The sequence below is a fragment of the Nesoenas mayeri genome (genome assembly GCF_963082525.1).
Source record: "Nesoenas mayeri genome assembly, chromosome: 23".
In the NCBI taxonomy this organism is placed as follows: domain Eukaryota; kingdom Metazoa; phylum Chordata; class Aves; order Columbiformes; family Columbidae; genus Nesoenas; species Nesoenas mayeri.
In genome coordinates, this window is record NC_137574.1 from 3,535,957 (window position 1) to 3,680,135 (window position 144,179).

The window sequence follows — 144,179 nt, forward strand, 5'->3', positions numbered from 1 at the left end:
ATTATTAACCTCATTTTGCGAGGATGAGAACAGAAAGACCGAGATAGCTGTCTGGCTCTAGGAGGATAGTTGAGGTATCCACATCTTTCTTGTATCTCTGCTGCTACCTGTGAGCACTATTATCACAATTCCACGTGCCATATGTGCATTTGCACTTGCAAATTGGGCCTCTGGACAAGTAGATACAAAGAGAACAAGCACACGTACCCTCTGTCCATGCACTCTTTGAAAAAGTAAGCCCCACATACACTTAAAAAATATTAACCAGCACAACTGCTGAATGAGCCAAGACCGATCTTTCCAGAGAAGCTGAATAATTCATCGAGAGAAATATTAGCAGACACTTTCCAATGGGTTGAAAAGGATTAAACCCACGTTAGCCACATACCATTGACATATAATGTCCGTCTTCCAGCAGCATCTGGTTTGTTCACCTCTTCCCACTCTTTTGTTCTTTTCTGAAGCCAGAACATCTTGTTGTCTAACGCTATTTTCAGGCGTTATCCAGCCCAGTTGCTCCTCCATCCACCTCTGCAGAGCAGCAGTTTGGGGCATTTTAGGTCATTCTGAGCGCTCCGAAATGCTCAATCAACCCAGGCCACCCCGCCTTGCCTATCGAGGGGACAAAGTCACAGTGCTCAGAGCAGGACCAAGAACTAACCACCCTTCCTTTGTCCCAAGGAACAACGGCATCTCCATCGCGAACCATGGGGTGAGAAGGCAGCAGCACGGACATCAGGACGGCATCGCGTCCGCCGGAGAACGAGACTCCGCACCGCGAAATTGTGTGATGTCTGTAATGTCAGGGTCTCTGCCCTCCATTCTTTTCCCAATCATAACACAACAAAGCCATTTGGATTTCCGAAATGTCACTGTGTCTACCCGGAGACTCGGCTCAGACAAGGTAATTATCCCTTCCTGTCACCCTTTCTTATTCCGACTTGTTTAAAAAGAAGTGTTTTCACTAAGTCTGTCAACCGGTGTCCTAGGAAACGTTTCTGGCTGCCAGGACAAGCCCAGCACCATGGCTGTGGTGCAGGATGCTGACCCTGCACCAGCTCTCCGGTCTCTTCCCAATAACCACCACTGGAAAGCATGAAAACTGGCTGGGTTTTTAACACCCATACATGTAAATCCCTACAGGAAATAAATCTCTACAGGCGATGGTGTTGATTAACTGTTTGATATCTGGATCCCATGGCAGGGAGACCCAAAGAACAGCAAAGGATGAAGGTTCTCACGGACTGCAGTGGGTTAAGGGGCTGTCTGAAACACATCTTGCCTGTAACAATCACGCACATTCATACTGACCACGGTGATTTCCACTTACTGTGCGGTGTTCCTTGGTTCTCTAGCAACAACCAAACCAAAACCTGCAACTTGTTTCGGAACAGCAACAGGGTTTTCATCCCCAAAGAACACGCAGAACAAATGAAGAACAGATTTAGACTTCAGACGTGACCAACATGGGGAAAATAAAGGAATAATTACAGAAAGCAAGCAATGAATGATCATGGATGTGCCAGAGGTGTTCCAGTTCTGGAAGCATGTTTAGGTGGCTACCAACACATAGGCTGATTCTAACATCAGATTATCTCTTGCTTTCTTGCCTTGTACACATGGTAACAAATTAAATGGGGCGAGAGGGGGGTAGTTGGTTGAATTCTCATCAGGCTTTAGCAAACCACTCACGCTGAGCATCAGGATTTGATATTAACCATAAGTACGTGGCTGTTTTTCTGCTGAAGAAAAAACCCCACATATTAAAGAGGAGAGATCTTATCTTTCATTTTATATAGATCAGTTCTGCGGCATCTTGTAATATTTATAGTTTTAATACATAACCATAAATGCCCCCTAAACAAGGGATATTGTACCTTTAGATTACTATTATTGCTTTATTGCTCATTGTAACCATAAATTAACAGCTTCCCCCAGCAATGCTGGAAGAGTACAGAATTAGATTACAATGTACATACACAAGAGCCTATTAAGGCATTGCTATTCCATAAAAGTCTTTATAGTTTTTAAGTGTACACCTATAAGTGTTTCAATTAAAGAACTACATGCTTGCCTAGTAATTGCCCTCCCATTTGCAATAGGGCTTTGCAGCAAAATAGAAAGAAGCAAGACTAAAAGGTGGAAAATTGGAATATAAAATACTGAATATGAAACTGCCATAAAAAGAGAACCGTGGGTTTAAATTATGCTTATTAGAGCCATTTGCATGGTTTAATTCTTGCACTCGGGTTGCTGTCGGGAATCTGTTGTTTGGGGTTTTTTGGGACGGAAAACCTCTCCTCCTGTGCCGTGAGTTCTCCAGGCTTGCAGGAAATGAGGGTGTTTGTGGAGAACAGCTGATGCCATAAATCACTCCACAATGACCATAGAGGTCCTTCAAGGCCGGACGACACGACAGAAATATGAAGTCTTGCGACATTCAAAGCAGAAGACACAGTGGCAAGAGCCCTGTCCCTACCTGTCGGAAGGATGACATCTTGTGGTGGGAAGGGTCAGAAGACGAAGAACTAATTAAATACAGGAAATTAAGCTAAACTCTATTACAAGGGAGACGCGGCTTCTTGCAGACGTTACAGGTGGAAAGGAGAACTTCAATCAACCGCACTGATTTTCATGACTTTAAGCTGCAGGGGAGGAAATGATCACTTGTGCTTTGGAAATTGCCACCAAGTCAAGCGGGGAGGGAGATTCGCCCGTTCCTTCTGGTCTTCGCATGGAATCGCCGGGTGGGTACACACATCTGAAAACCCAAATTGTTTGAGCTGCCCTTTGGCTTTCATTTCAGCCAGAACAGTGGGTTTTGCAGCTTTTCAAGCACGCGCTATAACCCAGCGGCTCAGGGCAAGGCACAAAGATGAACTTGGACACGGAAGGTTATAGAGAGGGGATTAATATGGAAACTCACTGTATAATCCGCACAGAGTCGCTCTCCTGGTTGCAACAGCTCTGGAAAAAAGGACTCGGCTCCTGTAGCAACACTGGTTTATTGTTAACCTTGGTAAAAACAGCTGTTTGTATCACAAGGCTGTGAGGGGGCAACTGGCACCAGAAATGTAATTCGGCTTTTTACATCCTATGAAGATCACTTGGCAGCGGCAGTTCTTCTATGTGCAAGAATTAGAGAGTGGGATGGAAGGTAACACTCGATAAGCAGCAGATATTAATTAATGCTACATTACAATGGGATTCAGCTGAAATAATGTATGGAAGCCACATGAATAGTAAAAGGAAATTCATCATGGTTAATGTTATTACACTGAATGTCAAAAGGAGCGGTGATGATTTGCCACTTACTGTATAATGTAATGTAATCTAAATGCAATTTTGGTTGGATAGACTTGAACATCCATATTAAGCAGAACTGGCAGAAAAACCCGGATTCAGTCCTGCTCCCTGGGTAGCCTATAGTACCCTGAGCTTAATTCTAAGTCCAGCTCCAAGTGATGCATCTCTCAGCCAAGAGAAGACCAGGACAGATTCTAAAGATAGCTATACTATATTTGTCCTCTCTTTTTGACTATTACGCTTGGATCTAGCGGGTCAGGGTCAGATTCCAGCACTACATTGCAAAAGCAAACCCATTTTCGGCAGTTGTTTTCGGATGCCGGCATCCTTCCCGACGCACACATTGTTACACTTTTCCCAGCTGAGGTTTGGGTGCCCGTCTATCTAAATTTAAGTTAACTTACAGATAGCTGGTTGGTTTTATTTAACATCCATGGCACCTGGGAACAGTCCACAGCCATGAGAGCCAAAGCAGGGTGGCCAGTCCCAAGGAATCTATTAATCCCATTTCTCCTCTAGAAGAAAAGCTTTTTCCCCTATAAAACTGTACCTACGCCAGCGGCTTCTTGGTATTTCCTCAACACAAAAAGGCTTCTTTCAGAGTTTAATATTTGATTGTTTAAGGCATTCCAGAGCAAACCCCATCACCCTATGTTATGTCTATAAGGCACAGCAATCAGCAAATCCACTTACACATAAAAAGCCTTTCGCATGGAATTGTGCGTGATTTATACCGTCTCTCTCCAATCAATTCCGTGTTGGGTTTCTTCGTTAACAGCAGCATGTTCAACATGCTTTTGTAAAATCTTATTAATTTTCCCTGCTACATGATGCTACAACTTTTTGCACGAGAAATACAATCCTGTAGAGATTGCCTGATATAATATTATTCTAAAGCAGTGGAAGCCATCATTACCCATTCACTTTTGAAATAAGAAAAATATACAGGGATTTTTTTCTTTTAATATCTATCCATCAGTATTCATCGCAGCACTATAGATTCTAATTCGTTAAAAGAAATCCTGTATCACACCTGCAATTCATTTCACCGGAGTCCCACACAGCTGCTGTTCTGCTGTTTTGTCACTGAAATAAAAATATGGAGCCTTCCATTAAGTTTAGCTTATGTTTATGAAAAGAAACATATTCAAGTATCTTTTAAAAGATTCTAAACAGTTGTTATTTATTGATCGAGCCCTGGAAGTGTGCTACGCGTTTCACAGAGAGCTTGTAGGTCAAACAGGAACAAATAACCCAGCAGAGATGGGAAGGAGTTGCTTCTTGATCCTGCTAATGAGCCACGGAGAAACCTTTGCGCTCCAAGGCATTTGTTTCTGAAGCATTGACCATTTTGTCACTGCCTGAAAGGAGCTTGGAGCCAGGGGGGGTCGGGCTCTGCTCCCCAGGAACAAGCGCCAGGAGCAGAGGAAACAGCCTCAAGTTGCGCCAGGGGAGGGTGAGGTTGGATTTAGGAACAATTTCTTCCCCAAAGGGCTGTGGGGCATTGGAACAGGCTGCCCAGGGCAGTGCTGGAGTCACCATCCCTGGAGGGTTGGACAGACGGACATGAGGTTCTCAGGGGGCAGTGCCAGGGGTGGGGGACGGTTGGACTCCATGATCTTGAGTTTCTCTTCCAACCCAAATCATTCTATGATTCTACTGGCTTCCTTCCACCATGAGATCTTCGGAAGTGCAGCTACCAAGACTAACTTGTAGTGTGCGAGAGTGTCTAGACACACAGCGTTGCTGTCATTAACCTTTAGAGTGAGCTTACACTTAATTAGCTGCCCAAGCAGGGCTGGCTGGCTGTGCACACACAGGTTCCTGACGCCACGGGCAGTGTTCAGCATCATTTTCCATTGCGCTTAACACCATCTTCGTAACACACCTAACGCCGGATTGCTTCCCCAAAACCTTGTCTTCTTCTCACAGCCCCTCCTGCCCTCGTCTTTTATTTGACCAATTAAAGACCAGCTCCTCACATACTAGATAAATAAAACGTAATGAGTTTGCATTTACAGACAGAAATGAGAAAGAAAAATCAGGGAGAGGCTGAAGTTCCAGTTTTGGAGAACAAACTTCCATCTCTTTATGTTCATATAACTCAGAATGTTGATTTGGTCCTTACTTCTAGACACTGCAGCGCTCTCGATGGCACCCACGCTACGGATTTGTGTGTGTGCAGACTATCCGCTGCATCAGCTGCTGTGCTGGTGACAGCTCCGAGCATGGCAGATCCTGTAGATAAATTATGGGAATGCAAAATCATCTGCATGCTGGTTAGTTCCAGTATTATAAAAACTGCATTCAGGATCGGCTTAAGAGGGACAGGGTTGTCCCTGCGATGCAGAAACCAAACTGCACTGGAACCCCCAGCCCAGTGATGTCGTTAATGAGTGTTGATAATGAGGTTTTGTCAATGTTGCACAAAGACTTTTCCAGAAGGATGGAGGAACCAGCAACCCCATCCTGCTGCTGAGTCCCTGGGCTCATCCTGCGACATCTGCAACATGCCAGAGCATCAAACCTGACTCTCTTTAGTGTATAACGCTACCTATTAGCACCTGAGCTCAAGACAACCTGCCTGTGCCACAATGCATATGAAGAATTGTTATTTGTCACTCCCCTCCCCATTAATTGTCCCCAGGTCTCTTCTCCACCACGCGACTGCAACCTACAAATGCAAAAGGAAACTCTGCAGAAAATGAGCTTTTCCCCCCGCTTTCCTTTGAAGGCGCTAACAAGAGCCAGGGTGACATTTATAGAATAATTAAAGGCAACACTGATGAGCCCAGTAGTTGCAATTTTTCTTTTCAGTCGAAAAACCCTTTTTAATCCATGTCATCTCTGGTCAGCAGCTTTACAGCTGTGACAAGTCATTTCTACAGAAACGCTATTAGAGGTTGTAAACTTTAACGACCTTTTCCTTCCCGGGTCCTTGTGTTTCCATACATGTAATTAAGCAGTGCTATATATACATTTAAAGGATACAAAAAAATCATATTGCTATAAAAATCATCACTGTGCTCACCACCACAAACTTTAACAGCCCTGCAACCACAGATTTGGCTGTGGCCAACAATACAAGAGGAGTCATTACTGTAACTAAATTAGACCGTTTGTTTTCCTTCCCTCAAATCGAATTGTGTAGGAGCTGCTTTATTGCAAAACAGACATTAAAATTCCAGCTAGACCTCAGAGAGAAAGTAATTTCTATTTTATCAGCACTGTAAAGCTGTCTTTATGTTCTGAAGCAGGAAATATTGCAGGGATATTTATAGCTTCAGCACCAAAGCCAGTTTGAATAGAAATGTTACGGCGGTCGGCAGAGCTGTCACATTGCTCAGCGGAGCGGGGAATTTTAGTGAATTTGTGAATTACCGGTTCAGTCCTGACAAGTCTTTCAATGAGGCTGGTGTGAGTCTGGAGCCGCTTTGCGGTTTCGGGGTAATGATTAAAGACTTGGATCACTTTAAGGGGAGATTTAAAAGGTACCTCGGAGAAGATCTGTTTCCATCCGTGAGACCCGCTGACGAAGAGCGAGGTTCCCACACTTTGCTGTGCTCCAACAGCGGCAGCTCAGCCCTGCCCTCCCGTTTGCTCCTTGTCCGCTTCTTCAACAAGCTGGGTGCACAAGAACATCGCACTGTACTCACACACACAATCATAGAATGGACTGGGTTGGAAAAGACCTCAGAGATCATCCAGTCCAACCTTTGGTCCAACTCCAGTCCATTGACTAGATCATGGCCCTAAGCGCCATTCCAATCTTCATCCTCTAGCACCAGGAATTAATTCATCCTCTGCATTGCTCCCAATATTTCCACAAAGGATTATCAACTTGTTCCTTCGCAGTGCAGGCAGGAATTCCGCCCTATTAATCTTTGTCATCACCCGCCCTCGTGGATTTAATGCTGCCATTATACAGATGAATAAACTGATGCATGAAGAGAACGGGATCATTTGTCTTCGCAAACTTTCTAACTTTGTGGCAGACGCAGGAGAGCACCTTGGATTCTTCATGTATCTGTGACCACCCCACCCTTTGTAATTAAACGGGATTACTAATAGGCAACACTGGAAGAAACTCTAAAGCAAACACTGTCACTCCCTGATTAAATCCATCCATTATCATATATGTACTAATGGATTGTTTCAGCGATCCCCAGCAGAAGTATCGCAAGCACACTGCAGAATTTATCCTAGTGAGTGCTCCTATCATGCTGTAAACCAAATAATTGGTATTGTGGTGGTAAAACGCATCCATAGCCCAATAAGTGTTGAGAAGGTCGAGCTGAGCCTTGCATTGGGGTTTACAGGAGTTCTTGGCAACGGGGGCTCTTGCAAGACACAAAACCAGCCAGAAGGCTCAAGGAGCTGCTGCTGCCACCCGTCCTGCCTTAAAACAGGCCCACAGAAGTCAGAGAGATCATGTCCCAGCTTCAAGGCCTTTTCCAACCACCCCCTTTCCACGGCTCTGATCACTATGTGACTCTGCCAGCGCTAAACTGAACTGAGCACCCAGTTGTGTTACAAACACTGAAACAGCTGAGAAACCAGGAGCCCAGGCTCTTGGTCTGCAGCTTATCAGGGTCTTAACAAGCTTGTAGAAAGTCCTTGACACTTATACTTGAGCTTTTTTAAAGCGATTGTTTCACTCAGCAGATTCTGATCAGAGTCTTATTTCTTAGAGCTGAGTCGTGAAAGCAAATAAGTGGAGAAAGCTGGTGCAAAGGATCCTGTCTGTCCGAGGCTGCAGAACAAGGCAGCACAGTGTGCTCCTAAAATGATCCTTTCAGCCCTTAAAACCTTAATCCAAGTCAGCTCAGGCCTCAGGCGTACCTTGCCTAATTGAAATTAAGTGATTTAATTAGAGTTGTGGTACCACCCTAGGTCACAGGTCTGCACCAGGAGGCAAACAGGTCCAGAACCACCTTCTTCATGGTATATGGAGGATTTCTCCTCTGGTTTTGTACAGGAACCAGTAGCAGAGAGCAATTCTGTCTGAAACATTTGATAGCAAAAATACCTGCAGATATCCGAAGACTTAGTTTCTCTCTAACAACACACAAGTGCACAATGACGATGGGATCTGCATACAATATCAGCGCATTATTCTCTAATAAACTCAGGTGCCTCATCAAGATTATGAACATTATGGAGTTTCTGCCACTGAAAATGAAAGTCAGTAGCGCGCTCTCTAAGCTGGATAGTTTATCCATAATTAGAATTTGTAGTAGTGCATTTCTTTCCCCCACATCTATAAATAAAGCTGGTGTTTTGGCAATTACTGATGTCTGCTGTCATTTTGCAAGGCTGGGTTTTTGATGAACTATGTCGTGTTATAGGCTAATATTTCTCATTTCTATCATTCTCTAATTCGATTTTTTATGGAAATTGAGCTACAGTTTTATGCACAATGATTCTGGTTTTTTTAATCCCTCCCTGCCAAGGAACAGGAGGGGGCTGAGTGATGGGAGGGAGACGGGGCTGAGCGATGGAGGGAGATGGGGCTGAGTGATGGAGAGAGATGGGGCTGAGTGATGGAGGGAGATGGGGCTGAGTGATGGAGGGAGATGGGGCTGAGTGATGGGAGGGAGATGGGGCTGAGTGATGGAGGGAGATGAGGCTGAGTGACGGAGGGAGATGGGGCTGAGCGTGCGTCCTGGGAAGGGAGGAGGAAAGTGAGTTTCATGGAGGGATGTCCATGGGCCAGAGTCCCCCAGCACCCTCAGAGGGTGGCAATGGAAAGGTGGCAACGGCAGAGAAGAGCCAAACCCCTTCAAGAAGGCAGAGAAGCATGTTTAGAGTCTCAGTAAGCAAACCAGATCAGGGTACCAGCTACATTTGTTAACATTACTTCTGATGGGTTTCTGCTCCTCTCCAAGCTTGACTTGTTCCCTGATTTTCTTTTTGTTTCAACTTACCGTTTCCCTCCTCTTCCCCTTTTATTCTTCTGCTTTTCATCACCCGTCCCTTTCTCTCCTCTCTTCCCTGTGAACTTCACTTCAGCCCTAAAATTCACCTGCACCTTCCAAATCCTATTCCCACTAAATCTCACTCCCATCAAAACTACCTGTAAACCATCCTCCCTGTTCTCCACTCTGAAATGTTTCTATCCCGTGCTCCTTTTTCTGTTGATGTATTATATTGAGACTACATTTAATTCCTTGTTAACATCGCAGACCTGATCCAGTTCTTACCGAAGTCAGTGAAGACCCCCATTGCCATTAATAGGTGCTGAATAAGGAACAGAGGGTGATAAATGTCATTTAGGGCTGAGGGTGCTCCAGAAATAAGAGGATCAGGCCTGATGTCTCTGCATAGCTAATGCAATCAGTCCTGCTGCAAATAAATGCAGAAGCGTTGCCCTCTGCTGTGTCGGGCCTCCAATGGACACATGTGTCAAGGACGCTGATAATCATCAGTGGTTTTAAAGGAATTAGCTGGCTTTTCATTCTCTCCATCTTCCCATCTCCGCTTCATGAATTTTCTCTTGCGTTTAGTAGACCCATTTATAAAATATAGATTCCTATTGATTCCCAAGGAGAATGAACATTAATATACTCTAGTGTCCATCTGTTTTCTCCCCCGCATGGCAGAGAAAAAGATTTATATGACTTTTCTGGGTCTGCTGCTGACCTGCAATTGAGTCAACAATCAAGTCACACTAAATTAAACAAAGATGTATTTCTTTTCGTGGCAAACACAAGAACGCCCGCCTGGGGGAACGTACGTGTCTCCTCCCTCGGGTCAAGCAAAGCCAAATTCATTCGGACCAGAACTAAATGAATACATGAAGATGACCGGAGCAGCTGGGTACCATTTCCCAATGGCAGTTTTGTTCTGTTTCGGAGTGTCTGATAGGACCATATACACCTCTATACCTACAGGAACGTATATATATGTGTATAAATGCATGGGTGTGTATAAACACATCCATGTGAATACACACGCTTGTTCCACCCGCTTCTACAGATGCCCTTCATAATTAGGTGAACTATTCATCTTTAATAATTACCAGTAAGCCGCTTTGCTTGCGGCAGGTTCAATAAGACACTGTGCCACGGGAAGAGCTTGGAAGAATGAAAAATGAAAGACGCCACAAAACATCTCAAGATCGATTGCTGTAATTATTCTTTGAATAATTTTTCAGCCGTTATTCAGGCCCTGCACTTTTACGTTAAATGCTATTTTCAGGCCAACCAGGAGCTCTCCAGCTTCTGGATTTACAGTTTATTGTGTACAAAACATCTAGCACTGCACCCTTAGGAGATTCATCTGTAGATTGTGGTGAAGATAAGGAACAATATAAGTTCCTTTAATCTTAATGTCCTTTATCTGTTCCTCATTACTGCCCAATACATTCTGTAGGAAGCCCGTGACAATGACAGACTCGATGGCCAACAACTATTCCGCTCCTCTTCTCCCGCTTCCACTGGTGACATTTACAAACTGCCAAGGACGCGGGATGGACGTCGTAGGAAGTGGATCTTCATCCTTTTTGCATTAATTCCGAGTTTCACTGCTCTGCCAAGGGAAGGGATAACAAAAGGGACAGCAAAAGGTTCAGCAGCTCATAAATATGTGACAAGCTGTCTTGTCTTATTGCTCCTTTTAGCACACGCTGCTACTGAAACTGATAGCGTAATAGACTTTCTTCCAAATACAGTCAAAACCATCACGAGGTTTGGGTTTTATTTCCCATTTTTGACAGACCTTGTTTTTATGCTGACAAAAAATTATCAGCGAAAAGCAAAGGGTGAGCTGTTTGCTACAGCATTAATTTTAAAACATCTGGAACAGGATACAACGTATGCAGATGTTTTGTAATGAAGACAGGTTACAAGGCAAATAAAGCATATATTGTGTTGCCGTTGCTCGTTAATATAAATTGACATCTGCTGAGTCTGGAGGTGAGTTTGATGTTCTCCTGCCATCCAGGCTGGAATAATACTCCATCTGCTCTGGTAATGCAGCTGAACATCACTTGTCCCTTAAGTCATCCTTGATAGTTACAGACCTGGAAAGACTATTTGAGATGATAGGGAGGTTATATATTGGACTTATCTAAATATCTTCTAAAACGGCAAGAAAAACAACTAAAATAATACCAGCTTAGGCTGTTTAAGCCAGACTGGAATATATCTCATCCACATCCAGCTTTCATATTCAGACGCTCTGAATGTAATTCTGGATTTATTTCCAAAGGAGATATTTAGTAGCAAATAGCTGGAAGCTACTTTTACAAGTCCAAGAACAAAATTCTGCTCAAGCCTGTTATACTCACTGCTATGTAATGGGCATGATGAGCCCAAATGCTTATTTTTCCACACATGGAAGCATTTTCTACTAATTTCAGAGCAAATTTTCCTTTGCAGCAAAGTGAGCTTGTGATTTTTGGCTGAAACTTGTGTCAGCCCCAACGAAGAGAAGGAAACAACAAAACCCCACAACCTGGGCCCCCTTCAAACCTTCGACTCGTATCAGTGTTTCCAGAATGAAAACTTTTTGAAGATATTTTCAAATATCTGCCTGGAAATTTCTAGGAAAATCCACCTCAAATCATTTGCAATGTGGCCGTGATGGAAAACCAGGGGAATGGGGAAAACACAGGATTCCTGACAGTTTTCTGCTACCCTCCCATTCCCGTTTTTATTGGGAAACATCTCCAAAGCCACACAACACTTGTCCACATCTAAAATATCACTGTGGGTTGGTTGGTTGGTGGTTTTTTCTTTTCCTCTTCGTTTGCTTTTTAAAAATTGTTCTCTGATTGACTCCACGGGGAACCTGAAGGCAAGAAAATGTGCTCTGCATGACAAGAGACTTCAATGAGGACGCAGTGAGAGCAGGACGGGCACCCGCGCCGCTCACACACCGCAAGCTCAAGGCAACCCCTGCAATAAACCCTTGGGGACTCAATGAGGAACTGCCCCCAGATGAATGCATGACAAGAACACAGATGGAGAATAAGAAAGGAACATCAGAAAATCAAGTGACATGTTTAAAAGGGCAAAACATCAAGACTACCCAGAGAACTGATAAAATGTGGCATTTTAAAGGATGCTGTAAAGCAAAGGAATCACAAAGTGCATTATGACTATGAAAGGGGAGAGAAAAACCAGCGCTTGTATCTACCTGTGCAGATAGCTCCAGTAGCCAAGAAATTAGATTTCATTTTCGAGAATGTGTGTATATGGAAGCAAATATATAAAGGAAGGCGCGTTACTGTTCAGTAAAGGTTTGAAGTCATTACGGAATGACAGAATGTGACACATGAATATCGGCAACATTCGTTCATTTGCCTCGGTAAAAGTTACAGGACTCACAGCTTTTGCTTTGAAATTCCTCCTGTGTTTCTTCCCATCTTGTTACACACCCTCTGTTTGCTTTATTCTCAGCCATGAAAGTGCAGGAGGGGACACGCTTTAGTGGCAAATTAAATATGGAAAACAAATTAACTAAAGCACTTTGATCGTTATATTAGATACTGGATGTTTACCTATGGGATCCTTGTCTGAAGAGGCTCTGACCACATTATCTAGAATAACTCGTTTAAGAAATGAGACATGAGATGCTTCACAGAATCCCAGAGTGTCAGGGGTTGGAAGGGACCTGGAAAGCTCATCCAGTGCAATCCCCCCATGGAGCAGGAACACCCAGATGAGGTTACACAGGAAGGTGTCCAGGCGGGTTGGAATGTCTGCACAGAAGGAGACTCCACAACCCCCTGGGCAGCCTGGGCCAGGCTCTGACACCCTCACCCCGAACAAGTTTCTTCTCAAATTTAAGTGGAACCTCCTGTGTTCCAGTTTGTCCCCACTGCCCCTTGTCCTGTCACTGGTTGTCACCAGAAGAGCCTGGCTCCATCCTCCTGACACTCCCCCTTTCCATATTGATCCCCAGGAATGAGTCCCCCCTCAGTCTCCTCTTGTCTAGCTCCAGAGCCCCAGCTCCCTCAGCCTTTCCTCACACGGGAGATGCTCCACTCCCTGCAGCATCTTGGTGGCTGCGCTGGACTCTCTGCAGCAGTTCCCTGTCCTGCTGGAACTGAGGGGCCACAACTGGACACAAGATTCCAGGTGTGGTCTCCCCAGGGCAGAGCAGAGGGGCAGGAGAACCTCTCTGACCTACTGACCACCCCCTTCTAACCCACCCCAGGTCCCATTGGCTTCCTGGCCACAAGGGCCCAGTGCTGGCTCATGGTCACCCTGCTGTCCCCAGGACCCCCAGGTCCCTTTCCCCTACTCCTGCACGGTGGGGACCCACGGAAAGAAAGGATGTACAGATCTCAATGGGACATCCCATCCCTTATTCTGCCTCAGAAAGGTCAGTCTACCTTCTATTTGTGCATTACATTAATAAATAAATGATCAAAATCAGCGTAACACACCAGTCACAAATTCATGCTCTTACTATAGTGCAATTTCACTCAATTCCTAGTGTTTTAACAGTGCCTCCGCTTTGATTTAAACATTATGATCAGGTGCTGTTTATAGACGGACTATTGCCGCAAAGATCCAGTTATTCCATGTTTTCCCTGCCTTACTGGGACTCCTACCAGTGGAGCACCTGTAAATATTTGATGCTATTTTAGCATCGGAAGCAGAGGGAGAAATCTCCCCCAAATGTCAGGATTCGGCACACCGGCAGCCTTGAAAGCACAAAATAAGGAACTCGCACCCTCTTGATTGAAAATTATGGAAAGCAGGTCTTTGTTGTCGCTCCCACCCGACCGCCTGGATCTCGGAGGCAGCTAGGAGCGCACCTTCGCCTTTCATAATGGATGAGATGTAAAACTAATTTTAAAACAAACTATTACCATGAAAGCGTTTCGCTTTATCTCTGTATAAAGACTGTTTTTCGCAGCCTCCCAGCTGCTGCGGAGCCGAGCTGAAAGTCCCAGCAAATAATTTATAAAGAATGCATTAGAGCCGATATGTACTCATAGCTCTCCAACACCTGTTCCAGAGCCCCGACGTTAACTCGCGGTTATCTATCATTTATTGAATCACAGATGAGCAATCATCGGGCAACTGCTGGTGTTCTTGCGACCGAGATCATGTCTCAGCGAAACCCCTTTTGTCTCTGAATTATTAAAACATGGGAAGTTCAAAATTAACTTACAAATGGGACACGGAGTCGATCTCCATGTGTGAATGCACCCATCTGGTTTTTAGGACAAGATCGCATGGTGAGGAATGGCAGAGTTAGGTATAAGATGATTAGGTATAGGTATATATAACAAGAGGAACTGAAGCGCCCAAGCTGAAATGAGACTTCTATACCAGGGCAATTTAAATCCTCGATAAAAGAATTAAATAAAAAAGATTATAAGAAGAAAAACCCAAATAAAGGTAATTTCAACGTGTCCGCAGGTACAACTCTCCTGAGAACAGCTGGGCAGGATGTTTTCCTGTGCAGTAAATCCTTTGGAACTAACACACCAGTTTCCCCATCCTCCATCACAACAGTTTGGAACGTTACAAAATGCACCATGGAAAAAAAATAGAAGAAGAAGAATAATAAACTCAGATGAAGTTTCTACCACCAAAAAAACAGAAACCAACTGAGTGAATGTTGGCTTGAACCAGCAACAACCTCAAACTGGAAAGATTCATTTCCAGTTCCCAATCACTGCAGTCCCTCTATTCATACGCGTCTGACTGATATCCCGGATTACACCATTAAGAATTACATTTCACAAGCACAATTCCAGCATATAAACGGCGCTGCTTGTTTTCAGACGCCGTCATTTAGACAATGTTCAAGGGAATTGTAAAACAGGATTTACTTTATGATGTGGATGAAGTCGGCGCTGAATTCTAAGCGAGCTGGGTACCACATGCTGAATCGTGTCAGCGACACCTCGGTGAACAGAAATATGAGCTTTCTTCTGTCTCTTTGAGACACCTCTCCTTGAGCGATCCACAGAGCGGCATCCGTATCAACCCAGACAGAACAGACGAGATCTGATGACAAATCTGTCAGTTGTGCGGGGTTTGAGCTGCGTTTCCAGCGAGGTGTAGTCAGCAGGTGTAACAAGGACATGGGCTCTCAGATCAGTTCTTTGTAGAGCTGTAGTTTAGATAATATATTTAACCCCTTTGAAATGTTATTTCCCATTGTCTGCAGGGATCAACACCCAAGTGACCTGTAGCATCCACATGAATCATACAGATTAGGGGGTGATGCTGCAGTTGTGACCAAAGAGTCTGTAACGCGTGGTCACACGAGTGAAGAAACTGAGCTCTGATAAATAACCTTTGATGGCCCGACTCTGCCTTTGCACTGAGGTTACACACCTCCACAATATAAACACGCTCATGCAACCCTGGAAACCAGGTGTATAGAAAAATATATGAATTGTGGTATTTTGCATAGCACAGTCTTTGCAATATTCCATATACTTAGAAGGAGAAAGAGCCTAAATGCTAAAACAGGAGGAGCTCCCAAGCGCTAAGGCTGTGCTGACTCAAACCACTCTCATAGCTCAGGATTGGTGCCGTGCTCAGCTGCGCAGAAGTAATCAAAATGGTACCTTGCATCCATCAACACATCCGAGAGCACAGCGAGTTCTGACTTTTGAAGTTTGTGCATCCAGCCATGGAAAGAAATAGGCGATTGCATCTGGCATGAAAGTGATAGATTTTCTTAGGACGACTTCGAACCGAAGCACCAGGATACAAGCAATTGATAAAAGCAGCCTGATTTCACCTGTTTTCATCTCTGCCTCCCCTCACTGCAGCTTGATAGACCAGACCCATGGCTGAGAGGCGAGGTACTTAAATTTCGCTGCCACCGACACACACTTGATATGTTGTTTGGGCTTTACCCACTGCAAGGTGGGATCTTAAAAGAGCATCCTTTATTATATCTCAATAAAAGGCAGTGTGGTCAAAATAGCGACTGCCAATTTGCAGGACAGTGTGGGTTCCAATCTGTCTGTTATTTACTTTATAATGGAAATGGGATGGAAGAAATGACAAATACGCTTAGCGGATATGATGAGCATCCAGACGGAAAGGCATTATTAGCAAACATTCATTTAGCAGAGGCAACTACTGCTGCTACAGCCTGGGTAGCGTGTTGGACAGAACATGAGCTTGGAACAGGAAAACCTCAAATGAACATGCAGAGAAGAAAAATGATGAAGGAAAATATCATTGGCGCGGCTGCATATGGCAGCGAGTGCCGTGCCAGGACTGGGATTCCTTCATCCACCGACATGAGCTGAGCTCTGCAGCCAAACACCGCCATTAACTCTTTGAACGTCCCTCTGGGATCTGAGAATCAGGAAAATGGGACTTCAGACCTTGCCTGAGGTGACACATCCTTGAAAACTCAGCGTACCGCGCCAGATGTGGACAGCTGTGCGCTAATCCCGCGCTCTGGCCTAGATAAGAAGAGAGGAAGGAGCAAATCCGACCCCAAGGCTGAGCTTCTCCGCTGGCACCACCCGCAGCTGACACCAGCGGGTTGATTTCTGATGCCTCTTGCACCTCCTACATTCTTGTTCCCATAACACACATGCGGCTCTTTAGTCCACAATGAAAACATACAATGAAAACAACCCAAACACGCAAAGCACCACCCCAGCCAGCACCTCCCGCCTCCGTGTGCGGGGAATCCACCCCTGCACTGCGCAGGTGGCTCCTCGACACCCATTCCTACAAACCCTGCACTAAACCCAAAGCCATTTACGCAGGGCAAGGCTGCAGCAGATCTTCCAGGCTTTGCTTTCCCCTCTTTGCACGCCCACAGCCCTGGGCAGCCCTGCTGCTCAGTGCTCCGCTCGAGCCACATGCGTCCTCGCGGCAGGTTCGCTGTCATCCACAACAAGAACAGTATTTCTAACCGGAGTCTCAACACCCTAGCCAAAGAGACCTTGAATATTTCAAACCTGTCATGTTCAAAAGCCTCATGTCAAAACCAAAAGAAATCTAATTTAGTGCAGGGTTTCCAGACTGTGGTGACAAGTCCCACTCTTTCCTGGGGAAAACACGGATGAAGAAAAGCATCTCCTGAACTTGCCGTGACTGCAGGTTCTTTCTCCAGGGAACGACGGTCCCCAGGTGTTCACAGACCGTTACCATGACAGGGTTTTCATCTCCACAGAAAGCTCTGAGTCTGCCTCTAACACAAGTGGTGATAAAATCAAACTTAACCTTTTCCTTGGGAAAAGCCAAGTGGGTGCTTCTCAGAGCACAAGCTGCTCTTGGCAAGGCGCTGCCTTTACCCTTCTCTCTTTTTCCTCCCTGAAATTAAAAGCTGGAACAATGGGGACCCAGCCCTCAGTGGTTTTATCTCCCTTTCACGACCCAAATCAGACACAACATTTAGATGAGGTGGCACCAGAAGAGGCCACCACCGCCTCAGCATCCCTGAACCCTGGTGCAACCGTCTGCCCTTCATTGATATTTCAGCTCCTGTCAAAGTGATGGTGACATTAACAAGCATACTCGGAGGGGGGCTTTGTGCCAATTAACAATTTCTCATTAGCTTAATTAGGGGACACATGTTTTTAATCACAGCGAAGAATGCGGAGCGATTGGAGAATTGATTCGGAGCTTTTTTGAAAGCGTCGCTGTCAGCGCACGGAATTTAATTCGGCAGATGTGGTTAAAGAAAGAGAGCACGGCCCTTAAATGGCTTGGGCCAAATGAGCTTAATGGCAGCGTGAAGCACGAGGAGCTGCAGATACACGGACAATATTTCCCTAGCATCGATGATAGTTTACTCTGAACTTTCAAGACATTGAGCAATGTGCATAAAACCACCAGCACTGATTTAATCCTTGCATTAAACTCTTAAATGCAAGTGACAAATGGCTCTGGGACATCGCTCAAATTTTCTGTTCCATAGCTTCACCCCAAGATAAAATCCTTTTTGCTTCCCAGGGAAGACATATCCCTGCAGAAATTACCATCCAAACACTGACCAGGCCAGTCCCATCTCCCCACCACAAAGTTCAGACCTCCTTTAGTGTCAGTATTATGCATTTTCCTCCTAAATTAACCCCAGCAGTTCTCAAAGGAGAGGAAAAAGCAAGTACGAGGTGTTTTAAGTCACCCGTGTTAAAAGTGTCTGTCACCGGACACCTGAGCCGGAGTCGGTGTCAACGCAGATCAAAGCTGTGACACCTGAACCGGGTATTTTGAAATCGTGACTGCGGCTTCGCTTGCTTTTCCGCAGGGTGATGCGCCGTGTCGCAGCAGCAGATGGAGAAACACCGACCTACCGAACGGGCTTCGCTGCAAAAAAAGGAAGATGTAATATTCTTGCTGCAGGAAGGAAATGCAAATCTGGTCTCTCTCTGCCTCTCCATCTTCCCCACCAGCAGTTGCCGTTCCCCTGTTCATTGTAATTCGAGCTCTCATTTAATAGTGTTACTTAACACATCCCTTTTGTCATCTTATTCTGACCTTGCCTTTAAAATATTGAAACATATCATACTGCCGTGTTTTCAGAGTGCAAGAAATGACGACATTTGCCAGCAATAGCATATACGGAATAAAAACCCCAAGGTATTTGACAGCAGTAACAGCATCTACGCGAGTGCTAAAATGAGTGGTTTCAAGCAACAAAAACACATGAATGAACAACGGACAGTGTGGGTTCGACAAAAAGAGGTTACCCCTAATGCAGCTGGGTCTGCAGATCCCAGCCTGTTTCGTCTCTACCTCTCCAGACTCTGTAATCAGAAGCACCTTCTTGTCCGCTGGTTTAACGCACCCTCATCCTCCACCCACAAGCCCATCGCTAAAGAGGAAAAGGAGTGAGCTGCTCTGTTCCAGAAGGCGTCTCCTCTTCTAGTTTCATCCATCAAACCTTGGAGAGCCACAAGTTTTAGCTGCTTCCACCTCCAAGGAATTTCCTGATCACAGGGCGGCTATTGCAACAAGTCCTGGTTGATTCCAAAGCATCTCAGAGTTGTCTGTCACAGGTCTACACTGACCTTGTTAAGGCTTTGTTGTCTTCACAAATTTCAAATATGCCATCTAAAACGAGGAGGAGTTCACTGTTGGCTAAATGTGCATGGAGATATCTCGTTTCTGCCCTTGATTTGTTTTTTAATGTATTGTTTTTAACGTTTCTCCCCATCCAAATACAATAAATACCGTGGAAAGGTTAAGGTCAGAAATAGATGGATTCTCTAAGCTGGTAGCCTGGAAATATTCAACAAATGAAATCAGCAGAACTGAAGGCAGCTCTAATAGCTTTCATCTGTTATGTTTGCCTTCTTTCACTAATCTAATGCCCGTGTTTTTGTAAGAGAGGAGTTAAACACAACTTTTTTCCTTCCCGGATTGATGAGTAATAGGCAGCAAAGTGGGCAGATCGCTCATGCAAACAGCGCCGTTCCAATACCCAGAAACATCCGTCTTGAATAAAAATTGTGTGGGGGATTTTTTAGAAATGTCACAGCCCTTGTGTAAGCGTAGCTATTGATTTCACCTTCAGAGTAGCAATTATAAGATATATATGCGATGTCAGTGTTGTTGTTAATGAAACTTATCTTTCCCTACTCATTATTTTCTCGGATACAGAAATAGAGCGAAGTTAAAAATCACGCTGCAGTACGAGCTGGTGACGTATCACAAAACATAATCATATTTTCAAGAGCACCATCCATCGCCAAAGATCCCAAACGGCTTATGAAATATTTGCGTAGGCTCACATCTTCTAAAACAGCAGCAGAAAAGAGACATTATGAGGAACCCTTTCAACATTCAGGAGGCAACAGGATTTGTAGGAGTCAGGTCGGGTTGTGGAACTGATCCAGTACAGAGCAGGTTGCTCATCACTCCTGCACCCAGGACGGGAGGTGCTGCTGTATAATGTCACTAAGGATAGGCTGGGATTAAATACATGAGGAATCCCAAGCTTTAATGGCATATTTAACACTGCAGGCAAGAAAATACATAAGGCCCATCCAAAGATAAAGGGTTAGGTTGTCCTACTGAGACCTAATCTATATTTCCAGCAGAACCGCATTTATCACATCTGTGGATTCACCCAGCTGGCTTTGGATGTCATGCTCTTTCCTCCTTCATACTTGTATTTATCTCTCTAAAATTAACTTCTCAAAGTCAAATCAATGATGTATCACGGAAGATGACTGCATTTTATATAGCGTCGTGATTTCTCAACACCTCTGTCACCCACACACCAATTCCAGGGCTCTAACAAGATGAATGGACACTTTCCCAAGACAATGCTAGAATAGCCCAGAGAACCTTCTGATGAGGGCAAAGCAGTTTATGGGCTGATCCATCGGAGCAGTGGCCTCAGCCCCTGGCTCCAACGCTCTATTATTCCTTTTTGCCATGAGCCTACAGCACCAGGAAGCCTTTTGGGAAGCATACACGTGGCATTCAGCCAGTCTGCACCACCCAGAGACACAACAGCCCTCCAGCTTTCAGATCATACATTATTACGTTTCACACAGACATCTGACTTTGGTCTCCGGTATAAACCACATCACTTCTCAAATCCTTCCTCCAAGCCGACGAGAGCACCAGGGAAGGTTAGAGAACTGGAATTACACACGTTCCATAGCAGTCCAGTGGAAATAAATCAAAGACCTTCATTCATAAACACAGAGTTTGTTGTTTAGCCCTCGAAGGTGCAGAACACACGAGGCTTCGAGTCGGCTTCCTCGCACACCGAGCTCTTCCTCATCGCTTTCGCGGTGAGAAAACCTCTCCCTGAGCTGGATTATTCAGCAGAACCGACAACACAGAACACTCACAACAAGCAACATCCCCCCAGCATCCCCCACAAAGCCCCAGCTCCCTGACTTTACTGCTCAATGTCGGACACACGTGCGGGCTTGACTCAACAGCAATTACCACGCAGGCTCCATCAATTAGAATGATTAATTGACAACAGTAACTTTAGGCACCTGCAGTTTTGAAAAATAAACAAACAGTCAATTAGAGAAGCTTAAAACTCCCACCTGAGGTGCTGCTTCCCTGCTTTTATTTTTCCCTTCCCTTCTTTTTTTTGGTAATAAAGCTGTGATGTTAACCAGACCCGATCCTCAGGCGCTACCTTGAATGATGTTGTCATTATCGGTGTTCAATTCAGAGGATGAGGCCAAGAAGTCAATGGCCAAACTAGTCTATAAAAGCAGGTCAAGGAGAAACAATGCACTGGGGGAAATGAGAGAAAATGATCTATTATCTTGGGGCTTGAATGTCAGCTGAGTCTTCTGGGCAATACAAGTACCAACAGCCATCAGTAGGATACCAGACGTGGGGACTTGGAAAGTAGCCGAAACTCGCTGGAAAAACGAGAGCTTTTAAAAACACTGAAATGTAATTACTTTTATAGAGAATAAAATTAGTTTAAATATTTATAGAATATGAAATAATTACTGAAAAGATTAAGGAAAAAAAGAGGGAAATTGTTAAACAAATAGAATGACTATAAACAAACACATTTCTCAAAGAAATAAAAGGATTATGGCAAAGCTTGCCTGTGAAAATTGATAAAAAGCCTTATTCTTAATTTCCGCTCCATCCATTAAGAGCTAGCCGTGTGGAGAAATTATTAGGAGCTGTAATATTTCAACCTCTATTTTAATCAGTCATTCAAATTAATGCAAAGCAGATGGAATGGACCATATTTTCCTAAATCACGCACATATGAAATTGAAGTTTTTGAGCTCAGAAACTCAAAATGCACTCCAGCCACAGTCCTGAGTCCTGTGTTATCCCCCCTCACCTACTAAATCAAGGGCAGGTACTTTGGGTTCAAGCCTCCTCGGGAGTATCCCCTGGGCCGTCAATCCTTCCCAGGTCCATGGGGACCCATCTCCTGCTTACAGGTCCCGTGAGCCGGAGCATCCCAATGCACCCAGGGGGTCACAGAACAGTTTGGGTTGGAGGGACCTTCCCAGCTCCCCCAGTGCCCCCCCTGCCATGAGCAGGGACATCTGCACCAGCTCAGGTTGCTCAGAGCCCCGTCCAGCCTGGCCTGGGATGTCTCCAGGGATGGTTCATCCACCACCTCTCTGGCCAACCTGGGCCAGGCTCTCACCACCCTCAGGGACAACAATTCCTCCTCGTGTCCAGCACGGTGCAGCCCCAGCTCGGTACAAGCCAGAGGGTCCCAGCAGGTCCCTGGTGAGCAGCAGCAGCACCCGGGGAAAAAGCGAGAGCATATGGACCACCAGGACAAACACGTCTCCCTCTTGCAGAGATCGTCTGGCAAGAGCTCACGTGAAGGCGTGAAGAAAGTTGCTTGCCAGGGTGTAAGAAAAAGAGGGGAGAAGACAGTTGGGCTCTGAGCACAAAGCACGATCTTTCACACCAGCAGCAAGGCCAACAAAAGCCTTTCCTCCCCCCGATGCCCCTTCTGCTCCTTCTGCATTCACCGGCAGCCTCACCGAACGACTAACGAAGGTTTATGCAAACTGCTACTGACATTTGGAGATCAATTAAGCGTATGTGCATCCACCTATGCGAAACACGAGCGCAGGAAGCTGTGCGACGAGGCACCCTCTTTGGAAGGGGCGATTCGAGGACATTCTCCAGCCAAGCGTGTCGCGATGAGGATGCGGTCGGTCGTGCAAAAGCCCCGGCTGCCCCAGCACCGTCATGCAACCATCAGCGGCTCTCACCGCCTTGTGCCTCCTCTCCTCTGCACAAAGGGGTCAGAAAAAGCTGTTGTGTATTAGCCTGGTATGCAGGATCAACGTGTAAAATAGAAATCTGAATCACAGTTATCATTATCACGTCTGGGAGAGGCTTGCAAACCTGCCACCGGTCATCAGCTGATCTGAGTATTTCATCTGGCAGCTTTGGTTCGGACTAAGGGAGAGGGAAGTTATTTTTTCCTACATTTCCAAACTCTTTAATGATCAGAAACTCAAAAGTTTCTGTTCGACTTCACGTGTCAATGAGTTTGCTTTTTGATTTGCAGAAATTGCCATGTTTAGACGCTGAAATGGTAAACAGCGAGTGATGATAGATGAAGATACAGGCTGTGAAAAAAGGAGCTGAGATGGGAAGGCTGGGTTACAAAATAAACCGTTCTAGAGACTGCTGTGAAAGGAAATCCTCAGTAAAGGCAGCTATGTTTTTCACCACAGTGTTGCTCTTTAAAATACATCTTAATTTATGTTTTCTAAACCGATGTGAATATGTCCATGTCAGTCTAGTATTCTTTTCAGAGGAGGAACTACTCTTCTCCCGATTCAAATCAAATTCAGATTCTCCTCCCTATTGCGGTTGCTTTGAGTTTATTGTTTCTGTATTTGTATTCACTCCTGCAAACAACACAAAAGCTCTTCCCTTTGCAGTTCAGTTTGCTCCTTGTCGCATCTGGCAAAACCCCCTCCAGGAATCCCTGCCCCTCGCTGCAAACCTTGCGCTTCATTGCAAAACCTTTTCCTCCTGGCAGAAATACAATATTGTTCGCGGGTGAGTCCGGGGGGGCAACAGAAGGCTGAGATGGGGATGGTTTGGTTACTTTGGCAGTGTTTGGAACAGACCCCGAGATAACCCCCCCCCGGTTAATCCTGCGCCCGCAGCAATGAGCAGGTCCCCTCTGATGGGCTAAATCCGTGGGCAAGGAGCCAGCGGAGCTGTGATACAAACGCTGCCTGAGAATCCGCTCTGCTGTTTCCAAATAGATGAAAAACCAGCAGCGACAGAAGGTTGGCTACGTGGGTACATGGAGAGGGAGGCTTCAAACAGAGAAATCTGGAGGAAAGCGCAAGGTCTGCAGGGGTTTTTGATGGATTATGTTGCATGTTTGAACATAATACACATTAAGGCTGGAGACACTGATGCTTTGAATGGTGTGAAATTCCATCTAATGTGGGTTGTTTGCCTGACACAAACATGTTTAACATGAGATGGAACAAAGGCAAGGAAATCACAGCAGAGTTTTTGACTGATGCTTGAGAAATTGTTTGCTCTTCCTCCCCCCCCTGCCCCGGCTCTTTAAAAATGCTCCTTTTTTCCTCCAGCCCCACACCTCTCCCCCCTTGGTAATGGCTTAGTAAATAATTCAGAGAGAAAACAAGAACCAGAACTGAGCATAATAAAAATGATGTCTCTATCTGCTGGTGAGGCGCATCGTGCCACTTAAGTAAGACAGATGGGAGGATATGCCGTACTTTGCTTAGTAAACTGCACTGAGAGAAACTGAATAAGCCTGAAATTAGAGCAGAGGGTGAGATGGGGGTGGATGTACTGGTACAGTGTTGCCTGACAAAGATGCAGGGAAAAGTAATTTACTCTGAAATGACAGTTTGAAAGGGGAAGAAAAATAAACACACAGGAGGGAGCTTAGACTCATTAGCAGCCCAGCCTCAGCATTTCATCATTAATAACAATAAAGAACCCAGCTGAACCAGTGACTCGCAATAACACTCGAGTCTCTGGGTCTCCATTTTTAGTTAACACATAATGACTGGCAGCGCAGGGATGAGGAATGGGGCAGGTTGATGGGGCGGCATCTTCGGGGAGCGGCGCTCATTAGTAGCAAAGGCAATTAAAACCGGAGCGTTCCCGCACCGTCAGCGCGTCCCCAGCACCCACAGAACCGGCCCAGCTCCGGTTCCTACTCAGACATCTCCCACACCAGTTTATGAGCATTCCCCTTGATGTGAATTATATTCCCTGCCTGCGGGAAACGGGGAGGAGGCGACAAAGGGAAACAGCAGCGGTGGCTTCTGCGTCGTGCTCGGGGACCACGATGGGATGGCAACACGGCTGGAGCTTAAGCCGAGATGTGAGCAGACACAGCCCTTTGATCTAATCAAATTTAAGGACCAGGGTTGGTCAAAACAATCGTTTTACTGTCCAATATTCACAGTGTTTCTCTCGCTGAGAAACCTTCCTGCCGAAACACGTTTTCCGTGTTGTCTTCTGGGCACCACGCCGGGCTGTGGTCTCCTCGGCAAACTGAAGATGCTCTGGCCTGGATCAGTGTTTCGGTGGGAAACCGGCCAGGGAAAAGGAGGATGTGAGCGCTTCATGCTTCAGTGAATGGCCTTTTTTCCACACTTAGTAATGAGCCAGTATCTCAGAAGGCCAGCGTGTCGTGTTTATCGTGAAGGTCCTGTGCCCCTTTTCTTTAGATTATTGCCCTAATTCTGCAGTGCTAAAGTATATGCAATTCAGTTGTAGAAAGAGCCGGGAGTCCCAATGGCCAAAGATCACCCTATAACTGAAAGAAGCGCATTTTCAGTTAAGCCTTGGATCCAATGTGCTAAGCAGTTCTGACAATCTAAACACTTCTTTTGCTGCCAAAATGGAAGCTGAGCTATTTAGAAGAGCTTGCCTTTGAATTCTGAGTGCTGAAAACTTGGCTGTTGGTACACCTCAGATTCAGGCCCTTCAATATTTTGCATCCACTGGAAACCAAATAAAGCGTTGACACTCCCCCCCAAAAGCCCCATGTGGCTTTAAGGTCGAAGCATAATTTATAAATATTGATTGTGTGCTGGAGGCTCAATCTCGCAAGGTGCTGAGTACACACACATCTTCCTAATGCCCTTTGGACAGCCCCAGGGGAATGACACTTGATAAATGCACAATACAGTTATTCTAGCCACGAGAAGTGCCACGTACCGTTATTGTTATGTCCCTTCAAACACAAGTGCAGATTTGTTTTGAAAGCACATGTAGAGTGGAAGTCGCAAGGTAGAGGCTTAATACATTAATTACACCTCAGCATGAGAGCTCCGACAGCTTATGGGCAGGCTAATTAAAAGGCTTTAATTAAAATGCGTGGTTCTTGTAGAACTCAGGCTGGACATGGAAGAGCTGGTTCTAAGGAGGTTGGAAATGGCCTTAATGACAGTGCCCAGAACCAAAGGGAGCGCAGTGTCTTCTGCACCCACACATCAGCAGCATCTGGGGGGTGAATCTGGATGGATGGGCCCAGGGAAGGCTCATGTCCCATTTCTGTTATGTGTCCCCTGTTGTACAAGCAGATAAGAAGAGCAACAGTCTGGAGCTTAGTGGGGTGTTGTAGCTTCTCTTCTGCAGAGATGTAAATTGAAAAGGTCTGTGCACAATCCCGGAGCAGCGCCCAACTGAAGATCCGAAACTCAACGCGGGGAAACACTTCACTTCTTAAAAGCGAAGCTTCTGATTTCTCTTCTTCATTCTGTACCAGAAAGTACAACATTTGGGTTGTAAAGCCTAAGTATCAATTTATGTTTTATCATGAAAACCTTGGCTTTCAGACTCTTTCTATAGGTTCAACTGAATCTTTTCAACTGAGTTATGGTTTATATTTACATAAATTACCATATGAAACTTGTTAATATTTCCTGAGTATCCTTTTTCACAGCGCTATTAGACAAGGTTCTGTGCTTTTGTTTGGGACTCAATGTCAGCAAATCAGAATTCGTGACTGTGATCAGTTAGGAACACAGCAAAATAATTTATTCCCCAACACAGAGTCTGGATGTCAAATAATCCGGCCCGAGAAACGCTATCTGAAATCAGCACAATTTTATCATGCAAATTACAGGAAGTGTTATCGTTGGGAACAGCGGGAAGTTCCTGATTCACTGTCATTTACACATTAAATGAGCTCAGACTTGTTTCGGGGAAGGTGCCGCGCTGGGAACGTGCTCTGGTCCCTGGGTTTTTTTTAGAATCACCAATAGCTGCAAAGGGCAAGAATTTCACCTACTGAGAACAGTTCATTGCTGGATTTCTTCATGTACAGCAGAATTCCCTGCTGGTACAGCTATTTTATCAATGAGTTCACTCCAGATCATCTCTGTGCAAGCCGGTACTAGCTGATAGTTGTTATCATCTCCCGACTGATGCTGATACATGGGCGGTCGAGCACTATCGAGCTGGACCCAGAGGAGACCCCCCACTTTTGATGGGAAATCAAGAGGGAATTCCCCAGCGATTCTCCAGCAGCGTCCTTCTCCCACCCACAACAACAGGCCAGCAAATCTGGATGCAGATGTTCAATGACAAGGGGTGAAATGAGATTCCATCCACGACCGAGTCTCATTTCTCCGAGGACCGTGAATCTGTCACCGCAAAGGGTGCCCGCGGGAGGGGTGACGGTGCTTGCTCAGGGCGATGATGGATTTGTGGGATCCAGGTTAATTCAGTCTTGGTCCTTTTCTTCTGTACAGGAGAAACACAGAAGGTTTTCTGAGGCTACTCAGTGTATTAAAGTTAATGGACCTAATACTCTAGTTCTGGCAATAAGGGCTCCTCCCCTTCCAGGCCTTGTCTATGTGAGATTAGTTTTTCACGCTCCCTGGGCAGAACTTCTGAGACAAGGAATCCCTGGTAAACACAGGTAGAGATTGTGCGATATCCAGTCATTTAAACCGTCTTTTTAAACATTTTTGTTTGTTTGTTTCATCTTTGTTTTGTGGTGGCGGTGTTTTATTTTGCCTTTTCCACTTGACAAAGCGCCCTTTTCCCCATCCAGGCCATTTGAGAGAGTTGAGAGTTGTTGCCATTTCTACTGCTGGATGTTTTTCACTTCTCGTTAATCCCCTTCCTCCCGATTCGCTGCTTCGCCCTGCTTGCACTGCACCGAGGGAGAGCTGAAGAGCAGCAAAACAGGCCAAAACCCCTATAACAGCGAGGTGATGAGCTCACCTACCATCTGGAGCCTGCGGTCTTCCAAAGAGGAAACTCAAACACTAATTAAAAATACTCTATGTCGTAAAGGCTAAACCACCGGCAGGGCCGAGAATAAATTCGAGATCATTAGACCTTCATTTCTCCGCAGTATCTTGCAGTAATTTTAGTATTGTGAACCAAACGGTTTGTGGCAGGCGGGAACGACGATAAAATAGGGAAAGGCTGCAGCGAGTCATGTAGCTCTGAGAGCTCCGAGTTGGAGCGCTCGGCTCCCAAGGTTGTTTTATTGACTCCCATCTGCTGCCATTGGACAGGTACAAACCTCCCAGTCACACATTCTCTCCCGACAATTGATAAAATGGCAACGATGGGAAGGAGACGTCAGATCCCACGAAAACCATGACAAATCCCTCCTCGGTTTTCGTTTCCTCCATGGATTTTATCCCACTCCCACCCCAGCTCTTCTGCAGCCTCCAATCTCTGACTTTACACTCACCCCACCCAAACACGAGCAATCAAACAAAAGCGCTTATTCTTAGAACAGAATCGTGTTTTCAGTTTCATTTCAGTGGCAAAATCTCTCTCAAGACACCACACGCAGGCAAAAACTAGTGACCTTCAAGGCTACTAAATGGACTGACTTTTGGTGGGTTTAATTCTGGCTTAGACTAGAACATCTCAGGGCAATCATTCCCCCCCGGGCTCGCCCCGTGCTGCCTGGGAAGGTCACAAGGCTCATTGTCAACAAACCTGCTAATGGCAATCACACAAAAGGCAATTTCTCTTCCAGGGCCCATCACTCCATTAATGAACCCGTAAGCTAAAGAACAGCCATTTCCAAGATTTATAGATATTTCTTTGGCTGTTTGGGGGCTATCAGCTCTGCAGAACCATTTCATTTTGCCAGACTGGATGCGATCAAGACAGGCATCTGCCTTGCAGAAGGTGTTTTCTATCCCTAAAAGGACTTTCCATGGTATTACAATAACAAATGGAAATCAGGCTGCATTTTTACTCATAAATGCAGCAAGTGGACACCAGTGGTGTGATCTCAATCTCTGCCATCTGATTTACCAAGGCTTGTCTTGAAGGAGCTCCGGAGTGGTTTTTGCACCAGAGGTCTCTGGGTTGCAATCAACGACTTCATTTCTCCAGTCACTTACATCCGCTGTGTTGATTTCCCATTGATTTTTATCTATACGTAGCCTTTAGAAGCTGTTACAGTGAAGCCCAAATAGCAGGCTTTCAAACCTAGAAATACGGCTTAAGGCAAAGAGCAACTTTTGGCCGAGAGCGAGAATGGTGGAGAAGCGCGAAGCGGCCGATTTCACCCCACACCAAGGAAAAGGGCGACAAAGAACGGAAGCGGCGCTTTCCCAAGTCATTGCCTGGTCCACAAGCAGCCTCGATAGCTTGGAAAGGCTGGATTTCTTCATTTCTATGTCTTCCTTTAAGATCTCTTTTTTAATGTAGTGTAAAACATCAGGGAGACTGGTTTCCTGATACTGAGCAGCTCATTACGGAAGAGGTCCTGATTCTGCTGGGGTTTCTTTCATTTTCCTGCTCCTTAAAGAGCAATTCGTAACGCTCCGTGTGAGAAGCCATCGGTTTATCAGAGGGAGGAACACGGAATTAACGTGTGTGACAGAAACTCGCTTGTCCTCTTGGTGAAAACGGCCATAACCTCATCAAAGCTTTTCAGGAGAGGCGATGAAAAGTGCTAATAGGAATTAGGTATTTAAACTGATGACTCAGTCAGGATTATTCAAAGCAATGTGCATTGAAATTTGGGTTTCTCATGTTCGGGCCCCTCCGAGGGCTGTGGAGGAGCAGAACAAACACTAGAGATGAGAGGAGTGGAAATTCTGCGTGACATTGCTTTTTCACCTTCGGAGAGATTGGTTTTATCTTCGCACAAATGAGTAGGACTCTCACTCTGGGGACTTTGCTGTGTTTTAAGAGCTTTTCTTGTCTTTATTGTAATGCCGTTTGGAAACGGACCCGTGAAGTTTTACCTTCTCTCCTTCCATCAGTCCTGCCCTTTGGCACCACCTGAGCAGCTCCTGAGCCAGGGAGCGGGACCTGGGGACACTCAGATCCTTCTAAACACAGACCCCATTTCTTTATCAATTCATGCCATTTGGGGACCCTATTAATCCGGCTACCATTCCTCTCTCATTTATGTTCAGGCATAATCTTGAACATCTAAAAGGAGAAGTGTTTTATTTTCAAAGGAAAGCGAGTGATTCATAAAACATATGTTGACATTTTCTGGAGAATATAAAGGGGCTCACTGCTCTGATTCAGACCCTATTTGTATAATTTTTCCTTCACTCACCAGAGGTAAATCATAGTTAAATATTGGAGCATTTATCACCTGTGTATTTTCAAGGCAGACTTGATGCGGGCATAAAAGAGAGGGACGCGCCTTCTCAAGCACATGCATCAAACTGCGAAAATATTTTGGCACTTGTCTAGCTCTGCGCTCGCGAAATGAAGAACCTGGCCAAGCCTGGGCAGAAACGCAGGTTTCCTCTATGGAGCAAACAGCGCAGGATGATTGTTCACATGGCTCTTATGGAAGGTCCCGAAGCAGAGCTCACGTACGGCTGCAACTTGCCCCCAAGAGCGCTCACAGCAATAAATACCAAGTCAAAAAGCGTTTGGATGTTCAGCCCCCCACACCAGAGCCCCTGTTCTGCCAGCTGACCTGTTGCTAACCAACTTTATTGCTATGTAAAGCTGAGATGTTTAATTTGGCTTAGAAATACCGGCTACATCCTCAGCTAATGGGAATTGAGGTGACTTTGCAGCAGATGTTGACATGGGATCACATCTGGTTGATCAAGTTCACGCTCGGCAACTCTACAACATGTAAATGGCAGTCAATTAAAAATAAATATATATATTACACAATAGAAGCTTTCAGCCTTTCACGAGCGAAAACATGACAGAATAAAATGTGTCTGTTCTTACACCGTCCACTTTCATTTCCACCCAAACTGTGACTGAGGGACAAATAAATAAGTGAAAAGGAGAAGCAGTGCTGTTTGTCACATAACATCAAACATTCTCCCTCGTCTCATCCTCCATTTTCCCGTCTGTTGTCCTAATAAATAAAATAATACTTAGGGGGTTTAGATTTACAAACAAATCATCTCTGTATTTGGCTATATCTTCTATAGCAATGCAGGAGGAAGGTTCTGTTACTCAATAACCAACTGTACACAGAAAATGCATACAAATTATTGCAGCTGTCGCTATCACAACTTAGGAGTAAATGCAGATGGCATGGAGTAATATTCACAAACAGCTAATAGAATTTTAATGGCTTTAGAAAGAAAATCAAATGAAAGACACTGTATTTACTTGGGATATGAAGGGAATTTATAGTGTGTCAGTGCAAGTAACGAGTCACTTTGGACCCTGCATTTTCACACATTCAGAAGTGGGCAAGTCCCCGTGGGTTTTATTTATGGGAAGTTTAAATAGCAATCATAATTTGTGAAATATTCAAGGATGCATCTGCATAAAGTATGATGTTCGCATTATGCAAATGTCATGTATGATGAATGAAATGCATCAAATGTCTTGAGGACACCCAGATGTTAAACCTACCAGGATGCCAGGAAACATGGAAGGAGGTAAAGAACATGATTTCTTCTCCAGTTAATTGATTTTCATGTTCCAGCATCACCTTCTAAACACTTCCAATCAAGAAACAAGCCACAGCCACAGTTCGCGTGTTGTGGTTGTCGTTTGCAATCATCATTCTCACTTTCCTGTTCCCAGCACAGTCCAAGAACCAACCCGGCCTTTTCGATGGTTACACGGGATCATTCCCACACGCAGGGTGTGAACGCTCACTAGTTCAGCACTACATTTGGAGCTGTGTTTTCTTCCTATTTTGTTGTTCTGCAGCCAACAAAATGGGCAGAAAGGCCGAGCGGCAACCCCTGGGGCCTCGCAGGGCGGCACAACCTGCCCGTGGCTTTTCCTTATAGATTTCTGAGCACAGATCGTGAAGAGCGAAATCTGTGACAGAGAAAAAGCCTGTCCTACTAAAACAATCAGCAGCTGTGCCTTTGGCTTTATCCAGAGCACACCCAGGACCAGAACCCCATTATTTCGCTGTATAGACAACATATTGATAACACCCGTTTTCTGAGGTGCAAAAGGCCCGTGTCACACCGGTCGCTCTGCAGGAGCTGAGGGTGGAATCACCTCTTGGTTATCACAAAATTCTGCAGCTTGTGGTGCAAATTAGTTCTCAGATAAAAGACTCGGTTTCCTGTCCCACACACAAGGCCGACCGATGGGATGAGAAACTGCTCAGGATCAGGGCAAGGCCTCGTATTGTTTTCACTGGTAGAAAAGTGATGAAGAAACAACTAATTATCACACATATTAGGGAAAATTTTTACTATTCTGCCTTGTCTTTGGGCCAAAGAGACAATGGCCGTATTTCCATCCTGTTACTGAAGTTCCATTTAAATGAACAGGGGCATGTCAGTGTAACTTCTCCATATGGCCGGGGAGGCCGAGGCTGCAGCAGGTGGGACACAGGGCAGATGTTAAATACATGTTAAGAATTTACACGCAATCAGGGCCTGGATTCACTAAAATCGCGAACACATCAACACTGGGAGCAACCTGCCTTTGGCCCAGAGGGAAAACACTTGGGGCGCTATCCAAAGGTATTGATTTCTTAGCTGAGGCTTTGAATAGAATTGCGTAAGCTCATAATTAAGTTAGAAACATTAACTTCAACGATGCTGATATGGCGAATCAGTAACTGCCTTGAAGCGACAGATCAAAACTGATTAAAATAATTTTACTATTGGGCACATCATTTGATGTTGTAAAAATGGAATTTGGGAAAGCCAGTTATGATGATGACTATTGGATGCGCTCACAGTGACAGATCGCTTTTAAATGCACGTAACTTGCCCACAATCTGAAATTCATCATAATTTTTTAGAATGTCTCCAGTAAAGGAACACTCACACATAAATACACCATTTTTGTCTGACAGGAAAAGTACTCTACTTTAAATATCAATATATATCCTCATGCCTTCTACCCAGTGTAACTTTAGGAGAGTGATGTGCGTGTGTCTGTATTTAACAGCAGGTTCTACGTATGCTGGTTCCCAATCAGTGGTTGTTTTGCCTGAGACTTTCAAATAGCCCATCAGGACCCCGCAACCCATATGGAACAGTAAAGTCAAGAATACAACTTTTCTTGCACCAGACGCTATCAGACAAAGTGATTAAAACTACATCAGTCATTCGATGTAATAGGAATACTGCCTGTGGAGTGGATTGCTGCTGCAGGATCAATAGCTTCTGTTTTGTAACAAAAAGCAAATACCTCGGCTGCGCTTGCAGTTTTTCTGGCGGCGAGGGGCCATTAGCCAGTGGCTGCACTCAATCCCATTGACACCCGCTCTTAAATGTTATGGATTCCCAAAGAGCGCATGCAAATTCAAGTTACGTCTGTCATTAACCCACTCACTCGAGTCTCTTTGGGAGCCGCGGCGCTCGCGGTGGTGTGGGTGTAAAGCTAGAGTTTCACATCCAATTTTGGCTTCTAACAGCTTATGTCGCAACCTTTGCTCTGCGTAAATCCCCAAGGGGAGAGCACGGAGCAGAGCGACCGGTGAAGTGATGCTCTGGTAGGTCCCAGCGGGCTCCATGCAGCTTCCCCAATGCATCCGCCCTGCCTCAGTTTCCCCAGCAGCAAGGTGGGGATAATGACACTTACCCAGGTGTCAGATTAGCTGGTTAATGGGTCTTTAATTGCCCCGGAGATGGGCTCTGCTAAGGGGAAATTCGTGTTTTTACCCCACCCCTCACCTCAATCCCCTTATCCTGCTTTGCTCCTGCTCTGATGGAGCCTCATAGACTCAGAAGCCATCTCTGATCTTAAACCTCAACATTTGTGACCTAATTTCAACCCATATCTCCTTGCTCTACCCTCACGTTTAGCATTTCATTTGTCATTAGTAACACATACTAGAATATATAGTGGTAATAACATAATAGCACGTTATATTGTTCTTCCTCTGACATGGGACTTCCTCGCTCTTTGCCCATTTGTATCGCCGCTCTCAATGTATTTCACGTATGTGAGGGGGGAATTACGCTGCAGTGAACCCCGGCACTGGCTTTAATGCATCTCTTGTCCCTCGCCTGCTCGCAGTGCATGAAGCTTCCACCTCCCCGATGCTGCACAGATATTAAACACATTATTCTACTTTGATTGAATACCAGTGAAATTAAATTTCTCCAGTGACTTATTCCTTTCTGCCAAAACTGAGCAGGGAATATACACCCAGGAAAGCGGAAAGAGGGGGGAAAAAGGAGAGCATCAAGCACAGAACTAAAGAGTGACCATTTTCACCTCCATTAGCAGTTTTATGCTAAATATGGTAAATTTTAGCTTCAGTGGTGCAAATTCCAACATCTGCTCCATCTCTGCCTCCCAGACGTGTTGACAGGTGTAGTCTCTGTCTCGGTGTTGCTGGGTGCCGGCAGATGGACCGGCAGCAGTGAATAAAGGGTAAATCCCACTGGCAGTGGCAACGGGCTCCTGAACTTTCCCTTTGTTTTCACTCATTTGATTTGGCGTCTCTAGACTCTTGTGCTCACCGTCTTAACAGCATTTAGCGAGGAATTTCCTTCTCTTTAATCCTTTCTCTTATCTCCCTGGAGAAGATGAAAGCTAAACGATGCTAATCTGCCAAATATTTCTGATCATTAAGAGTGCAAGTAGAAATTATCACCCCAACTGGAAATTAATTGCAAAATAAAATGAGGTTGGAGGGGAACGGCAACATCTGAACATCGTTTCTTCTCACGCACTGAAGGAAAACCCTCTGCATGAGACCAGAACTGGTCAAACTGGTCATGGACAAGCCCTCTCCACCATCATCTGGTGGTCACCCCATTCTGTGAGCACCCAGCAAACAAACAAACTCCTTGAACCTCTTTAACGGGAACGGATTAGGACACAGAGACTGCGCCAGGTTTCATACGCGCTCACCTGCCAAAACCAAACCCATCAGGAATAAAACACGCCGATGTAACTTCGACAAACATCCAGAAGTACTTATAACACATACGGAAATAATAGACCCAGGGAAAACTGCAGCACATTTGAACTTCAAAGGTTTTCTCTCCCTCCATTCCCAACCGCTTGCCAAGACCTGGTGTGTCTGGGTTTTCTCTGCAAGAGCTGCGATAGTTACCAGCACTTAAAACTATTCAGGGAGACGGTGTCTCTGCAACCACAAGACCCATTAGGCTGCTTTGCAGGCTGAGAATCATCTCTCCAGAGCACAACTATCTGAACGCAAAACTTCAAGCAAATATTCTCTAATACTTGGCTTAAAAAAGTATTAATTTGGGGAGCGGGGAGGGGCGTTAATGAATTTCACACTCACGAAGTGCTATCAGATTTTGGTGCCATCTGCTTAAGCTTAAGACGGTTTCCAAGGCAGCTTTTGTGTCCTGCATGGAGCCTCTTGTGGTGTGAGACCATGTGCGAGGACGGGGCAACGTCCTCTCCGTGCTCGGCCTCCCAGGGGAACCTGTATCAAGTGTTACAGTCTGACGCTGAATATATGTGCAGCCAATTTAGAAATAGCATCAGCTTTTAGCTACTTTGTCAAAGGAAAGGGTGAAATGCAACAGAATCCTAAAAAAATATATTAAAATGGTACATCATGTGGCGGAACAGATTCACACTCTTCTAAAGACAATTTTGCATTTGTTCTGGACTGGATTCATTTACTCGCTATTAATCCTAAAGCGTTACAAATTTATAGAGGAATTACTGCACCCACCAGAGAGAACAAGCACAATCCTGGCACCAACATAGGGCAGAAAGAAGAAAGCACATAGGGTGAGTTACTGCATGTTTCAGAGAAGTAGGATATAATTGCTCTTATTAGAGATTACTCAGGACAACAGAACCAGCTTCCAGAATGGCTACGAGTCGCTGCTTGTGTAAAGTCACGGGACACACGTCCCAGCGATTTGTCTGCATCAAAAGGCAGAGCAGCCCTTTGAACAGAATAAAGCGCCGACTCGGAGGGGAGGCGTTCTGTGAATGGTCAGGATGAGCCCGGGGTGCCTCGGAGATGCTCCATGCAAACAGTCGCCTCCCCCGACACCGCTCGTGAGATGGAGCGAGATCGCACGACACGGGCTGAACGGGTTAAAGCCCTTTGGATGGGAAACACCGGCCGGGTGTCAACAGCAAACGCAGCAGCGGCATTTGCAAACTCGCGTTTATGGTGACGAGGCTGGAATGTAGAACCTGCTGTTTTGCGAGATTTTTTGCATATTTTCCTACAGTTAAAACAGATATCCAGATGATATTGCATTACATAGTTTGTCTGTGTTTGCTTTTGCTCTTGGCCGCTTCACATACACACATTTTGGCGCTCTGCAAGACCCTCTCAGCACTGGGTGCTGCACACACGCTACTAAAGTTTCATATATTCACAGAACTAATGGCAATAAAAGACACAAAGATATCCCGCTTAACTATTTATGACGACATCCCTCAAAAGCCAAAGGATCCTGTCTGATCATCCCCCTCCCTTAACTCCCAAGAAATCTGACCCTTGAGACTATGAGGCTGTTTCAAGCTTAACAGCAAACTAGCAATGGGGTCCAGTACTGCTCAGTTCAAGAAGTCAAACAGCAATCAGCTTAGAGCACAAGGGATTTTGGTACAAACACAGCCCTGACTCCTGCAAAAAGGACAACGCAAAGAGCTCGTGGTGCGGTGGGACGCAGGCCTCGCGTTTTATGCCGTGTCCTTCATGTGGTTTTGGAAGGGGCGAGTGATAATGCCCATTTCTGGAAGAGATGGAAAAGAAGCAACAGCTCTGTAGAGATTTGCTGGAAATTCTGTGCGTGATGGTCTCCAAGAGAGCGTTCTGCTCTTGACCCCAGGTGCACAGAATACACACAAACCTTATCTAGAGACATTAAAGAAAGCTGCTTGACATTGAAAATCAAATTGATTTCTTGCCAAGATTTCACAAGGGCATGTGTGACAGCAAATGACATGCTTAAGCCTTGCAAGAAGAAAATAAACATGTCCGATGCAAAACCCATCAGTTTCTGTGCCAGCTTGAATTATGCACATCTGTACTGATTTGACACCCAGCTTGCTTGGCAGCAAAGTGTGTGTTGCCACAAGCTGAAATAGATAAATAGGGTAGAACAGTGCTCCCTGTTTTCTATAAAGCTGCAGAGAAAGCAGCTCATGGTTTTAAGGAAATAGGGTCCAGTTTCTTTTGTTTCTCACTTTCCCATTCGGTAACAGTTGCGCTGCTGCTGCACACGGACTTTATTTTGACTTCTTTCCCTCCTGTGCTACGCACTGCACAATGAGCCATCAGAAAACTGTCGGCCACCTTCTTTCTTATAGCTAGGGTAGCATTTCAAGTCAGGCAGAAACAGCCTCTTTCCAAAGAGCCAGCAGTTCGGTGTTTAAGGCGCTCTGATGGATAAGAAGCTTCTCTTGAATTATGTGTCAAATCAGCGTGCAGACTCTCTGGGCCAAGCACCACCCTTTACCATGAGTGTACGTCATGCCCAGCACACTGGCACCTATAAATAACATTTCCTATTTCACTACCTGGTGAAGAGAAACGTTTCTCCAAGTCCCTGCACAACTCCATCCACCAGAGATTAATGTAACTGCCACCCCCTCCCGTGCATTTTGCTATATTAACATAAAGTTTCTATTGCACAGCAGTTTGATCCATTTGTGTTTATTTAACTCCTGTGTTCTGACAGAAGAAGATGGAGAATCTGCATAATTAATAATGACCCAAGCAATCTCACTTAATGCCTGTTCTGAAACCCCTGACTATCCTTGTTAACTAACGACATCTATAATAGTGTCAGACAGGTAAAAGACTCCTTTAGTCTGTTGAGATATGATCCACCTGGGATTATCAATGGGTGTTTTTCAGCTCCAGCCATTAGCTGGAATTGCTCAGGTCATTCATAAAACTTCTTTTACTTTTCACATAGGGAGCACAAAAGCAGGGCTGGAGCAAAAAGCTGTGCATCGGGATCAATTTCCTGTAGATACATAGATACATAGATAGATAGATAGAGAGATAGACAGATAGATAGAGTCAAGGGTTTTGATTGCGGGGTGACAATAAAACCATGGCAGATGTATCGTTAACCTCCCGTTTTAGCTGCTGTCCCAAATTATTGCACAGCAAAAGCCTTGGCTGCCCTTAAGCACTTAGTCTGCACCGACACTATTTTGATTTTCTTTTCCTAACAGTTTTGAAGGGATGTAAAGAACGCGCTCCTCGCGGATCTCCATCGCAGAGCACCAAGAAACAGTGTCATTGTGAATTTTAAGCTCAGAAAGCTGAAGGAGACCAGGTTTAGCTTTTTGTTTCCTCAAAAAAACAGATTCAGTGCGGTGCACTGGAGCAAAAGCTTCACGGGTTTTTCCTCACCAAGAAGCTCTCGCATTGAGCAGATCTTTGGGCTCACGGATGGTGGGTTTGGGCTTGATTAATCCAGACAGGGATGCGGGCAGGGATGAGGGCAGGACTTCCACCCCTGATTTTAATCAGCCAACAGCCCCCTGGCCACTAAGAGCCTCTTACCAAGGCAATGGGAGATGTGGGGTCTGACCAGACAAAGGCTTTATTTCCTTTGGTGAAGTAAACTTGCAATTCCGAGTATCAGAATGATGCCGTCTGCCAAATCGGATGAAATGCTTCTAACAGGGGCTAATCAGATTCTACATTAATGAGAGAAAATATGAAGCTAATCAACACCCAGGCAGGTCTCTAGGCTGCAGGCCTATTAAACTTCATAAAAAATTAATGATTGAAAGAGCAAAATCATTTGTAAGGGGTCTCCAGTGGCAGTGGAAGCGTCTCGAGTACCGTTCACCTCTCATTACACTGAATTAGCCTCCCTTTCCCACCCCAAACACCATCTCGTGAGCAGCGGTTTCTGCTCAGCCCTCGATCGCTCAATGTCAAGAGAGTCCTGACATATTTATCCATCCTCCTTCCTTCCCTCACACCTTCTGCTCCACTTTTGCGATGGCTTTTTCCCATTGTAATTGAGGAAGCTCCTGGGGAATACCCATGTTCCTGGTGATTGCAGCAAGTCGGGCTGCTCCATCGGCCGCTACCGCGGTGAGAACGGGCACAACAGGGACAAGATGCTGTCAGGACAGAGAGAGCAAGAAAACCTCCCCCTGGATCTTTGGCTTCAGGATATCTTCCCATTTGGCAATGGATTTTCACTTGGAAATGCAAATGGGGGAAGGATTTTTGTAGACGTTGCGCTCCCAGTTTCACAGTGGGTTATGAATTACTAATAAGATGCAAAAATGCAGCTCATGATACAACGAACTGTGCAAGAGTGGAAACAAGGCAGGTTCTTCTGGCTTATATCTGCTGAACAAAGTGGATACTCAGCTGATTTCAGCTGTTCTAAGTCAGACAAGCTCAACCCGCCTGGTCCAGTCCCTCTTCTCACACGCATTGTTTGAGCTCTCCCGTAATTGCAAGGTTGTGCACAACCGATTGCTTCAAGTGATCTCCTGTATTCAGTGTGCGGGAGGTAAAACAGTCATTTCTCAGAAGTTTTTGGCTGGGAAAACAAAAGAGCATTAGGAGCAAACCTTAAATATTTAATGCGCTATGTAAATTAGATGTTTAAGTACATATTTAGTTCGGTGAAAGAAAAGTAGAGGAGGTACATTAAAAAGTATGAGAAAGACATCTGGAGGATTCGATAATCAGTGTTTCGCTACATGTGTCTCAGAAGACCCAGAGGTTTTGATCTGAAATATCTTCGTGCCTGAAATGGTTGTCAGGGGCGTAGTCCTGGTCCTATTTATAACCCGGTGCAGCTCAATTAAGCACCTCTTGTTTCTTAATCAGGTTCCAGGAGACTGTCAGTCATGTCTTCAGTATTGAGATGTTTCATTTTCTCCCCTTATGTGGTGTTGCAGCACATTAGTGGGAACTCATTGCCAGTAATGAACCTGCTCTGAGAATGGAAGTCCCACAGCTTATCAAGGCTTAATCTTTGCACGTCGCACTAGAGACAAGGTCACATTCTCCGCTGCCATGGACTATGCAAAATATTTTACCTCTGTGCAAATACGGCGGAGGTTTCTGCCCGTTTGGTGCAGCAGCAGCTGAGATTCGCTTTGTTCCCAGTTCGCAATGACGCGCAGAACAAAACACGGTTGGGAAGGTGGATGCGCTGGATGCAGAAAGGACAGAACAAAGCAGGTGGGAACAGGTGGCGGGAGCGTTTGATGACCAGAGAATACAACATTGTTAAGAAGATAGATGCAGCTCTTTAATTTATTATCTATATTGTCTCTTGTCATGTGCAGAGCAGAGGAAGGGGCTGTGTGATCCTGCATGAAGTAAGAATGTACGACGGGTGCACAGAGCTCTGAGAAAGGAAATCAATCAGTTGCCTTGATTCTTCACTTCTTCAGGCAAAGCGTATTTATCGCTGAATCTCATCTTGTTACTAATATTCAGTTAGGATGCAATAAGTGAAATCAGCTCGTTAGAAATCCAGGCAATGTACTCACGTGGGTTTTTTTCTTCTCTTTTGGGAATCCTCTCCTGTGTAAATATGATACATAATAACCCTACTCTACATTTTACACATGTGCGCTGCTTTTCAGCCATAAATGTCACTGTGCTAGCATAATTATCCCCATTTTCCAGAAGGAAAAAAAGAAGCGCAGAAGGGTCTGATCTGCAAATATTAGACATGACAGCTAAATTTGGATGCCCGTGTAGAGTGCAATTTTCAGTCCTCCTACCACCTCCTTTGAACAAGGAGCAATCACTCAGGCAACAGCACCAAAACCCCCAATGCCTACAGTTAGATTTCCATAGTCAGAAGATGGTTTATAGTTGAATGCTATTGCCTTTGAAAATAAATAACATCTATTTTTGCATATGAGGAGGAACCTGGGCTTTTTAGACCTGATCTTCATCTTGGGAAGATCCTGGCACACGCACTCCCAGAAATAAAACACTGAAAGGAGAACCTGTCCTTGGGAAATTGGAATGCTAGGTGGTTTCTATTGTCTGAGCGCAGGTTTGGGACAAGGGCTCTCAAATGCAGAGGACAGAAGGATGTTTGAAACCATAACTGTTGTGTGCGCATACAAAAGGAGTTTCTATGTCGTATTTCGGTGCTGACTTGTTGAGCCCATCAGCCCCAGCTCGGCACAGCAAGCGCGCGCGCTGCACAAACACACAGTTTAAATGCAAAGTCTGTTCTCGGGACGCACCGACCGCTGCAGCAAATCAAAGGCACCGAAACGCTGCTCGAACCTGAACCTGAACCGGCCCCTCACCTGCTGCTCAATGTCACGGTCACGTCTCGGAGCCACCAGTCCCAGCGCTCCCAGAGCCTGTGTATGGATTAAAACCCGGCTTTAGGGAATGAAGAGTGACTACAACATTCATGCTGCACACGGGAATCTGATGGTGGTTTTTATGGAGACACAACAGAGCCCGTAAACGGCTCAGCAAGGTCCAACCCGCCCCTGTGCTCCATCTATCCCTCAAGTGCCATAGATTTAGCTCCATTTAATTCCTGAATTTACACAAAGACACTGTAAGTGATTGTGATTTTCCAGGGGAAAAAAAACAGGGTCTCGCTGTATCTAACCCCTCTGAGTATTTTAATCTTTAAATCAATAAAATCCATTAAACAAATTGCCCTCCTCCCTTCTCCGTGCATCCCATCCCACCCGAACCGCTCCGCCGTTAGTTCTTTATTTCGGAGCGCGTTTAGCGGCTCTGATGATGGATGAAGCGCTTCTGCTGGCGCAGCTCAGCTGTCCAAGGGCTGCAGCAAAATCACAGCTCCAAACTTTGAATGGAAACAAATGGGCTGTAAATGCAGCGCTTGAGAGGCAAAGACGCTCCACAAAAAGCCTAAAATGTTTATAGATTTGAGGCTTCATGCTCTGTATGTGCAAATCAGAAGTAATGATTAAAAACAGCTCTTCTCTTTGGAAAGGTTAAGTGTCTCATCTCGTACAAAGGAACTCTGTGTACCAGCGCTCTTAAATCCTGGAGTGAGATCAAGTGCATGTAGTCTTGATAGCGGAATATTTAGTGATAAAGAATGAGTATCGGGGAGGATTGAAAACACGGAGAGCAGGCAGATGTGCCGCAGCGCTCGGAACCGCATGGACGAGAAAATTCACCCAACAGAGAAGACAAAACCCAAAGGATTGTGAGCCCAGGACATCCAGTCTGATCTCACTGAATCTGTGGACAGACGTTAGGCGCAAGTTTAGGACTGGAAGCAGGATTTTCTATCTGTGTATCAGCCCATTTCACGCTCAGCAAACAATGAACTGCGTAGAGCCCTGGATGTCTGCTGAGAAATATTCCTCTTACTGTTCTGTCGGAGCTAATGAGATAGTTTTCTAAATTAAGTCTCTAAACATGACATTAAGCAGAATGGGGAGGAGAGGAAAGGGGCTGGCAAGAGTCCATAATTAATTTTCTGACATTTGGAGAACTGTGACATTGGGTCTTATCTGTCTGTGATGAAATACTCCATAGCCCTAAGGCAACCGATAGTATTTAACCAGTCTTCTGATACCCAGACAAACAACAACTTATTATGTCTCAGACTCAACAGAAGGACAAAAAAACACAAGAGAGCAGATCTTCTCTTAATGAATTTAACACAAAGGCATCTTTGGCCACCAGTAATGCTAAACCACACAGGAACTCTTTGCGTTCCTATTTAATGGGAAAGAAAAATAAAAGAAAATAAAAGAAAACAGCAAGTGCCAAGAGTTTTGCTCCATTTTTCCCCCTCTGACCATGGGGCAGCTGAGGAGACACAAGAAAGAATAAGAGTTTTGTGAGGGATCCGTCATTTCGACTTCCTGAACGTGCGAAAACCAGAAAATCTAGGAGTACGGTGCACCCAGTTAAACAGCGTTTAGCAAGATAATTGCAGCAGCTAATTGCCAAATAATAATAATAATAAAACATCTTGAAGTTCGCTAATGGATGGGTTGAAATACTGTAATTCTTAACAGATAGCAATTAATACAGGCTTGAGTATCTAATATATTAAGAGACCTCATCTATTCTGTAGTGGAAGCACATGATGACATATTAGATGATGACAGCTCTGGCTCAGAAATCAGATATGCCTGGAGTTTTCTTTTGATGGGGACAGAGAGACATTCTCAAGTGGAAGCCAAATGAAGTTAAAGCCCTTTTGTAAACAGTTTGCAATCCCCGTATTCATTAAAGTCAAAAGAAAATGTGCTGTTAATCAAGTCTTCATTTTAAAAGGATCAGAACTAGACCTGTCCTAGAGCCCTCTCTCTCTCCTCACTTTTCCAATAATCACAGACCGAGCTTGCGTAAATTAAAGCCTAATTTTGGCATTCTGTTTAACTCAGTTCTGCTCCGCTCTGGCCTTTTCACCACAGCATCATCTGTAAAGTGTGACCAGGAGATTGTTTTTGCTGCTTTTCCTCTGCTCCATGATGCAACGTGTAATGCTTTTCTTCTCACACGGTTCTATTTGCATCGAATGTATATATTCGCTTGCACCATGTGAAGCTCCACAGTGAAATAGTTTTATTCCAAACTGAGAATAATTAATATCTCGGTAAACAAGGGGGTGTTTGGTTTTTTGTCACGTGGCTTCTTCACACCAGGGGGATGAAGCTGCTCCTCAGCAAGACCTTTGCTCTTGAAATGTCTTCAGCTTATTTTCATCCTCATTTTAAATGTCTCATTTGCTGCCATCCAGAGACCTGGACAGCCTGGAGAGGTGGGCGGGGAAAAATGTAATGAAATAGAACAAGGGCAAGTGTAGAGTCTTGAATCTGGGCAGGAACAACCCGAGGTTCCAGTATAAGTTGGGGAAGGACCTGTTGGAGAGCAGCGTAGGGGAAAGGGACCTGGGGGTCCTGGGGACAGCAGGGTGACCATGAGCCAGCACTGGGCCCTTGTGGCCAGGAAGCCAATGGGACCTGGGGTGGGTTAGAAGGGGGTGGTCAGTAGGTCAGAGAGGTTCTCCTGCCCCTCTGTTCTGCCCTGGGGAGACCACACCTGGAATCTTGTGTCCAGCTGTGGCCCCTCAGTTCCAGTAGGACAGGGAACTGCTGCAGAGAGTCCAGCGCAGCCACCAAGATGCTGTAGGGAGTGGAGCATCTCCCGTGTGAGGAAAGGCTGAGGGAGCTGGGGCTCTGGAGCTGGACAAGAGGACACTGAGGGGGGACTCATTCCTGGGGATCAATATGGAAAGGGGCAGTGTCAGGAGGATGGAGCCAGGCTCTTCTGGTGACAACCAGTGACAGGACAAGGGGCAATGGGTTCAAACTGGAACACAGGAGGTTCCACTTAAATTTGAGAAGAAAGTTCTTCATGGTGAGGGTGTCAGAGCCTGGCCCAGGCTGCCCAGGGGGGTTGTGGAGTCTCCTTCTGTGCAGACATTCCGACCCGCCTGGACACCTTCCTGTGTAACCTCATCTGGGTGTTCCTGCTCCATGGGGGGATTGCACTGGATGAGCTTTCCAGGTCCCTTCAACCCCTGACACTCTGGGATTCTGTGATTCTGTGATTTTGACCAACTCCGAGTTATAATTTCAAATGAACCTGGTGGTGTGACAAGAATCTAAATCTAATCTCCAAAACACCTACAATACTTGGCAGCGTTAAGTTGTTGAGGTTTATTAATTAAAGCCAAAAAAGAAAAGCAGCATGGGAAGAGATTTGCGAAGAGAGAGTCTCTGAAAGGTTAGAGCAAGTTCAGTTGGGCTCACTTGCTGCCATTTTCCAAAATGAAAGGTTAAATTTAGCCAAAAAAAGAGAAGCGGCGTCTTCCATCAGTGAGCATTCAATCGCGGTGACATAACAATGCCGCAAGAGCAATTTAATTCTTGGCATATTTAGAGGTGGCATTAGGGAGTCTACCAAGGTAGCAATTTTCTAGATAATCAACTTAATGTCTTCATTCAAAGTGCATTTATATGTGTAAGTTAATTAGGGGAGTTAATTTTCACAAACGGCAGAAAATCTGCATTTTCCAGTGAGCTTTGTTCCGTGCCAGTTTGTGATTCGAGGTAGGTGAGAAACATAAACCTGACGTTGGTCTCTGTCCCCAGAACCAGGAGCAGATCTCACGTGTCAGTCTCACACACGCACTGATGGGTTTCTGGTGCTCAAACCACTGAATCCAAAGCAATCGCTGGGAGCAAAAGGACAACTCGACCCACACCAGATCACATTAGCAACACACCAGATCATTTAGCAACACGACCGGTGAAGGGACTTGAACATAAGACCTATGGGGAGAGGCTGAGGGAGCTGGGCTTGTTTAGTCTGGAGAAGAGGAGGCTCAGAGCTGAGCTCAGCACTCTCTAGAACTACCTGAAGGGCAGTTCTAGCCAGGTGGGATTGGGCTCTTCTCCCAGGCATCAGCAATAGGACAAGGGGCCATGGGCTTCAACTCTGCCAGGGGAGATTTAGGCTGGATATTAGAAAGCAATTCTGTGCAGAGAGAGTGGTCAGGCATTGGAATGGCTGCTCAGGGAGGTGCTGGACTCACCAGCCCTGGAGGTTTTTAAAGTGAGGTTGGACATGGCACTTAGTGCCATGATCTAGTAAACGGACTGGAGTTGGACCAAGGGTTGGACTTGATGATCTCTGAGGGCTTTTCCAACCCAGTCGATTCTGTGGTTCTGTGCATTGTGCTGCAGAGAACTCATCACAGCCCCAAAAAGCCGGCAGCATCCATCTGCAACACTCAAATGGTAGACGGCAAGTTCTGCTGGTAAAAATAAGTAAGCAGAAGCTAAGCGACCCTCTTTCTTTTGGTGTCATTTCGAAGCTGCGAGGCCGACGCGGATCGCTAGGGAAGCAGGGTGAACGGGGATCAGAATGGCCGGCGGTAAATATGGAATGGCAAAAATGCATCTCCAGGGGCGGCAAAGCGTCCCCGTTGCCTACAGAGAAGTTCCCCACTGCAAGCCCATTACAGGGAAAATGCTCAAAAGCAACTCGGTGGCTGATTCCGCAATTGTCTCAGACCTTTATGCTCAAATTCTGTAAAAAGGATAAAAGCAGACAATGATACCCGGCCTCAGTGAAGCAAAAGGGAATTTTACCACATGCTTTAAAAAGCCCGGAATCTGTACAAGTTAAATGGCTCTGAACAGCCATGCCACATCTCCAAATTTAGCAGGGCTATCTGAGTCCACAGCGAGTGCACATGCATTAAAATAATGACTACTTTCTGCTTTTTAAAAACGTTAATGCCTGGGCTTCCATGTATTTTCCTGCATGTGTCCCCTTCGGCCGCGTTTTCATATTCATTTTTCTAAGCACAAGCCAACCCAGAGCAAAGACAGAGGGCAAATGCCAACAGGGCCACGGGCACTTGAAGCATTGCTATGAGAGCAAAGGCAGCTTTTAAAGCGCAACTGAAATATGAGCCATTTTCCGCCACTGGTCTGAGGCCAAAAATTCACTTCTCTGCTCCCCAAATCCACCCAAACAGGCTGGAACCTGGAGGGGGAGGAAGGAGTTTGCTCTTCGTGCGCCAGATGAAAGATGCGAACATGCAGACTCACACAAAGGCAGGAGGAAGGAGGGAGGGAAAAGGCATTTGTCACTGGTGTGTGAATGGAAGCTGCTGGTCGCTACACGGCAGCGCAGACACCTCGGGGCTGGTGTTGTGACATGCTGATCTGCCGTTATGTTTTGTGGAGGCAATAGTGGAAGAAAGGAACATATGGAAACTTTGATTCCCACATTTACACCACTCCTGTTAACGCGGTTTTACATCCAACTATTCTTTCCGACGTGAAATTTAATTATCTTCCAAGCATTTCTAATCCACCCATCGCTGCAGCACCCAGGTGCCAAACACGGCCATTAAAAAGAAGGATTGCTGCCCATGAAAGGGCCAATTTCCCGGTTCTTGTTGTGAGGAACAGTTCCCGATGTGTGTACGGGAGGGTGGGGATGTATGGAATTTGCTGGCGTGGAAACGCAGAACGCAGGTGACACAGGAACATACAGTCAGCTCAGCGCAATGTATTTAACACATGGAGACACATTCAGCGAGAGACTGAGAGCTGCTGCTTTTTTAGTGATGTAAAACAGAAGGACTGAAGCACAGCGCTAGGGTATTTTATATATGATATACACATTTTTACTCTATCTCTTAACCTACCTTAAGCTTCAATTAGCTCAGCAATGCTTGGAGGGAAGAGCTGCTTCTGATGTGTGTTTATACTGAATAATGAAAGATTGGCCCCCAGGTACTACGGCCCTATCAATAATAAACATTATTACCAAATAACAGCAATGAAGACTTGGAGGTAATATTGAAAATGGGCATGAGACCAAGAGCATGCCCAAGCACATTTCACACTTATTTTAATTGCCACAAGACAAAGAGAATGAGGATGAATGTTCACTCAAAAGGGTGTGATTCTGTTTTGCTGAAGCACTTGGATTTAGTGCTCTATTGTCAAGCCTATTTGGAGTAAATTGTGGGTAGAATTGCAATGAGAGATGCAGTTGCCTAGCAAAGGTCTAAGATTTCCATTTAAAATTAATGTGAACTGCTTCTCTCAATCTGACATATGGGCTTCGAGAACCCCCTGCCAAGATGTCAAGAGCCAGAATGCTCCCCCTCTAACTCCGAAAAAATGCTGGAGGCGACTTTCTCCTGGTATTTTGGCATTTGGCTCAAATGCAAAACAAAGAGACACAGAAACTCTCCTGCAGTGGAGCTGCAAAGCCGGTCAGCTCCCGGAGTCACAGCAACCCGGCCGCTCAGAGGGACCGGCCGCTCCGCTCCAGCGCCCGGGGTGCCCAGCCCCACAGGTGCCTTTGGGAGGCTCCAAATCCTCCGTGCTCCAGCGATCCCACCCACCACGGCACCATCCCCACCTCAGCTCCAGCTCAATCATCATCAAATCTCTTTTCTTCGAAGAGACCTTCAAAATTGAGTCCAACCATTCCTGCACTGCCCCATGTCCTGAGAACCTCATGTCGGTCTGTCCAGCCCTCCAGGGATGGTGACTCCAGCACTGCCCTGGGCAGCCTGTTCCAATGCCCCACAGCCCTTTGGGGAAGAACTTATAACACTATGAGGAAAGCTCCTTGTCCCTTCAGATCAGAGAACTGGAGACTCATTCGTGTTGAAAACCCTTTGAGACTCCACAAAGACAAGGGGTCAATGGCTCCTCTGGGCAAACCAAACCCCAGGCTGAGGGATGGTGCTTGGAGACCACCAGACACAAGTGCCACCAGAGCTTCTGGCTCTTCTGAAATTCAGATCACACTTATTACCTTATTCCATGACCAGCAAAGAAAGGAGAAGCAATTGTCGTGGTGCTGTGACAGACGCGTGGTCTGTGGTTAAAGCATTGGCATAAAACTGGTACCAAAAGGAGATTTGCGAAGCGCTCAGTTCTTATGGGAATGGCAGCTTTGTACAATTGCAGCTAAAAACAAAAACCCTGATGTACATTATAAACTATTTGTGACAAAAGCTTCTTTTCATTATGTTCTCTATGAACGCAGCCTGACATGGCCCTAATGTTCAGAGTAACCTTCTCAGTACTCGTCCAAGAGCACTAAAACACCAGCGCAAACGTGTCAAACTTCCAGCCGTTCCTTCTTTTGAAATGCAAACATTGCCTCGTACAGCTGAGTCTGTTGTACGAGTGAGCAGAGAGAGAAAACCTAAAATCAACAGAGATGAATCACAAGAAGAAAACACCAGTAACGCTTCTGCTGTGTCTGCTGGACGCGGGACACCTTCCAAAATAAAGCTGCTCCCCCCTTGCACTTTATAAACAGCCCGGTGGGGGCTCCGGTCCTGCAGAAGGAAAAGACGAGGAGATTCATGTTCCCGTGAGCCCAGACAGCGTCTAACATGGGATTTCTATCGCTCCGGTTTGGCTCCTGCAGGAAGAGCCGCGTCAGTCTCGGCCGCTTCCCAAACCCTCTGCGTTTGTTCACTTATCTCACGCTCAAAGCCGCGCTTTATGGCAGTAACGCTGCCATCGATCGGTGCGATATAAATGGGCTTCTATGCAAGGCTTGTTGTTGCTTTAAGTGTATCTTAATTACACCGTGTAGTTCTGGGACCAAATTCCCCGGCTTTCAGCAAGATACAAGACACTGCACTGGAGACAACGTTCCCTGCAGAGACACAGCCTGGCCACACCAGGAAAATATTTTCCGGTAATGGAAATAGTCTGGAAGAAGAAACAAAACATGCACAAACACAAAGATGTTGGCTTTTTTTGTTTAAGCTGACTTCGAATACGTTGAATCGGTCCATTGTTTGCAGAGGAATCTGAGCAGAATTAATGATTCGCGCCGGCAGGAAGAGGCGCTGCGGCCAGACATTCTCCAAGATCTGTAATCTAATTTAGCTCGGAGAGTTAATGATTTTAATGATTTGTTGTGATCTCAAAACAACTGTTAGGAGATAAATCTACATCATTAAACCTATTATGCTGTTTTGCTTCGTTTAGCAAATGGTGTTTTTTTGTTCTGAAGACGCCCACATTTTAAACAAGCAGAGAGGTCAGCTGTTGATGGTAAGGAACAACGTATTCCCAGCTCCCTTGGAGACTGAAATGAAAGGTGTCCTTGGGAGAAAAGAAATAACTCTTCACAAACACCATGGACTATTTCATAACCAGAAAGCTCTGCTTGCGCCGTCATGTGTGTCATCGCGTGAGCGACTGTTACAACACAGACAAGTCTGCTGAAAACAGCCACCAAGCTGATGTTTCAGGATCGCTTGGCTTAAGATCCAGTTCCACCTCAAGGAACCACAGGGAGCAGAGCTCGCCGGTGCTGCCTTTAAGATTCAAGCAATCGGAAAGATATGTCAACATCGAGATGCTTTTTAGCAGCAATTTGGGTCTGGATGGGCTGTTTCACTTCTGATTTTGGAAAGATGGGTCCACATCTCAAAGTGCGGCGGGTGATGAACCATCCTCTTGCAGGACAGCAAAGTGCCACCAGCAAAGCCCATGTCCTCCGTGCCACCCCAGCTCCTCCCTGCGCCTGAGACCCGGCCCAGGAAGGCCAAGTTTACCTAAGACTGACCTGAGTTTTAGCCCACGAAACACGCATTTATTTCTCTTTAGTTTGACTAATCGCACCGTTGTTCTCTTACAAATACAGCGCATAATCCTTCTGTGCGCACAATCAAACAATAACGGATCCCTGATACCACGGACACGAATGAACCCGCATCACCTGTTACCTTCATCACATAACAAGGGACAAAGCTTATGACAAAGCAAAGGCAAAGAGATGAAGCCACGAGAAGCGATTTCACAAGGAAGATGGAGAGAACGTGTTCCCAAATTCGTGGCATCGAGCCACGGCGATGTCCCCGCGCATTAAAGATGCTGATGCAGCTCCGCTAAAGGGATGGATTTCAACTACGGTTTCATTGTGTTCTCCCATCACGAGCTCCCTCCCATCTATTCTATTAAAAAGCCTTTTATGCTGACTGTGCAGAGGAAAAAGGAGCAGTATTTGTTTTCTTACATTTGTGTCAATTATTTACACAGTAGAGAGTAAACAATCAACCGCTTTTCCCTGCAAATTTGAGAAGTCTATTACGATTTGACTGCATTTGCCTAAGCTAAATATTTTATAAATTTAAAATATAACAGAAAGAAAATCTTGTAAAGAGCAACGACTGGCTGTTTCCTTGCCCAAATCCTTTTTAAAGCTTGGGCAGGGAGGGATATTTCGGTTCCTTGTCTGTCATTCACAAACAGCATCCCTGACTCCACACTTTGGGCATCTCTGCAGCCCCAGAGCAAACACGAGAGACGCGGAGGGAGAGAAACGTGTTGGTTGTGTTCTGGATGCTGAGCACCCACTGGGCTCTGAGCTCCGTCCTTGGAGCCTTATAATCCCCTGCACCGCATGGGTAGCACAGGCTTGTCATTTCAATAACCCAAAGTACATAAAGAGCAAAGAAAACTCCTTTCAGTTGTGTTTATTTTGGGGAAGCTTCTTTCTTCGCCTCCGAATATAGGGAAGATATTTTATTACTCACTGTGACATCTCGAAATACAGCAACTGAGCTTCATTGGAAAGGAAAGTCGTGTTCTGCGCGGCCTCAGCGCTTTCATCCCCCAAGATTCCTGTTTCTTAGCAAAAGGAAAAGAGAGTCTGGAGCACCACAGGCTGCTGTACCCTCAACACACTTCAAAAAAGCTATAACATACTGGAGATAGCCACTGCCCAGATGGCAGCTTGCTGGCCAACACTGGCTCACATAAGCCAGGCTCTACGCTGGGTCTAAATCAGTCCCTACATGCACCCTCTGTCACTGCAAAAACTGTGGGAGCATCATTTCTCTGGGAAGGTCTGGCCCCAGTTCCAGAGCACAAACTGGTCTGCAACTCAGGACAACTTTGTATTCAGTATTTTAAGAGCAAAACCTGAAAGTCCAAAACAACTAAAGACCTGGGCATTTGTGTTCTGTATCAGAGAGAGGGTGCAAATGAATAACCCTTCCAAAATAGCAGAACTTTCCAAAGCCAGGTGGAAAAATATAGTTATATTAGGGTGCTTTTGAAGTTCAGATGAAAGTTCGAGGTCATTTTGTTGTATTCAAACCTGTTCGGCCTTTACTCAGCACCGAGTCCTTAGGACTCGCTCTTTGCGAGCATTTCAGTACAGAAAACATCTGGTATTATATTCTAAGTCAATACGCGTGAATAACATCGTTGAAAACGCGGTGGCTTCCTGATGATTGTGTCTGCCCAGGAGAATCAGAGCTGAAGGTCCAGAGCTCTATTTTGTGGAGTTACTCACATAACTACCTTTTCCTATCTAAAGTGAGACACTCCGCTCATCATTTTGACCACTATTCCGGTGTCAACTGTTGCAGCCGTGCCTGGCTGTGCCGCGATATTCGGTAACTGCCCTCCAGGTAGAACAAATGTTGGTTTATTTGCTGGGTGGAAATTTGTTAAATAAATCATAGCTTCATAGTGGCATAGGAAATGAGCAATAAGCTGTGCCTGGAAGGTTGGACATATTGTACTTCAAAATAAGCAGGAGGCCACTTTGCAATTCAAAAGAGATATATTGGAAAATGGGAAGACACATCTGTTAATCATTTTTCTTCTTCAATACCCAAAAGGTTGCAAGCTGGAGTCCCAATAGAGCCCCGTACCGGCACCGAGCGCTTCTTTTACATTAACTGCAATGACTTCTCTGCCCGGCTGCCAGAAGAGAAGCTCGGGAGAGTTTTGTCCGGATGCTCTGATGGCCACAGCCACATTTCGGGAGCTGCTCTGTGCGTCTCCACACTGGTGGGAGCCCCGTGTCATTATTGCATTACTCCTTCTATTTTGCAGCGCCGCAGGTTGGTATTACTCTGCAAGGGCTGACATTTAGTAGGGGCTACAGCCCGGGGTGCTCTTTATTTGACAATTACTTACGCATTTCCCTTAGAAAAGAATACATATAAAGACTCTTTCTAAAAGCCTCCTTCAAAGTGACATCTGATGAATTGAAATAATGGGGTTTAGCACTGCTAACGCTTCCAAACATTTTTACATTTATTATAACCTTTACAAACCCTTTGTTCCTCATCCCGATCATTTTATAACCCCTGCCTACCAGGAAATATTTCAAGCAAGCGTTTGGAAAGGCTGCTGAAAGCCTATACATCTTTTTACTGCGACCTGAATCGCTGTAGTATCAAATGTTCTTTCTCAACAAGAGATACAAGATATGAACTGTTATGAGTCAGGCAATGGTTTTGCTTTTTCTCACCTACAAGAATTGATGGAATCAAGATAACTTCAGCTTCTCGGCTTTTATTTTGTAGAGGGAATCATAGAATATCCCGAGCTTGAAAGGACCCACAAGGATCATCGAGTCCAGCTCCTGTCGCTGCACGGGACAAGCCCCAAATTCACACCATGTGTCCGAGGACATTGGCCAATTGCTTCTCCAACAGTGACCGGCTTGGGGCACCGACACCTCCCTAGGGAGCAAGAAATCGTGTTCCAGCTTTTACAATTCTGACATTTTAGTCAAATATGGCTATTTTCCATGAAATCTCCCATGCAGAGGCATCCTGGATGAACCGACGGGTGAGTTCACGCAGCCAGACATCCAACAGCTATTTGGACTTATTTTGTTAAACAAACCCTCTACCAATTCCCTAGATCTCTATGATGCTCCTGAAATCTTTCTTGAGGGGGTTTTCCAGAGTCCGCAACAGACCTGGGCATAAAATCCCATCTCCCCAGCGCAGGGTTTGTCACGGGGGCTCCTTCTCAATCACCGCTTGCAGCTATTGTTGTTATTTTCCACCCTTCAACTACCCAGAGAAGCAACAAGGAAAACGGTGGCAGAAAGGCCAGCACGAGTTCAGATAAAGCACAAGCAAAGCTCATGGCTGCAGGGCAGTTTAAGCTGAACTACAATGTAGCTTAGATAACCAAGGATTAATTATCTTCCTGTTGGTCTGTGAGGCAACTGATATCACGTACAATAAAATTATTTTGCAATTATTACTTTCTGAGTGCTTAAACAAGGAGAATAAAGGTAGGGTTTGTTTTTTTCTTGCAAAATAGTTTCATGTTCAGAATATTTTGTTTTACTGTATTAGCTTGTGTAAACTGTGGCAGCGCATGTTTCCCTTTGCTTTTATTTGCCCATTGGGTTGTTTACTTATTGGAATTGAAGTCAGAAGTGGTTTGCTCGCACAAGCAGTACCCAATTTCTAATAAATATGTAAATAATACACCTCTGAGCCATTGCCTTTGGCATTTGTTCATACATTATCCTCTGCAGTAGTTATGCTGCTGTGAACACACACTTGTTTTAGCTGGAAGAAATACCCACGATCTCAACAGAGGCCCCGAATAGCATCACCCAGCTGGGAGCGGCGGGTGCTTCTCCTCATTTTGCTGTCAATCGCATACAGAAGGTCCCAATTAAAATAAATTAGGAGGGAACAGAGAAATGGGAGAATAGCAGAGGCCAAACCCTGCTCTGCAGAACCCACACTTCACCTGCACATGGGGTCAGCACAGACCCCCGCGTCGCTGAGAAATCCTTATTGCTCCAGCAAGCTGGGAAACCTCGTCATCTTGAAATGATGTTGCCAAAGGGTGAAAGGGAATTTAAGCCAGCCCTAGACTGAATTTTATCTGGTGGCTCCACAAGTGCAAATCGGGGCTCTGAGCTTTGCCGCCTATTGGGATGGGGAGCGGGTGCGGGTGATGGGGGGAGGCTGGAGCTCAGCTGAGCCAGGATGGGACAAAGCCAGGATTAGGAAAAGCAGCAGCGGGGACTTGGGGGAAGACGCTGATCCTTCATGGTGTAAATGAGATGCACGGAGATTAAAACCACACCATGCAGAAATTGCACCCATAGAAAATGAAGGGAGAGCGTCGTTCGTGATGCAGAATTGTTGAATTCTCAACCAAACTCCTCCCGGCACCTTTGCTCCAGGCGTTTATTTCAGATGCTGATGTAAAAAGCCGAGTCTCTAAGCACAGAATATCCCGCCCAGGGGACCCAGGCAGCTCCGGCCTTGGAGGCTCCTTTCTATTTCTATTTCCATCTCCATCCAGCTCCAAGGAGGAAACAAAAGTCACCACGACGAGACCCCTGCGAGGGGACAGGACAGGACGAGCCCCTGGGGACCGTCACTGCTCTGCGTGTCCTCAGAGAGACAGGACCTGGAGGAGCTGCTGACTTTGAGCTCAGCTCAACTGCAGCCCGGGCGCAAACAGGGGCAGCTGAAGCTCGGCTGTGCTCAACCGCAGCACTTCTGCCAAATGCTTCTCCATTTTTCTATGTATTTATTTTTCCCTTTTCTGCTTGAGAAGCCAAGAAGGGTGAGCTCTGGCTTTCCTACCATGTGGAAACCCCCGTGTCCTCGGAGCTCCTGCCCATGGCTGGTTTCTATCTAACTCTGCTCACCAGATCAGAGCGACCGTACGTTTCTTCCTTTACACCTTCACTTTCCAGTATGGAAAAATCTCTTTGTGCTAATAGGGGAAGCTGAGCAACACACAGACGTAAATAGATCCTTAATTGCTTTCCTGGGCTGAGGCTTAAATAGAGACAACAAAAAGGGTGGATAAAATCAAGCATTCCTTATTTTGGGGAGACCAGAAGTTTAGGAAATTTTCATTCATTTAACCAACAAGATAATGAATATTTTAGCTCCCAAAGTGCAGTAGATCCATAGGCACCTAGAACATAATGTAATTCCACCCATCTAAGCACTTTCACATCTAATGGTAAAAGAATGTTTTGCACGTCTGATGCTTTATCCACAAAATGCCCCACTGTAGCTACTTGGCCTTTGGAGATTATTTTCTCCGGGAAGCTGTCATCACGCAGCTGATTAATTACTGTAATAATCATAATTTTTTTCTAATAAAAAACCCTCTTCCCATTCATTAGCTACATTGCAGGTAGGTGACAGTGGCAATTATTCTCTGGAAGTACTTTGGAATTATCTTTTCTAATCCAGGCTGGGCTGACATTTGGGAGAGAAAACACCATTTTGTCTATCTTTCAGGAGTGGGGTGACATTTGAATATGCAAACAGTGTCAAAGCGTGCCCTCCGGATGTTTTCCTGAACTATGATTTATGAGGTTGGGCTATTGTATTTGCTATCATAGCCCTAGAAAGGTCATTATACAAAGAGGCTCTCCCTGCAGGGGTCCCTTGCTGTCTTTATCTTCTGATATTTTAATTTCTTTTTCTTGAACATCAAGCAGGAGATGTGCTGTGAGTTCTCCCATATGCCTCTGCTATTTATTACCTATTTATTCATGAGTGTAAAGAGTCCCGTGCAACGCTCTAGGCACAGAAACCTACAGCGAATTCACAGCCTAATGGGTCAAACCATCCCCAGCCGGGCTCCCAGGTGTGCAACACACTTTCTATCTTAAGGGCTACAGCTTCTGCCTTCAAGCAAAGGCAGATATTTTCAAGATAGTGGGAATTTGCACCTAAAGGCCAGACTTGCAGCCCCTCCTTGCAATGGAGTCGCTGAGGATGGACAGAGGGAGCAAACCCAAGTCTCCCACAGCCACTCCCAACCCAGCTCAGATCATCAGGTCCAGCTGTTCATAGCTGATAAACAGGGGCAGGTTTTCAAAATGTCCTATGTGCTGAATTTTCCAGAATTTTACCCTTTGCAAGTCGCCTTTTAAGGACATTAATCACCACAAATTATTGCATCCTCCCCACAAACGCGCGCAGGAGTTACATTGTGCTGCTCAGTGACAACAGCCCAGAGAAACGTCCTTCTTAGGGACACAGTTTCAAGGTGCACTTGACAATGTTGGGTTAACAGTTGGACCCGATGGCCTTAAAGGTCTTTTCCAACCAAAATGGCTCAATGATTCTACGATTCCCAGCCCCTTTGCTCCCTCCATGGAGCTCTAGAGCGGGATGTGGCAGCATCCCGGCTGGACCGATGCGGATGCGCTGCCAGCAACTGGGCAGGTTCTGGCCCATAATTAGTAAAGCTGGGTAAATACTGCAACAGCTGTTCTGCGAATATTAGCCTGCATGTTTAAATTAACTTTTCATTGCCCCTGCCCTTGCTCCTTTTGTTCTTCATTTGCTCTAAGGGGTTATTGGGACTGGGTTTACTAGTGCAAACATTTCCAGAAAGCCTCTTTAAGTTTCAGGTAGAAATATTCAAGGAAAAAGAAACACATCGCCACGAGCGTGTTCACACACAGATGAGAAGTCAGAACCAACACCATGTGTTTCATGGAATCATAAAAATATTCGATTGGAAGGGACCTCTGGGGATTATCTAGTCCAACCACCTGCTCGAAGAGGGACTAACTTCAAAGTTAAATCAGGTCTGCCCAATTACAATCTATTAAAACTTAGTGAAATAGCAGCAGGCAGCTTCCAGCAAAGAGGAACAGCTGCCAGAATGATCAAAATAGAGAACTTTGACCACTGGAATCGCTTTCTCTGTTCTTACGGTTGTTTTCTGCAGCTGCCTCTCCACACGGACACTTTGTGTGTCTGCCCGTCCTCCAAGTCCATGCCCGATGCCTTTAGCCACTGTTATACTGTGTTATTATCCAACAAAACACAACACCACAGGATCGCTTTCAGCCCAACCAGAGAGTTAACACACTGCAGGATGCAGCCTAAAGAGCAGGACGGTATTCCTATTACCAAAACCAGCCATTTTTAACTACACTGTCTTTCACAGGGCAAGTTGTGTATCTGTGTCACCAACCAATCCTGCCAAGCACAGGGAGATGCCACCAGCCCCTGCTGAGCTTGGATTAGCGACGGTGGATCTAGGGGGACAGAGGGAAGGAAAACAGAAAGCTATTTGATAGGAAGACCCACCAAAGAATAAGATCATTTAAGGCTACCCTGGCTTTTCTCCTGCCCTTTGCAAAAGCGCGCTTTCCATGCCAGGGAACATTCCAATTCCTCATGCAATTTTCAAATAGTTATTAGTTACATCTGTTGAAACTGAGATCCGAATGCCTAAAATACCTTTGCTTTGTTTTTGCTCTCCTATGCACACTGTAGCTTACAGATAATAGATTGGGTTAGAACTGTTTGCACAGCAAAAAGCCCAAGTGCTCCTGGAGATGCTGATCTGTTCAGGGCTGTATTTCTTAATAGAACAAGGATTGCAAAGCCAAGGCATATGCAGCCCTGTCGCGCCACAGCCTCAGCTTTCACTCAGTACAGGGCCTAAGGGTAAATTCAAAAGTTGAGAACTCATTTGAACTTGGGAAGTTATTTCTGCAAGCGGAGAAGGGAGCGGAGACACACGGTACCAAGCGCAACCTCCTCGGCGGCTCATTTTGCACTCCCGGGATAACACAGAATGGTTGGTGAGTCCTCCTGACAGCTCGAGCAGGAATTTTCATTATCAGCGTTGCAATTTGTATGTGTTTTGTCAGCGTTTGACTCCGTCGCTCTGACTTTCCGCCAGTTCTACCTGGTTCTCCTGCTTAATTGAGATCATTAGAGCCTGTTTTCCTTCTTGAGGCCGGTGCGCAACTCCGCATTCGGAATATTGTCACTTATCAAATACGTTTCCTTTGCCATCAGTGACAAATAAGGACTATTTGGCCACAGTAACTGGGAAAGCTGACATGGCTTCAAGCAGACTTTGATTATTTTTATATATATATATATATATATATATACACACATATATATACACACACACAGCCCCCATAGATTTCCCTGTGCCGAAATACACGCTGGGAAGTGTTTATCATTTCAGAATTAAGGACATAGTCATTTCATATAGTAACTATATGTCTACATAGGCACAGAATGGACAGGCTTGCTTAGGAGGGGAAGAATATGGCTTGAATCAATCTTGTCTCACCTATTAAAGAATTAGCTTTGTGTAAATATTAGCATACCTAGAAGTGGTTACACAACATGTGTATGTGCAGGAAATATTATCTACATATATATATATATATATGTATGTATCTATACTCTCAGCATCCTCAGCTTGCTGAGAGTCAGGAATTAATGCACAGCAGTTTCCAGAAATGCCCGTATGTGGTGGTTTGCTCAGAAATACACATTTCAGAACCATGAGAGTCAATTGGAAACACCTGAATATTAAATTCACCACACTAATTGAAAAGCACCGTGGCTGTGGGTGGGACCGAGGCAGCGCTCGTATACTCAACCCTCCTAGACACCTTTTTTTCCCAACTCATCTTTCTTTTCCAGTGGATCAGTAACCTCTAACAAAAGATCTGTCCATCCTAATCACGCTCTCCCCTCCTCATTCCATCCTCTGTACATACACAATCACGCTGCATTTGTCGATGCCATCGCACAAGCCTCAGGGCTTTAGAAAAGTCTTTTTCAGCATGATTATCTACATCTCTCCAACCTTTCTTGTCCCTTCCCTTCTTACTGCCATTCACCATTACAGAGCTCCAGTGCACTTCAAATTGAATGTGACAACAATGTTCTATATGTGTTTATATATATATAAATAAAATCAGTAGAATACATGTGTATAAATATGTATACGATGGGCTTTTTTAAACACTAAAGAAGAATTCCATTGTTTGCACACATCTTCCTGTTACCAATTACTTCAGTTACTTTATTCTGGGCAGGTGATGCTCCATATAAAGCCACAATTGGAATGTGATTTTCTTCTCACACCTCTGGAAATGCAACAGGATCAATAACAGAATAATCTAATTATAGATTTAATATAATAATTAGATCGTAAGCAGTAAAATACTACAAGATATATAAAAGGCCAGCCATACAATGAGAACTGCATGTGAAGGCAATAAGAACCCAGATGCTTTTCTAGCCTTGTATCTCTTGTCATTTGATCCCCAAGTCCTTTGTAGCCTTGAAACAAGCTCTCTAGGGTTATTCTTTGCCATATTTACAAAAGAAATTGAAAAAGCCTTGAGAAAGAAACCATCCAGCAAGCTAACAGGGTATATATTTGTTATATCATTGTTAGGGATCCAATAGGGACTGATGGTACAATTCTGGTCTCCCACCAGCGACCTCCCTATGCAACGCTTATCAGTTTATATCCCACATACACGTTAGTAATGAGATGCTGGCGTTGGCTTCTTAATTTTGCAAAACACGTGTTCAGGGTCCAGTTATCCCCCAGCAGAGGGAAGGGGAACAAGACGGGAACGCCGTGGATGGAAATCAGCGCTTTACAAACACACCGATAAAATATGACATTTTGATCTCCTGGGTTGCAGGACCCAAGGGCTCCGAAGACCCAAAGAGCGAATGTTCTGCAGCCTCCAGGTGCTTTGCAGGTGGACTCACAGTATCAAAGTAAAATCCCCTTCTGGTTCAAAACCACGTTGTTCCTGTCTGGTTTACACCAATAACTTGCTCTCTGGTGCCTGAACCAATCCATCCACCACCTTTTACCACCTCACTGAAGAGGACATACACAATATAAACCCTGATCCCCAAGCACTCGCTATCACCAAACAGCCCGATTCAGCCGGTGCCTGAACACACTTAATGGCTACACACGTATTTAGTATTAACTCTCAGAAAAACGATTGGTGTGGGAGGGGAGAAAGCAAAGCTGCAAATGATGTCCTGTCAGGTTTCCCAGTTAGGCTTGGTGCCCCAAAATCCCCTCAGCAGCGAGAACACCTTGTTATCCCGCTGGCCCGCTCCTCCGCACGAGCTTTTCCGCACCGACAGATGGAGAACGCTGGCACCGGAGCCAACCGTGTCTGTGCATTAATTATGGCGAGGGCAGGATTCCCAGATGAGAGCGTTGCAGCAGCCATCTAGATAAAGTTTACTAGCCCACGGCTACAAAGATTTGCCAGCAGTAACCCCCAGTCTGGACTAGATTCTCTCTTCCTCCTTTTCCTTTTCACTGTCAGCTCTATAACCACGTCCTAGGAAGCTTTTGACACAGCGACAACTGACACAGCGTCTTTATAGTCTCCTCCGCTTCAATATTTCCTTGTTTATTGACCTTCAGTTATTGATTTCTGCATCTCCATTACATTTTCTAACTCATTTGTTCAGCTTCCTAGAGAAACACCAGGGCACACACACTTGAGTACAACTTAGATCCTACATGAAGTCCTAGCAGCACTTAGACCTGGCTCAGCACTTAGACCTGGCTTTAAGCACTAGTGCCACACTCACTGCATGCTGAATCCACGTTGCAATGGAGTCCCAGTACGGATATCTGTAAGGAATGAATTAAAATACCCACTAGGGTTTCATTCCTATTAATTCTCACAGGAACACACCTACAACCAGTGCTGGGCACTGTGCATTTGGACTTTTCCCTAACCACTCATTAGGCTACTACAAGATATTAACTCTACCTACAAACCTGATCTTACCCCGGATACATCATATCGCTCAGACCACAAAAAGATTTATGTGCATGTTTAACTCTAAGCAGGTGAATAATCCCATTAGCACTAATAATTATGATCACTGTAGAGTCCAATGTCAGAAGCACAGAGGCGCTTCCCCCATTGTTAAAATAAGGCAGTTCATACATTTCCATCTCTCAACTGCTGCTGTTAAATATTATAGAGACCTCTCAGGCAAACAAGCGAGCTCAGCTTATAGAAGCATGTAGTAAATAGAGCGAGCGGTGTGTCTGCATCCATTGGGAAGAGTTTCACCTCCCTGCTGAAGATGAGGAGGATGATGTGCAGACACTAGACTGTGAAAAACCCCCTTTGGTTCTGTATTGGTAAAAGACCCTTTGTACATACAGGGATTTCTTGCACTATTCCCCCGCAGGACCATTCTGTGGGGTGACGGGAGGATAATTCCAGGCTGTGACCTACACGCAGGGAACAGAGATCAGTAGGTGATGTGCAAAATGTGGGGTAGGAGACACAGTCACCCTGATAAATGTGCATTTCTCTCACTAACAAAAGGTTATTGTAAGAAGTCAAATAAAAATGTATTTGTGTTTAACAATTAAATGTAATTGGCAAGTGCTAATGGCTCTGTGATCGCAAAACTGGGGGAAACAGCAAAGAGGAAGAAACTAGTTTGAAGGGATTTTATCTAATTTCACTTTAATTAGATCCTTTTTCTAACTGAGTTTCTAATTTTTCAATTAGCAATTAGCAGCTGCAACTCATTCTGAGCATCACGAGGTGCCAGAGACACTAATTACACCACAGGAGTAGGAGGCTGAAAATGAGAAATAAAATTATCCATGAATGTTATTAGAAGAAAGGAATGATTACATTCTGTAATAATATACTGATGTGAGCCTAATTAGATTGAAGGATTGGTGGGAAAACAGGAGATTTCAAAATGGATTCTATTTGGACGCCTATCGGTCACCTTTTTGATGTTAATAATGATTAGGTGCATTGGTTGGGAAAAAAGCCACTTTGGGAGTGATATTGTGTCTCTGTCACCCAGCAAAGGTCCCAGGAACACAGGGGAGCTCGCTGGACATCTCCAGACCTACATGCACATCATGAACCTCCTAAGGTCCTTCTGTACCTCCACTCCACCACCTGTGAACCAGCGAGGAAAACTCAGATACCTCATTTTGAATAGGTTTTGAGATCCACAACTAAACAGAAATCCAAAGGCTCATTTATTGCTATATTTTTTAAGCTATAGCAGGTCCCACTAGCAAAACTCTACCCAGGCCCTGGACTTCTCCCAGAGAAAAGAAAGTCTCTGAGAAAGAAAAGTACTTAATCACAGCAACGCGGCGCCACGGGGAAACAAGCGCAAAACTATAAAGAGCCACTTGATAGCAAAGAGGGAATGCTGCACCGAGTCCATTTATTTCCACTTTTAAAACACACCAATTTTTCTTTGTGAATCAATAATCTCTTACACTTGATTTAGTAATGGGAGTGACCTCTCTCCTGCTCCAGTGTGCGCAACCTGCATTTCGGAATCACTTCAAGGGACCCCCGGTAATAAATGATTGCATCCAAATGTGGTCCTTAATAAAATTTATGAGCTCCCATTCATCCCACTCCCTTATTTGTCTTTATATATCTCACAGCATTTGCCACTAATTATATTCCTCTTTATAATCTGTGCTCCCCAGTTAAGGGATGTAATTGATAGTTTCTGAAAACCATTAATTCCAAACTAGACCTGAAGTGTTTTGTCACGCTGCTTCACCCCCCCATTACTGCTTTTCCTCCCAGCATCCCCAGTCCCGCCACTAAGACTCTTCACAGCTCATACAAGACCCACTAATGGTGTTAGAATAAAAATGGAAAAAGTGAATTAAACTCAAATTCTTTCCCATTAGTTGATAAAGGATACGCACCCAAAAAGGCAAGTGCCATGGGGAGCCCCAACGCCAACTCTTGGTGATGAGTCCATGCCAGAGTAAAAGATTAGTGCAGAGTGATGACAGAGATTGGAGGGGGAAATAACACCTTCATTTAAAATTCAGGTGTTGTAGCGTATGGTCCCCTTGAGCTGGAAATTGTCTTTGCAAGCGGCTCGGGTTTGCTGTTGTGCGACATGAGAGGTTGGTGATTTAAGGGCAGTGGGGTGCAGCCTTGAATAAATGAAGTAGACATTTATTGCAGGGGAAAGGACGGAAAGAGGCAACAAAGGTAAGTGAGGAAGCCTGAAATAGGGGGTTTTGACCCTGCGAAACAATCTGGTGCTGGTCTGTCTGGGGCAAGAAATGGAGAATGAGGTGAGACAACCGTGTGTTTGCACCATCAACAGCGGCTGCTCAACGCTCCTCCTCACATCGACCCCTTCCCCATCATTTCAGTCTCCATAGGCAGAATCTGTGTGTTCAGCAGAGACACAACATGACCCTCTGGTCCCCACCACAGCCCTGGCCACGGGCTGCGAGATGGACCATCCCAAACCACCTCCATGGACCAGCCCCAACCGCCTCCACAGAGCAGCGTCTCTCTGCAAGCACCAAGGCTGGGTCAGATCCTGATGCCCAGCAAGCCTGTTCCACAGTTTCTTGCGCAGTGCCACATATAAAACCAACCTATAGTCAATCTCGCATTTAGAAGCTCATTAGGAGCTCTGGCCCATCATCTCCTGCCAGCAAACTGCCGCGTCTGCAGAGCTTAAGGGAGTGAAAACCAAATAAAATGACGGAATGTTCATTTCTGCTCCTGTTCGTAGCTGCAAAGGCAATATTTCCAAGAGCACCACAATCATTTTGAAAGCCTAACTCCTAAAAAATGCCCATAAATCACTTCAGGCACTTTTTTTTTCCACACTCATTTAATGCTTTTTTTAAGAAAGGCAAGAATTCCAGATGTTAGCTACACAAAGCAAGGCTATTTCTTTCCCTGTTCAGATTTCATTCCTCTACCAGGAGCAGGTCAACCATTCAACCAAGCTCCTTATTTGTGGCCATCAGAACCTCTTGCATAGCCATCCTTCCATTTTACTGCTTAAAAACCTTGTGGGTTTGGCATGCATGCCAATAAAAGCTTGCGAGTCAGTATTTATTCATAGGAGCGCCGCCAGGCTTAGCGCCTACAGACTCGGCCTAGAAGAACTCTTAAAGAAAATCATCACTTCAGATATAATTCAAACGGCCTCCAAATCTCCAGGAGGCTGTGCTTGTCACACCAATAAAAGATGGAAATAAACAGATGCTTGCCTGATGTGCTTTGCAAAATAAATGTGGTTTTTAGAATCGCCCTTCGGAAGTCAATGTTAATGTGAATTCCCATTGAGTCCAGGCCATGAAAACAACCTCAGTTGAGCAGCCGCTGTCCCCTCGCATCCCAAGCTAATTCTACCCACCAGCTCTAGACCTGTATCTGTTTTCCATACTGCAAAGCTTATGAAGAACGGCGCATTTTCACCAAATATTTCTACCATCTCATTTGATACTGAACAAGCAGGAAAAATACGGCCCATCGCAAGAAATATCACCATAATGTTCCAATTTTCCACCGTTTGACAGCAATCAAGTAGAGACTAATGGCTTTCCTCCGTGACTAAATCATTTAGCGACCAAGGTATTCTGTCTCATTCTCATTAGAAAAAGAAGAAAATAAAAAAAAATCCAATAATCTCATTATCCCAACGTGAATAACGGGAAAAATACAGCAAGACTAATGGCTCCTCCAGCGCGCCGGTCGGTGCGATGCTCGGGCAGGGCTTGCGGCTCCCGCATTCCCTCCCGGCGCCGTCCTGCAGCCCGGTGCTTTGTTTCCAGCAAGACTTACGCTCCCTCCGCACACCGAGGACTTTTATGTACTATTTTTAACTAACTTCAATAGAAAAAGAATGTGTCATGGTGTGTTAAACTTTATGGAAATTCTCCCGGAGAATAACATAATTTCACGGTGCATTACTCTACAATGACCTGGTACTTGAACAATTAATTTTTAAGGTATAGCCTTTTTCTTCCTGTGCTGTATTTAGCTTTCTCCTAAACCATCAACAATACCAGGATTCCTTTCCCTTTCCCTTTATGATCTGAGGAGACACTTAAAACCTCACAGCATGTGCTGCATTTTCACAATTCATCATGCAGAATATTCTGCTTGAAAACAGAGTGAAGACAGGGAACCCAAATGCTCCAGGATTTACTTTAATTATTTCTAGCTCATGAATCTATTGCCGTTTCTCAGCCTACCTTATTTTCTGCTGAAAGTCTTCTGGAGTTTCCCAGAATGCACCAAAGCCGGTCTTTTTATCACGGATTAGCAACACCCTGCAAATGCTCACTTCTCCATCTGCAAATACCACTCAAATAAATACCACCGAATAAACACCGGCTCAGCCCCAAATGCAGAATACACCTTAATTGACTCAGAAATGCGAACCAGAAGAAACGTTCAAGGTTTTTCTGGAGAAACCAATGTTTCCTACCTGTACCTGAAGCAGGATTTGCTTTATAAGTTTTTCTTCTAACTCGCACAGACCACTTGGTTATTAAATCCATTCTGTCATTATCCATCCACTCATTTTAGCCAACAACTGCCACCAAAGCTGCTGCATTTACAAGGATGCTGCGGAGCAACAGGGGCAAACCCACCTCCACCTAAAGAAATGGCCATTTCTGGTGCTTTTTGTTGTTGTTGTTACCCAGTAACATGTTGACTCTGGAATTTGTGCAGATCTGCAGTTTCTATGGAACTGTGCAAAACGAGGAGCAGTCAGTCATTAGAGCATGTCTCTTCCAACCCATATGCTTTCACGGCAATATTAATCAGGCTAAGAAATAACTCCCTTAATGCTAGACATTATTCTCTTCTGCTACACTAATCTACCAGATCAACTCTGCCATCTGCATATTAAAGTTAGATATTTTGGGCTTTATTCCCTTCAGTGCCCTACTTGCCATCCTTCCTTTGCAGAGAATCAGCTCTGGGATGCATTTCTAAAGTTTTGGTGATCGCTAACAGACATTCAAAGAGACACGAAACTTGCAGGGCCAGACCTTGGAAGGTTTAAAACTGGTTTTGCTGTTACTTCTAAACAAGATGCTCCAGATTTCCCTTTGCCTGTGGGAGCAGAACCAGGAATAAGCCCAGTACGGGCTGTGCAGGGCCAGGGACAACGCGTCCCTGAGGGCTCTGATCCTACAAGACACGGTGATTATTCCCAAAGCACAGGGTGGTTATCAGCGTTTCAGAAGATGCCACGAAAAGGTGGCAGAGGCTAGGAGCGTCCGAGAGCATCGCTGTCACCGTAAATACAGCCCTGTTAGCAGCGGTGACAGCCACACCGAGGAAATTAGAGTATCTGACACAGCCGCTGAGCTCCGGAGGGCTGAGCCCTGGGCTGCTGCATCCTTCACTTCAGCAGAGTGATGTGGGATCCGCTAGTCATGGGAGGAACGGGGAAATTAAGGACGCTGGGTGATGCGTTAACTGCGGCTCCACGCACACGCAAGGGTGAAGCTGGATTTTCTGAGGCTGTTTCCTACCGTTCCAGTGCCGGCAAAGTTTAGGTGTCCTGTCCTAACGCAAGGCCCGAGGAGCGCAGAGAAAAGAGAGGTGGTAAAACCGTCCCAGTACGGAAAGAGAGCGACAGGAGAAAAGGTATTCTTAAAGCAGCTCCGCCTGTAAAATGAAGATGTTGTCTGTCACCCGTGGAACGTGTCAGTCTGTGTAATTACTCTCAGGCTGTTCTCTAGCTCTGCCGGCCAAAACACTCACATCACGCTGCAACACGTAAAGCCTGTCAGTCACGAGTAATTTTTCGGTCTCAGCGAGTTTTGATGGAAAATGCAATTTACAGAAAGGCATCAACGTTCTCCTTGCTAGACATCAATAAATGACACTTTTCTGAGATGCTCTGGTACTTCATGTAAGTGCTGTAGCTTATATCCCTTAACCTTCAACTTTTTCCTCATCTATTAGGATTTCGGCTAAAACAGAATCTCCCCTCCAAGGAACAGTCCCAGGACTGCATTCACATACAAGGAAATTGCTCCTATCCAAGAAACCTCCCGGATGGGGGAATTTTAACTTGAATTAAATGACAGCTCTGTTTCAACTCTAAAGCTTCTGAACCCTTCCCCTCTACATCGGTTGCTTCAAAAAACTGGATGTTTGTACCTAAAAGACAGCAAATCCAATCCCTGCCCATCGATCCCCTTGGACAGATCAGCGTGATTTGTTTTGTCTAATTGGGGAGCTGTTTGGAATCAATATGGTCCTTCCAATGCAATCGCGACTGTCCCTGCAGAGTCCTTACGATCGCCATGGAAATAAAGGTGACAGAAACGCGTCATCTGGAGATCATGGACACAACAGAGCAAATTGTCTCCGTTTGAGACCTCCTGGTTGGTGGTGTCGATACAGCGCTGGGGACTTGGATCTGCTGGTCATAGTGACTTTGCTTGTCTTCAAATCCATCATGGGCTCAGAGCATCGGTGGGTAAAGCACCGAGGGTCACGTTCTTGTGTCCTGGCTCAACTCCAGCACGTGAAAACACATCACACCTACCCAGACATACTCTGCATCTTCAAGTAATACCTGCTCCGCAGCCTTTTCTGGCACAAAGCTGTTCAATAGCGCTGGTGTGTCCTGTTCAACAGATGGTACATTCTGTTTCAAAGATGGTTCGTTTTCTCTTTTCATAGACGGTGATGATGTGCAGGTTGCAAAGTGTTTTAGGATCTACTGGTGCAAAAGTGACCATATTTCAACTGATGATTTCAAGACAGTAATTCACTGTTGCATCTCGGGAGCTTAAATTTAGAGTTTAAAGCATTTGAAGTGCTATGTGTAAGCAAACTAATACAGGACATGCAGCTAATGCCAGATTGAGTAGGAATCCTACATAGACACACAACCAAAACATCTAAAGAAATGCTCTCCTCTAACGGAGGAGCAACAGTAACTTGTACCACCTACTCCTTGTGGGAAAACTAACCTTTTAACAAACAATATTACTATTTTTGTTGTTATTTCCATGGCCAGTCTGTTCCATTAACTGCCACAGAAAGAGGTTAATTTCTGTGTGCTCTACACTGGGTCACCATCCTTTATCCAAGGGTTATTTTCCTCTGTGAAGAATCTGGCCAACAGCGCAGAAAACACTAAGCAAAAATTACAAAGCTTTAAGTAGAAAAAGTGGCTGTTCCGAGAAAGGATAAACCCCATTTGTCCTCTTTGAGTCATTTGAACTACTCAATCCCATTGGCAGTTGTGTCATTTTTCACTATCTACAGCCGTATGTTCTCGCTATATATAGAAATCCCATAGCGTCGCACCTTGACTCGGTGTTGTGCATAATGATAAGGTGGCAGGTAGGTTTATTTTGAAGGAAACATTGGGTCACGCTGTTCCTTTATGTCTGAGAGATGAGTTTTCTATGCCTTCCAAGAGAGATGAGAATTAAACTGCAGTTTACCATCTCATATAGAAATATTGGACAAATTACCCAGCTCTGCTGCATTGGTTGGGGTTGTTAGTTAAAAGTGACAACCAGGACTATAATTTACATGCAGACTCTGGATTTAAACAAAGTCCCCAGCACTAAATCTTACACTGTAAGCTTTCTTTTGTATTTCTGACTCATTTTGTGCTGGGAATCGTTTAACCATAGACTTTAACTGCTAATAGAGTTCCACGAAATGCAAAGTATAAATCAAAATTACTGGATCATTCAAACTCTGAGTAGTTGTTTATGTGGCATTTTCCTTCTACTGCTCTTGCACGGCCACAGAGATGCCATAAAATGATGATATACTGTACACATCTCAGCACCATCTCGCCAAGCTCTGTTGCAAATAAAAACTAGCGCGCTTAATTATTTTCTTAGTTATACAAAGCATAAACATTAATGATAATAAAAGACACTACGAAAGAGCAGGTAGAGTTATTCATCAGATCATGCTGAGTGACAACTGAATGAAATATAATGAAAGATGAAAAGTCCCACAAATCCCTTTGTCTCCAGCTGAGATGACCACGGTCTCCTCTTGCATTAGCTGCATTAGTTTGCTTACACATATGTCACGGAGGCACCCAAACTTAGTTTAGACACACAACAGGGTTCAAAACAAACTTTGATTTGGTAAAGAAAGCGCAGCAGATTAACCGGTGGAAGACTGGGTTTTAGCTCTCCAATGGTGACATAAATATAGGTTCGAGTATCCGTCAAGGTAATTATTAAAGGTGCAGCAAATAATAACAATTGAGATCCATGGTGTGCATACATGTGGTTCACCAAAAACAACGCCAGAGCTGTCCCTGACTCCAGGAAAAGTGTACTGTCCTGCATTTGTTAAAAACAAGTTTCTCTTTCAGTGAATTTGCCTGTCAGCTAAAGCTTCATATTAACTGCATTTTCCTGGAGAACCATACATATGTTTTGGTAAACCTAGCAATGGAATGCAAACTTATTGATAAGCACAGATGGACATCTCGCAAGAGGGGCAACGAGAAACCAGTGACCAAGAAGCCGACCAACTGTGTATAACATTCCATTCACGTGATACTTCATATAAAAGTGGGAGATCACGAGGATCTCGTCCCTTTTCCTTACGGCGACATTAGGAGAGGACCTTGCTAGTGGTCCCTGCGACCTGAGGCCAGTGACAGACTGAATCCAGCTCCAGTTGGCTGCAGAGTCCAGTCCAGGACTTCGGGTGCCGGCTCTGCAGTTGCTGGGACTTTCAAGATTGGTTTTGTATATTTTGTATTATTTTCTCTATTCTTATTAATAGCATTAGTAAAATGTTGTTAATTTTTCCAACTCTCTTCTCTCTGTCCTTCTGTCCTTCTGTCCTTCCCGATGGCCTGTGCTGAGTGGGAAGGGGGCAGAGAGAGGGGCAAGAAGGGGGAAGTGAGGGTTAACAATACATCTGCCAGGGTTTTATTGTCACCCCGCAATCTTAACCCTCGACATGTACACTTGCCTGAATCTGGCAAGGAATTATTAAAGAAAATACAGGTGCTTATATTGAAGCACAGAGTGAGCACTCACTCACCCACATGGCTCAGTGGTGCGGGGAGAATCCTGGTCCCATCCAGCCCAAGGGGGAGAGCTCTCGGCCACAGCATCTGTCTCGTGCTCCAAGAGGTCCACGCAAGGGGCGCAGCCTCGACGAGAATCCCATTTTATATAGCCTGATCAGATCTGACTGTAGGCATTCCAGAAGCTTCTCTGCACCCCCACTCTAGCTGTGGGGTGTCCTGAAACTTCGAAGCATCCCCCACTCCAGCTGTGTGCACCCAGCAGCTCCGTGGCACCTCTATGCCCCCACCCCTTCTCTCTCTCAATGATCCTGATCAATGGGTTCCAGAGTTAAAACAAAAGCTGTTAACCCCACTGCAGTAGAGATGGGGGAAGATGTGTCTGCACTTTCCATATTGAAAGAAGGGAGGGAAAGAAAGGGGGGTGTGCATCTGCCACAACATAGCAGTTCAAATGCTTTAAAACTAAATTTAAGCTTCCAAGATGCAACAGTAAATTACTGTCTTGAAATCATCTGATTTTAAGACCTGAGTTTCAAGAGACATCGAGACCCCGATGGGCTGAATTAGTGCTCGCAGGCACCTTCTGCATTAGTTTATCATGAAAAAGCTGAAAACCCAGAGTCACTCCAAATCGCTCTCTCCATGAGACCCTGAAGTGCTCAAGCAGCGCAGGTTCCCTGGGGTGAAGGACACAAGGAACAAGCGTTTGGAGTGGAAGCTGGAAGCAAAGCTGTTATTCCAGCACTGGAACAGGGTGACTCTACCATCCTTATCACCACTTACTGGAAAACATCTTCCATTGAAGCCCTCAATTCAATGAAAGAGTTAATGCTCTTCTTTGGGTCAAAACACTTCACCATGGGATACTTTTAAAAATTATATCTTTGGGTTATCAGTAATGAAAAATTCTGTTAACAGCAAAAAACACATTAAAAATAACATCAAAACTACTGAAAAGAAGGCTTCCCATCCAAAGGGCAGACTCTCCCACCGGGACGCAATCCTAAGGAAGCTTTCCGCCAGGCCTGGCCCAGACAAACTGAATTTCCATTGTGCTGACCTGCGACCAAATGCCAAAAAGGACCATCTGTCCCAAGGACGTGGCACTTTGAAATATCAGGAACATCACGCACAGAGCAAAGGTGTTTCCAGAACGAAGTAACGAACATCTAGGAGTAACTAATACTCAGTGTGGAACTGCGCCCTGGCTGGAGTTCTGTGGCAGGAGAAAATGGAAGAGAAGGTACAACAGAAGCTACAAATCAAAGCCTTTCTGTTCATTAATCCCAAATTAGCGCATTAAAATAAAGCAGCAGTTGATTAATATCCCTAAGTAACACTTACAGTTGAGTGAGAACTTGATGCTAATATACTTGATGTTACAGTACATTAATAAAGAGACATCTCCCTTCAGCAGAAAAGCTCTTGAATTCAGCTCTCCAAAACACCAAACACAGCACAGGAGAATAAAACCTGCGTGTTCCTCTTCACACCTACATATTGCCCAAAACAACTTTCTATCGTTACATTTTATATAGTTACCCCTGCATTGAGCTCAATAGCATTAAGTGCTGAATAAACAGAATGTTGTAGCAACGTATATATAGGGAAACAAAGATGTAAAAATAATTTGGGATAATTGAGCAACACACATGGTTATTAAAGATACTGAACCTGATTCTTTCACAGCGTAAGAGAACTAATGAGAATATATTACATGAATGGCTGTTTTCCACTACACTGGCTGCCTGGAGCAGCCTGAGCAACAACATGAAAATTGAGGCAGATATGTCAACTTTAGTTTGGAATTTCTGCCTTTTCCTTCTTGTATAGATTTCACAGTGCCAATATTCTTCCTGCCAGCACGTTAGACAAATTGAAGTGACAAAACTCAATATGGAAATTAAGATCATTAACATATTAATCAAACTGTCAATATTATAAAAATTAGCACGAGCCTGCCAAATAATCATCTTACTAAAGACTTGAGGCCGTGCCTTCTGTCCATCAGCCCCGCAGCCGCTCCGCGTCCAGACGTAGGGAATGGAAAGATGGGGTCACCGGGGCAAAGACCGGCTTGTTATTTGTGTGATGATTACTCCGGTATTTAATTGCTTTGTTTCCTTAGGAAAACTGGGCTCCCTAATTAAACTGACTTAATTAGTAGAAGAGAGAAATCCTGAATTTCAGTTTTGGACATCCAGATTCCTAATCACGCCCAGGGAAAGTTTTTCACATTTGAAAAGCATTAGTTCAATAAAACGAGATATACAGAGCTATCAGCATACATATGCTTCTACCTGCAAAGGACTTTGTGGGTGCCAAAGTTCAATATAATCAACATTTTCAAATTGATTTTGATATTTCTCCGAACGTTACAATTGCAAAATTTCAGACCGAGCTATCATTATCTAAACAAAACTTCCAGCAAGAAAACATGATAGCAAGAGAGCAGCGTAGGGGAAAGGGACCTGGGGGTCCTGGGGACAGCAAGCAAGGATGGCACCGTACAACAACATTCTTCACTCCATCACTCACATCTCCTCCAATGACACAAGGTCATGCAGTTAATGAATGGCAAAGCAAAGCCATGAAAAATGGATATTAATGAAGTGTAACTCAGAGTCATAATGGCATAAGCAACCTCTGATAACAAACACATTCTCCTAATAACATCTTCAATTATCTTCATTAATGTCTTTCCACGGCAAGATGCGCAATCCAGCCCTGCAGGACCACGGACCCAGCAGATCTGGAACACACTAAGTGCTTCTGCCAGCTTATTCAGGAAAGTGCTTACTGATGGATAGCCTAAATGATGATAACATGCATTTATCATCATTTTTCAGTAGCATATGCCTTCTACATACCATCAAGAACTTCAATTTGAATAAGGTTGCTTGCACTACTCAGGACGCATGGGCTTCAAGGAGATAGGAATCACTGCCTCTCCAACCATGCAGTGCTGCTCCTTGCGTTAATGATGGGGCTGGTTTTGCTAACGATGCTCTGGGTGCTCTTCTCCCCGCCATGACCCCGAGTTCAGTTTGGGTCCGGTTGTTTCTTGGTGAATTTGCACATCACACTCCCGTTCTTCCTTTTCAGAAGGAGCTCTGAGCTGCTCAAAGATGCCACACAGCAGCTCTAGGAAATTAAATCCTTTGCTCCGAATGTAGCTCAGCGTGGCACTGTCATCCTGCTCAAATTGCCTCTCAAATATTTGAGTCCTGTATCAGAAAGGCACATTTCCGAGGGGTTATCATCAGCAAACCCTGGTGAGGCTCGTGACAAAGGAGGAATAATTAGCGCTTTCTGTAAAAAGCATCTTTTAGGATATGGCCATTATCTCTATTTGAAGAAAGAAAGCGAGACTAGAATTTCTGATGATACTTGGAGCCATTTACTGTGAGTGAAAGATACTGAAGTACCAACAACCTCCTTTCTCCTCAAGAACAGCTCTAGGCCATTTGTGGCTCACTCAGGATGATGCAAACGACAGAACAAAACTAATTATTTTGTGTATTTGCTTACATTTGTTTCCGTTCTAGATTTTTGTTGACTTGAACTTATGGGTTCAGACATTTTGAGTGCAGGGAGCTAAGAGCAAAGCTTCCTCAGAAGCCCTTTACTGGCTATTGTCAAAGCTATTTGTCTTTTTCATTGTTGCATGTGCAAAAACCCAGAATTTTAATGTTAACAAGTTGTATTAAAAAAATCTGTTAAATCTAGTCTAAGTATGAAGGGAGGGAAATAACACAACACCCCCCTTCTCATGGACCTGCTCTGGAATCCTGCACCAGGGGAAGGAAAAATCTGAAAGAGATTTTCACATCGTCACTGAAGCCTCGCCTGGATATTTCTGTAGTAATTTAAATTTAATAAAGCCATCATCTGTAAATTTGCTCTCCTCTCCTTTGAATTGGAAAGCATTTAGTCTCAACCCCTGCAGCCTATTGTGATCATACAGAAATGCTAACGAGGGTTATGTCTCAATCTCGTCCTCCCTGGTGCAAACACAGTAACTGAGTCTTTTCAACTCAGGAACCTCATTCATCTTCTGCGAGTTTTTCTGTTGTTATTATTGCTACTCTCCTATTCCTTTTTCCTCCTTCTCAGCTGTCGCTGCTCTGGCATTAAGTATCTCACAGAACTTTTGGATGCATGTGGACTAGAAGTGTTTCTCTGCTGAAATGTTATTTCTGTAATGCACGCAAAGCACAATATAATAACATAGAGCAGTCCAGCTCGCTGCTGCAATGACAGCCTGGAAACTGAAACCCTGTTAGCACAGCCGTGCTGCAAATCTGCCCAGAAAAGGGCTCCGGAATGAGGGCTCAATCCTGCCAGAGAGATGAAAGACAGCAAGAGAGAAAGCAGCAGTTTTGTGGCTAGAGAAAGAAAGGGCAAAACAAGGAATTCCACAGGACTGAAGTGCATCATCAACACGGCTCTATCGCTCCCCAAGAGGCAGCTTTTCAACTTGACCAGATTCAACCTCCACTGAGATGTTGCATATGAAGAAAAGAGATGGTAGAAACACTTGCGGTGACGCTCCAGCCCTTCCCATCCCAGCTCACAGCACCAGCAGCGCCAATGCCGGTACCAGCTCTATGGACGCGGAGGCTGCGGCCTCGCGGGGCAGCTGTGGGTGCTGGTACCCCCAGCTGCAAACACACAGCAGCAGGTCAGGAATACGCAGCCTTGCCCTAAATATTTATCATCATAATCAGAATTTACCTTACTGAGCTCCAGGCCACACTCAGCCCGCTGCCATCGGTCCAGGCGGATGGTGGCACAATCCCTGGGGACATATTTGCTTTAAGGGTGAGGAAATCTGCTCCGTTCTGCAGAAACCATCATGAACCCCACTGCCTCTTGCTGCAATCCCCCCTGCAGCTCCCCAAAGGGTTATTTACAGAAATATGGTGAAACAGGAGAGTATGTGAGGGGTTGGATGTCAGCTCCCTACACCAGATGGCTTCACTGGCTTTGCAAAGGCATTTCTACCGAATAAGGAACAAAAGGATTAGGAAAAGGTGTGAATAATGCACTCCTACCGCCGTCTATCCCCGCTTGCTCTAACAGATTGGTAAAATAACTTCATCCCCCAGTTTATTAACAGCTTGCCCTCTCTTGTATCTCACCTCCGTAATGAGATAGAGCAGATATGATGGATTACATTTTGCCTCCCGCTTCCATCCCGAATGAATTATCATCTCGCTCTCCCCGTGGTTTGGGCGCCCGCAGCCTGCTAAGGGGTGGGAAGCAGGAGGGGGAGGATGAAGATCTGTGATGTAAAAGGTAAAGGTCCCACTGAGAACGCAGTTCTAATTTTCAGACTGCAAGATATGAAATTAAAAGAGAACGAGGAGATTCTCTCTCCTGTATTTCATCTGGTGGCACTAAGAAAACAAACAGAAAAATCCTATTGCAGCTCTCACTAGTAAAACTCCGTCATCAAGGGCTCAGAGCGCAGACACCATCAATCACTACGAGCCAGGCTCATTTTTGCCCCCCAACCAAAAATCCTTATTCTGCAGCTCTAGCCCAGCAAAAACTCTCAGAGAGCCAAGTGTTCCCAGAGCCACGTTCTCACAAGAACTACTTTATACAGTCTCTCTTCATAAGAGCATCAGGGTTTTACTCACATTTGAAATACAACGTATACTTTTGAGCATCTTCCTTAACCAAATTCCTGAATAAGAGAAATCAGAGGGGTTTTTTTCAAGCATATTGAATGCTTTAGATGGTTTAGGTGTATTAGAGAAATCAAGATGCTTCAAGATTAGTGATGTAGCACAATGCTGCTAAATGCGCTACTGCCTGACCCCAGACATTATCTCATCAGACCTGATACTTCAAGGAAAGAAAACTCAGTTCCTTGCCCTGGACACTGTTTAAAAAACAAATTTAAAAATATTAAGGATGATAACACAGAGCCATGCTGGAACCCAGGTAATTCTGCATCTCTCCTTTTATACAACAACTGTTGGTTTGAAATGTCCCAGAAACACAAAGTCCTTGCAAAGAGAAGGAAGACTTGCACAATTCAGCTCAGAGCATTGTATCTGTGTTGTATCTTTCAGCAGTAAGTTTGAGTAATGATATGTTGAGTAAAGGCAGGATGGTGGAGACAGGCAGGCTCTTCTCTGTGACAACGGGCAGTGGGTTCAAACTGGAACACAGGAGGTTCCACTTTAATTTGAGAAGAAACTTGTTGGGGGTGAGGGTGTCAGAGCCTGGCCCAGGCTGCCCAGGGCGGTTGTGGAGTCTCCTTCTGTGCAGACATTCCAACCCGCCTGGACACCTTCCTGTGTAACCTCATCTGGGTGTTCCTGCTCCATGGGGGGATTGCACTGGATGAGCTTTCCAGGTCCCTTCAACCCCTGACATTCGGGGATTCTATGAGTAAATTAAATCACAATCATTTTAGCTTTTGAGAAACTTGATGAGTCGCTCTCTACAAACTAAGTGAAAAAAAACACAGAGGAGAAGGCTTGGCTGACTTAGCAGCTTATCAGACACCTTTAATTTCCATCTTCAGAATTTCATGCTGCGGTGAGAATATGAAAGATATTGATTTTTGCTCGTACCTACGATGCAGGACAAGATCTAAATTTGATTTCAGTTACCCTATGTGCTATGCAGTAAGGCAAATTAAAACCAGCGGCAAAGCGGGTCCCTGCGGCAGGTAACCTTGATCACAGACACCGCAGGAACACCCGACGGCACCTGCTGATTCGGGGCTGTGCAGATATAGCACCTGCTGGGCACGTATGCACATAGTGCCTATAGGAACAGGCTTAGCGCTCGCTCCAATAGTTCCCACAGGCAAGATAAATACACACTGCAAAAGTGGGCTGACTTATTTTTTTGAGATATAGAATCACAGAATTGTTTTGGTTGGAAAAGACAAGATCAAGTCCAACCGTTAACCCAACGCTACCTCAAAACCCCAAGAGCCTCATCTAGAGGTTTTCCAGCCTATAAGCCAAGCTCTGGCTTTCTGCTGTTTGGGACAGCGAGCGAGGACTCTTGTGCTGAGCCCACCTTCCCCATCCCATCCCCATCACACACCGAGCGATGCTCCTCACGGCCAGATATCAAACGATTCTGAATGTCATGAACCTGGCTTTGTAGTCAGAGCTTTGGCTTACAAGGATTAAAGCTTAAACACTCCGAACCTACATGCTGTGTCTAATAATCCTGTAATAATACCTCCCTAAGACTCAGAAGAGCAAAAGAAATAAAGGGGTGAAGGCAAAAATATATATATATTTGTTGTAAATTCCTGCCAAACACGGGTGGGCTGGAAAGATCTGCTCCAAACTCGCCCCCGCGAGCAGAGCAGGGGATGAAACAAGAGCGGAGGAACGCTGAAAAGACAAGGAACAGACTCTGACAGATGGATGTAAATGTGCCTTTCAGTGCAGGAGAACAGTTGATTCTAAGGCATGAAATCAAATTAGTGCATCTGCAGCTGCCTATGTGTCATCCAGCTTCATCTTTTACACACTAAAGACATTTTTTAACCTCATGTTAGCTACACTTTTTTTTTTTAATATTACACTCAAGGATTTGCAAAATGGTATTGGCAGGTATTAAAATAAAAGCTGAAGCGACAGTGCAATCTGTCTCCTTCTCTATTGTAACATGACAGAAATCTTCTTTGGATTCATTTACTATCAGGTAGGAGAAGAGTTGGAAAAATAAAATCCCAGTCTCAACTTGATCCAGAAATGTAAAACTCTTCAAAAACCACAAGTGAGTAGTTCTGCATATCCCGATGAAGTTGAAGCTGGTTGGTCCTCCAACCATCTTCTGCAATATCTCTGCTTGTCTTCTCTAAGTTGGGTTGATTAACTCTTTTATTCTAATGTGGCTGGTGGACCAGTGCAGGATCATATGTCTATGCACATGGAAAACACCATCTTCCTTGTTAAAGACCAATTAAAGTTATTAGATGTCCATATATAGTGCATCCATATTGCACTACAACCATATGGAAGTTAAACAATGAATAATTTTAAAATGAATATTTTAAAACAAGAGTCTCGTCTGCAGTCTTGAAAACTTTCAGACTTGCTGCTTTTAACTTTAAATTACTTGTTATTTCAAAACTTGGGAACAATGCAGACAGTACAGACGACTACAAATTTGTTGTCTGATTTTCAGCACAAACATTATTGTACTACACTTGAGCTTTGCATGAGCAATCATTACATTACGGAACACCTGCCTACAGCCCTCGGAATTGATCAAAACAAAAAGCTGAACTTGTACAGTTTTTATAACCAATTCCTGAGGGTTTGGTCAAATTCAATACAGGATAAAATTAAACAGAGATTGATTTATGTAGAAGGAACTGCAGTTGCAAGGTTGGTGAATTGTGTACACCGCACGTGGGAATGGCTATTGTCTGAACACAAGTCAGATTAATTGTAATAGAAATAGGAAGACAAAAGGTACAATTTTTTTCCTGTTTTCTTTCCAGTGCAAGAACCAGACTGATCTGTGAGCCAAAACAGAAGGAAAAAGCAAATACAGGAAGAGTGATTGTTTTCTTGTAACACAACAAGACAGCAAAACAAAATGAGGGGGCTCACAAGTCCTTATCATTTGATTCCCATCCCTGATGCTCCATTTGTCATCCTCTGCAGAGCACAAAGTCAAGACTTAGTATGTTACCAAGTGAAGAATTCTATCAAACAGAAGGACCCAAGTGCTGGATCCTGCACTGGAACCGTTTCTTCATACCTGCCAAGGACGATTCATCTGGTCGTTCAGCATTTTTCTATCATTTCCTCCGGCACAGAAGTAGGACAACAAAACTTTGGGAAAGGCACCTCAGAACGCAGCAATATAAATGGGGGTGAAGGAGAAGCCGCAAGGGAAAAGCGAGCGGGTGTTCTGCATCCCAACCCATCCAGAACAAACTATCAGGGCTCCAATTACTGTTTATTTTTACGGTAGGGGAAATATCAGTTGAGCACCGAGAACCCTTTGCGCAGAACAAGTTGCTACTGCAAAGACTTCATAGCGAAAATCATTTCATCGTGATGTCTCCTATGAGAATGGCTGTAGGTTCACTGGTGATGTTGCTTGAGCATCAGTAAAAATAAATCCAATAGGAAACTTCTGCATTAAGACGTGATGCAAAAGCAGCTCTTTTTATGTAGATCTTCCTCCCCTGACTCAGCAATACCGATGAATAACACTGCTCGCAAAGCACCTCCAGCAAGCCTTCAGCCTGCTGCCATTCTGGATTATTTTCCCTCCCACCCCATTTGCCTTTTCCTTGAAAACCCAGTGATGTCTTTGTCATGTTACCACTTCAAATCCCCTGTTCTTACACACATGTTACATTCGTGACACCCGCTGTGGTCGCACACTGAAAGCAAAGTGCCAAACAATGCCGGGAGAAGGAGAAGAAATCAAAGCATTTTAGAAGTCTTACGCTTGGCAAAAGCCGTGTATAATTTTGCTTAGGCTGCAAGTTGGCTTGAGAAAACAGTATCAAAGCACCATCTTATCCAATTGCTTCAGCTTCACTTTTTCAGTTTATTTTTACTGCTTGTTGTAGATCCCAGACTGACAGCTCTGAAAACCACACATTTTCCATTTATGCAAGAATATGAAGCAACAACCCAGCGGCAGCACAGGATTCTGATACATCTCCTCCAAATAACCAACCCAAATTGTTGACCTGGAAGCATCACCTAAAAAGATTGCGAACCCACAGTCCTGTCCTGCCCTTGATTTTCTTCCAAACTCACTACTTTTGGAAATGTTTGTGAAAGACAGAGCCAGAACTATAAACTGACAGTCCAGTAATGAACAATTGATGAATATTTCACAACCAATCTGCTCAAAGTCCATGATGCTGCATACAAATGGAAACCTAATATAATAAACACTTAAGTCTCCTGGAAGACCCAAGTCCTGCAAAACAAAATACTCCTCTAGCTGTAAAAGCCCATTTAGTGTAAATCCACACCACACAGGTATTTCTTGCATTCCAATGCCAACGTAAAATCCCCATTTGGGCTGATTTTACAGTGCTCTGACTTCATTCACTAGTAGCAAAGAGACCTTTATTATATTCCCGGAGATGATGAAGATAAGCTGGCAAACTCATCTCTGCTCTGCATGTGCAGTGGGACCATCCCCCTGTTTACCAGCAGCTCCAACACAAGTGTTTGAAATTCCCAGCGTTCTTCATTCATAACCTAAAGCAGAAAATTGCTATTTCTATAGCAACCTTTTAAAACAAAAACACTTACCTGTAAACCTGTTGGCATAAGTGATTTCCATGGGCTCATCCCCGGCGGTAGACGAGATGTTCTCATAAAGCATCGCCTCCCGATATCTGGGTGCAAATTACAGCAGCTGGACTTCCTGCAATCAGCATAAAAGTTGAAAATGCATTAGGTTTGGGAGTCAGTATTTCAGAGTATTTCTATTACATCAGCTATCCAACTGGAAAAAAAATTACAAAATAAACCAGCTCATCCTTGTATACGATAAAAATAAGTAGATAAGTTCACTACTATGACTTTGGAAACTTTTGACACTTGCGAGATTTACATGCCGTACACGGTTTATTACAAGCTACCAATTAAAACTCTTTTCCTACATCAAAGAAAGTGGGTTTTTGGTACCCACGACACGGCTCACAAACCACCCCCTGCTCTGATTTACCACAGTCACCCTGCGGGCTTTGCAGAAACCTTCATTCCTCATTCACCTGCACTTTTTGCACCCCCAAAGTACCCCTTTTCTGTGGAGCTGAGAGCAATGGGGGGGCTGCAGAGCTCGCAATGGAAGCACCACCAGCCCCCCCAGCTCCTCGTGGGCGTCGTGACTCACGCAGCGCAAAGCAGGTTGGAAAACAAGCCAAGAAGTGGATGGAGATGGCCCTTTTTGATCTGCTGCCTCGTGATGCGCTGTCAAAGAGCGAACGTGCCTCAAAACATGTAAACACTTCAAGCAAACCCTTCGTTGGCATTCAAACACACCTACACTATGGAAAAACCTCCTAAGTGGCACTCGGGCTCCTGCACCACGGACTGGTTTTATCCCCACCCCAGATCAAAGAGCAAGATTAACTACAAAGGGAATTAATCTCCTAAGTGACACTGGTGCAGGCAGGTGAGCTGCAAGGACTATGTGGCCAAGGGAAGAGCGATGGACGGTGACAGCGATGACACCTTCAGTGTGTCCCCAGCATCCCGGGGACATCGGATAAACACACACGGGTCAGCCCCCGCATTTCTGCTGCTGTTTGACTCCATCGCAGCAAGCAGAACTTGTTTCTGATCCCACATCCCAGGATGCAGCAGATCATTTGCATTTCAGTTTTCACATCTGGGAAGTGTTTTAGGACACAGTGTGATGAACAGCTGCAGGGAAGCAATAATCATTAATATTAATGATTATTGCAACTATATTGTAATCACCTACCAGCCAAACTAACTTCTTAAAAACCCCATGAATGGCTTGATACACCCCAGAAATGGTAAGCGCGCAGGAAATTAACCCTAAGAAAACGCAGAAACACATTTGCAGCTTTATCTGCTTTTCCGTCAGTGGCTACGTAAAGACAAGAAGAAATTGAGATTTTTAACTTAAATTTTTAACTGAAATACCCGAGGGCAGCGTTAAAAGGCGATGGAACGAGGCTGTGGATGAGGCGAGCGGGCGCTGCGCTGGCCGAGGGCCCCCCCTAGTGCGGCTCCCCTGTTTCTGTGCTGGTAGAATTATTCCCGTGCAACCACGTTATTTATGCCCATTGTCAGGAGAGGGAAAAACATTTGTGGGAGCTCAGATGCATCGGTTGGGTTGTGCACGACAGTCCTGCTTCAATACACCTTCCTATCTGACATGCTGAGAAATTAGATAAAGATCTTTATCGTTATATAGGCTAAATCTCATTTGGAAAGATTGCAGAGGGGACTGTAAAGACTCCAACCCAGTCTGGGTAAACAAGTTTATATCCTTAATTTTCCAATGTGGTTTATCTGTCAGACTAGACATTCAGCTCTGCAGTCCAGGTTAATCAAACATGTTTAAAAACGTAAATAACACGCTGCCATGAATAATATTGGGAGATGGACTGATCCGAATGTTATCAAATGAAATGAATGACTTTAGGACCTAGAAGTATTTCTGTTATCAGATTACACTTGCATATTTTTTATAAAACTGTAAGGGGTTTTTTTTTGAGCCTCAGTAAATTAAATTCAGCTCTTGAAATCTCTGTGAGCCACAGAATATCTGCAACAGAATAGAACCCAGGTTTAAGGACTTACTGAGGAAACAACTGGGTGCGATTCAAACTTAGCAATTCTACTGATAAAGGACGAAATGCAAAAATAAAGTTATGATAAGAATAACTACAGAAATGGTGTGTTCCAGGGGAACACTCATCTTCCCAAGAGATCTTCTCCTTAAGGCCCTTTCCCAGAGATGCTTCCCATACCCACCCGGTTGGGCCACACAAGCATCTCACCTGCACCCCAGAGTCATTAAAATCGCTGCCCCCCTCATTTCTCTAATGAGGGTGGTCAGTGCAGAGCTCTGCTCGCCATTGCAGGGCTGGGGGCTGTAACACTTCACACCCCATGTCCTTCCCAACAACCGAACCACACGTTTTCACATCAATCACATTCCCAAAGGCAGAGACACCATGGGAAGGACAGGGGCAAACAGCTTCGCTCTGGGAGCTCTTAAATTGGTGGAGCAGCGACAAGAAACCACCCCAGACTCCTGCTCTTCATATTTAGGAGCCTTTTTTTTGTCGCCCACAGTAGCAATGGAGATAAGAGCTGGAATTCCTGCAGCTAGTGAGAGATGCCTTAAGGGGGCTGTCTAACCAAAAATCTCGCCTGTGCGTTTCCAGTAGAGTTCATAAAGCGTTTTGTCTCCCTGAAAACCTCTTGTTCCTCAAGACTCTCTCAGCCTCTCCAGTGGAGAGGAGCCAGTCCCAGGGGTGTTCTCCATCACCGGCCTCACCGCGCGGCACGTAAAACCTCACCGTGAACTCCAACACATCCTTTTGATTTGTGAGCCTCACAAAAGGATCAAGGCTTCGAGCTGCTCAGACGGGGAGGATCAGGCTATGAGTTCTCTTACTCTGCTGCTGGAAGAAAATATTTTATGCTCCTATAAGTTTCACATCCAATTTTTTTTCCCCCACCATTATGCCAATGAATAACTATTAATTTCTTAAACAGCCACCCGAGACTCCCACAGGTCATTGGGACAAATGACTTGTGCAAACACAGCTCTGTCATCTCGCTCTCACTCTATTCTCCTTATTCTTATAGCACTTTATTTACTTGCTACCTGTTGTCTACATAGTAAGAAAGCTCAGTGCTTTGCCTTAACAGCCGACAATGAGACCCTGACCTGATTGCACTGAACCGCCCCCATCACCAGGGACAAAGCAGATATTTCTGCATGCAAAACGCCAAAAAAAAGGATACAGAAAGAGGTGATGGAATACAAAGCAGAAGACATTGCGAAGATGGTTAAATAAAAAGTCTTTAAAAAAAAAATAACAGTTTTTTATAGTGCAAATGTGGGAAAAAAAACCACCTAGAGCAATATGGGTTACGGAACATTTGTCAATAAGAGAATAAAAGCAGGCACTAAAACAACAGAAATAATGACTCTGCTTTCCAGATTTTGATTCTAAAGTGTCTGGTGCCTCAGGCAGTTATCTAAAAACTCTTCTTCAGCACAGAATCTCACTGTTTCGCCTCAAATAGCTGTAGTTAACAAATATTCCGTGTGTGTGTACGAGAGCCGTTGACAGCCAGCCTATAGCTATATGGAGATAGAACCGCCGAGAGGGACCAGAAGCAAAAAGAAATATTAGAGCAATATATCTTCGGCTTGGAAAAGAATATTTCCTTATTGTGCGTCTTGCCCCACCACGTCTGCAGAAGCTGCAACCTCAAATTGTACCTAAAGCTCTGCTGTGTGCAGGGAACGCTGTGGAAATTGTCACCTCCATGAGAGTTGTCCCATTACAAGCCGCCATCCAACCTGCCCACCTCCATCTTCTGGAGCACACACCACCATGGGGTTTCTCTCCATGGTCTTCATAGAACTGCTGTGCCAGTCGCTACAGATCTGTCCCGAGAGGGTATTCCCAGAGACACAGGAGGATGTCACCACTGTGAGACAAGGCACAGCCAACCAGCCCTTCCCTTTGCTCTTATTGCTCGTGGTTTTGCCCCGGTGCCGAAGCCAAGCGGTCCAGCTACAGCTCCAAACTCCATCTGTGTGTTTGAACCGTGATGGTTTCAAAACCAGATCATCAATGTTTAAAAAAATAACTGTTTCACAGCATGCTTCCAGATGTTCTTGCTTTCATTATTGCTTTATTACTTAAAAAGTAAACAGTACGTGATATATTAAACACATAATCTGCTCTGACATTCATCTACATGCTGTTGTCTGGTGGGAGTTTCTTATGAGACAAGTACATTATTTTTTTCACAATTACTGAAATGAGATTTGGGTTTAAGAGCTGCCAGAATGCAACAAGTAGACGTCCTCAGGGTGAACTGAATCCCCCTGCCCACATACAAGGTACATGATGGGCAGCAGTAGGACCAGCTATACATCTCCTTATATATAATCCACCTACCACCAGCTGGTGGAATCATTCTGTCGGTGTTGATGCTTTTCATCTTCTGCTATAAATATTGCTCTTCTGTCCGGTTGCAAGTCACAAAGAAAGCAAGTATCAATGGAAAAGATATCCTAGAGCACAGCTCGACTCCTCCAGCACCCAGAGATGCTCCCACCTGCTTGTCCACGGGGATCTGAACATCAGAGGACTCCAAAGAACATCAGTGATGCCTCATTAGTAGCTAATTTTACTCTAGAACCCAAGAATTCCTGTTCCCTTCAAATACTTCCCAAACAAGAACACACCATAAAGTTCAGCCAGCAGAATCATGTTCTCCTTGTACCTCCAGGAAGAAAATCAACGTGCAATTTTCCCCTCAGAGATGTGACTGGTGCAAAATACTCTCAGAATGCCCGTTTTGCCTCTCCCACCCAACTACGGCCCTTCCCACAGAAGCATTTTGTCAATGGTCCTAATGAGTTAAGAACAAAAAGAGGGGGAAAACAAACACACAACCAAGAAAAACCAACCACTACACAAAACCCCAAAGCAGTGGAGTGTTTGCCTACAGCCACCCGCATTATCTGGGTAAGGAGATTCCTGCACCACTCGTGGGGATCCCCCATTCACTCAGCCACGACAAATTATATTAAAAAACCTATTTATTTCCCTCCATTTGGATTTCCCTTGTCTGAACCACACGAGTGTCCGTATACGCCTGCATTTGATTACAGAATTGCTTTGTATTCCATTTAAGACTGTTTCATCTGTTATCCAGGGATGTAGGAGGACTCCGAGTTGTGTTACGTTCTAGTCTCTGCCAATAATGTCATAATTTGATATGGAAACTATGCATACCATTGTATTCTAATTTGGTATTTCAAACATGCTTTGGCAGACAGCTGACTCCTATTGATGCAGCTATCTGATTTCTCTCTGCCTTTTTATTCCGAAAACACTCAGAGGGAATACGTCGTATCACATTTTCGTTATGCATACTGAATCGATGGAACTTTTCTTTCCTAGAGCTTGGTCAATATATGAGCACATTAAGAAAAACAAAGGAAAATGCCAAGACTGCAAACTGAGTCAAATTCAACCACATGCTCCAGAGAGAGCTCTAGAGCCCTCAGGAACTTATCTCTGCCATCTTCATTCTGCTCGTCCTGTTCCAGCTCCTTGTCTCCACATTCCCCATCACTTCCATCTCCCCTCCCAAACATCCTCATCTCTTCTTCCACCCACCTGTACTGCAGATTTCTGCATCCAAGGAGCTAAGAAGGAGACACCCGGCCCCGGTGAAGGGAGAACATTATGAGAGTATTGGAGTATTTTAAAAGGAGATGAGAATGGTCTTCTACAAAACACAAACCCTAAAGATGAGGGTTCATCTTGACTCAGGATGCCCCCGCTTCACACAAACCGCACTCACTGCAGCTGGTGTAAATTGGAATTAATTTCACCCAAAACACTGCAAATGCTTAATATTAAGAACAGTTGGATAGCAAATTGAGAGACTGCTGCTCTTGATGGATCGATATTTACAGGGAAGCGACTCAAAAGTGAGTGGTGCTGTCGCCCATCCCGCAGAAGTGACACGAACTGATGGGGACGCCAAACCAGCCACCGACATAATGAAAATTACAGCGTCAAAGCAACACCAATTCCATTGACAAAGCAGTTTGCCAGAGGAAAAGGAAAACAACCACCAAGTTCAAAAATAGGTGGCTGAACGAATGCAAATGGGGAAGGGAACAGAGGAGAAGCAACAGAAAAGTCAGAGCGACAAAGGGACAGGGCGGCAAGAGCTCCCGCCTTCCCGGAGAATCAGCAAAACCACCTCATCGGAAAGAATATTTCTGCCACTTCTAATTGTTCCCGCATGGCTAACTGCCCTAATTCAATTAAGTTTTTATTTCTAATGAACTCCAGTGAAGAGAGCTCAGTTATGAAACCAAGAGTATCACAGGATAATTGTGAGCCCATGTGAAGCAAACACATTCCCCCGCGTGGGGGATGCTGGGAGCCAGCCAGAACATTTTGCCTTCAATATATCAATAAAAAGAGTTACTCGGAATTAGCAAAGGCTTCCATTTCCTTTCAGAATATCTTAATACAAAATGTACATGACCAGGTAGCAGCCACACAGCTTTTGAAAGCTTCAGTATTCTGAAGAACAGGTTCATTTTACATCACCTGGTGTTATTGTTTGAATTGCCATCGCTCCCCCATCACTGGATATGAATTTTACTCCCAAGAACGCCGATTTTTTTGTATATTTTATGAATTCTATGTGCATTAGGACCCCCCATATGAACTCAAGGAAGATAAAAAGAGTCATTTAAGATGGGAGAGAATGAAGGTTATAAATGGTTTCAATTAGAGCTGCGCAAACCCCTGGATTCCCTGGATTCTGTTTTCCACATTTCAATATTTGTCCATGATGTGCACACAAACAGCCCTCTGAAGAATCCTGCCTTCAGTAATTCTCCCTTTTCTTAATCCTCATGTACAAAGCCTGGTCTCCTGGGATATTAAGACAATCTCATAAGGACAATCCAACTTCATATTGATTCTGTTTCCCAGATCCATAAAATTTGTTGCCTTAGGAAACACAAGAGTGAAGAAAAAACAAAAGCAGTGGCACGGTTTAATTTAAATACCACGGCTAGCAAAAGGAAAAATAAACACAAATGGGAAAAAGAAAAAGCAGAGGATGATGCTTGTTTGCTAAGATTGTGCTAGGTGAAACATGCAATATAAACTGACAGGGGAAGGAGAGGATCATTGTTTGAATAACATCAATATCAACACAGACACATATGAATCTGGCAAGGGACATGGAAGATGCAAACTCTGAATAACACTGATGTACCAGTAAATATTATTCAGACAGAGAGGGGGAAGGAGGCAGAACAGAGACCAGCTCAGACCGGGAGACACTGGGACTAATACTATATTTGCTCCAAATTACTGAATCCCAGAGTGTCAGGGGCTGGAAGGGACCTGGAAAGCTCATCCAGTGCAATCCCCCCATGGAGCAGGAACACCCAGATGAGGTTACACAGGAAGGTGTCCAGGCGGGTTGGAATGTCTGCACAGAAGGAGACTCCACAACCCCCCTGTGCAGCCTGGGCCAGGCTCTGACACCCTCACCCCCAACAAGTTTCTTCTCATCTTTAAGTGGAACCTCCTGTGTTCCAGTTTGCACCCTTTGCCCCTTGTCCCATCACTGGTTGTCACCAGCAGAGCCTGGCTCCATCCTCCTGACACTGCCCCTTTCCATATTGATCCCCATGAATGAGTCCCCCCTCAGTGTCCTCTTGTCCAGCTCCAGAGCCCCAGCTCCCTCAGCCTTTCCTCACACGGGAGATGCTCCACTCCCTGCAGCATCTTGGTGGCTGCGCTGGACTCTCTCCAGCAGTTCCCTGTCCTGCTGGAACTGAGGGGCCACAACTGGACACAAGATTCCAGGTGTGGTCTCCCCAGGGCAGAGCAGAGGGGCAGGAGAACCTCTCTGACCTACTGACCACCCCCTTCTAACCCACCCCAGGTCCCATTGGCTTCCTGGCCACAAGGGCCCAGTGCTGGCTCATGGTCACCCTGCTGTCCCCAGGATGACTGCTGGGCAGTAAATGCAAAAATCTAATTAAGGGCTTCCCAGTTTTTTTTTTCCCCCTCCATTTTTCCATCTGAGTCATCCCAGTTATAGATCATAGCTAACTGGGGTTTCAGGTATCATCTGCGACTTGCTTAGGTGTAATTAATCCTGCCTCAGAAGAAGAAGGTCAGTGATGTTCAACCATGGAGCTGATGCTTTGGAAGATGAGCCAACCCACCGTGCGTCACCACATAACACAACCACACAATCTAGTATGGAAACAAAACTGGGGAGAAGGAGGAATTTCGGCCCATTTTGTCCTCGCTCCTTGTCAGCAGAACCAGCTCATGCTTTGCAGAGTTTGTCCAACCCAGTTCTGCACCAAACCTCAACCACAACCAAAAGCTGCGGCCAGAACTTCCCACTCTCAACACTTCCAGTTGACATTTGAAGAGGTAACATACAATTCATTGTGCTAAATCAATTACTGATTATCAATATAGCACTTAGTGATGTATAATTAGCATGTAAAAGATATATTTAGCTGTAGATTATAGTAGTAATAAGGGCTACATGAGGAATAGCTGTATAATTACATTTTATGAATACAGGAAACCTTTGAGAAATGCTCCGAGATTTAATTGACATTTAACAAGATAACTACAGCAAGTTAATTAGAAATTATATGCTAAAAATACGAATTAACTTTTAAATAATATTTTAGTTTGCTGCAGTATAGCTATAGTAGCTCGTTAGACGCCTGTGAAACACCTAAATTAAATAGTTCTTTCAAATACCATATTTCTAATTCATTTCCCGCAAACTAAAGCCTGTATTATCAGCTTCTCATCCTGAAGCCTTTTTAGTACAAAGAGGCCGAGTTGATCAGCTTAGTGAAAGACTTATTTTTACGGCCCTTTCATACTTTTTAAAAATGAGGTTTCTCTTAGGTTTCTATCAGCATCCAGAGAAAAGATTCCAGCTCAGCTGTGAACCCAGAACAAAAATGCAAACTAAGGCACTGCCAAGCATTTAGACTCCCTGCAAGGTGATACATCAGGGGTTCTACAGTGCTAATACAGCCAGAAACATGGAGAATAAAAGCCCTGTGAACCGGTTCTGATGCGGATGGCTGTAATCACGACAAAAATACAATAGCAGGTTCTCAGCATAGCTATGTTATATTTAGATCCAGGTAGGGTAGCGCAGAGATGATGGAAATGTGGCTCAAAATGAGGTTTGCTATCGATTCCCAGGGAGCTGTAGAGCAAGAGCCCAGCCCATTGGCACCTGGATAAATGTATTTCCAGCCCTGGTGAGCAGAGGCTTGAGAAAGGCCGGAGGTTTTACAAGCCCCGCTCTGAGATGAGCATCACGATATCTAAAGTCTCCACAGTTCAACCACCGGCGTCTTTGATTCTTTTTGCATAAAGACTCTTCACATCTACACATAATTTTGTCACTTTTTTTAATGATTATTATTTTTTATTCCTCCTTGCCCTGCCATACTTTGCCCACAAGTCACCATAGAACTGCTCTCTATATTTTGCAGCCCCTCAACTATGCACAACCCCGATCTCTGGCTGCATAGAGAAGGAATTCAGTTATTCAGGAGCAAACAGACCACCAGTACTACAACAAAATGGTGCAATTTCTCCTGCCTCTTGCTCTGTATGTCCCAGCAAACTCCAAGGTCTCTCTCACTACTTTTGCAAGCATTCATTAGCATTCCAGACCAGATATGCCAGATTATGCATACACAGAGCATACATGATTTAGTGTCCTTGCTCTTGAAAATGTCGCTTACTTCAATATATCACATAAGGAAATGGAGAAAACAAGATGATAAAGCAGTGAGGGATGGGCAAGATGACCCGATCTGCACCTGAGATTGCAGAACCACGCAGTTAATGTAAATCGAGGGGTTGTTTTTAAACTGTGAAAGCCAAGCACCAGCACAATGCTCTGGACATGAGATACACCACTCTAGTCTTGGCCCAACGCCTGACTCTATATCTGATTAGAAATTAAGAAAGGCTTTAAAAAATATGAAGCAAAGCCAACGAGTCAAATCGTCCCTGACATCTCCTCTTAATGCAGAAAGGGCAGGAGAGCAAAGTGCCAGAGTGACACTCTTAGAGGATGGTCGTGGATTTTCCTGGTTGTAAACCCTGCCTAATGGTCTCAAAACCAGAGGAGAATGGAGAGAAAAAAAACAGCAAAAAATACACCCACAAACCAGGATTTCTAGAAGAGAAGTCTGAGCAGAGCTTACCTTTATGCTGACTTTGCACAGACCATGTCTTCTCTGATGAAGCTACATCCCTGATGGCTTCTGATGAAGCCCAGGTTGCTGAATTTCTACGTACAGTTTTTCCTGCCATGAGTGCTAGCTACTATACTTAATATAAATTTAAAATAATGAAGTAATGAGGAGAGCCTTTCCTGCAGGCTAATGCCAAATACTCCAAGAATGAGCAATGGCCCAGGCTGTGGCTTTTTATCAGCTCCCCCGCCCCAGGTGATGATCCACTTGTTAAACTGCTGCAGCTGTGTCTTCAGCACAGATTGAGGAATCAAAGTCTCATTAACGGGGAGAGAAGGTTTCTTCACCACTTAGAGAAGATCTACCTACTCTTTCTTCAACCATAATGATGGATCCAGGATGATGGATCTCCATCTCCATCCCTACTTTTCTCCTAAGGTCTCTGGGGAAGCGTTGGATGGATTCCAAGCTTATCCGTGAATAATATTTTAAAGAAGAAAAAGTATGTGTTTATACAGGTTCCTCTTTTTACTTGGTGAGTAGATTAGTCAAGATTGATTTTTCTGTGCAAAAGGGTGAGGCCTAAGGTTAAAAGATAAAAGGGTAGATTCCTTTTAAAATGTAATTTAGATTTTTCTGGTATTAGCTCCAGTATCAGCACAAAATCACTTCAATTCTGCAGGCACACCTGAGGCCCGTCGCACAGCTGCAGGCGAAGGGAACGGCTCCTCTGGCCAACGGAGAAGCTGAGGATCGAGTGAGAATTTAAAGCACATCTTTCAAACACTCTCCCCAGTCTCCTGTGGATGAGTCTGGGAGAAAGGACCAGTTCACCACTGGTAGGTCTCAATGAGCCCAGTGATCCCGAATGGATGTGGTGCACAAGTGGTACTGATGCTGCTTTCTGTATCACCTGCTGCTCAGAAACAAAGGCAAAGCTTAGACTTACAGAGGATTTCAGATGATAAAGCTGCTGCAATAACAATAATAAAGAGGTGAAAGAAGCTCATGATGTGAACCTGCCGTCACAGTTAGAGTGAGGGCTCAACCTTCAGTTTGAGCTCAAGTTTAAGGGCTTTCTTCTCCAAACTTCTCATGCCCGCTCTTGCTGGAGATCAGATCAGAGTTCCTGACTTGGAGCAAACACGGGTTTGCTACCTGCAGTTTGCATTTTGTAGGGAAAAAAGCATCTTTGTACAACATGTCACAGTGGGCTGGGTAGGAATGGCTGGATTATTCACTGAGAATAATTGAGCTGATACATTTCAGCATTTTTCTTTGAATAAATTATTTGCAAATAAACATTTTCATTATTCGACCATCTCTGATGTTCCATTAGCATTCAGTGAATTATTTATTCAGCAGCTTTTCCCATCAATCACTGAATAAATTATTCGCAAATAAATTATTCTACCAGCTTTTGCTTTAAAGATGTCCCTTTGAGAACAATAGCTTCCCAGAATAGCAAACAGGCAAAGGGAGCAATTTAAAAGGCCTGACTCTCATCTCAGTTGTCTTGGTAGAAATCCGGAGGATTACCATGGAAATTCCTGGCCTTTTTCTGTTTTTACCCGTCTATAAGTCAACTCCGATGGTGGTACAAGGATGCTCAGCAGAAAAACGTCAAGTGCCCTCAGAACAGAGTCTTTGCCTAAATCCCAGCAAGCGGGTTCATTTCCAGCTCAGCAAATTGAGCTGGATCCAAGTGACCTGCGATCACAGCGCCAGCTCGGCTCCCACCCGTGTCCAGGCATTGTACCCCAGGTATCGCTTCTCCCTCCTCGGCAGCTCCGTTCCTGCACCTTCCTATGCATAATGTATTCAAATCTCATCGCTACACCCAGCCTAAGTCTTGTTTGCGGCTAGGCCAAGGAGGATGAAAGCCCGTTAGAACTGAACGAACGCTACATTTATGCCAATTTTAAGGAATAATTGAGGTGCGGCGCAGGGGAATTTGCTGAACTCCTCTGTCCTTCTAACAAGAAAGAGGCTCTTTTGTTAGGCGGCACAAGAAGTCACCCTCATTAAAACAAGCCGTCTTTATCAAAACGGCGTGGAGGGTTTATCATCTCACCCATATGCTGGTGCCTTTCAGAGAGATGCAGGAAGAAAGTGGGGGGAGACCGAGTATGGAGCCCTCGTTTCAAGAGGGCTAATTATCAAAGCACCATGATCCTCGTGTCGCTATCAATCACGGCAACACACACAAGGTTGTGCCAGAGTTTTAATAACACCCAACCCTACCTGGGCCGCCTCGTGGTATCACTGCAAGAAATAATTGCTAATTTGCACAAAATGAACAAATGAGGCACAATATAACTGTATGAGGGGGGACAACCGAACAATAACGCTAAGATATATAATTTGCTTAATATCAGACGCTCTTCCCCCAGTGAACCTTTCCTCATCCTTGGAGTAATTGTGTAATGACATTTATGCGTAATAGACTTGTGACATTATAAATGACACTTATGTCAGGATTGTCAGGCTGTGACAGCCTCGGAGACAGCTCCAGCGAGAAATTAATCACTTCTGAGGCTTCAAAGTTGCTCATTTATCGCTGCCAAATAAGATCTTGCAAAAACAAGATCTCGCAATGAAATGTGAGCTCTCATCCAGCTCACCCTCCAAGATGGGATTCGTGTCCCTCGTTTACAGCAGCACTCTGCATCATCAGCCTTTTCGGCTCTCTTCTACTCCAATAACACAGCCAAAGACATTATTGTCGTCTCCATTTCTTCCCTCAATGTCACAGCACCTTTTACCAGCTCTTTATGGTGTACAAACCTCTTTAAATATACGTATGTGTTGTGTATGCATGTATTAACATCTACATGTTTCACGTTTCCAGGCCTGCGGGTCATGAAAGGGTTAAATTATTTGTTGGGGAGAAAAGGACATTTTGAAATGTAATGTACATAATGAATACAAAAAAGCAAAGAAAACCTTCTCCAGATCAGCACAGGGGCTATTATTAGACTATCAAACTGTCATTTTTCAAAGCATTTCAATTGTCACGATTTTTTTCTAATGGCTTCTAAAGCATTATCTAATGCCTGGGCCAAAAAATAGAGAAGAGGATCAAAGCATGCTGAAAAGCACTAGTCAGACTGGATGACAAATAAGTGTTTGCAGGCTAAACTCTTCCTGTCCCACCTGCCTACAAAAATATTTGTGAACTTCAACACTTAAAGATACAGGTGTCCTTATGATTTCCCTTTGGTTTTGATCATATAGAAACATGTTATTATGAGCAAGGATGACCAGTCGCAGTCCCCTAGCAATGATGCTCTAACTGATGTACCACAGGGCTGGTCCCACGGACAAGCAGGGGAATGGGGGGGGTTCCAAAAGAAAACTGAATAGTTGTGGTGGATAAGGATGGAGGAGCAAAGAAAGAATATATGGAGGTGTCCTGCTACACTCTATGAACTAAGAATGCACTAAGAATTTGGTGGAATGCATGGGCTGGATGGCTCTGAAGGACCCGGGACGGTCACCAGCACCCAGGGACAGCTGCTTTTCCTTCTGCTCACCTGGTACCCTCATCCACCAGGATGTCATAGGAGAGCCACTGCTGTGGCTCCCTCCTCCTTTACTTTTCCCAGACCATTACATTGCCTTCTTATTCTGTATTTTCGCACAAATTAATGGAATTATGATGCGTGTGTGCAGAAGTGAATAAAGGAGATAACACGACTAGAGTCGCGTCCAAGTTGCCTACAGAGCTAAGGAGGGGTTGCCATTGCAGAAAAGACTTTCGATCCATCGAGCTTGCCTTGTTTAGAATCTTTGTGAGGATCTTTAGCGAGGTCTTTAGAAACAGGTGAACCCTCCCCATCACGCTCAGAGGCCTCGCGAACGGCTTCACCTTCTCCTAATATCCACCTAAGATTAGGCTGCTAATATAACAGATATTTTTTTCAGCCTCAACGACAACAGAATTTACAAACTGATTCGGCTTAACCGAGTGTGACCGCAATAGGCTAATTCCACGTTCCTAATTAAATTACATTATTTTCTAGGTGGAGGTTTATGAGCAGAGGTGAAGAGTAATGACATGAGCAAGCCACAGAATCACGTGTACATGTTGGAGCCGAGACTCTTGTCTAGATGGCAAAATGAGTTATTCTATTTACATCTCTTTTAAATGTCACAGTATTTTCCTGTGTTTAATCTAGGGCTTGTTTATGCATTGAGTCATTCTTGGAGGAGGAAATGGGAGCTACTCAAAGGAAAAACTACAGATCTGACTACAGAAAACAATAAGTATCCGAGTTTTCTCAAAATCGCCACTTCCTATGTACGAAGATACCGCTTTAAAACCAGCAACGTTACTGCTGCGAGGTGACTTAGGGGAGTTATTGCTGGTTTCTCTGCCTGTAACCACAAGCTGCCTCTGTGGGAAAAGAGCCCAAATTCCCCGTCTGCCACCCAGCTCCAGGAAAGCCAGGCTGCGCACTCATTCGCCTTTGTGGCGATGCTTTTCCGCGGTGAACAAGTGGCTGGAATCCAGCTTTGCACTCGGGATGTTCAGAGGCAAAACACAGACTGCAGGCTCCCAGATTTGCCTGAAATCAGACACAAAAAGGGAAGGAATGCAAGAAGCGCACGTAGATTTGTACGGAACTGAATTGCCTTGAATAGGTCCTTACCTTTGGAAGGACAGTGAGAGAATTCCAATAAATTGATTTTGATGATGTACTGACAATCAGGCAGATACTTCATTACATCGACTTGAGATCAAACTTAGGAAGACATAATTGAACCTTTATGAATCTTGCAATCTCGTTTAGACGATCAATTATTTTGTTTATCTACTTAAGGATGCTAATGGCAGCCAAGTAGGGGAGCAGAAAAAAAACAAGATGCTTAAGCCAGAGTGAAGTTTGTAGGTGTAGCTGAACCAGAATTTTTAAGCTGGGGCAGGTGGGGAAGAGTATGTATTTAAAATGGTATCTAAAACAGAACAGAGGAACAGTCACAGCAAGCTTCACCAGATGCCATAAGCATCACATAAATGCAGCATCACAGCAGAACAATGAGCATCTTTTCCTGTAAAAAACCATCCACCTTAACTTTAGCTGCAAAAAGCCACATCACAAAGACACAAATCTAAAGATGCAGATGGGCACTCAGTGCAAAGTACAAAAGCACCAGAGCAGAGCAGGTACCCAATTCTCATGCAAAGCCCCTGCATTTCCCAGAGCTTGAAAATCCGAGGCCTTTAAGACTGTGGCATAGTGCTTCAGTGCTGAGAAAGGAAGAGCAGTGATCAGCAGAAATGAGGTCGGTTTCAGAAGCCCAAATCGCAAGGTGAAAAGAGGAAGGGGGTGCAGATTTGAGAAGGGATGCGAGAGGCTGAAGGGATGATGTGAAGGGCACCCCAGGGCTGTGGACACCCCCGCAGCTCCTGAGCCAGGGCTGTGCTGCACCTGGTCTGGATGTGCAGGATAACGAGGAGAAGTGTCTCTTCCCAAGCCCGGCAGCTCTCAAAACAAGGGGGAAAGAGCATAGCGGGGAGTCAGGAGTGCACTAAGGGGGATGCTCATCACTCACCATGGTGAGAGCTGCAAGAAGAGAGTTTCCACCCACCTCCTGTCACTTGGCCGGTGACAACCTCGCTGTCCTCTAATTCCACATCTCCCCCAACAGCTTCTACCAGACAGCACTAGGGAAAGGTGAGCCGAGAGGCTGATGCTCTCCTGCACCCCAAAGCTGCTCCCCACACCGGGAAAACACAAGGGACTTCAAAACAGGACAGATTTACCCAAATGGTAACTAGGCACAAGGCCCAACACGAAGCAAGTCTGTGCCTCAGTGTCTGTTCCTGCATGAAGATGCTTGTTCCTGTTACAATTTGTAGCTGCAATTTTCAGAAACATCCAAAAGATGCCGGCACCCCAAGAGGATCAGGAACTGAGTTAACTCTGTTAAACGTTTTAAAACTTGGAGCGGTAATAGTCATTATCATTATATAGCGCTGTTATTACTAACAATAACAAGAATAATAATTATTACTGCTGGTAGTTACCATTATTATTGCTATTATTACTTCCTATAGCATTAGGGATCAATTCTGCTGGGAGAAAAATGAGCGTGGGGCTAGGGAGGTAAATGAGCAGGCTAAAGACAGAAAGTGAACGCTAGAATAAACAATCCTAGTCCTTTTTTTGGCAGCAAATGCTAAAAGATATCCAGCTGTCCTAGCTCCAGGGAGGGGCATTAATACATCACCTGATACAGCTGAAAAGCTTACAAAAATCTGGTTACGTTTTTTAATCATCTTGCATTTTAGACCTTTAAAGTACAAATATGGATTTCAAACATATCAGGGGAACAAATTAACTTAGAAAAATGGCCGTACTTTCCAAGGTTGCACCTGCCATGAAATTGCTCCAAGTTTGCATTTTCCCTGGGTCTCTAGTGTGTCATTACTGCAGATTGATCGCCCTCCTCTCCCCGGCAACTCCCCCATTAGAGGGTTATTGTATGGAAATTAATGGGAGGTTCGAAACATTTCTTTTGCAGCTGCAGTACTAGAAGTCAGTTTTGATTAAGCACTCGAAACCCGGCAGACTGGGGTGATCTCTTTGCTTTCGTTCCCTCTTTTATTATCACTGGTGTCAAGTTTTGTTACTTTAGCCATTCCCCTGGTACTCCCACTGCATCCTTGTGTAATAATAGGGGTTATCTTTTTAAGTGCACGTCTATTTATTTTAAATATGTACAGGCTGATTCTCACTGGTGCAAAGTCCCTTAACCCGGCTGTAGGAATAATTTCTGCTCATTTCAAAGGCCTGTTTACCCTGGCTGGGTGGAGTAAGGAAGCACCGATATAAATTAATATCAGGAGCATGGATATATCTCTGTTCAATTACTCAAACAGTAGTTATATCTGATGTCACTTTTAATGTATAGATGCTCCATCTCTTATCCATCTTGCTGTTTGCTACCTGCCCAGTTTGATCCAGTTCTCCTTGTCAGCTGGCAAATAACAGATATACAAAGTGGCTCTTCTGAAAGAGCCCATATTTTGAAAAAGCCAGATATTAATCAAAGCCATGATGGAAGACAGGTTGTAAAATACTTGTAAAACGCATGACCAGATACGACGCTCAGAGGACAGCACTCCGCTTCTATTGTCCCCACAGTTTTTCTTGCAAGCAATGAACTGAGTGGGTATAAAAACACAAGGAGAGAAGTTTCTCTTCATGCGATCCCATTGCAAATCATGCAATAATCGAAAAAAAACCATGGAACTTCACATTGTGTCAGCTAAAATTGTGCTCTTGGAGTTGGAAAAGGAAACTGGAGTCATTTGATGCTCGTGCGTCCTGGTCCCTTCCTTGCAGCTCCCCGAGCGTGGCCTGGAGCCAAGCAGGGACGCAGCACCCAGACCTGCAAACGTGGGTTTGTGTCCTGCCTGCGAGGTGGCACAAGAGCTGCTGCAGGTTTCTCCTCACGTTGCTGCTGTTTAAAACCCACAGGACACTTCAGGTTTGGGGAAGGTTCTTGGGATGCATCGTGTACAGCAACACAGGAACGCTTTTGTTTGAGCGAAAAGCGGCACTTGAACAAGAGACACGGATGGCTTTGGATGTTGGAAATGGCTCTGTATGTTTTTATAAACACACAAAAAGCTTATTGACCAGCATTCCCACCTGCTGTTCACAGCGCCGTTTTCACTTCTATTATAATTTATAACAGGTTTCAGAGTAGGAAATTTGTCTTCGTTCTCCCCCCATCCCCTCCAACACAAGGATCTAAATTATACGCCAAGAAGCATCGATGAAAAAAGAGCCAAGTTAGGCTGTTGGAAACAAAACACAAAGCAATGGCCAGCAAGGCCAAACACCCAAGTGCTGCACAGCCCCAGAGGAGCTGCAGGTCTGTCCAGAGCAGATGCTGCTCCAACAGCGAGCGAGCGGAAACCTGTGCCAAGGACCACGGGCTTGGAGAACTGACTAAGTGGTACCTTTGGGGGGAAGAAGAAAAGAAAAACCTTTAAGGGATTATTTATAGGGCTCATAAAGGTGCCTTTTGAATACCCATCAATCAAACAGTCAGTTAAAAAGTCTGCTCAGCACACAAGAGAGTAGAAGGAGGGAAGAAAATTGGATACGGCGTACGTTTGAGATGAGCGAGCTATCATCCATAATCTTCAGCGATCTGCTTCGTATGTAAAGCACAGCGGTTTGGTGAACGTGATGGGAGCGGGATGGTGGAATTCTGAACAAACAGGTGCTTGGCTCAATGGTGCTGTGGCGGTTTCTCTCCCTGCCAAAGACAGGCAATGTCAGGAGCGGGTTTTAACAACCTGCGTAGGAACAACAGAGGACAGGAAATAATCTACGCAAGAAAGGAACCGAAGATATTTGGGTGCCAGCCAAAGGGCTGTAACCTGCCTTCGAGGAGCAAATAAAACCAGGAAGACAATAACAACAAAGCAGTGGCTGCCTGCAGATAGAATAAAGGGTAATTGCTGGTGAGCATCTGGGCTGCTACGGGAATAGACAGCGAGAGGAAGGAGACGCACAGGCTGTGCGGAGCTTATGAGACACGCAGGTCAGGAGCAATGGGCTCGTGATCATCGTTGGTTTTACAGCTGGTTCTTTCGCACCCTCGCTACTGCAAGAATAAACTACTGACCCACGGCAAACACTTATTTCCAGGACTCCACCTCTCGCTTTGCACTGGTTTTGGAGTGGCATTTGTAAACGTAGCATCTCAATAAATCAGAGCAGCAGAGCGAGGCCCTCCCCAGCTTCCCCTGTTGCTTGGTCCGATTTAGAAAGCAGAGAGGGCTATTTTTTTGTTGTTTTAATACGCAGAACCAAGAGGCAGAAGTTGCTGTGTGAAATCCAGGTCCCACCGGCCCAGCAGCCTTTGGAGCAGGCGCTGTGTGCTGGTGCCAGCAAACAACCACCCGAAATGTGGCTTCACGGTCCTTTCTGATGTGACTTACACATTTAATGACAAAGTACTGTACTACAACTCCCCATTTATCTTATTAAATGGTCCCAGAACAGCTCTGAGAACCGTATTTAACATGAAGACATCTATTAATTAATAAGCACATTAGTCAGCAATCAATACTCAGTTGATGATATTGTTTAAATTATACATGTATAATAAGGATCTGTTTCCACCCTTCTCATCTGTTTTAAGGCATAGATTGAAAATGAGTAGTGCAGAACAGCTTTGCATTTAAAAAAGTTCAATTAAAATTATTTTTAAATAGACTAATCCTAGGAACATATTATATTGCATAAAATTAGCCCTGAGCATAGTCAGTTTATCACCTCAGTCTCTTCACAGTCCATTGATTAACCAGACAGCAGGAGCAGTCTGTTCTCTTTACTGCGTTTGTATTTTATTGTAGTGATATTGCAATCGGTTTCAAAATCCTGAGTGAGGCGGCATTGCCAGCAATTCCTTCCTCTTGGTATACATGAAATGTGCAGATAATTCTCAGGCTGATCCACTGTTGCCACTTGTATTACTTGAAGATAACAGCAGCAACCCCAAACCGCGGATCCCTGTCCTGGGAAGTGTCCTCGGACAACACACACGTTCCCATGAGCATCGACACAGCGGGCTCGGCATTCTCAATAAGTATTTATTTTACGTTAAGAAGCAGCCTGCTTAGGTGTAAAGCTAATCTATTATAATATTTAATGCATTACTATTTTTCTTAATATGTTTAAGTTATATTAAATTTATATAAGCCATTTACACAAGTAGTTTTATATGGAAAGTTTAACTAAATTGGCTGAAGCTCATTTCCATGAGTGTACACAAGCCGTAGAGCCAATGGGTTTACTTTTACATTATCGCTCTATGTAAGAACAGCGTTACGTCCTCTCTTCCTACACATTCAACCTAAAGTTACTATTGTTATTAGCACATCCACCAAAGAAAACTTTTGTCCGCTTTGCTTTCAGATGCTGCAGATCGATACTTGGCCGTTTTCCTCTCGATTTTGGCATGCTATTCCGACATGACCTGCTGATTACAGCAGTATTCTTCTGTTTTCTCATTAAGACGAGGATCTGTTTGCTGGCACCCCAGCAGCCACCCTCTGGAGCAGAAAAGCACCAGAACCCAAAGCTGATGGAATTATAAACTCCGCAAGCGCTCTGAGCTTACTCTACATTAATAAAAGCCATAGCAGAGGCACGGGCTGGTTTGACAGCGCAAATTGAAGGTGTCTCCTTGCTCCGGGCTGCGGACAGAGCGCAGGGACAAGGGGATGCTGGCGATGGGGCTGTCGCTCGGCCATCACTGTCCTATCAGCGCTGTGCGTCAGAGGGTGCTCTGCTCACAGCCAGCTCCGGGCTCTTTCGGCTGCTGGGGTCCCTGGATTTACACTTGTTCTCGCTCTTCAGCTGTGTCATGGGAACCTGAGGGACCCCAGACCCTGCAGTGCGGCTGAGGGGACCCCCAGGCAAGGAAATGCGTCTCAGAAACAAGCCTCGTAAAAAGAAGTGATGCTCAGAAACTGAGTCTGAACTACTGGGCTGAGCAACAAGCCCTGGGTGTTTCCAGCCCACGCTCTGTCCCTCGTATTATATATACATTATTGTATATACATACAGACGCAGTAACTGAATCAGAGTTTCTCACTGATGCATGTCTCAAACACTAAGATTTTTGTGGGATATTTACAACTGTAAATACCAGATTTGTTTCCTATGAACACGTTCCAGTGTTTATCTAAAACCTGCCCTTTTAGCAAAGGCTTTTGCCAGTAAACACCTTTCCCGTGATGTTCTTGGCACATGGACTTGAACGGGGACAGCAACCGAGCCAAACAGCTTGAAAGCTAAAACGAGCGTTCACAGAACTGTTCATCCAACCCTGCAATTATATTACTTCTGCTTTGCAAGGAGGAGTAACCTTTGTGAGTATGACTGTCCATGAGCTACAGGGACCAAGTGAAGCTCTCGGAGCTGGAGGAAACCAGGCAAAGCTTGTCTGGTTTCCGGTGGTTCTGCACACCCATAAAGATATATACATATATATATATAGGAAATTTTCCTGTAGATCGATACAGAGCAGCACGTGTTCATCTGGGACCTGTGTGGAACTCATGGGTTTGGATCTGCCTGAACCAAAAATGCAAAGCGAACTCCAGTCTGTGTCAGAAGGACTCACAGAAAACACAGCAGCTAAACCAGAAATGGACTTCTCCAGCCACGCCGCACATCTCTGGTACCTGGATCGCTTATAATGTAACCTCAGTCATTCAGCCACTGGGTTAAAGTCATTGAAGAGGAGAGCTCAGCTGAGATTGCCCATCCAGACCCAGGATCACGGCTCTAACCCAAACAACAGGCTTCTTACCTGGATATCACGACTGAAACCGAAGCAGGAACCCAAGTTTTAATTCATCGGTTCTGCAACACCACGGATCAAACACTCCTGGAGGTCAGAACACGCAGCTGCAGAGGGTGTTGCAATACCTGGGATAAAAATGAAAACATAATGTGTGATAGTCGGATTGAAAATTAGCTTCAGGGTCTCCACGCGTTGCTTTCTTAATGATGTGAAACATAACGGCCTCAACTGTAATAAAGATGAATTACTTTCTAATAAAATAATGAAACTCCAGTAAACACTCAAGGTTTATCACTTAATTTATCCCCGGTGCTCGCACGGAAAAGAACTTTTTTTTTGCTCCCTCATTTTTAATATTCGCAGTGATTAGATTTCAATAACGCGCTCCATAGTAATGTGTGTGTCTCATTTCCCTGGACAGGCAAAATAGGCCATAACTTCCCCTCCGTTAGAGCCCTAATGCTGTAATTTAGAACTTCTGTCAAGATGAAAGATCTTTCCAGGGAGTTGCAGCGGGCCCATGGCAACACTTTGGCACGGGGCTGGATAATGAAGTTTTCATTATTAAATAAAGATATTTTAGGAATGTCATAACCCATAAATCCATTCTTCTACCATGCATCAGCACATTATCTTGTTTATTTCTCATCTGCTGATCCCACCCTGTCCCTCCCCGCTCCCTTGTTATTTGGCTGCCTTGTGAGCTCTAGAAAGTTGCCATAGAGATACACTCAAGTTTCTCTCCCCGTGGTACTGGGGTGACCCAGATTGATGCAAAAGGGGCCACATCCCTTTGCTGGCAAGTGGTCCGAGCCCAGCAATGCGATGTTACCTGAAGGAAACTCTCAGGAGCAGCAAGAATTATGGAAAAAGGGCGTTTTTCAGAAGGAAATGTAGTGTTGCTGAATGGCAAAGCAAAGGCAGGTTTACAATACAAAAGTTCCCCAGCACTTCAGGCTCCTGGAGATGAATCAATAGGTACCAACGGGGTAACTTGTTGCCTTCTGAAGACACAATAAAGAAAATGATATATTGCTCACCTATCAGAAAATTATAATCATTTTTGGAGTTTCAAAACAAACTGCAAACCCCATCCACACTTCAATTAATTGAAAATAATTCTCCTTTTCCAGTGTTAAGCAAACAGGAAAGTTCTGTCTGACAGCACAAACGCTTTCTGTAATGCTTTGCTAAGATCCTACTAATTAAAAAAGAAACACATCTAATTTGAAGATAGTTAATAGATCCTGCATTTCTACAAAGTATTAGGAAGGCAACATTTATCTGAACGTGGGGCCTGTGGTGATTACTACTCAATTAGTTGTGATTCAATTCGCTGAAGAAAAATGCTTGTTTCATTAGCACAAAGAAATAAGCACCAGCCACAAAACACAATTTCTGGAATTGCTCTACCAACTGGTTTGATACTGCACTAAGTTCGGAATTTTCATGCTGCCACAATGCTTTAATTGTAGCCCTCATTTCACATCATTGGGCTCAATTAACCCTATGAACATTTTCCCCCTTTCCTTGAGCCAACCTCAGTGAACACCACCAAATCGGGGCGATTTTACTGTTCGAACCAGCTGCCAGCTCAGAAGAACATCCTACAACACGGGGGTAAAGCTACTGGGGATTCTGATCTGCAGTCGTGATTTTGCAATGTGAAATCAGCCCAGGATGCTACACTGGCTGCCAACAGAAAATCCCATCAACACCCTGTGACTTCAGAGCTTAGAGGAATCAATGGGAAAATCATATTTTTCCACTTGTGAGAAGAGAGAAATCTTGGGCTCTGTTCTACAAATCTAGATTCTGACAAACCTAGATGCAACTAAGCTGAACAAGAAGGTTCCTGCCTTGCTTTTTGCTGGGTTATCAGGACAATTCTTGTTGAGCACTCTCTCTAGTGTTATCTTGTTGTCCGTGTTGTCTCCCAACATATCCCATCCTTTGGGGTTCCACCTCTTTTAGCAGTTTTAAGCAGTTTTTAACCTCACTTCCTCAGCACAGATAAAGTTGTTCATTTGTACAAATTGATTTCAGTGGCGATGCTGAGATACATCAAGTTTCCAGAAGCGAATCTATATTCCTATGAAAATAGCCCGGAATTTTCAGTGTGGTGCTCCCACAATGAAGCTCAAGGCGAATCAGGACCAAAGGAAACGCAGCGTGTAGACAAGTACCAGCGTTAACATCTTGTTTTTCTCCCCTTTAAAATCAAACAGATATAAATATGAAGGAGAAGGAAAGGAAATCCCAGCTCCCTGGCCACTAGGTGTCTGTCTTGACTCAAAATCATCACCTGGGCCAGGCGGCACCCAAGCGGGGCTGGGGAAGCTTTGGGGTCCCCAGTAGTTGAGTGGATCAAATGAACTCTTTCCATCTTCCTTGGACTTTATAGGATGGGCAGGGTGCTCAGGTCCTGGACGTCTTTGTCTCTCATTGGGGATGAAGCCCAAGCCCCCCGTGGTCCCAGCTCCAAGATCCAGCCGAGGTTGCTCCCCAGCACAGCTCTTGGAAACTCTCCTCTTTATGGAAATTGAACATCTTTCATTTCATTTAATTAACGCACCCAGGAGCTATCGAGCTCCTGTTTTTCAGGAGATTAAAGTGTGCTTTTAGAAGGCAGAGAAGGGCCAAAGCCTGAAGCTTAAATCTGAACCATTTAGTGGGAAGAGACGACGTGAGATTCAAACCCGTGCTGCTGGAAATCAGCACTATCCAAGCTAAATTCTGAAGTCTGATTCCTATTGAAAGGTTTAAACTGGACAAAGTAACACAGAAAACACATTCTGATACATGTTTCTGTTTCCACTATTGATCAAAACCCTAAGTATTCAGGAAAATGACAGACACAAATGATAATATGAACTACATTCCACTTTTCTAATTTATCTGGTTCTAGATCAATTCAAATATTCACCTGAAATATATGCTTTTCATTTCATAGAAAAACTGCCTGATAAAATTCTACTGACATCACAGAAGTACCACTCACAGCAGGAAAAACACCTAAAGATTGAACAGATCAACCCCACTAGTCCACCACTAGATTGACGTACAGAAGAACCACCTGTGGAAAGGCAATGGGGAATTTTGCAAAGGCAGATGCTGCGCGGCTGAGGCCACCACCAGAACCTCCGAACACTCCTTTTCCTTTTCATATCCTCATCTAGCCGAGCATCAGGCACATATTCTGGTCTCATTTGCAGCATGGCAAAACCAAACCCAACATGAGGAGACAATGGACTATTGTAACTGTGGTGAGAGGAGCTTTGAGCCCAGGGCCATTCTGCATTATGAGGGGCCATCTCAGGCAAGCACCTAAACCCATTTAAAAATGGCAAAAAGCAGCTCTTTGTGTTTTTCCAGCCAGCACCAGGAATATCTAAACCTGATACATACGCAACGCGGGGTGAAGAACTCGTTGCTATTTAATTCACCTAAACTGTCCGGATGCAGAGGGTGCGCGATAATGACCCGTTCATCACGTGCAATAGCTGCTTTCTATCCTCCCAGCTTGCACACAAAACCACATTTGTCATTTTGACATCTTCAATGTTCATCTCATCCCACTGCTGTCACTGCAAGACTGTTACGCGACCGGTAACGGACTGTACGTACAATAAAATCTATATATACCTACAAAAATTGACTTGGTTTTCTAACGTCAAACTGCATTTTAAAAGGGAGCAAAGCTGCTCTTGGCAGAAGTACCATGAGAAGAGACAACGCCACTGGACACATCCTTTCTCACTCTATTTCTTATCAGCAAGTCGCTGACTTTCCCCAAGGTTCCACCTGAAAATGCCACATGAAAATATCGGGTGGTTCGAGCTGGCCAGCCAGGTACTGGAGCAGAGAAATGAATCTGCTGAGCTAATGAAGCTCAGGGCAGAACTGTGTAAATACGGTAGAAAAGAATTTGCAAACATTTGTTCAAATGAAGGCTCGGAATTAACTTCAATAGCACCCACGAGTCGTAACGTCTCTCGTACGCTCTCCTGGAGCACTTGCACAAATGAACTGTTGTTTAAAAGAATATTCAGAGAAAGTGTCATAAAAACACAGGCAAATACATGCTCAAAGCTCAGCAGTTATGCAAATATTTCCTCTGATGACTAATGACACCAATGACTTTTCACGCTATTTGAGAACTTGGGAGTCATCCGCCTAGAATGTACCATGTGGAGAATAACACAGATCAGTAAAAAGCACGGTAGTTTGAGAGAGGTGTTCTTGTAGGATTTATTAGTATTTCTACTAAGATTCAACCCAACATCTTTCACCAAAGTCACTTTAATATCTTTGGAAACTATTCCTCATATCACCCGATTTATCTGAAAGCCTCTGAATTCCTCCGTGCAGGAATCTGTTTGTCCCAAGGCCGGTGCGAACATCTGTCTTCCCAGCATCTGTCATCGATTTCCTAACATCACACCTTTAACAATGCCAATAGTCCCCTAACGAGGAGCGCTGGATGGACCGAAATGCTGTAAAATCAAAGCGGGGCGGCTGTTAACCACGTAACAGACACCGTGTTGGAAAATGTGGGACTTTTAGGGATCAAGAGGAGGCGAGAAGCAGAAGCTTTGGATGGCAAAGCACTAATGAGAAGGCACAAGCAGGATCGATGGCTGGGGAGTCCGGAGGCCCCACAGATGGCCGAGGTCAGAGATGGGAAGAAGATGCACCAAGAAAGAGTTTCTGCGGGGTTCTGGTAATTACCAAGCCTAAATCAAGCTCCTACTAGCTCGGTTGAGCTCAATAAACCTGACACTCGGCCAAAAGCCTTTGACAAGCTGGATCTTGAAGAGTAAGAAAACAACGCCCTGACGACGTTTGTATTTGCATAAACATTATTTAATCAGTTCTGAGCCATCTCATTTCTACAGTCGGCTGTGCCCAGACAATTTCCAAAAAAAAAACGAGTTTAAATGCGTTTAATTCTGGTGGGAATGGTTCTCATTGTGACAGCTCATGAAGGCAAAGTGTGCTGGGGGAGAGGCCAAGCGGGGACAAGTCGCACCAACGTCCTTCTGCTGCGCTGCCGTTTCAAACACCCAAATTCATGTGCAAGTTCAGCCCACACCGGCCGACGAATTTAGCAAAGAGGCTGGTGGTGGACACCTCTATGGCAACTTCTTTTCCAGGATTTTGAGGCTAACAACTCATTTCGGAGAAGCTATTCCACAGATATTAAAATTATTATTATGAGTAGTAGCGTTGGTGGTTTCTGAGCTAGCAAATAATCCCTGTGCTTTCTCCAGGGCTTCTGCTGATGGTGTTTCCAGAACATTCACATTTGACCTATGACACTTTCCTTGAAAGAACAGACCTTCCTGGCTTCCTTTGACTTGGTTGTTGGGAGTGGGAAAGCTTGTTGAGAGGAACTCAAAACCTTTGAAGATAATTCCCACATTGGTCAACGACTGTAATAATCCAGCTAAAATTACAGTGTGCTCCGAGCACTGAACATTACAGACCTTGCATTTTCTAAAACTAATACATCAAACACAGTAAAGCCTCAAGTTCTGGCTAAATCAAGGAGAATAGGTGCAGCTTCCCTTCCCCAGCTCACAGAGAAGTTACGCACTTGAAATAACTCTGCCTCCAAAAATCATCGAATCAGCGATAGATTCTGCAATGTCTGTTCAGCCTGTTTGACACTGGAAGATTCACGCAGAGCTCTTTATCATGAGATGCTGATCAAGAGTGGCCCTTATCCTTTCTTTTTCTCTCTCTCTTGCTCGGACAAGAGCAACTTCTGAAGCCACGCATTGGTACTGATATATTTTCGAAAAATAAGCCATGCGTATGTCCTCATATCCAAAATAGTGGGTTTTTTCTGACTTGAGCTAGCTTAGCAAATCTATCTGCACAGATTCTCATCAACTTACAGCTAAAAGTAAGGTTTTTCAGGACAGGAGGGGGATGCTTATGTTTTCATGGTTTATCTAGTCTGATCTCATGAGAATGCATGAGCAGCCTTCTCCCACCAACCTGGAAAATCCTGGAGAAGCAACACAAGCTAGGGCTAGTTTCTGGCTGTTTTCCTTTGCAATAGTAATAATATCGTACATATAAAACCAAGGAAGACGTGGTCGTTTTAAAGGATGAGCCCTTTGCCTAAGGTCGGGACAGTTGCTGATTTAGGTCCATCGGCAACCAGAGTTTCGCTGGTTTGTGTCCCCGACAGGACTCGGTGGTACATGTGTGAATCTAACACTGAGAAAGAAGGACGCTCAGATTCCATATGGGCGTAAGGGGTGCTCTAATAATGCTCAAATCTGTGCAGTTCAGTTCAACTTCTTGAAGTAGCCCGAGATCCACAGCTCAGAGACAAAATCACAAGCAGATGTCAAACACAATCAGCAGGCACCAGGGACGGTCACCGTGACCGTCCCCAAACCTGGTTGCTCTATGCACCAAGCTGCGCATCCTCCCAAGGTTGCAGATTCGCTTTGTTCAAAGCCAAAATTCGAAACAAAGCGAAGCGGGGAATGGAAATTTACTTCCATTTTTTGCTGCGCCCGGGTTTTATGTGGAAAACGCACCCCACCCTCGCTATCTGAGAATCAGCAGGAGCTGAACTCCCAGCGCTGTTGCTCAAGGGGAGATCTCCACTGTCAGGTTGATTTGCGATGCGTTTGAGTTGACGGATCGCCTTGGGCGAGGGAGGAGGTGGGTCTGCAAAGGAAGGAAGAAAGGAGATTAAACCTCCATCAATATGTGCGGTTACCTACGCTAGGGAAGGGGAGAGGCAGTGGGGGAAGGTGGAAAGTCAAAAAGCAGAGGAGAAAATTGCATTACCAAACAGGGGAAAGGTGAAAAGGCTTTTAAGATTTTACACGAGATCTCCGGCTTTGCAACCGCTTGTAGCACAAAGCCCCAGCAGGGCTCTGCAGGGTGGCAAAGGCTTTCCAATGAGTCAGAGGCAAGCTCCTTAGCAAAGAGTTTAACAAGAACAGAGTCAAGAAGCACCAGACATCTTGATTTGAAACAGTAGTGGGTAAACAAGGTAGAAAACTATATCCTAATTTTCAGATATGCTGAGAACGGGCAACTCCGTTTGAAGCTGCTGGAAACTTGGACTGTTCAGTACCCTTGATTGTGATTCTAATGTTGGGTTGTTGCAGACACATAGATATCCCTGTTTTGGAAAAAATATGTAGTTACCATTGAGGTAACTGTAAAACCTTCACCTCTCTGGGTACATTTCTACATCTGCAACACTGAAGTGCAGCTGAGCTTTCTCGCTTCCACTCACACCGTGACAAACACGTGCAGGGCAGAGCACAGACAGAGCAGCAGATCAGCAGGAACCCACATTACGAACCACGAAGCTGAACAAAAAATACCTATAGCATAGATGGGAAAAATCTGTGAACCTTACAGATCCACCTCAGGCCTTAACGCAGCTGCCAAGGGATTTCACATGTAAGGTATTACCAAACACCAATAAGTATCTAGAGAAAAACAGACCTCCCTTATGCAATGGAGTCAGTAAATTTAAGTCCCAATTTTAAAACACCAATGTTTCGGTAACTCTGTTCCTCCTCCTAATTTCACAAGCTGGGATGGAGGATTAAGACCTATTTTCATGCTGACTACACCCTAACGAGGTGTCCAAATGTGAATATAATGCCTCATGGGAGTCTGGGTTACCTCCTGGATTTTGTTGTATGCTTACTGGAAAAAGGGCAAGGAGAGGGACTGAAATTGTGTCTGTCTGATGATGTCCCTCAATTTCCTATTAGATCATCCCCATAAATCATTTCTGTATTATTCATACTAAAAATCATCCAGTAATTCAAGATAATTGTTTGTATTTTTGGTTTAACATAAAATGTCCTGTGTAATAACCATTTTCACCGGTAGCCACACGATCTCAGGCAGCGACAGAACAGCTCTCACTGTGCCTCAGCTTCTTTCCTCAGCAAGTTATTATTAGTAATTAATGTTTTACGTATTTAAACTGCCAAGTATGTTGACATCAATTGCTGTCAACAGCCAGATAAATTTGTCTAAGTTCTCACTGACATTTTACAGCTGTGTATTTGGTGTTATCTTTACTGATCTCAAATCCATTTTCTTTGTTACTTCCTTCAGTGTTTCAGACACCTCTGCTGCTCTGACAGTACCAGCACAACCAAAAGGTTGCCACAGACTGTTTAAATTTACTTCATCCTGACGCTTTCACAATCCCTGCTTGTTTTTTTCTTCCAGGTGCGATGCAAAAAGAAGCAGAGATGGGGTGTATAAATCCAATTACAAGCTCTGCCTTTTCATCATTAAACAGCAAGGTAAAAATTTTACTGGAATTCTAAACTGTTGTAGAGCCACAGAATCACAGAATCCCAGAGTGTCAGGGGTTGGAAGGGCCCTGGAAAGCTCATCCAGTGCAATCCCCCCATGGAGCAGGAACACCCAGATGAGGTTACACAGGAAGGTGTCCAGGCGGGTTGGAATGTCTGCACAGAAGGAGACTCCACAACCCCCCTGGGCAGCCTGGGCCAGGCTCTGACACCCTCACCGGGAACACGTTTCTTCTCAAGTTTAAGTGGAACCTCCTGTGTTCCAGTTTGAACCCACTGCCCCTTGTCCTATCACTGATTGTCACCAGCAGAGCCTGGCTCCATCCTCCTGACACTGCCCCTTTCCATACTGATCCCCATGAATGAGTCCCCCCTCAGTGTCCTCTTGTCCAGCTCCAGAGCCCCAGCTCCCTCAGCCTTTCCTCACACGGGAGATGCTCCACTTCCTTCAGCATCTTGGTGGCTGCGCTGGACTCTCTGCAGCAGTTCCCTGTCCTGCTGGAACTGAGGGGCCACAACTGGACACAAGATTCCAGGTGTGGTCTCCCCAGGGCAGAGCAGAGGGGCAGGAGAACCTCTCTGACCTACTGACCACCCCCTTCTAACCCACCCCAGGTCCCATTGGCTTCCTGGCCACAAGGGCCCAGTGCTGGCTCATGGTCACTCTGCTGTCCCCAGGACCCCCAGGTCCCTTTCCCCTACGCTGCTCTCTAATAGGTCATTCCCCAACTTATTCTGGAACCTGGGTTTGTTCCTCCCTCAGTTCAGCTGTGAGGATGCTGTGGGAGACTGTGTCAATGCCTCACTCAAGTCAAGGTAGATCACGTCCACCGCTCTGCCATCATCCATCCACCTTGTTATGTCCTCATAAAAGTCAATGAGGTTGGTCAAGCACGACTTCCCCTTGGTGAAGCCATGTTGACTGCCCCTAATGACCCTCTTATCCCTGATATGCCTTGAGATGGCACCAAGGATAAGCCAAGAGAAATCTTGAGGAAAATATACTTTCTGTAAAACCATATTAAATATTTTTCTGACCATATTTTGAAATTCGATTGAGCAGTTAAGAAACACAAAATTCCCTTCAAATAGTATGTCTTTTTCTGGAACTCACACCAATGCTTTCTTCCTATACCCGTTGCGCAAAGAATAAAAGTATCAAAGACAACACTGAATGAACCAAACATGGGATTTTATAGCTCAGCATAAGAAGGAAGTACCAAGATGCCCAACATGACAAGGAACCATCCCAATCTGTACTTTGAACACGTACTATTGAAATATCACGCCGATGAGAACAAGGGCATGGTTTTAGCAAGTTATCCTGCCTATTGAACAGGCCGCACTGAAACGTCACCATTGGTAACTATGAGCAAAACGACTTAAGCAAAGGCCTTGTTAGTTAAGCTTTGCTTTAGGCCTAATCCTTGGGCTAAGATGAGGATCCAGCGAGGCGCAGGGACAACTCCAAGCATCACTTCTTCCCATCGATTACAGTTTCAGTGGTGGCTTATGAGAGGAGTCATTAAGAACCGGTAATGACTGCACACTGAAGGATTTAAAACCATGAGGATCAATAGGAAAATCTTTCTGCTCAAAGTTCCATTGATAACTTAAGCCCCCAAACACACAGCAGCATTGTTCTCCGTCTCAACACCCAACATGTTTCTCTTTAATTGCCCGGTGAATTAAAACTTTTGAAACTACTTAATTACTGGATTTATACTTCATGAAAGGATCAGTTGTAATTATACGTTGTTTGGGGAAGGGGGTTTCTCTTTTAATTCTAATTGCAAATAATTGACTGTAAAGCATCACATTTAGAATAAAGGTGTATCCTTTGAAGTTAATATTTAGTTTATACCTTTCTGCAAAAGGGATGCCCAAGAAAATACATCTTGCTTTTAGTAATATTAACTCATTATGGAAGCCACTGCAGCGCTCAACCAGAGAGCCAGACCTTTCTGTGCAAAATGCTCCACTAAAATAAAATGGATGGTCCCCACTCCGGGAAATCATCCGGCATTTACAGGATGATTCAATAAGAGGCACTGAGCAAAAAAAACAAACAAAGAGGAGAAGATAAGTGCTGAATCAATCCCCACCAGTTCACAAAGCATCATCTTCCATACTCTCATTTTCTCATCTCCTCACCCTGTTTTTAAATGATCTGTCACCACCACGAATTTCTTTTAAGAAGGGCTGCGGAAGGAGTCAGTTTGTCACTGTGGATTTTAGTTCCCATGGGACAAAGCACATAAGCTGGTCTCCTGCAAGAATGAACTTTTCTACCATCATTACATGACCTACTTATACAGGTAGAAGAGTTTTCTGGGTAAGAACCTCACACTTGATGCATTTCAAAGGACAGAAGAACTTGAAACGAGCCACTGAAGGGTTGGGAAACATCAACATGGTTTGGAAATGTGAAGCACAGAAAGCAGGTGGGTTAAAAGTGAGTCTCATCTGGTAATCTCTTTGAAATTTGCACTCAGAGGAAGGTGTGAGGAGCTCTAGAGGCTGCACATAGAGGTAAATTATGTGTTTATTTAGAAAAGAAAGAGACTGACTAAAGAAAGTACATACTGGAAGCAACACCAATGCCCCTGCTGTCTCAGGAAAATAAACAAAAGTAATCTGGTTTTGTTCTGGGAGAGAATTTATTTATCTTCATTTTCTACCAGTAAAGCTATTTCAAGACGTTTGATCATTCTGTTCAGTAAAATAGTAAAATTATTCAAGACGACCAGGAAGATTTGGGCCTAGGCTTGCAAATGTTCATTGTTTTCTGCATGGCCTGGAGGGTGTGATTCATCTGGATCTAAACTAGTCACCTTAGGCTCCAGGGAGAGGTAAGAGAGAGAAATCAGCATTTGCAAGGTGCGATTCATCTCATCCTAAGGTCGACATCTAAACCCGGTCCCACCAGGGGCCCTTTGGAGGCGTCTCTATCCCAATTCACGGCCCTGGCCGCTCCAGAGACCTCAGGAAGGGTTTAAACTTCAGATGTTCTGAGGGGGTCAGACTTCTCCTGACTTAATGTCTGGTTTTAGATGAGGAAATGCATATGTGCCTGTGGTAAGTACAGAGACAACCGAAAATAAACACCCCAAACCTGTTAATTTACTTCTACAAAATAAAAATAAAATCACTTAGTCTTCTTTTGTTTCCCCTGTTTGATTGTACTCCTTGAAGTCCCTGGGAAATCAAGTTTGATCCCAACTATTGAATAAAATATCTTTCCTGTTCTGGGTTGCTTAAATTTCAGTAGCCAGTCATCATCCTTCTACTTTATTAGATCCTCGATAAAAAAGGAAGTCAAGGTTTTCTGGATCTGATTCCCCCCTATATCCTAGATTAATGTATCCTAGATTAAGGTTGACAGAACTAATATTAGTTCGATTGTTCCTGGAATATCTCATCTGTAAAATGAGAGGAGAAATCAATTCAACAGAATACCTAAGGGAAGAGAACAGGAGGAAAAGACTCCTTTGTGAAACAAGGAGGGGGGGTTTGTCACAACGTGGAAACAAGACAAAATACAAATATGGGGCTGTTTTGACAACATGTTTTGCCTGTAGAAATGCCCATTGCAGGAAGGCTGACAGTTCTGATCCAGACAAGAGGCTGTAGGAAAGTAGCAGGAAGAAATAATACAGCAGGAAGAAAGGAAGGACAGCAAGAAATAATAATAACGAGAAAAACGTGCCATGAAGCTCATGGAGCGGCGGCAGCTGCCGGAGGGCGGGTGGCCATGCAGCATGCTGCGTCTTGCCGGCATTCCTGCGGCCGCGGCAAGTCCCGGCACCCCCGCCACATTCCAGCGCTTCCAGCTCCGCTGCTTTGCAAAAAGAGGTAAAATATACACACACGCTGCTAACACGGCCCCAACCCTGCGCTCTACGGTCGGCCGGGTCTCCTTAGAAATGACGGAGCGGCACCGCGGCATGTGGTGATTTTCATTCTAGGTTGAAGCTGTGGAGGTGTAAGACGTGGCTCTGGTGGGACAGTGAGGTGGGACACTGTCCTGGACCTCCGAGTCGCCGCAGCTTCCATCGTTGACTTGGGATATTCGTTTGTAGGAGAAAGAACACGTGCAATGGTTTGCTCAAAGTTTCACCTCTGCACACAGATAAGGAAGGAGACAATGCAGCAGTTGTAAATGAGCACGGAACACAACCATTAAAAGACAAAATGAGGCTTTATTTCCTACCCCTCGCTTTACAGCCCCCTCTGCTTCTCTGCTGTGAGAAACTTTGCTTGATTTTTAATCAGCTACTGACCTACATGTGGGTTCATCTCCATTGATAAGCACTTTATTATCCTGATGCTTACTGTTCCGTGTCTGTTCCTGGGAATACAGCACATGCACTCTCCTGTATATTATCTATACCGTAAGGAGTCTAAGCACATGTAAGTAAATCTGATTGACCTCAAGACTCCACCAGCTCCAGTTCAATGCGAGCAACAACCCGGAGTGTTGTCTCCTTGAACTGCTGCAGTCCACACATTTCTGGAACACAACTTCTAGAACCAACCTGGTGCAGGTTTACTGGGTGAATTTATCTTCGTGCGTTCTGTTAGGACTCCCAGATTGTACCCAAAAAAAAGCTGGAAAGAGGAGATGGATGGAAACAGCAAGCAAGTGTATAAAGGCTCAGTGCAGCAGATCTGCCTTTGTGCTGCCTCCTTCCAACTCCATGTGCTGCCTGCTGAGCTGACAAGAAGCGCATTGGAGATACATTTTTTTTCCTTTTGCCTCCTGTTGTCTTCACTGAATTTTAGAATATGCTGCCAGATGCTCATTCATGCCAGAGCAGGATGAGTAATAGTTTCTTCATTCCTAAATGAGCCCCTCTGATTCATGGGATGTGCTCGACATTTTCTCCAAACGCCGAGGGAATCAAAGTTTCTCATGGGCCCCCTGTAGAAAGATTAACACGCCAGCAAAAGCCTGATTGGGAATGTGGGTAAATAATGCTGGTTTGTGTATTTGTTCTTTGCCTGCAGTTCTTCCTCTCTAAGCAAAGCCCATCAGCATTTCCATGGATATTACATCCATTATCATAATGAGGATGAGGTAAATCTTGCTCACCATCTCCTCACTAATTCTGCCCTGACTGTGCTGCTGTAATCACCAGATTGCATCTTCCGTAAAGCTGCAATAGCTGTAGGTATGAGATCACGTCCAAAGAAGCCTTAGGTTCGTACGCATTGCTTTGGACATTTTTCCAAAGAAAACATGCACAGAGGAAACTCATAAAATGTCTGCTCTTTCTTATGTTGCTTCAGAACTAAGAGACTTGTAAATCATTGCTGAACGGGATGTTATATGTTTTTCTGCCTCTATTATGTATTATAGGGAAATTAATAAGTAATGGGATTTGCAAGATGAAAAGCAAGGAAACCCATAGGGTAGGTGATGGAGAGATATAATTTAAAAAGTCAATGAAAGGTTCTGTTAAATCACAGTGAAATTATGCTGATATTCACCCAAGTCCTGTGGTAAAATGCTTTTTTTCATAAAATATTGAGGCTCCTTTCTGCAGTGACAAATGAAGGTTCCCACAACCCCGGAGGACTGAAGGAGCTGGAGATGAGCCCTTTTTTTACTTTATGTGAGCAAGAGAACATGGTGTAACTTCCGAGCACCATCTCGTCACGCCCCAAAGCTCCTTTTGGGTGCACTGACCCTCGGGACATGTTCAGACAATGTGTGGCCCCGGTTCAAACCTCCCAGGGTACGTCCTCTCCTCTCCTCTCCTCTCCTCTCCTCTCCTCTCCAACCCAACAAATGTGGGCACAACGTTCATTCCAACATCCACAGAAGTCGCCTTTGGGCTCTCCTAAAACCAGGCCTGTTCCACTGCCTCAGGTCCAGCCCTTGCTCTGCATTTCCAAGGGAAAGGGAAGCTCTGGGAGATGCCTTCAACATTCTCTTTTCTTGCAGAAAAGCCTTTTGCCGAAACTTTGGAAATTCTGCACTTTGAAAGACGTTTTATCAATTTGGTAGATAAGGCGACGGAAGCGAAGGGAACTGAAGAGGGTCAGCACAAGCACTGAACACAATCCCTTTGGATTGGTGAAAACGGGACCAATTCCTGGCCCCAGTGACAAATACATGAGCAGAAAAGCACGTTGGGTGAGCAAGTGTTCCAACAGATCCAACACAAACGCCTCTTCCTAAAGCCTGCGAATTCAGAATCTCGCCGGGGTTGATTTTCTGCTCGTTGACATCAGGATCCGGGTCTTACAGCAGGGTCTTCAGATTGCACAGGTTGTGCTGAACTCAGAGAAATGATGTCAGTTTGCACCCTCTGTGCCTCTGCCCCATTGAAGGTGACTTGGCACCGGCGCGAGGACAGACTCAAACCCTCGTTACACTCAATCACGTAATATCTGCTATCTGCTAAATGAAGTCTTGTGGAAAATGGTTCAGCGGTGAAACTCTACCTTAGATCACATCGTTTTAATGCCTTTTATTTTTTTTATCCTGTTAAAGCTTGTAAAAAGTAATCTCTGTCTTGTGGAGAATTGTTTTGCATTTTGGGACCTTAGGGAATTAGATGGGGCTAAGTAATTATCGGGAAACTCGCATGAGTTGAATAGAAATGGACTAAATGGGCAGAAAGCTATACAATGCTTTAAGATAAGGAAACTAGAATTCAGGAAATGACTGGAAAAGAGAGCCTAACCTTTCTGTGGGCTTTAGCCCATTTTGAATTGATTTGAATACATATTTTAAAGGTTGTTTAAAACTGCTCAAAAGTGCCAAAATACCTTTGAACATCAACACTGCCTTTGACCCAAAGGGGAAGAAACCTGCCTCAGCTCACATCTTTTCAAATATTTATAGACATATTTTCCATGTGGACCTTAATTTGAATTTCATATTTATTTCTAATAAAATTCCAACATCTCCATCATTGGCCAAATCTACTGAAACAGTCGCAGGGATGGGAGGGAGGGAATTAATATTGAGGCAAGAAGCAAAATCTGGAAGGAAATTTTGGCCGCATTTGAAGGGATGAGCAAAGAACTTCTGAAATAAGTGAAAATGGCAGAATTAAGCACGTGGATCCACCAGAAGTCAAAGCGGGCAGGGTATGAGCTCACACGATGGAAGCGGCCCAGAGGAGATCCAGGGTCAGAATCAGCGCTGCCCCACAGGACTGAGCACATACTGTCATAATAAATAAGAGACTGCAGAGAAAGTGGAGAAAAAACACGTCTATGAAAACACCAGACAAAGACTCAGTGGATGGAGGCGCACAGTCTGCCCAGCAGCCTCAAGAAGCCACGGCCCCTGCCCTCAGCTTCCTATTTAAAAGAGAACAACAAGAAATACTCCTTTCTCTTCCAATGTGACCATTTGTCACTCAGATCCAGACTGTGGCTCCTGCACTACCCGCCGCGCCGGCTCCAGCCTGCGCCCGGTGACAGCACAAGTCCCGAACCTTCTCCAGGTTCCTCTAATAAACAATAAATTACTATCCGCCATCAAAGCCCACACACGGGGAACCCGCAGCCGTTTAGTGGGGTCGACAATGACACGGGTACAAGCACACGGCGCGACCAGGGGTGCTGGTTACTCGAGCCAGGGGGAGCACAGGCCCAGAGGTGAGAGAAATCCAGCTGAATTGTTATGAATACAACTACTTGAGAAGTCATCACCTATAAAGAGAGTTGCCTTCAGCAGTTCACACAAGCGTTTATTACTACTTGTCGCATCTTTTTTAATAAAAAAAGGGAAGATTTTTATTTTTTTTCTCCTTATTTGGAGGGATGGTAGCTGTGCCCTTCAGGCAGCCAGTGCGGTGCGGTGTCCATCTCCACATCCAAATGCTGCCGTGACTTATTGTTGTTGCCAATGCTTCTCCTCCAAGGTCCTGCAAAGGCAGAGGCTGCTTGAGATCCCACCATCTTCACGAGGGACAACCGTGTGGGACTGGGGATGGATGGAGACGACGAGGGCGAGATGCCAGCACGTTCTTCACACTGCTGTGCCCAGCTGGGCACATCCATGCATGGAAAGCACTGTTAACCAAGGATTTGACAGCAAAACCTGTGATATTTTATACAGGCCTACACTGAATCAGGTTAACGGTTGGATTCAATGATCCTGAGGATCTCTTCCAATCAGTGGTTCTATGATTGGTGGCATTTCAAGACAACTGATCCCTATACTGAAGAAAGGTGACGACCATCACCAGCTCCTCCCCAGCAGAATATGGTGCTACTGCTGAAATTTGCTCTTCTGCCGAGGAATAACACAGCATCACACCCAACCTTCGTTCCAGCACATTCTGAGAGGTCCAGGTCCGGTTAAACCTCCTCCATACGCTTCCCACCGCTGCCCAAGACCGGGGCCTCCAGGCTCCTTCACCGCAGACCACCCAAAACGCAGCTGAAATCAAGTCCTTTCACTTGAAGGCACAAGCAAGCTCACGGGGATTTCATTTTAAAACAAGTTATTTGTAAAAAGAAATCATCTCTTACTGAGGGTGAAATGCCAGAAGCAAAGCATCAAATAGCAACAGGGTTTTTAATTCTCGTTCAGTTCTGTAGTTTCATTACTTTTCGCATTGAGTGTTTCTGCAGTAATACAGCATGAGCAGCTGCATCTGTCTGTAGTTTCTTCTCAGTGCTGCTATACTCTTGGCAAATAATTCCCCCCATGTTAAAAGTGAAACCCCCCCAAAAATGACCCTCATTCTCGACAAAAAAATCTCAGCATATCTACCATTTCCCCACAGTCTCCATTTGGGCCAACACTTATCACACGTGCAAGGCACAGATGGAGTAACCACACAAGATTTAAGCGACCAAACTCTGAGGCACATTTTAAAAGAAATATATAACAGGCATGGTGCACGACCTTGCAAGTTGTTATTACTGCACTTATTAAAATTCACACCAATGTTAATTTTAGAGAAGATTGAAAGGGATTAAAGCAGTCATTCTCTTACCTCCTAAAAATAACTGCCTTTCCAAAAGAAACCACCTCCCTCCTCCCCAAAAAATCTCGCTAAGATTCAAGGTAAAACCTCTGAATTGCAGAGTTATGTTCCTATTTTTGCATCAAAAGCCAGCGTCTGCCACTTGATTTTTACAGTCCGCCAGAGAGCAAATTTGCTTAGAAACAGCCTGACAAGTGAGGCTGAAATTTAGGAGCTTTACGACGTATTTTTACTGGGCGATTCCACTTTTATCACACTGGCATTTTCCTAAGATGCTGTTGCAATTACCCATTGTTCCTCCTTCAGTTTTCACTGGGACAAATCCCAGTGAATTAGCAACTTTATATTACCCTTGTCCCCAAGACAGACAAACCGCATACCCCCGAGATGGACATTTATTGTGCCACCGGCAGCATCTCGAAAAAATATAAAGGCCTTATTCTTGTTTCCATCCTGAATAGCTCACAATCACAGGAACATAAAGATAACACGGGGGAAGACTAATTACACAGGGCTGAGCGCTGCATTTCTTGCTTTTCTCATCAACCTACAGCTCCCGTCTCTGCCCTTCGTTAGGAAACTTCAATTTTGCACGACGCCAAAGCGCGGAGCAGGATCAGGCCCCGCGTTGCCATAATTACTGCAGGAGGTGGAACATTAAAGTCTAATCCTGCTTTAATTTTGAGACACACACATCCAAGGGTAGCCGTAGGGAACCTTTCCATTTCCAGGGAGAAACGGGCAATTGTTTTTAATTTAGTTTTCTAACAAAGACAAGTCTCCTCGCGAGGATGACTGAAGGGGATGGGGCATTTCCCGGTGCTTCGCCGGGGGGATCCGATATTTGGATTGGCTTCGGATCCCCTACATTTAACCCCCCGTGACAGGCGTCGACTTGATGAGAGGGGCTGTACGTGCACGTGTGCTGAAAGGGGGCTTTGAAATAAAACTATAAGAAAACATGGGCCAAGAGGGAGGTTTTTATTAGGGTTTGCTATTCTCTCATATGTGTGCGCACCTGATCCGGGGGGAGGAGGAGCTGGCTGTTCTTTTAAGTCTCCTTTTCCTTTTGTGCCGTGTCTGGGCAGGACCCCTTATGTCTGGAATGCACCTTAAAACAGCCTTATCTCCAGAACCGATCATTATATGGCAGGTGGCGGAGCCTACTTTATTTTCTCATTTCTTTTCTTTTGCTTCTCCTCCCTCTAACTTCCCCCTCCACCCCAGGGTAGGAATTTCTGAACCTCAACCAGTCAACGTCCGTCGCATGGCTCACACACCTGGAATCCGCTCCTCTCCATCACTGCTCCGACATGGAAAAACAGTGGGAGGAAGAAGATGAAAAGCCACGACAGAAAGACCATAGGCTACTCCGGAAGATGAACAGCCCTAATATTTTAAAACTTGCACAGAAATTTAAAAATTAATGTTAACTTGTCATTGTTTCCCCTTTTAAAAATCAGCAGAGGCTTCAGTGACACTCCAGAAATGGTGGCTGGAAAGATGTACCCAGTGCTAAAATGAACATTGGCAGCAAGAGCTGTTCATGGAGAGCTGCTCAACACCCCATCGTGCCACCAACTTCTGTCTCCACTCTGAGCCAACCAAACCCACAAGGCTTGAGTAGGACAATACAATTTTTAACATGTAAAATGACCTTCCCCCTGCTCATAATGCCCTGGCAAGTCTGACACTATAAACCTTTTAAAATAGAGATGTGTTCTGGTTCAGAGGTTTATAACTGCAAGGGTTGGTTTAGGATCATTTACACACTTGGTGCAAAGGGTGTGTTTCTGTTGTGTAGGCAGCACAGCCATCCCCAGCCTTGGTTTCCACATTTGCGTCCCAGCAGAGCCCACTGCTCAGGTGTTTCATCTAGCGATGCACAAATTTGTGTGCCTGGAATGAAGGAGGAGCAAGTGCTGCAAACCTGGACTAGTCTGACCATTAAGAACTTTCCAGATGTGCATCTGAATGTGACAACCTCCAATGTGCTCAACACTAACTGTATTGAAGCTTGCTTGAATTAACTGTGAAAGCGATGCCCCCGTTCATTCCACGTTGCTGCCAAATTTGCTGTAGGGAGCTGATAAGCAAAAGAAAATCTGTTCAAGTCACTAATAGTTACCTTGGGTTATTTTCTGGTTTGAACTCTGCCTGTTGCACACCTGGATTTTGAGACCGTCCCAGCACCCCCATGGCCACAGCATCCTTCAGGCAGCTCCTGGGCACAGCAGAGCCCGGCGTTGTCCTAACTTGCGCAGCAATGAGCTGGCACAGAAAAGCCTAAGGATTAGAAGCATGCAAAAAGACTGCAACTGTATTGCCTTTGCTCTGCCATCCCTGAAAACATAGCCCACAGTTATATTTTCTGCGCTGGAAAACCTCAGAAACCACAGAGTAGCAGCAGAGCTGGAGGTTCTGGTTTAATTAAAGGAAGGTTTTCTGTCGCTTACAGAGTTCTCTGGGCTGGAGGAGCAGGGCTAACTTGAAGTCTTCTTTCCTATATTGTATATTCAAGAATAAAATCTACTCCTTACATCTCACTGCACAACAGCCACGCATCCACTTATACTGGACACCAATTTCAACCTGGCGCTGGCAGCAAAACCATGTTTGTGCTGCATGTGCAGTGTCTTTGGGGATATTTACTTCGCTTTATTGTTGCATCCAAAATGCAGCAAGAGAAATTCAAATCAGGGAAATGCAATAATCTCCGAGCCTGCTGTTCATCAGCTCATCACCCGTTAAAGAGCAGAGTCCTTTATTAAAAAGGACACGTCTTATTAAAAAGATATGAAACAAAAGTGATTTTTAATTTTATTGGGGAGACAGAGTCATTGGCAGAGACAGCCCGTGGCTACGTGGGATGATCAAGTCAGGAGGGAGGGCAGTGAAGCACTAACACAAATATGAAGCTAATAACTTTTTTACTCTTAGGGAAAGTGCTGTTCAATTTCTGGTGCTCCAGGCGTGTGCAGCTTGAGTGGAAATTTAGAGAAATTACATCCACCTGCTTCCATTTCTTACATTCAGGGCCAGATCTTCAGCCAGTGTAAATCAGTTTATCTCCATGCAGGCAGGCAGATTTATGCCAGCTGAAGACGTAGCCCCTGGTCTTGCGCTTCAGAATAAGCAGCTTTAAAATACAAATGAGTATGAACCCCTTAAAACATTCTCCACTCACAGAACTCGGAAGGAAAAACAAACCTCCCAGACAACCTCCCATCACCCCACAGGTTGTGGTGTCTTTGGGGCAACGGGTGTTACTATCCATAGCGGGGGGGTTTTAGCTATATATCTAAAACTGAAAATACTAGTCACTTTTTTTTTGGTCAGTGGGATTTTAAGTATTAATTTTCACTCCTCCGCTAACACCTCTTGGACCAATGTTTTATTTATGTATTTGGATAGATGCAAAACTAAAAGGGATTGTTTCCCTCCGGTCTGCATGCCTGCTCTCAACCTTAGGAACCCACTCCCTCCAAAGATGTATATGCACATACTGAATGCTTTTGTACATTGCATTCCGTACCTCTGCATGCCGGGAACAGGAATAAATGAACAGCACAGACACAAATACTGATAGCTCTTATTCCCTTACCAGGCTTTTCTCAGAACAGACACAGCGCAAAGGTGAGACCAAGCGGCTGCTCCTCAACAACTCGCATAATACACCTAGGAGAGTCACCAGAGAGTAAACACGGCCTAAGGGAGAGTTATTGCTTATCTGTAACATGTCACCTACACATCCCAGGCATCCCTTCCCGCAAAGGCACATGGGCACCAAGCAGCTTTCACAATAGCTGCGGCAAATGCTACTGCAACACCTTGGGATGCTCAGGATGTCAACATCCACATGCACCGAGCTCACTGCAGGCTTGGAGGCACATAGAGCACTGCACGGAGACCGAAAACCCCATAAATAACACGACCATGGCATCCGGCGGGTCTAGGTTATTTAGCTTTGCAGCAGGAGGGAACAGCAGCTTCTCAAAGGCAGTGGCTTTGCGAGGTTCTGCAAGTACAGACAAGGAGCGGTTTGCATGTGATTGAGAAACTGAATATACTTGTAAGACAGTGACTGATGTCAGACTCCCCCGGCTGCTCGATGCCTCCGCTACAGTAATGCCAGAGCAAGACACTGATGGAGCAAGTTGCTTCATGTTTGCTGTCTAGATAACAAAGAAATTAATTCAAGGCGGGTGAGGGCTTAGCTGCGATGTGGAGCGTTTCTGGATGCCTTGCGAAGGTCAGTTGCTGCAAAGTGTGAGTTGTGGACCTGTGGCACTCATATTGAGATTTGTTTGAAAAGGAGAAGCCTGGTGAAATGAGTGTGAAATGCCTAAAAACTGTAACGAAGTCAAGGACGCTGTTATGTCACCTTCAAACACAGGTCTTGGAGTCACTGCCCTGGCTCGGGGTGGGGGACAGGCTGTCCCGTGCCAGGGCACGAGGCGCTGACATGGCACTGAGGAGGTTTTTATGGGCAGACAGACAGGCAGACGCCTCCTGACGCAAGAACGTCACTTGTTTAAGTCGGGTGAGATGAGCAGCAACAGAGTCGCTGCTCCCACCCAAGGGCTCGTGGGCAGCAGCGCTATCCAGGGAGGGTCCAAAGCTGGTCCTGCTGCAAACACCCTCCTTGAGCAGGTCTAAGCCCTTGCCAAGAGCCTGACAGCCCCGAGCAGGGACCACGTCCCACACCGATCTTGCCTCCACTCTCTTCAGTTTCAGCTGAAGATGCTCCTTCCACAGTCGCAGCAAATGCCACGTTCAGCCGTGAAAAGCCTCAGGCGGAGGCAGGGTATGGAAATACTTGCAGGCTTTCAGCTTGACTTTCCACTTCCTTGTTCTGGTAGAGATCTGGAATAAGTCCTTCAAAACGTAGTCAGATAAAGGAGCTTAAGTGGGGCAGAGCGGTGTCAGATAAAGCTCTGCAGCCGCGCCAGCCCTGGCACACACAGACAAGGAGATAGACAAGGAGATAACCTGTGCTCATCCTGTCACAACAGCCTCTTATGGTCACATCACATCCACTGAACTCTGTTTTCCAAGAGGTGCCTTGAGGACACCCTTAGAAGCAGGTTATCTCCAGCACGGTGCTGGTCCCAGGGCAGGGACCGCTCAGAGCCCAGTGCTCCCAGATTAGCAGGATGTGGCCGGGGACAGACAGCCAGGCTGTCCAGAGCAAACCTTGCCCTCAAGGCCCAGACTATTCTTTAAGCTCAGCCCCTGGGTGGTCTGGCTCAGCTTTGCAGGGGCAAAGAAAGAATCCTGCGTTTTCTTCAATGGAGAGGAGTGAGTCTTGTTTTTTATTCTGGGAACACCTACAATGTCTGCAAAATGACCTTCTGTCCATCCTAAGTCACGATAAATCATTTGTACCTTTTCAGCAGTTAGTGCAGGCTGTTCCACTGTTCATTAAACGAAGTCAACCAAAAGAAAAGAAAAAAGAGTTTCTAACTGTGAAACAGCTTTCATTCCTAGCTGAATGAGACAGATTCCCTAAAGGAGCATCTATGTTTATATTTAACATTGGATTCTTACACATCCAATACAAGGAAAATACAAGACAGCGTCAGCAAAGGCAAGCTAACACCTCGCTGTATCATTAATAGAACAGTGACATACTCGGATTCTGCATAAAGCCCCTATAAATCAGGTCTGCAAACAGGCAGAATGTAAAACACGCTCTCATGTGGCTGCGATTTTGCTGAGTTAGAAATCTTCAATTTTTAAAAAGGGCAAAGGGGTCCAAATCAAACCTGAGCTGCCTCTCTTCCTTTGTCTCATTATAATTGTCATCATCAAAAATCCGGAGCTGAGATGTCACCTTAGACGGGAGAGCAAGGGAATACACACTACAACAGTAAATAATGCAAGGGAAGAATATTAGTACATAGCACCTGGTTTATGTCTTTTGTTTGTGTGATGCTGGAAGGTAGTAGCAGCTCATCCTTTGCAAGCAGAGGACCTTGCAGCTCTTATTTTTTCCCAAGGTGTGGTCGAAGTTACTGAGGTTCATGGAGTGAATATGCCCTGAAGCTGCGCATCCCACACCGGGAGAGGCAGAAAACATCGGGAAAAGCTAAAACAGGAGGCACAAGCCCACAGAGGCACAGCCGGCACAGCAGTACTTTGGTTTTTATAACACACACGGGCTGCCCCGGTCCTGATTCAGCAAAGCGCTGAGACCTGTGCAACTTGAACCACGTGCTCCAGACCTCGCCAATGAAGTTTATTTATTGCCTCAGCCACCCCAGCTCAAAAGCAGTGAAGCCTGTGCAGGTTTGGTGTGACGCTGATGCTATTTCTTTCTAACACAACTCGATTTTGTCAACGTGGAGTGAGGCTTGAACTCGCCCCCTGTGGGGATGTGTCTAAATAACTGCCCTGCTAAAAACATCGCAAAATAATTAAATTAGTATTATTAGTGTTGGCGAGGCCTCAGTCCCTGTGACTTCAGCAAAGCAGAGGCATTTGCTTTAAATATTTCTCCAAACCCTTTCATCTCCTGCTCACCTAAAGCTGCACATACAGGAATACTCCTCTGTTCCTCCCAATCTGCATGAGGATCAGAACATCAGCTATTATGCAGAGTGATTAAAATTATCCATCTCTTATTTTAATATATGCTCTGAATAGAAAGGAGCAACCGTTCCCACATGCAAAAAGATGGAAGGGGGCTGTAGGGACCCAGCCCCCCAAGCCTTCAACGCTCTGGCTCGGCTTTACCTCCTCTTCCTCGCATTTTCAGGTGGGATATGGCACAGCGTTTGCATGGGGTTTCCCTTCAACTTGAGTTTTGAAGACCCAAAGAATGTTATTTTGCCTTTGGAGATGTCGTTTACAGACACAGAAATGGAAATGATTGGTTTTGCCTTCAATACAATGAGCTTTGAATTTCAGACTCTCAAACAGCCACCAGTCTCCATGTGCGCATTCGTAAACGCTGCCTGTACTTGACTTGGTCAGAAGAATGAAGCCTCAAATTACAAATGATTTCTTTAAATACTATATAAAAGAATCTGGGCGTTACTTTAACACACCCAACTCAAGCTGGGGTCCATGTACATGAGTACAAAGAATCATAGAGTCATTTTGGTTGGAAAAGACCTTCAAGATCATGGAGTTCAACCATAATCCACCCCTGGCACTGCCCCATGTCCTGAGAACCTCCTGTCCGTCTGTCCAGCCCTCCAGGGATGGCGACTCCAGCACTGCCCTGGGCAGCCTGTTCCAATGCCCCACAGCCCTTTGGGGAAGAAATTGTCCCCAGGATCCAACCCCAACCTCCCCTGGTGCAATATTACCCATGGCAGTGTCTGGATGGCCCCAGCTTTTCAAACACCATCACACGTGGCACATGGACCAACCAAAGCGCAGCTACACTCAGATGTAAAGTTGTTTTTTTTCGGATTTGAACGGGCATCATCGGGCACAGGTTCGCTCCCAGATGCACTGTTAGCCTAGAGAGCATCGCAGAACAAGTCGAGACAAGGCAAAGCTGAATAAGGCTGAAGAAAGAAGCATTCCCAAAGGCGGGTCCTTGGCCCAGGCTGGAATTGCCGCTCAGATAAGCCAACGTGTACAGTCATGTCGGGGTAGAGGGAAGGGCTCCGGTTACTCACAAACTGCAGACAAAAGGCCAGGAATGAGTTGACAAAGCCTCGGCGTGCTGGAACAGCTCCCGCAGCCGCCTCGCAGGAACGCTTGTCCCCAACCCACCGGGAAGCAACATGGGGAACGTGAGCGGCCCACAAAGCAGCACGGACGGGAGCAGACGCTGGGGACAGGCACCAGGGTCACCGGGACGGGGTAAAAGGGACAAACAGGCTGAACCACGAGCCATGTCACTCGGCCTGTCCTCAACACAGTCACTTCTCCGATGATCTCTCTGAATTGCGTGTGTCAAATGCCAAGAGAGACTTCTCCCCCAGCACACAAACAGATGCATAGTCAACGGCTGCAGAAACTTTTAAAGAGTTGTTTTGCTTCCATTCACTCAAAACACAAAAATAACCCAAAATAGAAAACTCAGCATTTTCAGCTTTACTCAAATCACAAAAAAATAACTTTGCTACATCCCAGCTTCTTAATGTTAGCAGTAAATGGATTGGCAAAAACTATCAGAAAAAGCTAGAATGTTGCAAAAAAGCCTCCAGAAGCCAAGGATACTTACCCAAACTAAACTAAAATTCTTCACTACCACAATTTGAAACTCAGCTCTGTCAGCACTGGTAGTTTGTAAGGACGGAGTTAGAACCGCTGGTATTTTTGCTCCGTGAATGCACACGTACCCATCACAAGCAGTGATTGCACAAGCCCAGAGCAGCTGGGATTTCTCACAAGAAACCTTAAACAACCAAGAAGGTAAAAGTACTAAATATTGTACCGCTGCTTTATCTAATAATTGTTTCATATAAACTGGGGGATAAACATTCACCAGCGCAGGTAGTTTTTCAGTAAGGACTGACATAGCCCTTTGTACAAAGCAGCAGAGCAAAGCTTAGGACTCCCTGAGCCCACTGAGAGAGTAAATGCAAGATAAGGGGTCTGAAAGATGTTTGTGCCCAAATTCATTGTTTAGAAACTAGTGCAGAAAGGGCACAGCCATGGCTGTATAGCTGAGTTTCTATTTAAAAGGAACGTGCCTGCACATGCTGGAGGTAAAAAGTGTCACTGCAGGAAACAAAACCCAAGCCTGCCCGGAATCACAAAGAAATTCATCGCTAGAACTGGGAGAAAACGTTATCTGCCAATGATGAGACCTGGCAGAGGGTTCCCATCCCTGCCCCGAGTATGGAGGAGGTGGAAGTCACGCTTTGCTGCTTCTCAAACCGTAAGATCGGCCTCGCACGTGGCAACTCCCCGTTTCCTAACCCAATACTCACTGCTTCTGTTTGCACACAGAGCATCCTGAGAACGGCCCGTTTGAATGAAACTAAAACCCAATAACTCTTAGGAAAAAGCTCTGGGAAAGAGCAGGCAGCGCGTTTGACTCAGGTCTGATAACGAAGATATTGACTCCTTTTTCGTTTTGTTCGTCTTCTAATGCTGCTGGTTTTAAACCCGGATCTGAAGACCAAGCAAAAACTCAGTAGCGTATAGTTATGTTCTCCAGCAGAAATTCAAGAATTACTATAAATTTCAGTTCTTGGCCTCTTGCAGACACAGGAAATGCAAGAAACCTTCCAGTAATTGAAACACAGCCATTCTGTCTTATCTTCAAAGGCAGAGGAGAAACGACCTGCTACCTTCAGAGCCTTAGGATACTGGTTTACAATTAAGGTATAATCAATCTTTAATTATCCCGCTGGAAGGTTATTTAAGCCCTTTCTTTACGACAGCCCCTTAGCGGAGATGGGGCAGTGGCCGCCCAGTCTCCTCCTCGCCCTGGAGCATCAGCAGGAGCTGATATGGCCACCAAAAATTAACATACACCAGCACATTATCCAGCGTGAGATGCTGGCACGGAGGCGCCGCATTGTCTTCTCGAACAGCTTCGTGTCCATATTCACTCACTTCAGCAACACAATCGCATCCGGCACCAGCACCATCAGTGGCTTTAGACCCGGCGTTTTGTTAATACTCAAATTTATGTACTTTTCTAGCTGCTCCTATCAATAGTCCCTTTTTTCCCTGGCATAAACCTGTATCATATAAACGCTGTTATCTTTCTAGTTGCTGAAACAGCAGAAAAGACCGTCTTATCTGCATTTAAAAGTTGTGATTCCTTTTTCCCGGTTTAACACACAAAAATTTAGCTGGTTAATACTTCACACCTCCAAGAACGTGCAAACCTGAAACAGCAAAATGAAAAACACTACAGAAGAAACAGTGAAGTTTCCATTTTTCTGCTTTACTGGAAAGGCAGAGAGACCCTCCCAGTGTCTCAGCACCTTAGGCCTGCTCCTAAGCTCAGCCTTAGTTTGCCACCCCATAAACACTGGTGGGAAACAGAGCTAAGGCGATGTGTCACCAGCTTCCTTTTACAAGCCCTGAGTGCTGTGTTGAAATGTGGATGTGGCACCTCGAAATAACAGTGCCGGCAAGCAGGTTACAGCTTGTTGGCTCTTTCCAGCGGTGCCTTAAGTGAACGGCGCCTTCTGGAGCAATCAAGTGAAGCCGAGCACGAAAAGAACTTTTCCTCAAAAACTTCCTTCTTTTAAAGAAGCAAATGTTTTCATGGACATGTGCCCTGCTGCATAGACAGAATCAAATCTCTTGGAAAATGGTTTTCTTCCTCCTCTTCCCTGTTTTCTATCCCTTCCTTTTTCTGCTTGTTTGTTTAGTTTATTTCTTTAGTGATGAAAGAGGAGAACAAGGGGGAAATGGCAAAAGCAGACTCCAACACTACCCACTCTGACTTGCTTTGCTCTATATTCCAAGCAGAGGTTGCAAGGGTTTGAGCATGGACAAAGTCCTGGTCCCCAGCCACCCCAGTGAGAAGCTGGGACCTCTCGGGAAAGCAGCTCCGGGCTGTCCAGGGTAAATTCTGCAGTGGGATCGGATGCCTCTGAAGGAAGAACAAAAGCCAAACATACTAATGTGGAAGAGCTAGATACTTAACTAGGCTGCAGAACCAGGTGTGCTGGCTCATGCCAACTCCCATCGCCAAAGGGGGAATGGGAACAGAAGAGAGGCAGTGTTTTCTTTTAAATTTGGAAGTAAAAGGGGAAAAGTGATGGGGGATGGGGCGAAGATGACAAGAGAGGTTGGTGTAATCAGATTTCTTTCCTCTGCAAGTTGCAAATGAGCAATTATGGCTGAGAATATTTGAAATAAAGTTACTGGAGAATGTCACCAGTTGATCGACCTCTGTACAGATGTCACATTGAATGAGGAGCATGATTAGAGCCTTGGCTACATCAAGCCATTAGGGATCTAACACCATTTAGTGTAGATGTGAATTCATGGGGACAAGTACTGCAGAAACATTTTGGCATGTTCTGCCTTTCTCCTTGCAAGTTCTAGTAGATGCAATATTAAAGTTTCTATAGTTCCCTATTCCACCTCAGAGACGTGCTTGTCAGGGATGAGCAGAACTCATCGGAATGGTGAAACACTATGTTGTTGGGAAGTAAATGTACAGCTCTGGGCAGCTACTGTCAGAAAGCAGGAATACCTGTGAACCACGCTTTAAAAAGAAGTAACAGTAACTGGCAATTCAAATGATAGAGCTGGAGTCTCAAACAAGCAATGGAACAGGGATCAACCTCAAAGAAACCTGAGCAAACCTCAACGTTTCTTCTTCCCTCCATTGCTCTGGAACACAAAGACTTTCTTACAAGCTTTAAGTCTTAATTTTGCAATTAGCACTTCTCACTCTTCACAGCAACAAGCTCCAGCACATGCCCATCTCCACAGGGACGGGAGCAGCTGAAGACACGGATCGACGGACAAATGCACGTGCTCGTGTCGGCACCAAGACTGAACCACGCTCCCACGGACGACTTGCAAACGCTCCCAGCCTCACCGCGGAGCAGAACGGAGTGGGGAAGACGACTCCCCAGGATCAAACGAGGGTTTTTTGGCTTCACTTCAGAAAGGTTACAAGATTGTTTTCCTTTTATGCATGTGGGAGAGCAAGCGCTGCAGAGGGAGAGGGTGCAGGAAGGCTGGTTACACTGCAGGAACTGTGCAAAATAGAAGTGAAACACGGTGCTACCCTGTGGTTCATTTTCCTGTGCTGGGAAATATTAAGAATGTATAGTCTGAGGGCTCTGTTTAATCCTTAATCCTATGTAGGCAGTAGCTTTATAAAGATTTTTTTCACATGTTATTTTCACATCTTTCACAATCATAAATAAACTTCGGAGGTGAACGAGGGGGAAAACTCTCAAGTAATTATTCTCCTGGACTGAATTTACAGTGGGCAATTTCAGGAGATGTGGCCCTGAGCTTTCCTCCGCTGTGTTTGATGTCTCAAACCTGCAGACCGAGTAAATAATTTGGTTCCATTTACTGGACAAATTTAGAGGTCAAAGCTGACAAAGCCTTCAAGACCACACAGGTTTCCTCCTCAGATGCCAACGGTGGAATGTGCCTTTCAGACCCCGCTGGGACAAGCCTCCATCCCCTGACATATTTCCATCAGCAGGGTTTGAGAGCTTGCGGCAGCAGTTTTATGATGTGTTGGCAGCTTTTTCCACCTAACAGGTACACGTTGAAAGCTTAAGGGAACTGATAGTTGAAAAGATTGGGTATTATAGGACAACATGATGCTCCTACCCAGCTATTCATGCCACAGCCAGTCCCACCATATCTGTCCTTGACAGTAGCAGCTGTAAACTTCAAAGGTATTTGTTTTAATTCTGAATTGTGGGTAGTCACCATGGACGCTGCTGCAATTGAGCACAATTCAAAATTAAAGCAGCAAACCTCGTGACCTGTGTCATAACCAAAGCAGCCTGGATTTAGAATCTCCAGTGAACAAACAGGATTCATGTGCAGCCCTTACATGGAAAACAGCGTCTAGAATGGTACTAAGTTCTTAACACTACAAAAAGAAATAAAGAAGTGAAACTTGTTGTTGTTTACTTGGTTATATACACCCTGCTCAACTGGAATGATAAATTAATTGGAATATTTTGATTTGTGCAGATGAGATGATTTAAAAGACTCAGAAGTAATCTGCCTTCTGGAATCTTTTTGCTGAATGCAAAGTATGGGCACCTGGCTCCTGGTCTGCAGAGCTCTGGGGGGCCTGAGGGTTCCATGGCATCTCCAGCGCCAGATGGTCAAGCACCTTCCACCCCTGAACCGCAGGGAAAACGAGGGCAAAGAAAATAAAAGAGGCTCAAAAGATTTACATAATGCATTGTGCAATGCTAGGAGTCTCACTATAAACTTTAGAGCTGGAATTAAAACCATGGCATCGAAGCCCTCTGACAGAGCATCCCTACACTGCACAACGTTCTCCCCAAATTCTTCACAAGGAGATGCTCCCACAGCAGGTTCTTGACAACCGAATCACTAGTTTGCAGTGACTACATTACAGTCCCAACCTCCCAACGCGTCGCGTACTCAAGAGCTACCGCGCAAACACGTTTCCCATTTGCTTAGCAACTCTAGAAAAGTAAAATGAAATGTTAAAAGTTGGGCAATTTGATTTGGCAAAAATTTGAAGTGTTTTCTTTCAAACTGGTCACTTGTAGCTTATAATAACACTTTAAAAACGCGCCCTTTGAGCACAAACGCTCGCCGAGGAGCGGCAGAGCCGCCTGCTCATCTCAGCCTGTTTGGCGCGTTCTTCGCACAGGCGAGCGCTGCGGGGCGGGGTCTGGGAGGCCCCGCGGAGCCCGCGGTTCGAGTCCCGGCAGGGCCGGCCCGGCCCGGGCGCCCCCGCGCAGACCCGCGCAGCGCGGGGGGAGGAGCTGCCGCCGCCCCCTCCCCATCGCAATAAAGACCGGATAAAGACCGACCGCACCTGCGGAGCACACCTGGGAAGAGGCCCGGCCACACCACTGCGACATTTCAACCTTCCCCCTGCACTGGTTGTGTTTTTCAGGGTTGGGTTTTTTTTTTTGGGGGGGTGCTTTTTTTATTTTTCTTTTAGCCTTTTTTTTTTGCCTCTCCTCCCCTTGCAAAACTCCCCCGCAGGACGGGACACGCCAAAGCTTAGTGCCACGCAAATAAAGGACCGGCCGTTTTCTCCTGTTTCACCTCCTGTGGGATTCTGTTCAAAAGAAGGATGAGAAGGAAGAAAAGAAACAGTCCCTGAATTTCTTTCTTTACCAGCTGTTTTAGTTTCCTGTCTCCTTAGTATTTTTTTTTATTATTATTTTGGCTTAAAGTTCAGTAAAGCAGTTACAAGCCAGGATTGGTACCTAGTTAACCCAGCCAGGTGAGTGAACAGCACGACCACGTGCTCTTATATATTATATCAAACTGTTGTGAAGTGGGGGAGCGTCATGACCGGGAGTCACTTTGTGCACAGGTGGTTGCTCTAGAAGATGCAGGAGGCTGTAACGAGGTGTACTAATACTCTTGGTACACCAGAAGCGCTGCTTTTTCCCATAGGAACATCAACCACCCTTTGCTGATGGGAAACTGAGGCCAGGAAACAGCTTTTAGAAAGAAAAATGCAAACATCTTAAACATTTCCTATGGGTATTCTAAGGCACAAGTAACAGCGAAGGCATTCAGCACAGCGATTGATGATACATGGAGAGATTCCCTAACACAATATCCTAAACTGGTAAGAGTTGTGGTTATTCCTGGCCTTTAAGAACAATGTAATTCTATTAGAACCTGGGGAGTTGCTCTGGATTTACATTAGTGCAATGAAAACCACCATTGGTAAGAATTTAGCTTCATTTCAATCAGTTGATTCTTTTCTTGATTTTTCCATGCAAGTCACTTGAAAAGTATTTTCTTACCTATTCAAAGATACCACAAAAAAGTTAAATATTTAAGAAAGCAGTTGTATGTTATTTTTTTCCTTATAGACAAAGCTTTAAGTTGCTTCAGTTTGACAAGGTTGCTGAGTACTCTGAAGTCCAAAAGTCCCATATAGCGATGTGGCGTTAGAGATGCTGAAATAAGGGCCAGGTGAGCTGGATCTGGAGAGACAGAGCTGATCCAGGGGATCGGAGGAGCCAGGGGGGCTCAGGTTGCTTTTCTCCCCCCTTTCTGTGGATGTTTCGGTTGTGCTGGCTGTTGAGTACCAACAAAAGACTCCAAAGGCCTCCTCGCTCACTTTTAAACCAGAGAATCATGAGCTTTTTAAGTGACTTCAGCTACTGCTGTAAAAACCGGGTTCCTCTCCAAGAGCAACACACGGTGGGAAAGCCAAGCACAAATTTAGCTTATTACTACATTATAAACTCGCTCTAAATCAAGAGAAATGCAAAGCTGTTTTCCCTTTGAAAAGCTCTAGTGGCCAATTGGAAGCAAAGGCTTTGGAAAAGCGTGGGGGTAACACAGGAGTAAGGCAGAAAAATGGAAACCCCTGAGCGAGCAGCAGAAGGTGCTTTGATTAGAACATTGCCTAGGATAGGCCATTTTCGGACATAACACCTGGATCAGGTAGAGGCTGCAGAAAAGTATTGACCTCTGGAAGTCACGCTTGGTGTCAGATCGGAGCTTTGGAAAGCAGGTTGGTTTGGTTTTGTTGTGTCTTTTTACCCTTAATTTTAAATACAAACTTATGTTACAGTGCAACAAATTATTCTATACTTTTCCAAACAGGATTATGAGCACATTTGCAAGCACGCAAGGCTTTGTACTGAAAGTTTCAAGGGCTTGCAACCACTAGGCCTAATGCAAAGTGCATTTAATGTAACAAATGCAATGAGTGCATCTGTCTTTATCTCTTAGTTCCCCTATAGACAAAGGAATCCAGAAGCATTTGCTCACTTTAAAGTTCAGGGAAGTCCAGTATGATTTTATCTGACCTTTAGTTAAAGGTTTGCCACTTATGAGGATGGGGCAGATCTTTGCAGCTGCTCAGGTGGATGCAAATACTGCAGCCCAACTCTCCCCAGGGAAAGGCAAAAAGCAAATGGTATCTCATTAAAAGATTAGAAAAAAACCAACCCACCTATTCAGGTAGCCTTTAATTTACTTTAAATTTGTTGTTCAAGATTGAGGGTGGTGGGTCCCCGGAGCCTGCATTTCTAGTTTTTTTATTTCCATTGTTTTAATGTAAGATTTTGCTGATAAGCACCTTGAGTTAATAATCTGAGCTGTTCCTGGAGGAAGCTCAGTCCAGCCTTGGAGCTGGTTTTACCTCCCAGGGAAACCGGCTTTGCGAACTCCCGGCACGCAGTGGTTAATTGCCAGGAGCTGCACACCAGGCATTGCTGCTGCTAAAGCCCGTTGTAACTTGCCTGATAAAAGGCATTTCAAATAAGCCAGGATTGCACAGAGGAATTTGGGCTGATGGGTTCCTGCCTAGGCCGCCCTTTCTCAGGACTTACCCAAAACCTTTTAACATGTCTTGACAAAACCAAGGGAGCGGCTTTGATGCAGCAACAGACAGCAGGTTTATATTGAAGAGCAAAAGCGAATGAGAAACACCCCAAGCTATTTGTTCAGTTAAATCCTCTACCAGCACCTCCATGGTCCTCGCTTTTTTTTTTCCCCAGGTACAAGCATTTCAGTTCATCTTTAAGTTTTTGCACCTAACTCATCTTTCCCCAAGCTGCAAAGTACAAGCAAATGCAAAGTTGAAATCTTAAGTTACCCAAGTGCATGGGAGAGTTGCCAAAAGATGTTGCTTCTCAGAACCAGACCCTACAATTCCCTCCTCACTTGGAAAATCCCAGTTTTCCCAGGCATCGAGGAGGCAGGAACTGTGAGCTGGGTCCCTTCATTTGGCTTCGTGTCCCTGCGAGGCAAAGCCACCCAAATTGGAACCAATATTTGCCATTCCTTGCTGCGCTATGGTGAACCTGCACTCACACTATTTGTCTATTCCAGGCTATTTTACTGTTTTCAATTCTTTAGACGAGAGGCAACATACAATACTAAGTATATCCATTATATTCAGTGTTAATTTTACACGTAAAAACGGGACATCTCTAAAAAGATTAAAATACTTATCAAATTCCTTTGCAAGAATCTCAGAAACATCTTTACTGCATAGATGCAGGGCTGGGTTGTGTTGGTTTGGGGGAGGGGGAAATATTTCTAACAAGTTATTTTTGTCTCTTTCACAGATTGGAAGTTCTTTGGAAGAGGCTGCGCATCTTTTAGAGAGTCCGAACAGCACTTGGCTTAACTATTCGAACCTTCATAGTCCCTTAGGGCAATCCCATAATAGACATAACGCATCTCACGGATGAAATAAGGTGTGTGCATGAGCAGTGGCGACGCCACGTTGGGACACGCAATGTGTTCCTTGCTCTGCCCATGCAGACTTCAGTTCCCATATCATGACCATTATTTCTCCCCTCTCCAGCCTAAAGGGAAGTAGTAGCTTAACACATTCTCATTATTGCCAAAGGTCTTTAAAAAGAACCAGTACACAGATTAAAATTGCCTGCTGGCATCATTTGGATTTTGCAAATTCAGGGCTTTAAGGAGCTTTGGCGGTTATCTTGTTGGAGCTCCCTTATAAAAGCCATAAAAGCTCAAACCCTTGGGCGTTTAATTTGGAGAAGCTCCTGGGAATTTAAGGCCTTTGCAGGTGGAGATTTGCCATTTCCTTTGGTAAGTTGTTCCCACAGTTAACACTACAAAGCAGACCTGGCTGCTTTGTTCCAGGCAAAAATTAAACAGAATGAAAAACAGGGATATGGGGGGAGGAAATAAAGTTTCAGTCCATAGCATCCCCATAAGAACTGACCACAGAGTTTCACGCCTCCTACATATGATTCAAACATCACGGGTATACCAGCTCTGCCTCCCCAAAAGGTAAGTTAACAGGCAATAAATTCACCTGCGTTCTCAGAGTGGAATCAGGACAATCCATGGGTTCTGTTGTCCTTCATTCCACCGGAGTCTGTCTCATACCTAAACCAGATTTCAGTGGAGTGAAGTACAAGAGACATGGAGATGAATCAGCAAGGAGAGGAGCCGCTCGCCACGTGCGGAGAAGGGAAATGGCGTGGAAATTCAGATACACCGGGCACTCAAACAAAGACCAAGCGCGCTGGGAAGCAAGAGAGGAGTTGTACACCGAGCATTTGAATAACCCAAATATTTCTTGAAAGTCTCCAGTAAGAACCTGTTTTGAGAATGTACTTTCTTTCTGCATAACATGTAAAGATTAAAAAAAACTAGTAAGAACACAAGCTGCTTTCTGGAAGGCTTAAATACCTTATTAGCAAGAAATTAAACCCTAATGTGGATAAATTAGGTGGGTAACCTCACTGCTTTCAGTCATCTTCCCTCTAGGATGGTATATCCAGTAAAGAAACCGGAACGTAGCCTTGTTTTGCGGCACAGGCTCCGCACCAGGTTCCCTCAAGCATCCTTCTCTACAGAATCACACCAGCAACGCCTGTTTCCCTCCAGCTCTCCTGCCACATTGCCTTCAGAACCTGGCAAGAATCCATTAAAATTTTAAAGCCATTTATTTGGCAATAAAATGAAGGTAAATAAGATTTAAGTTAAGGGAGAATTTAGATTTTTCAGACTGAGCACGAGATAGATCTTTTAATATGTCACTGTAAATTCCTTGAAGGTTAATGCACTTAAACATATTTGATGCATAAAAGTGTCACATCTAACACTAATCATTCACCAATTGTAATTGCCTTTTTCAAATTCCTCACCTCCCTGAGACAAATGCCAAAAAAAATGAGGTCTGGCAAATTTAAAACAAAAAACAAATAATGTCCTCCTACCATCAGGACCTGTTGTTTGCTTTGATTGATTTAGTACCAGATTTCAAGAATTTATTGTCCTGTATTGTTTCTCAGCTGCTAATCCTTCTTTCCCCCTGCCCCTTGTATTTGATGGATTTTAAAAGCATTCAAAAACTGCTTGCTAATGGCTTTTCTTACGAACATGGACCAGTGGAGAGTTTGCTTCCACATACAGCAGTGCTGAGCAATTCCAGTCCACGGTGCAAGTTCTCAAAGCCTCTGACATTCATTCCCAGGCTCATTCTGAAGGGTAACACACACCCCGTGCTGAATATCTTACCCAAAGTCATTTCCTTGCTTATTAAGGTTACACTCTATTTCAAATCAAGTCATTACAGTAACAGGAACCTAATCCAGCCAACCCTATACTGCTTCAGTTTTCTATACTTCTTTATCCATGTAGTCCTGCATCTCTGTAGGTATCTTGAAATCCATCACAACCAAAAGGAGCTGTTGATATATTTTCCTGAAGTATTTTTCTTCAGAACACCTCAGAACAATTAATGGGCCATTCCTCAAAGTTCTGGTGGCGATTAATGGTGGAGGGTAACAAGAACACTGGCAACAAAGCAGGGGTTTTTCTCCTCAATATCTTTTTACAGAGCCAAAATAAATGAAAGCGCAAGAGGGTGAGTATCATGTGTCAACCATAACCGGATGAAAAATGCACAAGTCTGGTTATTTATCAATTAAGAGCAATAAAACGCAGGTACCTACCATCCCACTGCCTGGACAGGACCCTGTGCCGGGAAATTCGAACCTCGATGCTGCACTTGTCGCCTTCTCACCCTTCCCAGGCATAAAAAGCCTTAATTTGTAGGGCACTGTGAGCTCTGTGGACAAAGACAGAAATATAGTTGAGTATTAACGACATGCCAGGGAATATTTACAGCACTATGAGTAATGTATTACTTAGCAATTTTTTTGTCCATATGAAGGATATTTTGGCTAACAGCTTTCCATACATTAAAGCAATGAATATAATGAGACAGCAGACAAACTGCCAGAGACAAGCATTGCTATGGACAAGTCTCTGTCAATACACTGTGCACTTAGCAAAACTCCCTCCCCAGATGACAGGTGCTATGTAAATGCAAGCTCGTTATCAAAGAAACGCAAAGAAATGAGGCATGTTGCTCATATTGATGTAGCACCAGACACAAGAAAAACCCTCAAGTTACTCTTTGGAATAATATGTGCAGTCTGGATACTGAATGTTTCCAGATCTTGAAGAGCAACTGATGGTATAGACCTGGCAATTTGGATGAGAAAAACTTACCGTCACAGAATCCCAGAATGTCAGGGGTTGGAAGGGACCTGGAAAGCTCATCCAGTGCAATCCCCCTATGGAGCAGGAACACTCAGATGAGGTTACACAGGAAGGTGTCCAGGTGGTTTAGAATGTCTGCACAGAAGGAGACTCCACAACCCCCCTGGGCAGCCTGGGCCAGGCTCTGACACCCTCACCCCCAACAAGTTTCTTCTCAGATTTAAGTGGAACCTCCTGTGTTCCAGTTTGAACCCATTGCCCCTTGTCCTATCACTGGTTGTCACCGAGAAGAGCCTGGCTCCATCCTCCTGACACTCACCCTTTAGATATCTGTAAACATGAATAAGCGAGCCCTCAGTGTCCTCTTGTCCAGCTCCAGAGCCCCAGCTCCCTCAGCCTTTCCTCACACGGGAGATGCTCCACTCCCTTCAGCATCTTGGTGGCTGCGCTGGACTCTCTGCAGCAGTTCCCTGTCCTGCTGGAACTGAGGGGCCACAACTGGACACAAGATTCCAGGTGTGGTCTCCCCAGGGCAGAGCAGAGGGGCAGGAGAACCTCTCTGACCTACTGACCACCCTAGGTACACTAAACAGAGAATATAAGCGACTGCATAGGCTACAGAATATAAGCCAGACAAACGTGCCAACTGAGTCTATTGAGAGAGAGACCTTTTTCTGGAAAAGAGCACATCAGCAAGAACAGGAACTGCAGCTTTGACTTCAAACACGACGCCTCTTTGACTCCTACCACAAAGAGCCACAAGCCATGAACAAGCACTTTGACGTCAGTGACTTTTCACCAGGCGCTTTGCAGAAAGGGTTTGGCACAGAACCCAGGACATGATCCCCTGCACACGTACGTTATTTGCTGTATTGAGATGCATTAAAAAAAAAAAAAAAATCTTCAAGTATGGTATAGGGCATAAAACTATTTCAAATAACCACCCCAAGCAGGGTGGTGTGCTCACTCAGGATGCATTTGCTGGGCAGCACAAAAGCAGCAAGTGCACAACCACTCTGGCTTCCCTGTCAAAAACTAAAGCTGGCACGAGCTGAATTTTACCTGAAATGGCACGAAACCAGGCACTATAGCTTATACCAGCAAAATCTCTGTCCTTTTGGATCCTTTCCCACAGGGAAGACGTTGAGAAATAATACTATTGAGCTGGATGCTCAGGGAGACAGATGGAAAAGCTACAAGTTTTTGACCTTTTTAAGAGTTAACATTTCAGTGTGGTGCCTAAATTCCTGACCTAAAGTCAGTTGTTATTCAGTAGACAGCTAGGGCTCAAATATCCTCTCAATACAAACCTTCCAGCCCTTTCTTTGAGTTGCTTCAAATAAACACTGCCTTGTGTTAACTTTGCAGAGCCCTGAAGCACAGAGGAGGCCTGGCTAAGAGGCCTTTTAGAAACCCTCTGCAAATGTAGATTTGATTGACTGACTGATTGAACTTAATTGCAGACATTCTCTTAATTGTACACTTAATTACTGACACTGTGTCAAAAGATTTCTGATGCAGCACCTGTGGGACAACCTTGCAAGTGCCAGTCAAAGCCAGCTGCACCAGACACCAGGGAGGTGCTGGGTATTGCTGCAGCTTGGAAGGGGAAAAAAAAGTCATAATATTTTAATAATATACAATTAGGGTTTCACCCACCCTCAAACACGGCGCGCGCGCATACACACAATCACAAATCTCTTCGCAGGGAGGGCATCTGATACATCGGGAACAGAAAAGAGACAAAGGGTGATAATTATGGGACCATGTGATGGTTCCACCCTTTTGTGGTCTCTCCCAGCATCTCCAGCCTTGGGAGCTGCAGGGGAGGGCAGGATGCCATCGGCTTTGGCAGGAGCGATACAGCTGCTGGCCACTCTCAATTTAGCAAACGCCAGATTTCGCATGTTAAAATTGTAAACCAGAAATAAAACCCATGATATTTGTTCAAAGGTTAAAACTCTGAATATTCTCAGCAGCGATTTTTGGGTCACCGCAGGTCTTTCTGAAAATAGAAAGATAACAGCATTCATTCTGTTTGTAATAAGAAGCGCCCGCAGAACTTTGCGATTATGGGTCCTACGCTTTTCAATTCAAATTAGTATTTTAGCAAACGCAAAACTTAAACCTGCGCTACAACAAATTATATGTATAGCACGTATGATGCACAAATAAGCAGATGCTAATCTGGATGTGTGCATTTTTTCCTCACAATATTTTTTTAACCAATAAAGTCACATTTACAACATCTTGTTATTAACTAGATGTGCTAGCCAATGCAGATGAGTGGCTGCAGGGCATTAGAGATACTTCCACTACCGCTGTACGCAAATGATTGAGGAAAATCAGAGTATCATCGGTGCATTTATCCTCAGTACATTCCCAAGTGGCAGCTCTATTAAAACTGCTGAGGATCTGAGCACTGATCAACCTAAAATTCTCAGCTCAGGTCACCTGTGACATCTGTGGCGGAACCGGAGCCAGGTCTGGGCTAGTGACCAAACGGGGAGGATTGAAGATCACAAGTCACCAGGTCTTCCTGCTGAAGCATCGCTTAGCCTCAAAAAGTCATAGCAACTGGCACAAGTAAAGTCTGAAGACATTGTGGAAATGAAGGCCTGGTTAGCAAAGGGAACACATCTTCCAGAAAACAGCAGCTGCGGATTTTAAGTGTCTCTAAAATGTACAATATGTAGCATATCACAGAGACCCTGTAAGTAACAGCCAGCTCAGGTGGTGATGCAGTCCTCTAAAAACCCCCCAAAACAGCGCTCCAAAACTGTACAGACAAATTAGAGTTGGTTTACACCCACGTAAATCCAATTTGTTCAAAACACCTGGAGCCTCATTAATTTACCTGTGACATGTTGCTACACTTAATTGCCTTTGACAATTAGTAACATTTCAACACCTCCTTTAATGGCCCAATTATGAGAACACTTGTCTTCCACGCAGTAGATAGAAGAAAATAGATGGGTGAACCTCAAATGTGAAGCTCCTCCGCTGGTATTTTAACGAAGAGCTTAAAAAAACAAACCCTGAAGAGGCCGTTCTGGTTTTGCTTGGCTCACATGAACTGCGTTTGCTCCGTCCTCTAGTCGTGTCCCTCCAGTGACAGCAACCACTCCGAGAACCGCACCGAGAAATTAATTACAGAGAAAAGCACCACGTATTCACCTCCCTTCACTCCTCACACTTGATGTTCTATCAATTACTCCTGTATGTTAAAGAAGTGCATCATTTGTACAATAAATCCTGTTTCCAAACCGTGAGAGGCAGGATGGGCGCAGGAACACAAAACCTCCTCTTCCGACTACACAAGCTCCTACCTAATGGAAATCTTTGTTAGATCAAAACTTTGCAGAATTGCTTTGATGCTGCAATCCAGTCTCTCAGAAATCAGCCGGTAACTTCATACGCTGCTTCAGGCTGGGCACAAATGCTGGATTTGACAACTGCTTTGGGTGGAAGAGACTGAGGGAACCTTGTCACTGCTTGCCAGTTTGGATAAGAAAAAAATAGAATGAATTGCTGTTAATAAATACTGTAGAACTCGGATGCAAAAGGAGAACGTGAGAGGGAGCTGGACAGTCCAGTCCCACACATGCTGCTGGTAAGTACAAGTTCATTAGTGGGCCCATCCTGCTTCAACAGCCAGAGCAAACATGCGGAATGCATAAGGAAGACCAGGTTTTGCTCACATATTCATATCTGCAACATGCATTAGGGTTTTGTGTGCTCTTCCTCCCACTCCTCGCACCTTTTCCAATTCAATTCTCTCCCCACAGACTTTCAGCCGAGCAGCAGGATCATCCTCAACCTCCTGCAACGCTGATGTCAACCCCTGACTTCCTTTCAAACCTCTGCTCAACCCCATGTTTCTTCTCAGCTTGGTACCCACATTTCTCCTCCTCTAGATTTATTGTTTTGTGAAGTATCTTGAGCTTCAGAAGTTCAAATTCTCCACCAACATCAATCACTGTAACCCCATTGATACAGTCAAGCAGGTGTAACACGCCTGTAACACACCACAAAGGTGTCACTAAAGCTTCCCAGTCAGATCCTGCAGCCATTGTGTGCTCTTGCATCACCAGCATAACAACTGTTGTTCATCTGTGTTTCCTTTGTAGCAGCAGCTCTTAAATTATCTGGGTCAGGACATGATCCGGATGCTGACAGGGACCTGCTCACCGGTTTGTTCCTCACTCCCATTCCATAGTTTTGATGCATTTTTAGCTGCAAGCAAAGCCATTTGCCATCCAAAAACAGGAGGGTGCAACCACAACGACCTATTTCCACCCCTGCTGGTTATTTTCTCTGCTGGATATTTTCTTGACAAGTGTACTAATGCTGGGACAGCATCTCGTTTTGCTCTCACCGCAGGGCAATGTCTCTGGGAAGGAGTTGTCTCCATGTGCTTTCTCTCACTGGAGCTGTGCAAAACATGAGCAAGTCAGAAGAAAACTCATTAACCACAAAATGAGCCCAAACTGCCTTCTCCAAAAGAGCCAGTGCAGTCTTAACATTGTATAGTTTATGAATAAAACAATGTTTTATTAAACTACTCTTACATTTTGATTGAACAGCATTTGGACTATATAGAAGCAGACATATTCCTGAAAGTAATTGGTTTTCCACATCTGCTTTCCTTTCTAATTGGACTAATTACTTCAGTGTAGGATCATGTTCACAACTCTCCAGAAAGCAAGAAACCTTGATTTACAGTGAGAAGAGCAGCAATTAGAGAGAATTAATTCATACAGCAACATCTAAATAAATCATATTACAAGAAGACAGCAATGTAATTATTGTGACTGGTGATTCCCTTGTGGAGAAACATCATCCTTAAGCCTAAATCAAGCGGCTCCATTCTCCGAGGAATCCACCATAGCTCCTCCAATTTCACAGAGCATCTTCTACCAATTTTATTTTTAAGACCTAATAGAGGTGCACTGTCAAAAACAATAGGGTCTAACTCCTCAGGCAGCTGAGAAAAACAATCAAATCCTTGACAACTATGCATTATCCCCCGAATCAAACGTGTGCTCAACAGCGATGGGTAACACAAGCCAGCAGCAGGTCCCAATCAAAGGTGCATGAATTTTATGGGTGCAATACCCTCCATAATAAGCCAGGCTTTCTTACTCTCCAGGGCCAGCCTGCCCTATCCAGACCCAAAGGCTTAGCAAGGAGAACTTGCTGAGCTACAAGGTTTCAGAAGATGATCCTGCTCCTTACATTGGTAATTTACCTTTCTACTCATACATTAGAGATACATTGATAGAGAACAGACCCCTCTCTGCTGCCTTAACAAGCAGTGAAAGCCATTTCACCAAGGCCGAGCTCCTGACATCTGCTTATTATTAGTTCTGCCCTTAATGCCATTCCCATCAAGTCACTGAAAAGTCTGGTGTTCTCACAAATGCCTCCCACTAAGGAAAATGCCACTTTCTCATGTACTTCCAGAAAAAAATCCACAATGCCTTTTTTGTGTGAAAAAGAGGTCATTTCCATATAGAAACCAAGAGCTCC